The 116,319-nt window shown below is 34.0% G+C and overlaps 9 protein-coding genes and 1 non-coding gene across 13 annotated transcripts; 7 read left to right on the top strand and 3 right to left on the bottom strand.

The window, feature by feature from the left end:
* Positions 1–9,499: 9,499 nt before the first annotated feature.
* On the top strand, positions 9,500–13,670 carry LOC132598407 (exonuclease DPD1, chloroplastic/mitochondrial). 2 transcript variants are annotated; one of them, XM_060311255.1, is made up of 4 exons: positions 9,500–9,722; positions 11,103–11,731; positions 12,806–13,011; positions 13,108–13,670. In XM_060311255.1, the coding sequence occupies exons 2-4, from the start codon at positions 11,154–11,156 to the stop codon at positions 13,329–13,331; spliced, it is 1,008 nt and encodes a 335-aa protein (XP_060167238.1). In that variant the 5' UTR covers positions 9,500–9,722; positions 11,103–11,153; the 3' UTR covers positions 13,332–13,670. The 2 variants fall into 2 exon arrangements, with proteins under 2 accessions (XP_060167238.1, XP_060167237.1); XM_060311254.1 differs by having other exon boundaries at positions 9,500–9,763.
* Positions 13,671–14,164: 494 nt separating this feature from the next.
* On the bottom strand, positions 14,165–14,238 carry TRNAT-AGU (transfer RNA threonine (anticodon AGU)). Its single transcript has one exon. It is a non-coding gene; the product is annotated as a tRNA-Thr (tRNA).
* Positions 14,239–15,934: 1,696 nt separating this feature from the next.
* LOC132598406 (syntaxin-43-like) lies at positions 15,935–21,287 on the bottom strand. Its single transcript, XM_060311253.1, has 8 exons — positions 20,901–21,287; positions 19,968–20,244; positions 17,873–17,962; positions 17,495–17,572; positions 16,892–16,969; positions 16,742–16,807; positions 16,575–16,655; positions 15,935–16,435 (listed from the first exon to the last, which is right to left on the bottom strand). The coding sequence occupies exons 1-8, from the start codon at positions 21,095–21,097 to the stop codon at positions 16,328–16,330; spliced, it is 975 nt and encodes a 324-aa protein (XP_060167236.1). The 5' UTR covers positions 21,098–21,287; the 3' UTR covers positions 15,935–16,327.
* A 1,787-nt stretch (positions 21,288–23,074) lies between these two features.
* Positions 23,075–23,920, top strand: LOC132644551 (uncharacterized). The gene has a single exon (XM_060361138.1). It carries the CDS (start codon positions 23,168–23,170, stop codon positions 23,918–23,920), a length of 753 nt encoding a protein of 250 aa, XP_060217121.1. The 5' UTR covers positions 23,075–23,167.
* A 15-nt stretch (positions 23,921–23,935) lies between these two features.
* LOC132644548 (uncharacterized) lies at positions 23,936–24,379 on the top strand. Its single transcript, XM_060361135.1, has one exon. It carries the CDS (start codon positions 23,936–23,938, stop codon positions 24,377–24,379), a length of 444 nt encoding a protein of 147 aa, XP_060217118.1.
* Positions 24,380–26,082: 1,703 nt separating this feature from the next.
* LOC132598405 (protein DEHYDRATION-INDUCED 19 homolog 3) lies at positions 26,083–30,443 on the top strand. Its single transcript, XM_060311252.1, has 5 exons — positions 26,083–26,444; positions 26,530–26,702; positions 27,538–27,617; positions 28,963–29,217; positions 30,092–30,443. The coding sequence occupies exons 1-5, from the start codon at positions 26,369–26,371 to the stop codon at positions 30,198–30,200; spliced, it is 693 nt and encodes a 230-aa protein (XP_060167235.1). The 5' UTR covers positions 26,083–26,368; the 3' UTR covers positions 30,201–30,443.
* An 882-nt stretch (positions 30,444–31,325) lies between these two features.
* Positions 31,326–36,592, bottom strand: LOC132646008 (uncharacterized). Of its 3 annotated transcripts, none has more exons than XM_060311251.1 (4): positions 36,504–36,592; positions 33,417–35,730; positions 32,433–33,281; positions 31,326–31,806 (listed from the first exon to the last, which is right to left on the bottom strand). In XM_060311251.1, exons 2-4 carry the CDS (start codon positions 35,250–35,252, stop codon positions 31,756–31,758), a joined length of 2,736 nt encoding a protein of 911 aa, XP_060167234.1. In that variant the 5' UTR covers positions 35,253–35,730; positions 36,504–36,592; the 3' UTR covers positions 31,326–31,755. The 3 variants fall into 3 exon arrangements, with proteins under 3 accessions (XP_060167234.1, XP_060167232.1, XP_060167233.1); XM_060311249.1 differs by lacking the exon at positions 36,504–36,592 and adding an exon at positions 36,357–36,497; XM_060311250.1 differs by lacking the exon at positions 36,504–36,592 and having other exon boundaries at positions 33,417–35,798.
* Positions 36,593–58,953: 22,361 nt separating this feature from the next.
* LOC132646007 (kinesin-like protein KIN-14I) lies at positions 58,954–66,634 on the top strand. The gene is made up of 18 exons (XM_060363319.1): positions 58,954–59,356; positions 60,163–60,329; positions 60,416–60,559; positions 60,680–60,916; positions 60,998–61,069; positions 61,651–61,719; positions 61,916–62,134; positions 62,219–62,300; positions 62,377–62,472; positions 62,576–62,752; positions 62,838–62,944; positions 63,057–63,236; positions 63,334–63,494; positions 63,611–63,864; positions 63,947–64,110; positions 64,339–64,497; positions 65,123–65,637; positions 65,940–66,634. Exons 1-18 carry the CDS (start codon positions 59,239–59,241, stop codon positions 66,055–66,057), a joined length of 3,039 nt encoding a protein of 1,012 aa, XP_060219302.1. The 5' UTR covers positions 58,954–59,238; the 3' UTR covers positions 66,058–66,634.
* Positions 66,635–70,038: 3,404 nt separating this feature from the next.
* On the top strand, positions 70,039–71,005 carry LOC132644547 (uncharacterized). Its single transcript, XM_060361134.1, has 3 exons — positions 70,039–70,399; positions 70,550–70,801; positions 70,866–71,005. Exons 1-3 carry the CDS (start codon positions 70,039–70,041, stop codon positions 71,003–71,005), a joined length of 753 nt encoding a protein of 250 aa, XP_060217117.1.
* Positions 71,006–85,899: 14,894 nt separating this feature from the next.
* Positions 85,900–89,740, top strand: LOC132646006 (probable protein phosphatase 2C 5). The gene is made up of 7 exons (XM_060363318.1): positions 85,900–86,374; positions 86,595–86,766; positions 86,879–87,096; positions 87,196–87,303; positions 87,403–87,528; positions 87,613–87,836; positions 89,195–89,740. The coding sequence occupies exons 1-7, from the start codon at positions 86,159–86,161 to the stop codon at positions 89,412–89,414; spliced, it is 1,284 nt and encodes a 427-aa protein (XP_060219301.1). The 5' UTR covers positions 85,900–86,158; the 3' UTR covers positions 89,415–89,740.
* Positions 89,741–116,319: the final 26,579 nt, after the last annotated feature.

Genomic DNA, 116,319 nt, shown 5'->3' with positions numbered 1-116,319 from the left:
TTTGTAATGGACATAATGTAATTTTAACAAAACATAAATTTCAATAAAGTGTCATAGTATATCTCTTTGATTAACTACTCCCTCCGTTCACTTTTACTTGCCCATTCTGAACTTTGTACACCCCTTAAGAAGTAATAGCTTAATTTACCATGATATCCATTAATTGATGTATATTTTTAATGAATTTGAAAGATTGATTTGAACTGTGTAATTAATACTATGATTAAAACAAGAAAAAAAAATTGTCTTCTCTTGATATGCTAAAGTTGAAAAGTAAAAGTGAAAATCTATTTTTAACATGCTGGACAGGTAAAAATTAATGGAGGGAGTATAATCTTTTGTAATTGTAGCAAATGGTAGTTTATTGTCTACACCATATCATGAGGAATCAAGATATTTTGTAATATCTTGTCATAATTATTAATTAGGAATCAAGATATTTTGTCATATCTTGGCATAACTGTTATAGTTAATGTAAAAATAACACATTTCTTAACTGTGATGAATTGTAATTAAACTTTGCTTATTGATGGCGTGACAGCTAATTACGGTCCTTGTTAAAGTTATGTACATTTTTTACATTTCATATCATTTTATGTTAATATCTATTAATTTCATGAAATTTATGATTTAATACATTCATATATTCAATTCAAAATCGAAGTGATGTTCTCTATGTGAGAAAAGGCCTAAAATAGTACATTATCTTTGGGCTCGGACTCAAAATCATCCATATTCTTTTACTTGGAACACTAATAGTACACAATGTTTACTAAAGTGGTGCACTTTTAGTTACACTCCAAAAATCCCGTTAAAATTAAACAGAGATGAAAATGGAGACAAGTGCTCATCACGTGAGATATTTTTCCAACAAAACCTAGCGTTCATCTCCACAAAACACTGGTCACCAATCCTAATTTACCAAAGAAAAAGAAAGAGAAAAAAGATTTCTTGATGTTAGAGTTTGCCTTGAATTTCCTACCTTATTTGATTTTTACCATAATTGTGTTTTAATTCAAAAGAGATTTCTTGGTAGAAAAGGTTTTCTTTGGGGAAAATGATTCTACCATATTTATTCCTTTTCTTGTATGAGAAGATTTAGACTTTTATAAACAGAAGATTTGTTCTTCTCAATCAGAACACAATAACATCCAGAATGTAGTCTCTAAAGGAGTCTTATTTAGGGAGAGATTTTCTCTCAACAATTTTTATGCTTTTTATTAGTTTTCTCATATGTAGGTCAATCGGCCAAACAATATTAGAATAACACGTTTTATAATATTATGTCTTTTTAGTATATTTTTGTTGTTGTCTGATTTATCGTCATTCAAGATTTGCAATTGTTAAGCTTCCGCATGACGCCCTAATTATTTTAATCCCAACACTTGAGAGTAATTAATGATTTAAACCTTTGTTGATAAGTTGAATTTGCAATACGGCTAAAAAGGTTTTAATTACTTGAAAGTCCAACGCTAAAGAAAAGACTGGTTTTAAAACAGAATCTTTGCTAGCTAAGGGAAACAGATCTTTCGTTGGACTGGTTATTCTTTGACGGTAGAAACAAGCATGCATGAGTATTGGCTTGGAATCAACTAATTAGGGTATAGAAGAAACCTACTTTCTTGACTACGTCTCAAGAGCTCATCAACATGAATGACGCGGGAATGAATACTACTAGTCCACCGCATTCGATGTGGAGCATGGTTCAGTTAGTTGAAAATCCTGATCCATTATCTCAGGAAGAAATTTTATTGCTAATACAATAAGGAAAAGAATATACAGGTAATGTACGTGTTCCCAAGGAGAATGAGTTTCATCCCTTTGCTGCTTAGGTGATTTGTCTGTTAAAACTTAACGGAATCTTTGGCTTGTGACTAAAAGTGCTCCACTTTAGTAAACATTGTGTTCTATCAGTGCTCCAAGTAAAAGAACACGGATGATTTTGAGTCAAAGCCCAAAGATAATGTACTATTGTAGGCCTTTTCTCTTCTCTATGTTCAACTATCTTTTGACACAATTATTTATACCGTCGACGGATAGTTTGGCCATGACTATTTGCAAATATTAAATTTCAAGTAAAATATATGAGTTATTAGTTTGAGATATATTTTAAGTGAATTATTTGGTTTATACTCACAAATCTTCAAGATTCAAGATGACAATGGATATTTTTTGTTGAAGTTGAAAACCTCATTTTGAAAAAAGAATATTTAGCCGTTATATTTACTCATGAACTTCACTTGAGAAAAAAAAAATGAAATCTAAAATTTCTAAGTAAAAATCTTTATTTATTTGAAATATTTCTCAAATTAACATTCATACTGACAAAAATCTTCAAGCATGCATTTAATTTAGAATACTGGTACTCCCTCGAGTTCAAAAAGAGATTTGACTTAGTCATTTGTACTCCTTAAGAAAACTAGTATATGTAATGTACCCGCGCGATGCGCGGTCGTTTCAAAAGAAAAAAGAGTGGAGAGAGATTATTGTAACAATTTTGGCTTTAAGTTTTGATCATCTTAAATAGTGCTAACAGATTAAGATAATATACCAACATAACATTGTAATAACATGAAAGAAGTTGAACAGCAAAAACTTTGAATTCATCTTAAACTTCTTAATGATGCCCGCAATTCAATTTTCTAATTGCCTGATGCCACCATCATCGTGAGGTTTCGGATATACACAATTTGAAATAACTTGTGATTTCAAATGGTTTAGTTTCAAGCACTTATCTCTATAAAATAGAAATAGAAAGCTATTTTATACCAGAAATATAAACAATACGAAAAACATCTTTTTTCGTGACAAAAATAATTGCTAGAAATAAAATAAAAATCCGACATTTAACTACATACTTCTTTAGAATCCCTAAACTATATTTTATTTTCATTGTTCCAAATTTTATCATCTCAAATTAAAATACTTTTGTCTTTCATTCAGATTAAGTATTTTATATTTCAATTCAAATTCAATTTTGTCTAGTTCAAATACTTTTATCTTTTTATCCCAATTAGTTTTTTTTTTTAATAATGCCTATTTACTTGTTGTTTGAAATTTCTTTAGTTTCAAACTCATATTTTTCTCTCAAATTAAATATTTTTATCTTACCATTCTAATACATGTTTTGTAACATTAATTCAATGTTTTTCTTATTACACATGCTTATTCACTCTGTTAATTGGAGTATTTTATTGTTTAATTATTTTTTATTTTTGTGTTTAATTATTAAGATCTCAACTATGCAGTATTATTACTGTATGATTTTATGTATAAAATAATTCTTGATTTCAATCAAATAAATCTTATCATGCAAAACTACTTTCTCAAGCACTTTGTTGATTCAGCCAAAACATTAATAAGAATGTCAGATAAAGAGAAAAATTGTAAAAAAAAAATATTAATACTACTGAAATTATTCAGTGGTCATGCTGTAAAGATAAAATGCCCATTTTAGGTGTGACCAAATTGCACTTTTGATATTTTGTTGTTTGAGTCCTAAAACAATTAAATCTGAATACAAATCACTAAATAACAAAACTGTCACAAATTGAAAGATATTTAAGAAACTATGATGGAAGATACAACTTTCAAATTAGAAGTTTTTTCAAAGAAAAGATCGGTAACAGATTTATAACTTTTTGTAAAATTGTAAGGATATTTTAATTATTTGATTAAAGAACAACTTATTAGCATTTGTTTTACCAAATAGATTAATTGTTTAATATCAATTTAAACATTTCTATCCAATTAAGTATTTATAATTATAATATCAGTTTCAACACTTAAAAATATTCACACTTAAACTTTGTTCACATTCAGTAGCAGCTTGCTGGTGTCCTTTCAGGTCAGGAACTCCCGCAATAGGCAGCTAGCCTATTGGAAAAAGACTACTCTCATCCCTCTCCTTTCAGTCGAGTGAGCTCCTTTTTTGTTTTCGTGCTTCTTAAGTCAATGTTGACCTGTATATAAGTCAGATGTTGGAAAGGGAAGCCCCCATAATATAAGCACTCTTTCAGTCAAGTAATGGCTTTAGAGCCTATAGTATAGTTGAGTAGCTAAGAGCTTCTGGTAATTGAAAAACGTAGGAATCGACTTGTTTTGCGTTAATGGGGCTTTGAGGGACGTCTTCTCTTTCCCTTATCAAGCAAGTCACACCTAATCGCCCTTGATGCCATCTTGATAACTGGACTGAATGTCTCATCATAGTCTCTTACCATTTATTTAAAATAATGGAAGTCAAAGGGGCTTTAAGAATTGAATGGTTATAAAGGTCTTTCAAATCATAGAAATATAATTTTTTTCTATCAATAGATAACAATCCATCTTGCTGCTACAAAGAGATCTATTCCTTTATAGATGTATATTTTAAATAGTATTAAAAACAAAATAAAATTTTAATGGGAAGGCTTCTATTATTGAAGTTATTCTTATATAAATAACTTAAATACCTCACCTTCTAATATTTGAAAGTAAAATCTTATTAACAGACATAGTCATCATTAAATACAAATCAAAGTACTAATTTGATTCAAAATACATGCATCTGATTAATGTAGAATATACTAAAATACCATAAGCTAACTATTAGAACAAAAATTTACCATAGTGTCTCCGAGTAACTTCGAATCCAACAATTTCTGGAAAGACCGGCAAATACTGCAAAATTTAATATCTTACAATTTAAGAATTTCATAGACGCAACCAATTAAATAAAAAATATTTAGTGGTGAAGACAAAGAAAAAACTAATAGAGGTATATGTATCGTTGATTCCTAAAGATCTAAAACATGAAAAACAAAAGCAAATTAGAAAAGCGTGCTTGAAATAACACCAAACACACTTAGCCTTGATGAGATGAAGTTACAAATACTATCTTTATGATCACAATTTAAGAATTTCATAGACGCAACCAATTAAATAAAAAATATTTAGTGGTGAAGACGAAGAAAAAACTAATAGAGGTATATGTATCGTTGATTCCTAAAGATCTAAAACATGAAAAACAAAAGCAAATTAGAAAAGCGTGCTTGAAATAACACCAAACACACTTAGCCTTGATGAGATGAAGTTACAAATACTATCTTTATGAAATACTAGTGTATTTGTCCGCGCTTCGCGTGGTCATAAAAAGAACTAAAATACAGTTGAATACTAATGCTATTAATTACTTTTATAAAAGGGAACCAATTTTTATCAAGCACACATATTTCATAAATTTCATAAAAGAGAATTCATGAAAAATGTTTTAGCTTAAATTTGAATTTATATAAGAAATCAGTATATGTGAACTTGAAAAGGTAAAATATTTTTAAAAAAAAATACGAAAAAGGAAAAGATGGTAATATTAAATCCCTACTTTGGGAGGTAGATAGGTTGTTTTCGGGAGACCCTCATCACAAGGATAAGCAATTCGAAACAGTATAAAAAGTCATGGCAATATACTATAAAAACGTGATAAAGATGTTTGAGAAAAAGGAAGCCATAACTACCATAAATTAATAAGATAATGAAAGTACAAGGGACAACAAATAGTAGCAGAAATCGAAGGACAATAAACTGCAAAAAGTAATACTATGACTACTAATATGAATTAATAGGGAGGACGACGCTCAACTACCTACTAATATACCCTATCTTTTGTGAACAATTTATTATTCCAAGTCGTGCATATAAGATGCATCCTCTCTAATGTGAGTTGCTTAGTTTTTTACATCAATATTTTTTCTGTTCCCCCATTTACTTTCTCATTTTCTTCACCAATCTAAAGGATTGTTATATCAAGATCACTAAAAAGGAAATAAAATAAATATTAAAGTTAGGAAACAAAGGACAATAAGAAAAAAAAAATGCATTTAAAAGTAAAAATTAAAAGAGAACAAAAGAGAGAAATAGCTACATGAGAAAGGATAATAAGGGAAGGAGGTAATTAAAAATACATTAAAGCGTATTTTCACATTCCAAATGAATTACTATATTCAATATTTCATTAAATTCTAAGAAATGGAGTAAGAGTACTAAGAGGATTAAGAATGCGATTGTTGGACCTGTTTGTAAACATAACAGAAGTAATATTTGCATATAATTACACAAAATAATGAACATTAATCACATAAAATGAAAAGAAAACAAAAAAACAAAAAATTAAAGTTATTGAGACAAATTCTTAAAATTACATAAGTGATAGTGATATCCTTCTTTTGAGACTACACGCTTCTGTTTAGTATGCCGTTTGTATGATTCTTATTAAGCTAGAGCCCCTCTTTTTGTTCTTCTTATGCTTGCGCACCAATCCAAGGGCCAAGAGACCTTTTCTTTACTCAATGCTGAAGCTAGTTCTAAAGGATCAAACATGCCGTGGCTCGGGGAGTTATTGAAATCAAGGTAGCATTTACTACAACATATGTAGTATATTCGCAAGTGAAACAACACCACAAATTTAGATAAATTAAGCAAGTGGAAAATATGTGAATTAATCACACACACTCAAATTGAAAAGGAAAAAAAAATTAAGAAAAGAAGACAACAGTTTGAAATGAAGTCTTGAATCACAATAATAAGAGAGTGTCATGCGCACTACACTACTGCCATGAAAAAGGTTCTCACCACCACTAACTCTGTTCAAAATATAATATTAAAATTAGGAATTTTAAAAGTAATTTTCTGACATAAAGTTATAAATTCCCAGTAATATGTTGTACACTACCACAAAAATTTTAACAATTATTAGAATGAAATAAAACTTGTCAACATAAATATAAGAATGAGGATAAATTATGCTCAGTGGTTAAGCACCTCCATCCACGACCGGTAGGTCCTGGGTTCGAGTCACACTGGAGGGGAAGTGTGGAAACACTATAAATCCTCCTAAATGGGGTGGGGAAAAAAAAAAAAAAAAGAGGATAAATTATGCCATAGCCCTTAATATAGTTCACTTTCAATCTATTTCTTTCAATGGCCGTTAATATCCAGAATATTTGACAAAAATTAAAAGAAAAGAAGGCTAACGAAATATTTAAAACGAAAAAGATTTAAATACTTAAAACTAAAAAAGATTTCACAAGAGTAAAAATTTGCAGTGAGATAGTACACCTTTTAAATTATGATTGGTCAAGTACAAGGAGTGCTTACATGTGCTATTAGCTATCCATTCATGATCGCCTGAATATTTTGAATATAAAGAAAAAAAATTCTTCAAATTGACTCTGGAAGGATTGTTGTATAGCATGCCACAAAATCTCGCAAAGTAAAATATAATACTCCGTGAAACGCGATGCGAAAGATTCACCTTAGAGCATATCTCAACGAATGTGTGAGGAAAACTTGTGGCCATCCACTTGAACCTTTGCATTTTTCATATATTATAACTCTTTGTGACCTTCACATCTTCTGATTGCCTCCTCACACCTATAAAATAATTGAAGACAAATCAAACAATCTATAAACAACTACATATACTTTATCATAAACAAACCACAAGAGAGAGAGAGAGAGCCAAAAAAATGTGAAAATTAGCCTTTTAGGGATAAGCTGTAACTGAAGTATGTACCATATCATATATGAATGAAAAATTTGAGTATAACCAATGAAAGTGGAAGGATATTAAAAGGCATAAGCAGATGCAGAACCAACGAATATGGAAGACTGGAAGGAGATCAAAAAGCATAAACATTAATGTGTATATTAATTGTTAAGCTTAATTGGAGATTAAATAATTGTTGACCCATGAATGGATTGAATGAGAAAAACGAATGAAGAAGATGGAAAGGCATAATCATAAATATGTATTAATTATTCAGTTTAATTAGAGATGAAAATGATTTTTTTTAAATAGAATAATTGAGAAAAATAGGAAAAATGTCAAAAAAGAAGAAAAAAGATAAATAAAAATTGTGGTCATAGAGAGGTGTCATATCACCTTGTTTATTCTTACCTTTATATTATATATAGATTTATTCAGAACGAAATACACAACTGGTTAAAATAACTCCCTGCTATCAACCATCAACCCCAAATTGGGCCCATTAAATAAAGCCATTAATGTGGCGATCATCCTTTAAATGATTGAATTAACGTGTGGTAATTTTCCACTATGATTCAAACTTCTGAAAAGTTGTTCAACTACGTTGTAGTTGCTACTTGAAAGACTCCAATAACGTATCCTTGTACGGATGACCATCCAGGAGTGAAATAAGGGAAATAGGGAAGTTGCAAACGTGGACTTTGGGGTTGGTTTAGGTTAGTTTTTTTTGGGAAAATTTCAATTATAAATAATTTATGGGTCAAAATTATATATTCATAGCCCATATTTTAAATTACAAACCTACAGCCCAACATTTCATGGCACAACTTGAATATTCACCTTTATACAACTTTATACACCTACTGTAGACAATGTATACACCTTGCATAAAAATTTATAATAATGTATAAGACTAGTATACAATAATATATAACTTTATACATCTACTGTAGACAATATATAAACCTGTATAATATTGTATAAGGCTAGTAAAAAATTGCAGAGGAAAAAAATGTTATGGCGGGTAATTTAAAAAAAATGAGCTAAAACAGGTAAATATTTTGCCATAATTGGCATTCAGTGTAAAATTCCCTTTTTTTTTGGGAGGGGGGGGGGGGGGGTCTTTTTCTTTTGTATGTACAGTTTTATGTTTCCAAACGTAAGTTTTTGTTTTTAAATTTTTATATCTCAATGCAAATGGACAAAATTGAGTTGAACTTATCTCTTTTATTTTTAATTCAATTCAAAATTTTATCTTTAACTCTTTTATTATTATTATTAGTATTATTTGAAGAAATATATAAGAAAAATTGAGTTGAGCTTATCTTCTATTATTGTACTTCGAATCCTTTCTCAGACAATTATGCCCTTACTAACATGTGGTAGCACTTTTTTTTTTTTAAAAATAAATAAAAAATCAATCTGTAGTATTTGTTCCTATATTTCTTTTTTTACAAAGGGACGTGGGAGTTTTGGTGCATGAAGTGGAGTTAGTGGGCAAATTGGGTAGTTTTTTTTTTTTTTTGTTTTCTCTTGTGTTTTCAAATCATTTGAGTTTCAAAACCGTAGGCATCAACATAAATTCGTTAGTTTAATTAACAATTATTTTTTAGTTTAAAACAGTTAATATAAAAAATCTGATAACTTCCATATCAAAACTAATTAATAACTAATCTAACTAACATTTTTGTCCTAAACTATCCTCTTTTTATTAACAATATATATAGATATTTATTTTTAATAAAAAATAAGTAATTTGACTAAATTAAACAAATATTGTGATTTGGTCACTTAACAAGGATAAATCTGAAAAGGTAAAATTAATTTTTTCTTTATTTGATAAGTGAACATTATTTTTAAACAAAAAATAAAGACTAAGTGAACACTCTTTTTGAACGGGAGAGAGTAATATTTAAGATTGTAAGATAAAATATAGGTTAAAACACAATTTCTACACTGGGAGACCCTATCCATAAAAAAAAAAGAGGAAAATGAAAGTGGTCCGGAAGGCATGGATCGGAGCTTGATGATCCGCATTTTATGCTTTAACTTCACTCCAACTACACCTTAACACGACTTCCACCTTCATCCTGTTTTTTCCTCCCATTTCTCTTCTCTTTCTTTACAATCCCTTTTCAACCATCCCCATTTCTCATCCTATATATATATATATATATTTATCAGTCAAAACAAGAAGCTTGTAAGTAAATGCTTGTGTTTTCTTCTTCCAATCACTACCAGGCATGTCTTTTTTATTTACTAGTACCATGTTCTTTTCTTTTCTTTATTGTTTTTTGGAAATGGGTCTCTTTTTGAATGACCATTTTTGTGTAAAATGAAGAGGCTTTTCCTTGTTTGCTCCACATGGGGTCTTCTGTTTGTAGATGAATTTTATTTTTGTGAGCTTATATAGAATGTGATGTTGCTCATTGAATGTGTCTGATTGATGAATTGCTTAGAAATTCAATAAAGTTGAAAACTTTTTAACATTTTCAGGTTTGCTGTAGTTGTTAGGTGTCTATTCTGAAATTTGAATGCTTTGGGTTGACATCAAATTCACTAAAGCTTAATAACTTTCTTAGCATTTTCGTTGTAACAGTAATGGTTTGTGATAGAAGGTTCTCTTTTGGAATCTGAAATGCTTTGATTTAACCCAATTTACGTAATGATTTTTGGAGACATAGTTAAATACTTTCTTTTTCTTTCCCTCTTGGATTAACTAAACATTACTCGATTTGCTGGATGGTTTAATTTGCAATGTGTTATCTTTCGTGTTGGTTATAGTGCATTAAACACGTTCCAAAATGGTAATTTTTGTAGTTCATCATGTCTTTACCAGGCCAACAACCTTTTTGTTGTGTTAAACAATTAGGGTCTAACTCAAGTTTTGCTTTTTAATAGTCTGAAGAAGATATTATCCCTAAATAAATAAAAGAAGTCTGAAGAAGATATTTTTAAAAGGGTTTCTAGCGCTAAGTGATAATACTAGTTTTTGAGTCTTGGAGAATGAAATTTGTTTATAATCGGAAACCCTCTATCATTGCTAGCACCAAAAGGTCTTTTTTAAAAGAAAAAAAAAAAAAAAAAAACTTGGAAAACAGTTGAACTCAAATTCATCTCATTTATTGCACCCAGTGCTTGTAAACCATGTCCTCAATTTGATGCAGATAGAATACAACCCTTTTCAAGGTTTGCATAGTTAGTAGAGCTGGGAACAGTTAATCAGGGCATTTGTCATTTTTAACGTTATACATTTATACTATACGTTAGCGTCAAGATGCCAAATCGATGCTAAAGCCTAGAGGTGTATACTGTAGCACAGTCTCATGCTTGCTGTTGGAATCCCTTAGGCTTAGTATTATAGTATTATCTTCTCCTGGAATTCTTGATTTAGAGAGGACATTTTCATTTAATGGCTTCCCTTCCCACTGTCTTATAATTGGGATCTTTATGAGATTTACTGTCTGGACATGTAAATGGCTGTACTTTTTGCAAACTGTCAATAACTGTAGCTAATATATAGAGAATACGTTTCTTTTGAATATCCTCTTTCTAAATATTTTGTTGCTTTTATCTACAGGTTAAATATATCGTCTTACTTCATCAATTGGAGAGTAATTATTGGATTTAGATGAGAAGAGCTGCAATGTGCTTCTCGCTGTCACAGTTTCCTCGATGTAGAGTTCATACATTGACTAATTCATGGTGGCAAAGTTTCCACCACATAAGTAGGATTGGTAGGGGAAGCATTAGCTCCAAAGTTCTTGCCTCTGGAAAACATGGGCTGGAAGGTAAATATAATAGTACTGAGAATAAACGGACACTAACTACAAAATCTGAAGGGAAAGACAAGGCTACTTTTAGCAGAAAAACAACTATCAGACACGAAATATTAGATGAAACTACAAAATCTAAAGTAGACATATATAGTTCAGAAATAACTGAAATAGGAAGTACACAATATGTTGATATTCGACAATCAATTGCTGAAAACAAAGATTTGGCCAAACTCATGACTTTTATCATTTTTGATATTGAGACCACTGGGTTTAGCAGAGAACATGAAAGAATTATCGAGATTGCTTTGCGAGATCTTCATGGGGGTGAAAACAGCACATTCCAGACATTAGTCAATCCTGGACGTAGTGTTCCCAATGCACATATCCACAAAATTACTACTGGTATGGTCAATAGACCTGATGTCCCCAGGTAATTTATGATAATATTGCTAGGTTGTTTCACATACTCTCTCTCTCTCTCTCTCTCTCTCACTGTATCTTGACTTTTCTTCACATAATCCTATTTGAGACTTACAATTTAGTTTGTCTAAATAACCAGAAAGTTGTGCATCGAAAGAATATATTGTCTATTTGTACTGAGTTCTGCTTAATCATGTGTGAAAGCTATGTGTATAAATATAACTAAATGACAGTAAGCTGCTTTCATGGGTTTTTCTCCTGGAAGCATTCTTCTTTTCAACATCTGTTCATTACATGTAATAATGGGGGTTGGCTATGCTAATGTGTTTTGCTATTGACTTAATGGGCGGGCCTGTATGTCATAATGCATGTGTTTACTCATTATGTCTATTTAATTTCTAATGCTAAGGACAAGACCTTTTTTTTGAGAAGAGAACTATCAAGACAGATTATGCACACCTTGACGAATTACTCTCTAGAGATTATGTGCTTTCATATTTTCCCCGCACTTAACCATGGATGTATGTGCCGATATACTCTAATTATCATAGGCAACCTTATAACTGTACTGAACTTAGTTTCGTGAGAATAAAACGGCACACTGTAAAATACCAGTTTTTCTCGATCTTGAGTAGGAGACTGTATCTTTATAATAGTAACTTCAACCATGAATATAATTCAGTGAGATGAATTTTCTTTACGGAGTTCTAGTCATGACTGAGCAAATTTGAAGTCTCAAATCAAAGTTCTTATCATGAATTATTGTTCTCTCCTTTGGGATGTACATGCAGAATCATCTTTTGACTAAATTATAGAAGAGCCAAGAAAGTCAAGAAGCTTAACAGGACACAGCTATTCTCACACATTGAATTGCCTGTCTGTCGTGGAGAATATTTCTTTTTACCCTTGTGTTTGGAAGTTTCTTCTTATAATGCATGTATAAAATATCCAACTTTGGCATCACATTGGTTAAGCAGAGAAGATTGTGATATTTTCTGATATAAGAAAAACATTTTTTAATATGTATATCTTAATCTTGAGGCTGGAGTTATCTTTCTCTCATACTCTGCTTTGCATATATCAGGATGGGGGACCTCATTCCGATCTTGTTGAGGTATGTAGGAAGCCGCCAGAAACCTGGTGGATATGTGGTGTTGGTTGCGCATAATGCTCGCGGTTTTGATGTTCCTTTTCTAATTAAGGAATTCAGTAGATGCTCTTTCGATATTCCCTCAAATTGGTTATTCGTTGATACTCTTCCTCTGGCACGTGAAGTCATGAAGTCAACAGGTCTTTCTACTTGTCTAAATTTGTGTCTTCGATTCAAATATTCCGATTGCTTTGGATGTTCTTATCTTGATATTTTTACTTCCGCTTTCCAATTAGGCTCAAAGGTTCCTCCAAAAGTCTCATTGCAAGCCCTTGGTCAACACTATGGCATCCCATTAGTTGGTTCTGCTCATAGAGCAATGGCGGATGTGCACATGTTATCAGCAGTTTTTCAACGGCTGACTTTCGACCTGAAGTTGACAATTCCTTCTCTTCTTGAAGGTCATTCCTTTTGGCCATCAGAAGTAGGCAGCTCAAAGAAGAAGAAGAATCCTGGCTGAACATAGAAACCATGCTCAGGTTGTTAAAATAGTCAGTTGTAACATTCTTTTTAGGGAAGTTATTTCTGTAAACAAGTGATAGTATTAGCTAATTATTCCATTAAAAAGGCTGGTCATAAACCAGTGTTGTTTATGAGCCTTGGCATTGATCTTTGCAACGCCTGTAATTTAACTTCTCTTTACCTAGTCAGGAATTTGAAAAATCCTATTGCATTTGCAGCTGTCAAATGGTTTTCTTTGTCTTTCATATGACTGAATCAGTTAAGTCTCAATCCCAACTTGTAATTCAGATCGGCAATATGTATTTTATATATCAATTTCGCTCTTCAGATTTCAGTATTCCGGAGAATTCGTCATAAGAAGACTATTTTTACGATGTTTTTCAACTTATGCGACCTTTTTTAATCCGAGTTTGGGAAGTTTATACCTTATGGAACTCAAGCATACACTGAAACGCACTAAAATCACGTCATTTTTTACTCTCTTCACTCCATTGTGATTCAATGGGAGTCCAGAGCCAATGTTGCTGATGATTGTGAAGTGTAACCAAAATTTTTGGAGCAACTTTTACCATTATGAAGAGATATCTTCACAGGAAATCATGATATCTATAATTGCTGTTTTTTATTAAGTACTTCCTGGGAGTGAAAAAAAGAAGAAGATCTACCACTAAAAACTTTGAATGTATCATGTCATCACATTTAATTATTTAAATGGGAATACAATATGTATTACTATGTGAATCTGAATAACTGGACCGTCAATTTTCATCAGAAAACAAGGGAGAAAAAAAAATAGTAGAGAACTGATCACTCATAATTAAAAAGAGCAATTGCTCTCGTTGAGAGTCGAACTCAAGACCTCCCGCTTACTAAACGGGTGCTCTAACCAACTGAGCTACGAGAGCTTGTGTATACAGTGATCGGCTGGTTGAATTTCAAGCATACAATCCATCAGCACCTGAGGAAGTCAATTTGACGTTATGAATTGAGAATTGAGTCATTCTTCACAAGCAAAGAATGGGTAATAAAAGGCCACAAATACGATGAAGAATTGATATATATATATAACTTGTTTTTTTATTACATAGGGCCATAGGGGGTAGGGGAAGGGGAAATGGGGAGGAGATTACAACGTGGGGATTCAAACCCTCACCAATAAGGTGAAAGTTCAGGTAGCCAACCAACTGAGCTACTAGATCCCTACCGATGAAGAATTGATATGCATTCAAGGAAATGAGGTTTCTTTTCCTGACATATTTAAGCCATGTGACTTATGAGAAATGTTAAGAATCTTATTTGGTCAATTTCTCAATATACCATGAAAATAAAAGTAAAGGCCTTTACTTCGATTGAATAACGAATAAGATAAACAACTATACAATAATCTATAGGACCGCTGCAATGCATTAGATTCTTGTCATTGGTGCTGTGCACAAACTACCTTAGGGTCGATGGCATTATGCGAGCAAGATAATATATTGAGAGGGCTATAGTTGTATTTATGTAAAAGTCCTGACAATTAGGACCTCAAATATATAATTACATTCACAACTCGTCATCTTTGCCATTTGGGTAGTCGATTCAAATTGTTAAGCCTCAATCAAGATCTTGCATAAAATTTTCTTTGTGATCGGTTGTCTCTTCTGAAAGGACTTTCAAATCCTCCACTTAATGCGTAGGTCATCTAAAGTTTTACAAATCTGCTTTAAAAGGTAAATAATAGATCTAACCATAAGTACAATGTCCATATATCTTGTATGTAAACACATCCTACCCTAAGTTTTTTCCTATAAAAACTTGACACACCAAGAACGCAGTTTCAACTAAATATTTCTTAATGTAACAAGCAACTGCACAATTTTAATGTTCTTTTTTCCTTTCTTAATTCTACAAAGTTATTCCAGGATGCTTAATTTGGAGAATACACCCTTTGCTTCACCAACCAGTTGGAAAATAGTACAGACAAACTGCACGGTCACTTATTCATTCGTGAACTCATAGGTGGAAATGATGCAATTACACTTATTTGCAATAATCCCAGTTAGCTCCCTTGCCAATCAGTAGCAGATCTAGAATTTGAAGCTTGTGAATTCCTAGCTAGCAGTGTATGTTGTTACGGGATTCTCAGCTCAAATTTCTTATATATTTGAAAGGTTTCACATTATATATACAAGATTCGGATAAGAGTTGTGGGTTCCCGCGAACCCACACCCAATGGTGTGGATCCACCCCTGTTGCCAATTATGTATCATCCCACCACGAGAATCAGTTTTACTTTGTGCAGATACAACTCAAAAAAGCATAGATTACTTCAAATGAATTAATCTTGCCCTTTCTGGGGGCATACAAGATAATTTTCCCACCCATTACAGCTATACTCCATTCCAGTATTAAGAACTAAGACCTATTTCCTATCAAAATTCTTGATTTCTTGTCTTTTCCTTGTGTGGTAAATACCATGTGTCTTTCTTTTTTGTGCAGGACAGTGTTTTCAAAGTGAAAAACACAAAAGAAACGACAAGCTCCACAAGACTTAAAAGGAACAGAAAGTGAATCTGGTCCCGGAGGGACTACTTTCAGTATAATAGCTAAAAATGAATGTTGAAAACGTAAAACCATCTTTAGGGTCTCATTAAAAAATGAAGGGGAACAATTACAGAATAATCTATTCCCAGGCATATAATGTCAAGTTAATGAGACTACAAAATTCCCCAGGGTAAAGAATACGTATTATGTCCTCTACCAATAGCATCGGCATATGACAGTCGATGCTCTATACAGGAACCCTGGAGATCTATCAACTCTCTCTGATTATAATACAAACCTTCCGCAGTCCCCACTAACAATACAGATATAATAAAAGGTAGTCGCAGAAAAACGATATGGAGCTAGCTCACAGCATTCGTCCACTTCTCGCATATGCATTGGCATGCTTCACAGTGCAGCATTGTGAAAACTATACTATGCAAAGTTTGTAGATAATACTTTCAAGAATCAGAATATTATCTCCTTCAAAATTAAGAGGACCAGCATTATAAAGCACATGATAACTAGAACTGTCGCACACATGACCATTCCACCACGTTTCTGGCTTCGTTCAGCCTGCAATTCAATCAAGCCCAACATAACATTACATGAAATGGCTGCCTTAATCAAGAAAATTAAATGAAGTGACGGATCAAACTGAAAAGATGGGACTTTTGTGAATTAAAAGACGGCAATGAAGAAAGCAAGGTGAGACCTTCTGCAGTTGTTTAAGGCCGTCCTCAACTGTTGATGCAACATTTTGGATATTGTGGTCTATCCTATCCACGATAGTACCCTGTAAATAGAAACAAGTTCAGTACACCCATAACCCCTGCTGAAGCACAACTTGGTGAATATGAAAAAGGAGTTGTAAGTTCAAACCTGGTCTATCACCAGAACTGACAGATCTTTCATAATTTGGGCAAGGTCGTTCACTGATTCAACCACCTAACAAATAGGCAAATGAAGGCTAAGAAATAAAGCAATGATAATGTACATTTCAGAAAACCACAAGCAGCAACGAAGTATCACCTGCTGTATTTCTCTCTCTCTTTCGACTGTGAATGCCTCACTTTTCTTTAGCTTGGCCATCTGATGCTCACTAAATCCCTGGACAGACATTTGGTGCAGTCAAAATTTTCTTGTGAGCAAAACTCTCCAAGGTATCTCCTAAAACCATTCTTCAAAGGCAGGAACGACTTTTAAGGACGTAAGACCAATCACCCTCCAACCACAGACATAAAAGTAACGAGGATTCCAAAATAAGAGAATCCAATCAAACAAACATCATCAAAGACTAAGATCTATTGCCAAAAGTAACTGATGTTAAAACAATAATTAGTGTTCTTTCTTTACACCTTATGCGATCACCTGAGTTAGTACCTTCAGCTGGTATCAGAATTAATCAGCTCATGTTTGATCACTTCAAGAATAATATGAATGGCTGTCTAATTCTCAGTCACATCTAACGACATGGTGCATTTTATTGGTAATGCTCTGTTTTACTTTTGCTGATCAATAGCATTGATATAACCAAAACGAAGTCATCAGACCATTAGACACATTTCCATATTTCATTTGCAGGATCCCGAGTCGAAGTAAGAAATTTAAGTATATATAATAGAAATTGCTTACCAAGTCATCTAAATCATCATCATCCCTTCCAGAATGGCTCCCATTTAAGTTCATTTCCAAGTCAACTCCATCTGGACCCTACATGGAAAAGCAACATTTGAGGAAAGATTGCAAGGATATATTTCAGGAACACCCCCCCCCCCCCCCCCCCCCCAAAACCAAAACAAACAAAAAATACGATCCTTGAAACACAGGCAGCATGCTGATTAAGCATCCATAAAATAAGAGTATACATGAACAGTTTAACTAATACTCTAGACAGTGCCAAGTGAGCGTATGGGATGTCATAATATAGGACTTTGATCCGTGCAATCTCAACAGCTTGTATTAACCTCCTGCTAACAGATTGTTGCTCAGGCTAAAAACTATTTTACACACCTCTTTCTGCTGCTGGAGACGCCTCAAATAAGTAGACTGTTTTTTGCGAAGCTCCATGGATAGGCTTTGAAGATCTGTAGCAAGAGAGCGCTGTCATAGGAATATCACGTTGTAAGCACAAATGCAGAATGAAATTGTTGCAATCAGATTTATTGCAGAACCAAACTGAAATTATAATTAAAAATACATTCGTTAATAATGAAATTGAATAGAGCATCGGAAGACACCTAATTAGCCATGCCCTTATCAAGTTCTTAAAAATAGAACACCTCATCTCTATGTGAAGTTTCCATGCTACTCCCTCTGTCCATCTCAAATAGGCCCAATTCAGCCATAGTTTAAGAGTAACATATTGGAACACATAATAATATTGAGTTTGGTAGAAAAGTATTTAATATAATAATTAAAATGTAAAAAGTGAGGAAGTTGTTGAAAAGATGTCACATCAAGTTTAAATGATATACAATCATAGTTATATTAGTTTGAATCTCTTTCTCAGAAAATATTAGTTTGAATCTGGTTAATCGATACTATTGATAATGTCTCAATCTCAAACTAGGTGGGATCAGCAATATGATCTCTATATCTATTCTGCTCTGTTAGGGTGTTCAAATGATGCATTATATTTTATTTTTTGATGAAAAAAACGATTCATGATATTATGACTAGTTTTACAATAGTCTTCTAGGTCGAGCTTGTCGCACGGGGCTTGCCTAGTGCGGGTTATCTCTCCTGTGTGGTTTGCGGGCTATTGCACAGAAGCGAGGTTTACCCTGTGCGCACCCCAAGGGTAGCGGCTGCGGGTTCCCTTGTCATCAAAAAATGATATTATGACTATTTTTATGTTGATTGTCAATTTACTGCAACCTTTTTTCCTTTATTATGACTACAACAATTATTACAATCCCAAGCAAGTTGGCATTGGGTATATGAATCTTCATTGTCCATGCCGTTACATTAAATATAGTCGTCTGTTTAAGTTGTCCAAGGAAGAGAAATTTTCCATCTAAGGGAAGAGGTCGAACTCTTTGGGACTGACCCAAAAAAAAAAAAAAGGAACATTAGCTTTACTCGGACAGAGGGTGTAAAAGTTAAAAGTCTTGAAGACTACTTCTGAGTTCCAGCTTGAGAATGAAAAGAAAGTTATACAAGTAACAGCTACCAATTTGTACTTACCGGTATTTTTTTTTTTTTTATCAAGTTGTACTTACCGGTATGTTATTAAGGAACCGGTTAATAAGCATATAACTGGATGTAAAGAATCCCCTCCAACCTCTTTTCTTGGTGAGATGGAGGAAAGAAAATAAAGCGAATAAAAAGTATGTTCGGTGGAGTGACAGCAGGGTAGGCTTCATTTTTTTTTTTTCCATTAGACAGCAGGGTAAGCTTCATGTTTGAAGGTATAACATTGTTAATACCATACAGGGGGCACCCGCAATATATACATATTTAGACATGAACAAAGTTGGATATTTTTTTATTCATGCAGAGGGAATAACATTTTGTTATAAAGTTGACACTTGTAATAAGGATGGTCTTGGGAGAAGGAAAAAGTATTAATCATAAAGCTTGGTTGTGCTGTTGTGTGTTAATGTCCAGGGCATCACTTGTTTAACTTCAAATGAGTTAGATAAATTGTTCTATAGCTTGCAACTGAGCAATGTAAAGTCATTCCCAGATTTGTCGTAAAATGAAACTATTTTGTCTCCCTCCTTATCAGAGACAGGCTCGGGGCTATTTTGTAGTACTGGGTTATGATTTTTTTTCCATGGGAAGATGGGACATAGTTCTGCCAGAAGATTGAGGAATGGGGGGTGGGGGGGACCTGGCCCCTCTGGATGTCTTAGACCCCAATCCCCACTCTCCAACTGTGAAACTCTGGAAAAGGTTAACAGAAAAAGAAAATACATCACCTAACAAAGTGTTAATGCGGAGATGCAACAGGATACGGTAGTCTTGCAGCAGAGCCAAAAGAAGAACTTGTTATTTAAAAAGAAAAAATCCACAAAGGAAAACTAGGAGAACTAATGCATTCAGGCTAAAAGTTAAATTGAAATTAGAAGAAAGCAATGGTTTAAGGGTCATGAAGGCACACCTGTACATTTTTCCTAACATTTGAATCCTCAGAAGGCCCAGCTGCAGAAAGTCTTTGTAATTTCTTTTCCGATCTTTTGAGAAGATCAGTGATTTCATGGGTAAGAGCCTCGATACGATGCTGATCTTCCTTACCATCTCCAAATGATGGCATTAAAGCCTTAGCATGAGCTTTGGCTAGTTCAGCCATCTTTGTTCGTACCCGTTGCACATTTCCCGTGATTTCTTCTGACACGTCCACCCAAGCTGGCGGTAGACCTACTGTAACTGGACCATTACTGCAGCAGGGGAACAACATGTAATCCAGATTAGGGGAAACCATTAAGGACATCCATATCCTCCTTTCACAAATAGCGGAGTAAGCAAACTTCATTCGAATATATTAAATTGCATCATTACACGCATCACTTCAATTTATAGGAACAAAAATTTGAAACATGATTAAACCATTAAAATCACACAATTCATTAGAAGAAAGTTAGCAACTTGGACTTAGTAATGCTAGCGCTTCAATCACCTATCATCTAATAGTTGAGTTTCCTCTCCGTTATCATAACGACGGGAATTGAACAAATACGTTCCCAATGCCATACATTAGAACTTAACTTGCTAAATTACGGCGGTCATATTCAACAGATCAAGTTTATTATCAGAACTTCACCTGAGTAAAAGTCCACCAATTATCCTCCTTTCACGAATAGCTGATTAACCAAGCTTCATTTGGATATATTAATTGCATAATTACACTCATAATAACTATCATCTAATAGTCGAGCTTCATCTCGGTTATCGTAACAAAATAAATTGGACAAAATAAGTTCCCAATGCATTACTTCCAGATTTCTGAGCTAGCATAATATGAGCCTAAACTTAAAACAAAACATTTAGGAACAAATTGAACAATAAGTGAAAATGGAAGGACGTATATACAAACCTGGATGTTCCAGGATCTTCGGTACTAAGAGGAGCATAAGATCTATTAGGATTAAGCAACGACGTCGTAGCCAATTCGATAACGGGCCCACTACCATGACCCGATGACGTGGAGGGGGAAGAACCGGCAGGGATCCGAACACTTCTCAACGCATCTCTATACTTTCTAAACAAAATCGTTCTATTTCTGCTCGCCATTATCAATTGTCCTTCAGATAAGTGATTCCAGTTGTATTAGATCTGAGATCGGTGAAATGGAATGGATTATTCCGGTAATGACGTTGGAATTAGAGAAGGGAGTTCCAATCTTCCTCTTTCTTTCAAGCTAAGTTGAGAATGATGAACCGAACCGGGGGCACTTTTGGTAGAGCTGTGGGTCCTTTACGTATTTTAATCTTTAATTATTAACTTGTACTGAAATTAAGTTCAATTTTGATAACATTTAATTAATCATTTCTTCAACCTTGCAGCATTTGGAGCTCCAACCTTGCATGAATAGTGTTGCATCAAATTTGGTGCAACGCTATTCATTAATAATTTATTATTATTTTGTTATTATATAACATTTTTAATTTAACATATTATAAATTTTAATTTTTACATTTAGATTCCTAATATACTTATTCATCTACACCATTACTATTCATTAATATTTTTTTTATTATATAACACTTTTAATTTAACATATTATAAATTTTAATTTATAATTTTAGATTCCTAATATACCTAATTATTTTTTATGTAATATCTTATAATATTAATTTTACATCTTAATTTTGGAGTGTAAGTTTTATAAATTAATTTTATTATAAGTTATAATTGTATTAAAAAATATAACCATCACAAAAATGAAAAGTGCAAATATAAAATATAATATGTTGTTAATAAATAACACAATGTTCAATAACATAATAATTTCGAATATATAACACAATGTTCAATAACAACACAATGATCAATAACATAACAATGTTCAATACACTAAAATTGAAAATACATTAAACAACATAATAATTTAGAAAATTATAACAATAATTTAGTACTCTGGTAGGTCGTTTCCAGATCCACCAATATCATTAAAATATTGAGTGTATCGAGCAGAGGATTGTTGTGGTTGTGGCTGTTGAAATTGTTGACATCTTTTATCCATTATTCATTTTTGTTCTTGTCGAATAAATTCACGAATATTTGGATCACCAATAGAATCTAAATTCGACAATAAAATTTTCTTTTTTTCTTTTAATTCTTTTAGTTTCAAAGCTCTATCTTTCATCTCCAAATCTCGCTGCCTGTCTGCACCTGACTTTGCCAACAACTCAACAAGCCGATTATTTTCTGATTGAACCATTTGCATAGCAGATGAAAAACCTTCTTCGATTTTTCTCTTCAATTTTGCTTTCTTCACCCCAATAGGTCGTTGTGATGATGTGGAATCACCTGCAACATCCTCATTCAAATTTAGTGAAAATGATGATAAGTTAGGAGATGATACTAGAGGTGAATCACGAGTAGGAGTCTCAGACTCCGATGATATATAAGAAGAGCCTTGCTTTCGAACTTTTTTACTTCCAGCATCGACATCTTTAAACTTCTCAAAATCTTTCATCATATCCCACACATGATCAAATTTAAAACTTTTTTTGTAGTTCAGATCTTGCATAAGTAAACATTTTGCTTGATTAATCTGCAACATTTAAAAAAAAAAAATTGAAGGGAAACTGTAAGTAAATATATACAAATAAAGTATAAAAATTTACAAAATAAATACTCACAATATCTTTATTTGAAGCACCACTAGGATGCAAATTTTCAACTTGACGTACACAACCATTTAATTATCTTATAGTCTTCTCAATAACTTTAATTCGACATTCCAACGATCTTTTGTTGCGATACTCCTAACACTCATCCTTTGCACTATTGTACACATCTTCCACTCGACCCCAAAAATTATCTCTAGATTGATTTATACCCGTTATTGGATCTTGAGATACATCTAAATAAACTTAGCATAATATCATATCTTCATTGGTAGAGTATCCTGTAGATCGGGTAGACATTTTTTGCAAGTGAATAGAGGAAAAGTGGATTATATGGTTAAAGAAAAACTAAAGCCAATTTCGTATGAATGGGTATTTTGGGACTTGAATATATATAGATAAAAGTGGATCTAATAATAATGATGAAAATTCCTCTTCATCATCATCATCTTTAGATTTAGATGATACTACTGCAGAAGAGCAGCAAGTAATCTTGCAAAATATTCGCATGAACAACTATATGTTGCAATATTTGCAAGAATATCAAAATAATGAAGTTTTCAGAGTTGGCTCTGTTCCAGGTCATTTAGTAATCAATCGAGATCGTGAAGCAGCTGATAATAATTTATTTCTCGATTATTTTTCAGATAATCCACCCTATAATGATGGTATGTTTCGTCATCGATATCGGATGTCTCGGAATTTGTTTCTTCGTATTGTTGATGCAATTAAAGCTCATGTTACGTACTTCGAACAACGTGCTGATGCGATGGGTAGATTTGGTTTATCTATTGTACAAAAAATCACAGCTGTGTTTAGAATGTTGGCATACGGCTTGCCAGCGGATGCCGCTAACGAATATGTGAAAATTGGAGAGTCAACTGCAATTGAAAGCATGAAGAGATTTTGTCGAGCTATCGTAGAGGTTTTTGGCCAGCAGTATCTGAGATCACCAACAGCTAACGATGTTGCAAGGCTTCTTCACATCAGTGAGCAACGTGGTTTTCCAAGAATGCTAGGTAGTCTAGATTGCATGCATTGGAGATGGAAAAATTGTCCAACAGCATGGGTTGGACAATATGCAGGTCGTAGTGGATCCCCACCAATAATTCTTGAAGCTGTAGTTGATTATGACCTTTGGATATGGCATGCATATTTTGGTATGCCCGGCACCAATAATGACATTAATGTTTTAGAATCGTCACATCTGTTTTCCAATCTTGCTAAAGGTATTGCTTCTCCTGCCCATTATGTTATTTAGGAAAACAACTATGATATGGGTTATTATTTAGCTGACAGTATATATCCAAAATGGTTTACAATTGTGCAAACCATTCATGAGCCACAATCTCAAAAGAAGAAATATTTCGCGACGAAACAAGAATCATGTCGAAAAGATGTTGAACGTGCATTCAGAGTTTTGCAATCTCGTTTTGCAGGGCCATCGCGTTTTTGGAGAAAAGAAGTGCTACATGATATATTAACATCATGTATTATACTGCACAACATGATAATCGAGGATGAGCGTGATCTTAATGCACCAATTCAAGATGCTTGGGAAGGTCCAACTCTAACAGTAGAAATGGTAGTAGATGAAAATTATCGATTTGAACAATTTTTAGCTCGACACAAAAAAATTAAGAACAAAGATGCTCATTTTGCACTTCGTAATGCATTAGTAGAGCATTTATGGGAGCAACGTACTAATCATGGAAGTTGAATATTTATGTAGAAATTAAAATAAATTCTACCTTAATGTAATAGTATTTATTTAATTATATTTTATCAATGATTTCACTTTTATTTGAATTATCCATTAATATATATAACGTATAATATTTGCTTACAATTTATATTATTTAAAATTTTATGGTATAATAATTTTATATTAAATGATTATATAACAAAGGATTATGAATTACATGAGATGGATATGTAAAAAAGAAAAAAAAAGAAAGGATTTTTTTTATGAAATTAAAAATAAAATTTAAGTAAAAGAAAATAATATAATATAAAAGAGAGAGAAAAATATAAAAGGAATATTCTTTTTTGATGCAAAAAATGGTGCAATGGGTTGGAGTTAATTTGCACCATTTTGGTGTAAAAAATGGTGCAATGGATTGGAGATGCCCTTAAGAGGAAGAAACTTCAATATTAATATTTAAAAATATACTAGACAGTAATCAATACAAAGTATATTGATTAATTAAATATTCCTTTGATTATTGATATGAATCAAAATTGAACTTAATTAAATGTTACCAATGTATACAGATATATTTGTATTTACAATAACCACCCCCTAATATGATACAATCTGTCAAATACATTCATCCATATAATTTTTTGTTACGATATAGAGTATTAAATTTGTCAAAGTCCAAAAGCATTAAAAGAGGTATTGCTAGTTACTGTATAGTATGACCGACGTTTTGGAGTGTAACTGACAGTATTAATTAATTAAAAGTAAATTACCTAAGAAATAAATTTGTAATTTTGGAAGCCAGATTACTATATAATATAAGAGGGAATGTGAGGACTTTTGTAGTCCTCACAGAGTTTTCCAAATTTTTTAAATTTTTTTAATTAATTACTTTTATGTCCTAATTTTATTTATTTAAGTAAATTTTTTTATTTTTTATTTTTAAGGTCTACTTTTCAAAAGCTATCGAACCTGGGGACTTTTGTAGTCCTCACAATAATTTCTAATTATTTTAAAAAAAAATTAATTAATTACTTTTAGGTCCTAATCTTATTTATTTAAGTCAATTTTTTTATTTTTTATTTTTAAGGTCTACTTTTCAAAAGCTATCGAACCTTCTACCTCATTTTTCATGTTCTTTGATTTTCTGGTTCGTGCTCGATATCCGCATTTAAGCCCATTTAATCTAGATAATTAGCACTGTATCGCGCCTATTCGGAGGGAACGCTTCCTCCAAAGATTTTTTCCATATCCATGTTCGAACCCCTAATCCCTAATTAAGAGAGGAGCAGCTCCATCCGCTGCACAAGTTAAATTATGTATTTGTCTTAAAAGTTCATTAACTATGTATAGATTATTTATTTAGAACTAAATAACTTCAGAAAATTAGAATACATAAGTTATAAATGTCAAATTCTGGCTCCGCATTTGATTTGAAGTAAATAATTTTATCAAAATGGAAGTTAAAATATTAAAGCAGTGGAATGAAAATTTTGCTTTTATATAATTACCCACTTGTGAGACTACAATGGGTATATGGTTGTTGTTGTTGTACACTTGTACTAACACAGATTATATTTTTTTAGTTAAAATATCTACTTTTATATCTTGAGTTTGAGCCCGGATTTAGTACGGGCCTCACATAAGTAGTAAATAAAATAAATGAATAAGGAATGATGTTTCGAAATGAAAAACAAGAGATACTATAAAAAGTGTGTGTGGTCTTCTTTTAGGTGGAAAATACTTACACATTTTCACCTGCTAAATAGCCTTCTCTACCTCCTCTTCATCATCTACTTGTTTTCTTCCTCAACATCATCTTCATTGATTCGTCGTCGTTTTGTCTCACCTAAATCGCACTCCTTTCCCTTCGTTTCAAAAATCACACACCGACACTACTCACTATTCATAAATTACCAACCTACCCTTCTCTTAGGGTTTCAGAACGAACAGTTGAGTGGATTTTGTACTTAAATTTAGCTTAATTCAAAGTGAGGTGAAGCAAATATGGATGGTGATTCATGGAGTGCTCGTTTATCTTCTGCTTCCAGGCGTTATCAATCTGCTTTTCAGTCGAGATCTGGTATTTTTTTTTTATTTTTTTTTTAGAATTATTGTGATTTTTTCGATTAAAGATTGGATTTTTATGTGATTAATTTTGGGTGTAGGAATGAAATGGGAGAGTATTGACGCGGAAATGTTGATGGGTTTTGAGGAACTTGAGGTGGATGATGATAATATAAGAGAGGAGTTTCCTTGCTGCTTTTGTTCTGAGTATTTTGATATTGTTGGTTTATGTTGCCATATTGATGATGAGCATCCTGTTGAGGCCAAGAATGGGGTATCAGATCACTCACTCTCTTTTTTTTTTTTTTTTTTTGTTCAGTTTTTGTATTCTTGATCATCCTTAGTTGTTTCCCTAGTGTAGAAAAATTGGATATTGTGTCGGGTTACACTTAAATTATTATGAATGTGTACAAGTTAAACTTTTGAGCCGAGGGTCTATCAGAAACAACCTCTCTACCCCACAAAGGTAGCGATAAGGTCTGCGTACATCCTACCCTCCCCAGACCCCACTTGTGTGATTACACTGGGTATGTTGTTGTTGTGTAGAAGTTAAACGTCTTTTCATTTGTTGGAAGATAGAGATTGTGTTAATTGTTTTGGTTTATGAGCTGAAATTTCAAGCTATGATGGCATGACTTAATACAGTTGCATTTTGATGGTATTTCATTTTTGTATGTACTGGTTGGGCATTCTTGAGTGGTGCAGAAACATGCTTTTGCCTCTTGCAATTGTTCTAGTATTTCTGAATGTCTGTGAAAATCATGCTAAAGAAGTTTTACCCGTTGCTCGTGGTTGGGATTTCATTTTTTTCTGTCTTTCTCTTGATCGAGGTGCTTTATACTAATATTTGGTTGTCTGGTCAGAGATGTTATGTGGATTGCTTAAACGTTAGCTGTTCCTTGTGCTGTTGTGTGAGTCTCCCTCTCAATCTTCTTGGAGGAGCGTTGGTGCTAGGGAGGGGTAGAATCCCTCGTAACTTGTTGATATGATAATTTTCTCCTGTCTGGCGTTTTCTTCTAATTTGCTGATTTGAGTATGCTGTCAAGAATATCTGATGCATATGGAAGCTATTTTTGGAACTATTACTCACAGTTGCCTTCTTTGTGTAGGTGTGTCCAGTTTGTGCTATGAGGGTGGGCGTTGATATGGTTGCACACATAACCTTACAGCATGGGAATATCTTCAAAATATCCTTTATTCAGTATCTCAGTGTCGATTTGGTTCATTTGTGTAGTTTCCTTTTGGTGCTTCTTTTATTTGTAAATAGCAATGTCTTATGCAAAAATTGTCACTTAACACGAACGTAGGAGATGGATTTTTTGATAAGCTGGGTATAATAATCACAATTCCTAGCTTTTAAAATTCTCCAGATGTTAAGAGCGTTGCATTAATTTTGAGGTTTGTTATAGTAAATTGGAGTTTGAGGTCCTCCACCAGTGGAATAATGTCAAACTCTTCTTCTTTCTGCCTCTCTCCCTATTTCTTGATCCATCATTTTATCACAAAATTTCTCTTTTTTAGAGTGTGTTCATTGAAGCTCCTGAATTGAGATGGTTGACTGTTTTGGTAACACTCTGGTTGTTGTCGGCCACTCGATGCAAGCTGTTAATTTTTATTCTTTTCTGTAGGTTTCTGTATGTCAATTTCTTTTTTTAGGGCCTTTAAGATGAGGTTCTATGGTTTGGTGCTCACATCTGTTTTCTTCTGCTGGAAGAGTACAAAAATATGCCTTCATATTCTGATTCCTTTCTCGGCCTTTTGGCTAAGATAAAGTATTTGAAATTGATGTAATATTTTGGGGTACTTTATTGAAATTGACGTAATATTTTGGGGTACTTTAAGTTCTTTAAAACCTTCAGTTGTTTGAAAGCGAACTACTATGTCCCTCTCGCACTTCATAGGCATCTGTCATCTCGACTTATCTATCAAAGCACACCTTCAAATGCATCTTTGACCTCAGCTCAATGACATACAACATTACGTTTTCATTCCATGTCAGTCCGTTAGAACTTCTGGGCAGGCTTTAGAAAATGTCATTTATCATGGTCTTGGGGACCCAAGGATCATTTTCTCGTACACATTGAATGAAAGCACCCCAGATGCTGATCTTTGAAAGCTGATACTCTTGTTTAAGTTGTGTAGCATCATAGTTGTGATCAGTGACAAAACTAGTTTTTCTTCCTTTTTTCGGGAGGCAGCGATTTAAGTGGATTGGAGACAATATTTAATTATCAGTGAAGGATAAAAGCGTATTCCTTTTTTTTCAAGATGTATACACAGTATATTATAACTTAAATCAAACTGCAAAATACATAGACTCTCCTGCTTATAGATGAATATCAAAGTTAAAATTTTTTTAGGTAACCTAGGGGTTGTCCTGGGGATCCAAAACATGATGAAAGGTTGATCTCCATAACGTATGGAAGGAATTCTGTTGCTTTTTAAAATCCTGATATCATGAGAAACAGAGGAAGTATGACAATGACAATGAGCGACTCATCAGCTATTTTGAGTTCCTTGACTTGAGCTTACATGCAGCGCAAGAGGAAATCTCGCAGAGTTGGTTCTCATTCAACACTTTCCTTATTAAGGAAGGAACTGCGAGAAGGAAATTTGCAGTCTCTATTTGGAGGGTCTTCTCGTGTAACTTCCTCAACTAGTACTGCACCAGACCCCTTGTTGTCATCGTTCATTTTGCCGATGGGTGATGATTTCAAGAGGGCTCAAACGCATTCTCCTGCTGAAACAATCTCAGCCAAGAAAAGCTCAATAGTAACTGCCTCAGAAAGGTATGTATTTTATTCTTTTTTGTGCTCTGGTATAGTAGCTTCTTATAAACACTTGTATAGAGCTGCTACCAACATGTGTAATTAAGTGCAAAATTTTAGTAATCTTTTAGAAAAGGAATTTTTACTAAATGGGAACCTTTAGTGTTAGATACCCCAACTTTGTTTTAAAACACAACTTTTTAGGAATGGTGAAGTCTGAATGGAGTGGAAGGGATATTGGAGATTCATATTACCAACCAACAAGTTTGCACTATAGCCGTTGTTGTTATTGGCTAAATGCCGATATGACTATCCAATTTACAATCTGGTAAATTTGGGTGTGCTAAAGTATCTGGTTTAATGCTTTTGAGCTGCTTACAGTGAAACAGACAAAAGTTGAAATTTTTGCTTTCATAGTTTTCGCCTTCAGTATGTCATGCTTGAGGGATTAATGCTCAACTAGGATTCTGCTAGACCAGCTCTGATTGGTGGCTTCTGTCAAATTGTGCTATGACATGGAAATCACTGTTACACTGAATGGAGGAACCCTTCTTTGTCTGACATTTATGAAGGCAGTCAAATAGACTAGAGGTTTTTTTTTATTTTTATTTTCTATAAATGAATCAGAGGTGTTATTATTGGGTTGTTCTAGTATAGTTTACTTTTGGGATATCTTTGTTGTCAATTCGTTCCATAGAAAAGTTTCAAAAAGAAGCTGAAGAAGAACGTTGTCATTTTTTTTTTTACGGCTTTATTATCTGAGAGAAGGAAACAGGCATGTGAGATGTCTTTATCATGAGGATATCATCCTAGTTGTGCCTTTAGTTTTGGATCTTATGTATCTAGATACAGGTAGCTCGCATTGTCTTATAGTGTATTGCAACTTATTTTGCAGAAAAGTTCAACAGCCCCCTTTGTCAATCAAGGATCATGAGGAGAAGACAAAGAGGAGTTCGTTCGTCCAAGGATTGCTAATGTCCACCATTCTGGATGATAATTTATGAAGGCTGACACGGCTGTTGTCCAGGGTTCAGCAGTTTACTGATAAGCTGTGTGGTTAGTCATCCCTCACCGTGCGCGTTCTGGCACAATGTAATCCCACTGTGGAATAAGATGTAGTAATCCATGTAATTTATCTTGGTTGTAGAACTTAGTTGATAGGCAGCAGACTCTTGATGTATCTTCTTTTATCGCAGCTCATGCTACCATAAAGAGTATGATAAAGAATATAATAAACGTTTAAGTTAGTGCTTTGCTGTAATTTATATTCATGTGGAAAAATCCAAATCTAATATAATCTAGAGGAACTGGTAAGGAAAGTACAGCAAAACAATAGATATACCATATTGAACATCCTAGTACCTATCTGGACGTAGATGCAAATGGAGAGTCATGAGTTTTGGAAAATTTTGTGTCGTAAGTAATAAAAGGCAATGTACTAAGAAAGAACAACTTTATTAGACTTTTATAAGGAAAAAGCTGGAAGAAAGGTGAGAAACAAAGGTTGCTACCTACTACTACTAATAGGGGGAACTAACAAAATATCCAATATTTCGAATTTGGGTATGGTTTACTGCGGAGCTGCCGTCGATCTTTAAGTTCACTTTCATGTAAGTACGTTTTCTTCGAATTAAATTTTTTTCACGTGTCGTTTTTTTTTTTTTTTTTTTGGTTTTCCAATGTGCATCATTTCAAAAGTAGATGTTTTTAATGGTCATTTTTCTTCATCTGTTGCCAATCAAATAATTCTACTGTCAAGCACATACAATTTTAACATTTTGGCGATTTTCCCCAAATAGAAATTAAAGTAACAATTTTCTGTTGACAATACTATCCATGATATTTTGCAGAGTTACCGGTACCCTCTTTTTTAACACTTCCCAGAGGGAAATAAAAGAGAGAAAAGCACTTGAAGCTAGTGTTTTGATTTTTACAGGCCCTCACTTAAAGAGATGGATGAAACAATGGAAATTCACATAACAACCTGTGGCATTTATCCAGTTCTCATGATCCTGATCAAGAAAAGCAGTAAAAAGACGTGCCATCTATAAGCGAACAATAAACTAAGGGATTTCAGCCAACAAGAACCAGTTATAACAGAAAAACAGCAGTTGTCTTGGTCATTCGTAAAATTCCAACATATCAAAGCAGCTGAGTATCATTCTCGGATAAAAAATTGACTAATAAATAACAATGACGAACAATGGTTGTTGCATATTCTTAACAATCAAGGGATCTTTTGTCAATAAAGCAGGGTATACAAGTGTAAAGCTGAAAATTCTATCCTAACAAATGGATTTGTCCGGCTGGGTCAATGGGCAGAAAGAATGGCTAACGCTATTTCTGAGTAGTCGCACATCAAATCCCAACACCTCAACAAACAGCATACTGTCTTCTACTGGTGATTCCCCTCACCATCATCCCTTACATACAAAAAGAGGCAAGAGGACACCGACCCTCCATGGGGGAGATTCGGCTGCCAGCCAGTCTCCCAACATAATTACAAATTATGGTCGACTGCACAGAGAGCTTCACTTCACGATGCTCGAGCACATGCAGCTAAAATGGTCTTCTAAGAGTACTGGGCAATGTCCTTGTAGGTACTGTAGGCTGTATCAAAGCATGTAATATATTCAGTTTTTTTTTTTTTTGGGAGGGGGGTTAGTAAATAAACTAGAAAGATGCAAAAAAGAAGATGAAATTGCATAGAACTATCGAAGTAATACATTCATGGCCAATCACATAATGAGATAGCTAACTTAAAATGTCGATATGAGCTATAGGTAGGCGAAAAGAAGCTCGAGTTTGTTCACAGTACAAAAATCAAGCATCATTAAAAAAAAAAAAAAAAAAAAAGATAATATGGCATTATTCATCAACGATAGCAGAGGGAAGGGTGGGCGTCCAGGTTAAAGTGCACACTGCTCTAAATACGTTCTCCTAGCACAGTGAAGACCCTTCTAAATTCTGATCAATTTGACTAATGAGAAAATGTTAAACGACATGAGTCATGTTTCACTTGCATACACAGATTGGAGTGTAAGAAGCAACAAGGCTAGATATATTCTCCACATCCGTTCAACCTAATCATACTAATATACTCGAAGTGCCCCCTGGAACATTCAGTCAAAGGAAACATTAAACTAGACTCCCTCAATTTTGAATCTCTGAATCAGATTTTAAATAACTTCTAACCATTGATTCCACTAACTCCTTCACTAATTAAAGGATCTCACCTCTCTAAATTGACAAGGAGAATTGCTGGTATCAGGGCCAGCGTTAGATCTGCTACTGCAGGGATGGAGTTGCTGATGAGCCAAACCAAAGCCGAAACTTGCTTCGGTCCCTTGCAATTCACTTTCTAAAAATTCACCAAAAAAACTTTGTGATGATGTAGAGGCTCCATTCAAATTCAGTTGCCCACTCAAATTACTTAACCTTTCGGGTGCAAGGTTCCGATTTTGAGGTAAACGAGCATTACTCTCTGGTTGCCTTCCTTGGAAAAATGTATTATGAGGCGCTGCCCTTTGTGCTACGGCAGGTTGAGTTGCTAATTCCCTACTTCGAGCAATTTGAGAGCCAACGAGACTATTACCAAGTTGTCTCCTCCTATTATGAAGGAGTTGATGTATTTGCCGCTGTATTCTACGTCGGTCAGAAACTGTGAATGCCCCAATCCCAGAAGCTAGAGGAGAAACTTGACCATCTCGGGGAGATTGAAACTCACCTGAATCTTCAGCCAAAGGGGTATCAGGCACATACATTTCATTAAGATCAAACATTTCTCTTACATTAGCAACAGGAGGTGACCCAACAGAAAAATTGGTGCTTGTTCTATTATCAGGCATAGGGTTCAGATTTTGTGGATTTGAAGAAGCAAGAACAGTTGGCCGACAGCTTTCACAGTACCAGTTACCTTCAGGTACTTCATGTCCAAGACCAACACAATAAGTATGCGCAGGTGAATCACAGAGATCACAAAGTAGCATAAGAGCATCATCCCCACCTTGCTGACACTCTGTACATAATACATTTTCGTACGGGTCAAGGTAACCCCTAAGCTCCTCTTCAGATGGTTGATAAACCTATATACACAATTTAAACATTTGACTGCAGTTAGAAAATTTGTTGTTTTTACGTAATCAAACCCAAGAACTTAACCAAATAAATATTCAGGTTTACTATATAAATGAATGCACAAAAGTAAGAAAGGGCTGAACCTGATCACGCTCAGGGACCTGAATAACCACAGTCCTCAAATCAAAGCCAGTGTCTGACCTCGCAGGCTTACTGATTGTTACAAACCTTTGCTTGCACAGTGGACAACGGGATTCCACTTTGGACCACTCCATGATGCAAGCAAAACAAAAGTAATGACTACAGCAATTCAGTGTCCCTCTAACTGTTCTTTTCCCTTCTTCAGACAAACATATGCCACAGATCTGCTTTCCAGGTTCAGTCTTTAACTCCTCCACCTTTGCTTTAGCCTTTCTTCCTGGATGTTTTCTTTGTAGACGCGGAGCTTCCTCTCTTGGTGAATGTTTCAAAGACACAGAGCCCCTCACCAAGTTCCTGCAAAATTTACTAGCCTCTCTGACTTGTTCCCTCTCTTCTTCAGAGATGGTAAACTCACGGTCAGATGATCCAGAATTCGCAATAAAATCAGAATCAGAATCTAGTGTTAGTCTCTTTCTTTTTCTCCTCTGACCTGCACTCTTTTTATTCTTTTCTTCCGTGAGTGGATCGACGTCTATGAACTCCTCATCTATTTCAGATCTTGCTTTCCTTTTCAGCCGCCGTCTCTTCTGTGGTTTCTTTCTTGTGATCTTCTTCAACTCTTTATGGTTTCTATTTCTCTTCTGCTCTCTGGCAATGCCCTTACGACGCAACCGTGGCTTGCTTGAATACTTTATCCTTTCCATTACAGGAAACTCCTCTTCTTCGTCCAAGCCATCTGGAGTGAACTCCTCATCATCATCATCCTCCTCTTCGTCATCATCTTTGGCAGTGCCCTTACACAACCTTGGCTTGCTCGAATTCTTCATCCCTTTTGTTACTGGCATATCCTCTTCTTCGTCCAAGCTGTCTGGAGTGAATTCCTCATCATCCTTGTCTTCTTCATCATCATCCTCGTCATCATCTCTGGCAGGGCCCTTACGCCTCTGTGGCCTGCTTGAATTATTCATCCCTATCGTTATTGGAAAATCTTCTTCTCCGTCCAAGACATCTAGATTTAAGTCCTCATCATCTTCATCATCATACTCGTCATCATCTTTGGCAGTGCCCTTACGCCTCCGTGACCTGCTTGAATTCTTCATCCCTTTCATTACTGGAAAATCCTCTTCTTCGTCCAAGCCATCTAGATTTAGTTCCTCATCATCTTCATCTTCTTCATCTTTGACAGTGCCCTTACGTGACCTTCGCTTACTAGAATTGTTCGTCCTTTCTGTTACTGGAAACTCTTCTTCTTCTTCTTCTTCTTCATCCAAGCAATCTAGTGTAAACTCCTCATCATCTTCATCTTCATCTTTGACAGTGCCCGTACGCAACCGTCGCTTGCTAGAATTATTCATCCGTTTCGTTACTGGAAACTCTTCTTCTTCATCCAAGGAATATGGTGTGAATTCCTCATCGTCCTCATCTTTGACGGTGCCTTTACGTGACCGTCGCTTGCTAGAATTATTTGTCCCTTTCTTTACTGGAAACTCTTCTTCTTCATCCAAGCAATCTGGAGTAAATTCCTCATCATCTTCATCAACTCCATCATCCTCATCATCATCTTCTCTATATGAAACTCTCTTTCTCTTTCTATGTTTTACAGTGCCTTTTTTATTTCTGCTTGGTGCTCTTGATCGAACAACCCTTTTCACTTCATATTCACCTAAACTCCCTTCTGACTCATCTCCAACAAAAGAAGAATAACCATCTTCTGACTCATCAAACTCCTCATCGTCATCAACTGTGTAATCCTCATCTGACTGATCTGAACCTCTATACATGGATCCAGCCTTTCTCCTATCATTAGTCTTGCGACCAACCCTGCCTCCCCTCGCCATCCTTTTTTCACACCGACAGGAGCACAAACCGATAAGTTGGATCAGATCAAATTAGGTGATAATCCCCATGTACCACTAGAGCCACACCAACAGGAGCAGAAACCGACAACTTGGATCAGATCAAATTACGTGATAATCTCGTGTACCACTAAAACCACACCTACAGGAGCACAAACCGACAACTTGGAACAGATCAAATTACGTGATAATCTCGTGTACCACTAAAGCCACACCGACAGGAGCACAAGCCGACAACTTGGAACAGATCAAATTACGTGATAATCTCGTGTACCACTAAAGCCACACCGACAGGAGCACAAACAGACAACTTGGAACAGATCAAATTACGTGATAACCTCGTGTACAGTAAAGCCACACCGACAGGAGCACAAACCGACAACTTGGAACAGATCAAATTACGTGATAATCTCGTGTACCACTAGACCCACAACTTAATTAAGGAAGGAAGTGAATCCGCCTGAAACACGAACAACCCATCATTTCTTATGTAAGGTAAGGCCTCTAAAATAAGCTCAAAATCATGCAATTTATTTCCCTACCACTTCGAGTTCTCCAAAGGTATACCCCAATAAATATTACACATCTGTCCATTTTCAGTTACAAAATTATCCAGTTTAGTATGGGAATTCTCAAAATCTCAACATTCTAATATAAGCTCATCTAAATAAGGTGTCAAATCAGCTAAAATTAAAACAATAGAACACCCTAAAAACCCAATCTTTACTCATAAATAACCCAAAAATTGATCTAATTAAATACAAAAATGAAATCCCCAAAGATCAAAACTTTAACCCTAGATCAAGATACCCTAATAACTAAGCTAATTACAATAACTAAAGAAACAAAATTCTCAGCAAAAACACAATTAACACCATATATGGATGGATTAAATTCAACATCAATAACACCAATTCCCAAAATTGAGATGGAACAGTAAAAAAGAACAGATAACAAATCTCAACAATCAACAGATTACCAAACAAACAAAAACCCAGATAAATTTTGGAGTTACCTTATTAATTCTTATAATTAAATGATGCAGAAATAAAAAGGAAAAAAATAAAGATAGGTTATGGTAAGTACCTGAGAAAGGAAGAGGAGGCAAAATAGGCAAAACCCAGAAAGAAAAAAAAGAGAGATTTATTTGAGGTTATATATATAAAATCAATTCAATTTTTCCAAAAAATAAATAAAAGAAATGAAATTTTGAAGGAATAAGAAGAGGGTCACCTAAAAGAATCTGTACTTGTATTCTTTACTTTTTTCTTTTCTTCTTTTTGTTTTTCTATAATTGTAGATGTGCTTTTTAAAACAGTGATATTATTGCAATTACAAAATAGAAGCATCTATTATTAGGACGTTCGAGGGGACACTTTTATAGGAAGCAACTTGGGTGTAATGCTATTGGTTGAGCATATGTGAATTTCCATATTTGCCCTTTGTGATGTAGAGAGCAGCTCAACTGCTATTTTGACGTTGGGCTCACCAAGTTGGATTTTGGTTTTGGGCTCACAGGATCTTATGCAGCCCAGTAAGCTACGAGAAGTAACAAGGGGGTCATTGGCACTCATGTCCCTATTTTGTGCTGGTCTTTAATTTTTATCCCTCGTAACTGACAACTTTTACGTCGGTCATAAGTTTATATTCTTGCACCATAATATCTCATAAGTTATGTCTCGCTCCCTTAAAGAATTTATTGCCCCCGCTAGACATAGGTTCGATTGCTAAGGGCAAAAATTAAAGACCATTCTGTTTGAAGGATAAATGTGTAATTTCTTCGTAACAAGGAGATATTATTCGTGAAAGAACTAAGAGCTAACCAAAGTTTCACAGTCATAAATCGAAAAAATAATCCATAAATTGAATGGTAGGTCATTGCTAGGATTTTTATAGGTATAAGGTTCAATTTGAAGTTTTTTCGCGCTTCTTTTCTATCCTGAAAATATTAGTTTTGAAATGTATGGAATACGTGTTAATGGAGGAAGAAGGATAAGTTTATACTTCAATGGAATTAGATTGGAATTTATTGAAATTTTTATTTTTCAAAGCCCCTTAAAGAAAATTCTAGATCCGCCACTACGCACCACCCACCACTCACCCTCATAACATTTGTCTATATTATATAACAATTTCTTTTAGGATAATAGTTTTTGCTTACGTACCGAATACAAAAAATGTGTAAGAAACCTACTTATTTTCCTGCGAAACATGTTCCAAGGAAATATTTTCCTTCATACCGAACACACCTGTAATCTATCTTTTTTGTTTTCCTCTATAAAAGGGTAAATGCCATGTAATTTTGTAAATTGTAAAGAAGAACAATAATAATAAGTGCTTAAAGTTAGAAGAGAGGTTTGCCGAATTTGCAGAACATAACAAGATAAATGGGGCGGTAGGAAGTGAAGTCACGAGAATTGCGTGTCAACTTGATACCTCGATCTTGAGATTCTGAGCCTGTGAAAACGTGAAAGCATATATTGGGCCATCAAAAACTGGACTGGGCTGTCTGCCCGAAGAAGTGACCATTGGGCCTTCCAGATACTCGGGCTAGGCCTTGTGGGTTCCAGCAACAACCGGAAATGGTGTCCGAGTGATTAACATTTTTTTGCACGGATTGACCTTCAAAGGCGCTGTTCTTTAATTTTTTGTCTAATTTTTGGCATTCGTTTAAAAAAGTGATCGAAAATATTTTAAAGTTTTGGATTCAAACCCCCGCTCAAAAAAAAAAAAAAAAAAAAAATTCGCAAGGCAAGGCTTCACGAAAATTTTGCTTTAAAGTTTGCCTTGGGAAATTTTGCAAGACAGTTTTTTTTTTTTTTTTTGCTCTGCTGGAATGCTATAAAAGTTATGCCTTAAAGGCCTAAGGCCAAACTTTTGTCCGAATAGGCCTAATTTTGCTACGACATTCTACCTTGCAATATATATATATATATATATATATATATATATATTTGACTGAACCGGGCTACAAACCCAAAACTTCGGAGTATTTTAGGCGAAGAACAAAAATTAACGACCAGCAATTTGAGGGGTGGGGGGGGGGGGGGGGAATTAAAGACCACCCCCCAATAAGGCCAATCGTGCAAATTGCCCTATTAAAAGGGGCTTTTACATAACATAACATGATGTAAGTTGAAAAGATTAAGGATTTATCATAATACAAATGGGGTCATTTGCACGATTACCCTTCAAAGGCACTGATCTTTAATTTTTTTTCCCTTCGCCTAATACCATGAGGTTTGGGTTTGAACTCCTGCTCAGTCAAAAAAAAATCGCAAGGCAGAGTTTTGTAGCAAAGTTAGGCGTATTCGGGCCAAAGTTAGGCCTCAGGCAGAATTTTGAATGCAAAACTCTACCTGCAGTTTTGCATTCAAAATTCTGCACGTACTCTGCCTTGCGAATCCAAACCTCTGCCTTGCAAAATTTATTCTTTTTTTTTATTGAGCTAGAATTCGAACCCAAAACCTTGAGGTATTAGGCGAAGGGCAAAATTAAAAACCACCAATTTGAGGGGCAAAAATTAGAGACCATTGCTTTTAAAGGGCAATCCGCACAAAAAAATGATACAAATGCACGGGTTGGAATAATTATTAGGAAAGTTAAACATTTGGCCGCTCACTAGAAAAATATAGCCGCCAGCCATAAATACAAAAATATACACTAATTATGAATTATATGTATATATACATTAATATATGGAAGATATATCTTTTCCAACTATTATTTTGGTGGATGACTATACAATAAGAAAAATCCCATAAATTTTGCTGCCTTAAAGTCTGAGCTGAGGAATTAGTTTTTGTTCACACAGTGAAGACTTAATAGGAGTAGAAAATGCCTAGTTGGACGGACCTATACATAGTTACTGAAACTCGAACGCGTGACACTTATTAAACTGTGAACTCTTAATCAATGGAGATTTGGGGAAGAGGGAACTTGAGTTGCATTCAGAAATTGTTTAACCAACGAACTACTTAGACTGTCGTCCAAGGGTTCAAATGAATTTCGGAGGAAACTACTAATGTTCTAACTGTGGATATTGGATTAACAAGCCCGGTGATAGAAACTACCCATTCAACCAGCTTGTTTCAATTGGATCACCAGCTTCGAGAAGGAAAAAAAAAAGGGAAATTTACACGATATGCCTTATGCAAGCATCAACTAACTCAATATAACATTGAAATATTATTTTTTCACCAGGTAATTATTTTAAGTTTTTTTATCCATCTTAAGATTCCAAATATTATTATATATAACATCTTAAAAAATCCCAGTTTTTAAAAGATTGCCATTTAAGTCTCCCCCACGTTAACTTCATAGAAGTTTCCGCATGGATTGCCCTTCAAACGACTGGTCTTTAATTTTTTGTTTCTCATATATGTGGCTTTTAATTTTTGTCCCTGCTATTCATTTAATGAAAATATTCTACATGTTTCGCTTGGGATAAGTTTTGTAACATTTATCTTCGGAAACTGAACTTCTGCTTCGCTTGGCATAAGTTCTGTAGGAATTACGTCCGTTTGGCGTAAGTCCTGTTTTTGTGGGCTTTGAAAGTTTTGTCATGTCCAGCATAATTTGTGTAATATAATCTAAATTATGCCCGCTCGAAAAGTGTTGAAGACCAAAAATTAAAGACCATCCTGAAATAGGGGCATTTGTGCGATTGACCCTATTTTTTACGACCCATTATCGTTTATATTACCTAGTGTAACCCTTGTAGTAACATTTTTTCTTGTATGTGTGTACTCTTTATTTTGTTACTTCTTAAATGTATATACACGCGTATACACTCATATACACTTAAAAAGAATCTAAATGTACGTAGTTAATTATCTTTAATATATATATATATATATATATTGCTCCCCATTTTTTCTAAATGAATGTATATTTAATATTACAGGATTTCTATAGGGAATGTAGACATATACTCAGAAAGAAAAATTTTAGACCACATTAAATAGCTTAGTAAACCAATTAATGTCACAAATCATGTTAATACATGCTAAATTTTTGAATAACTTTTTTTCTCCAGAAACAACTTACAAGAACCATTTTTTTTTCCGCCACAAAAGGCTTTTTGAGATGTTTATTTAGGTTGAGTTGTCCCTGTTAAGTGAGCAGTCTTCATGGCAGCCATATGCTGCATTGTATAATTAGCCAAAAGTTTGGGACCAATTTTCATCTTAACTTTAAAAAGTTGCTTAGATAACAAATATATATAGAAGAAGTGGACCATGTTAAAACTGAATTAATTAATTATGATGAGAGAAAGTTGTTATTCATGAGGGATTGGCAATAAAGATGTTCATTATCCTTGATAAAAATTGGGACCTTTGTCCCTTTAAAGGAAAACAGCCCCATTGAGGAGCATTGAGATTTAGTCTATTCGTTAGATTATTGTCGTCCATCCCCTCTTTTCTGTCTGAATTTGTAACACTTAGTCTACCATTAAAGGGGGATCAACTGGACATTATTTTTTGATAAGTCATTTGCTAATTAAGGGCACTAAAAATAAAGAAGACCGGATTTTAGAGCTATAATAATATGTTTCAATCAAGATATCCGATGTGGGGGTGTTAGACACTAATGCTTCTTGGGCTTTGATAAAATTGATACGAAAAATGCATGTGGGGAAAAAATAATGTCCTTGAATATCATTTTCTTAAATTGTTGCAATGATAAGTTCTCAACTAGCTTAATATCTTAACTATATTACCTTATAAATAGCCTAGTTATTTAAATAATTTTTACACAATTAATGCATAAAACTTAAGAACAATTAATGCATAAAACTTAAGAGTCATTCAATTATTATCATCAAATGGAAGAATTCATGCCATGATTTTAGTGGGAACCGTTGGTTTAGTTTTCTAATCCCTTATTATTGTTAATGTATTAAGTTAGAAGGATGTGGCCACTACTTTTAACGTAAGTGGTTCATTCTCTGACTTTCTGCCACCTGGGACCACCTTTGAATGGACCCTCCTGATTTAGAAATTAGGTACTTTAATAGATGTTTAAATTAAGAAGTAGTACTAAATGTTGGGCTAAAACAGCCCAAAGATACTCTTAATATGATGTGATATTGTCTGCTTTGGGCCAAGCCCGCACGGTTTTCCCCAAAAGGCTTCACATCATTAAGAGTATCCAACTCCTTATAAACAGCTCCCTTTTCTTTTCAGCTATCAATGTGGTACTTTGTTCGCACACCTATATCATACCACGGGTAAGAGATTCAACATGTCTGTGTGCTACCCACATTGTCAGAGTATTTACGGTCACCGAAACCCAAAGGCTGTGAATGCGTCTTCAAAAGCTATGGGTAAAAGTCATAAACCGGCCCATAGACGGGCAAAGACACTAAGCCGGACCCCACGTCACACTCCGCCATCTTCATACTCGTCTAGCCAAACCATTGGCTCTAATACCAGTTGGGCTAAAACGGCCCAAAGATACTCTTAACATGATGTGATATTGTCCGCTTTGAGTCAAGCCCGCACGGTTTTCTCCAAAAGGCCTTACATCATTAAGAGTATCCAATTCCTTATAAAACAGCTCCTTTTTTTTTTCAGCTATCAATGTGGTACTTCGTTCGTACACCTAACACTAAACCCTGGATTCATGGGGTTCTATAGTAACCACGTAATTACAGAAAATTGAAGGCAGAATATTGGGATCGAGGAGGCAGCCCGTGAAGCCACTTGTGTGACATGGTAGATTGTTTATAAAACAAAAGATTGTTTTTCAGTGGCTCCCTACTTATATTCCCAGCTTTTGTCGTCTAATGGGATACTTAAACTAGTTTAGTTATATGTTTCTTTACTGGTCATAAAGCGTGATTAATCTTGACTTTACAAGACAATATCTAATCGTATATTCCTCTCCAATATCAATATTCTACTTTAAGGAAGTCCTTGTATGAATCTAGTAATTTGATAGTTTCTTGGTTTTCTTTTCCCTTTGCCACCACCTCACCCCCACCCCACTCTACCTACTGCAGCTTCTTTTCTTCTTCTTTTTCTCTTCCGGAGAAGCCATGGCTATTGGATGCACATTTATAAATAAAGTCGGGATCTCGCCATTTCTTACGTCTTTATTTAAGTTGAGTCCAATCATGGGGTATAAGCATGTTTGGCGTTTAAATTAAGTACTGTATTTTCTTGTTTAGGTGTATTCTTTCAAATTATTGAAATCTCACACATTGAAATTCATATTCTCTTTTGTTCATCGTAAATTTTATATAATTAAATCAAATGACTATATTGTAACATATTGTCAATGAATTCAACTGATCTCAACATTTTCAACATGAAGTACATTTATATTTGTAAACACTACTAAAATTTCATTGAAAAAATCAATTTGGAACCTATAATTTCAACAATATAATGGGTTTTTTAATGGTAAGAACCTTAAAAGTACTAGAACACATTAAATTTAAATTCTAAATCTACTCTTTATATTATAATAGTACACTTATTTTCTTGAAATCCTAAATTCAACACTGCAAAGAAGTGTTCATGGGTCAAGAACGATTGTGGTCTTAAAAAGTTTTTTTGATGATCTTGTAGGGAAGGAGTAAATTTTCCGTATTGAGGATTTGAATTTCGACCTAAAGTAATATTTTGAGGTCGCTTTACTGCTTTATCTAAAGCTTTGTTTAAAATAGGAAATTTATACATGTACAAAATAATTTGCTTTACTTATTTGTACAGTATAATTCTATGTTGACCACATAACTCCGCCCCAAGTTCCCAAACATAAAATATATTATTCCTAGATGTTGGATAGAAATAATCGGGGGAGTATTTAACTTGAGAGGTATTCGTTCACGTGAACCCACGCTTCTCTTCATAGATTTTGTGTAGCAATGTTATATTCAATATATTTTAATGTGTATGTGTACCCAAGCTTAAGGTGTCGTATGATACAATAATTATTGGGTACACCTCGATAACGGAAATTGGTGATTCAAATTCCGCATTTTCTTGTTATTTTTCCTTATTTTTTCTAGAATCGCTCCTAGGGATACTTTTTTCATTCTCCTTTTTTAAAAAAAAAATTAATGGGTGCACCTCTTTATAATAACGCATTCTCTTTAAATTCTTAATAGAAGCATAAGTTAATCATAAGGGTAATTATGAAGGGGACTTGCAAGTACGTTAGTCAAGATCAGTCAGTTCGCTGCTGGTGAAGAGACAATACATAAGCTACGTCATGGGGTTATTGCTTTTGCTTCTCAATGCAGCAACCTTTAAAGAACATATCGTCCCCTTCACCTAAAACCCAAAATTTGGAACAGAACAGTGGGGGCCGGTTGTGTGACACTTGCATTACCAGAACTGCATATTCAGATTAGTGGAACCCTTCTCCTGTCGGCAGGATCACTTGCCAAATGTAGAAGTGAGATCCTGTACGCATAGTACTAGCAAAGTGACAATATATGGCATGTTTTAGCACACCTATGTAGAATCTGTATTCTAACATCTTTTAACTAATTTAATAATCTGTACTCAATGCAGTTACCTGCTACCGTGTTTTAAAAGGCAGTTTCAGGACTCCCGGGACGGGGCAGTGGCAAAACGCCCCAGGGCTCACGTGCAGGACTTAGTTCCTATGAGGCTTACGCCCTAAGCACCCGACTGTACGCCCTAAGCACCCCTAATGCTCAATGCCCGAAGCTCGCCTAACAGTTCTTACACAAATTATATGTTAAATTCCTTAATTAAAATCGTTGACCCTCATAATTTTTTAGCAAACGAATGATACTTAATAGTTTTTGGATCCGGTTCTTCTCCATTTCGTCAAGTACACATTCAGATGAGAGGCAAGTGTCCTATTTAACTTTTAAAGGTCTAGATTATATTACATTAACAAGTATCATAACCGTAGTTAAGTGAATAATTTGAGAAAAGTACTCTCCAAATTTGGTAAGAAAAAAGATATTCCCCACAAATTTTGTTACTCATTAATATCATTAATTTCATCTTATAAAATAGTAATATTTAAATGTTAAACTGTACGACTTTTTGTGCCAGTAAATTTATTTTTTAAATATAACGTTGAAAAACAAAAGGGGAAAGAATCTTGACAAAAATCATAAAATAAAATAACAGTAAAAAAGAGGCGAGAGGTCATCAGCCTACTGTGTTTGAACTTTGAAGAAAAATATCTATTTTGTATCTTTTTTCTTGTGAAATAAAAGAAAACATTTTTTACAACACAAAATATTTCTGAAGACTATTGTTTATCAGACTAAACAAGCACGTTATTAGGTCCATGTATGCAATTTTAATATTTGAAAGTAAAAATATAAGATGAAATTAAAGATATTAATGAGTATCAAAATTTGTGGGGAATATCTTTTTCTTACCAAATTTGGTGAGTACTTTTTCCAAATTATTCACTTAACTATGGTTATGATACTGGTTAATGTAATATAATCTTGACCTTTAAAAATCACTACAAGAAAACACCTAATTTGTGGAGGTTTTTTAGTCGAATTGTGGCGGTTTCCAACCCCCACAAACAAAATTGTGGTGGTTTTTTAAAACGCCACAGTTATCAATCCACAAGCGTTATTGCGGTGTTTTTTCGGAACCTCTATGACGACCGCCACAAAATAAAATTTGAATTTGTGGAGGTTTTTCGAGATAATTAGTGGCAATTTATAACCACCAAAATATGATCTCAGTGTTTTATAGAAAATAATTTGTGGGAGTTTAAGACCCCCACCATTTATCTCAATCTTTTAAAAAAAATATTAATACTGGCAGATTATAACTGCCACAGTATTTTTTATTGCTGAAAATAATCAACTTCTATTTGAAATTTTTAATTCTAGGTATCAATAAATAATTTACTAAATCTCATACAACTCAAAACAAATTCCAATAAAAGTATATGCACTAACAAACATTACCAATTCAAATTCATATCAAACTAAATTTATAAACACTAGTATATGATAACTTAAACATTACACAATCTAGAGTACGTAGCTCCGCCACAGAAGTACTAAGTACTTGCTTGGTGATTTGTGTTGCTCTCACTTGATAATACGCTTACATCCACATGTGAAGCAAGACTTGCTCTCCACATCACTATGCTGAAACACTGAAACAGAAATATTTGATTGAAAAAATTATTATACTAGCATTTTCTGACAAACTAGAAGGACAAATCTAGTTACATAAATAAATGAAAGCTCCCAATCTTTTTACAAATAAATCTGTCACTTGGTTTAACAATGTCATTAAACTGAAGTTGCTGAATATTCTCACATAAATAAGAGCTAAAGTACAAAGCTATTTCTAGATAAATCACCACAAAACTTGCATTATAACCATATATTCATGAAAATCACCTATGTAACTAAAATATAAGTCAACCTCTATAGGCTTCTTAACATTAGAATCAAACAAATAAAGTATAAGCTGTAACCCAACCTAATGATTAAACTTGCTCAAAAGTGGAATGCTAACGGCTCTAAAAAAATGAAATAGAAGAAATGAACTGATAAGATGGAAGTGGTTCACTTAAACAAACCAAGCCAAGCATGAATCTTACTACTATCTGTATCAATACCAACTACAAGAAAATATGAAATAAATTACTCTCAGTTACTTAAATGTAACCTGGGAAAAGAAGTGAAAGGATTGAAAATTTAGGAGATAACTTAAAGTGACGTCTCAGGTATCTAATTCTAAAAATTTTGGTTGATTAGTTTCTTTCAATTGTTCTTCTTCATCAGTTAACTATCTCAATATCCTTCAAAACTTCAAGAAAACAACATTATTAAGCTAATTAAATAATTATTACATGCCCTTCATATAATTGAAGTTGGAAATAGACAGCAGAACCAATTATCACCATAAAAGTGTCAAAGACATTTGTAGTTTCTGGATATTATTTTATATTCCAGTCAACAATAGTCTTACAGACAACAAAAATTCATATGCAAGCAATTCATTAAGAAAACACACCATCCATACATGTAAGTTGTGAGTTAAGACTTGTATATCAAGTTTCCACCTATCTGTAGCCACACATATAACAAAATATTATTGAGCTAATAATGTTACTTGTTCCCCAGGCTAGCATTCTTTATTTCACTTCAACTGGTGTTCAATGCAGTAAATATTCCTCCAATTGTTGTAACTTCCTATAAATCAAGAAATTTGTTATATTAAAAGCTTTCTCCGAAAAGAACATCAGGTCAAGAAATGAGTTAAGAAGAACAGCATACCCCTCATGTGCTATCGTACCAATACATCAATCTTAAACCTTTGTACACATATTCACCAGTAAAATAAATTTTCTTTGCCATGCTTCATTGCACCCAAATGGATCACGAATCATGAAAAGAGAAATGAGAATTTTTTTAAATATGAACTATAGCACTTACTCTGGCTAGTCATTGAAAAGCTTTTGTAATAACAAGAATGTCCAGATGCTTCAGATAAGACTTCTAAAATTTGTAGCCGGAAGCTAAAGTCTAATCTCAAGATATTCATTGATATGCAACGTAAAACAAGCATAATGGAATTACTTAGGCACTTTATTCCTTTGCTCAAAAGTACTATAAAAACAATCTTGGATAAACAAAATTAAAATAAATTTATAAAAGTAAACAAATCATACTGAGTGCTTTACCTTGGCGGATTAGCTGAAATCTTTGATGACCAATCCATTTCTTTATATTACCCTTTGATCCACTGGAGTAATTATTTACAACAATCACCTGAGCATAGTGCAAAAGTTCATGTAATTGTACCATGTTTCTTACCATCCCTGATATAAGTGACCAACATTGTGGAAGAAAGATCTAGAGTGCCGGAGAAAGCAAATTAGTCGGTCCAGATCTTTCAAGACAAATACAGGGTTTGAACTAAAGTTACTGGGTTCGGCCGAACCCGCAAACCGTATGGTGGCTCCGCCCCTGATCAAAGTGTAAGAAACATCACGAGGTTTCTATTGGAGGTTTTTTGACATATAAAAGAACCGGTCATAGATGTTAAAGTATAGAACTTTCATTGAAAAAATTAACCATTCATTAAAAGTCCTCACCTCATGAGTTAATTTCTTTTTAGTGGGGCAAAATTAAAGTCAATTTTCTTTTAAAAAAATCCATTGACAGTTCTAATTGCAGACAAACATAGACAGACAGATAAATTGAACTCACTTGTATCAGACCTCCTACTTCACGATCCTAAGAATAGTTCGCCCAATAGAAAAAATACAGAAAACCTCAATTTACCGTAAAAGACAAAAGATCTCCCGAAGGAACTCTGCAATCACTTATATCAAACCTCGAAACAAGCGAATCACACAAGAATCAAACCAAAATATAACCCAATGCATGTAATAATACATAAGCATATCGGATTCGGATACGAATTCTACCCAGAAAGTAAGCAAAGAACAAATAGAGCACATAAAAATGTGAAAGAGTGAACAAGGAGAGGAAATCGTGCCCTTTAGAAAAAAGAGAGGGAATTTTGCGCGCCTATGATAATTTTTAGTCAAATTTCCTAATTACCCTCCCAATGTGCATATGAAAAGCTGGGAAGATGGTGTACACTATTGTCTTTTACAACTTCTTTCTTTTCTTTATTTTCTCTTTTATTTCATTTTTACTATTTAAATAAGAGAAAAATTGAAAACAGTATGTATGTATTATATATATATATATATATATATATATATATATATAACTCTAAAAAGATGTAGAAAGCAATTGAAAATAAAATATACTAACAAATAATAAAGTAAAATATAGAACAAACTAACAAAAAATCACTAAAATAATGTCAAATTTGCAAAATATCCTTGATTAGATAAAATTACAACATTTCAAAATCACTAATTGTTTAGCCTAAAATTTGATTATTAGGTCAATCAGTTGAATTTTTTTGAATTAGGTCAGAAACAATATAACTAATCCAAATTGAGTTAATCCTTTGATAATGTGAATGAAACGATAACAGGGTAATCAGAATAACGATTTGAATAGTTAAAAGTAAATAATTGACAAACTAACATAAAGAGATTCTTCTAGATCAGATGGTGAATATTATTAAAGAGCATAGATGAACAATCGTGGTTTCAGAGAACAATAGTAAAATTATGAAGTGAAAAATTAGATAGTACAATCGTAGGAAATGTGAGACTTTATAGGTATACAACGATAACTACTTCTCTTAGTCTCCGACCCTTAGCCGTTACATGGTTAAGATCGTGGGAGTTAATGAAATTAAATGAAATCCGTGGGATTTATCTAAGCTCTCCTCTGTCCCTTTTCGGAAAGATCGTTTCTGATCTCTCTGGTCCGGTGTTAACAAGGCACATCCAGCTAGTGACTATCAAAGGGTTTAACTTTCGAAAGTGGCCTTATTTGTTCTTTGCACTTACAGAAGGTCTTAATCCTAATAATTGAGTACATTTTATTTAATTAAAAAAAAAAGTACAACCACTTAATGGGTTAGAATAGATCTGAACTAAGAGCTATAACAAAGTCTCAATATCATTAAGACGTCTATTCAAATGCTTAGAAGGATGGCACGCCCATTCACTTTCACCGCTAATTGTCGTCGTCGACGCCTACCATTATCAACTAGCAACCACCACCTACAATCACCATTTCAGCCCCAACCACCACTACCGTCAATCACCACAGTCGATTCTCACCACCATCAACCACCAGTACAATCATAACCACTAACCACCATTCACTAATGACACCACCACAACAAGCCACCACCATATATCGTCAACCGCCATCATTGACCACCAACTACCATGATCAACAACTATTGTTAATCGCTACTGTCAGCACCATCACCCAACACAATCCCAATCAATATCCACAACCACCATCACTTGCCATCATCACCTACGACTGTCATATTATTTCTTAAAATTATTTTATTAATATAGTATGAAATTATTTAGTATTTTATTTAAATTTTTATATTTATTAATTTTTAAATAAAGATAAATTTTATATATTCAGATGTTCAGAAAACAACTAGTCTTAGTAATTATTTGGTATTCAAATCCTAATATAATATCTTAATATTCAGATGTGTATTTGGATTCAGACATCTTATAAGATTAATATACATCTTAATATCAAATGTGCATTCAGATTCAAATGTCTTAATCTTAATAAAAAATAAATAAAGTATAAGACTATCTAAATTTTTTTTTTTTTTTTAAAGTTATAACTTCAGTTGGGCCAATTTGACTAAGTTATTCAATTTGATACAATTTTTTAAAGAATGATTTTAACGAATTGGGAGGGTTATTAACCGCCACAATCATTATCAAACTGCGGCAATGTACAAACCTTCATAATTTGATGTAATTTGCGGAGGTTATCACAAACTCTCATAATAAAACAGTCAGCAAAAAATTATATAGCGGCGGTTTAAAAACACGCCACAAAATAATCTTATAGTGGGGGTTCTTATGACCCCCACAGATAAGCCACCACAATTTAGCCTATTTCTTGTAGTGAATTAAATAAGACACGTGTCTCTCATCTGAATGTGTACTTGATGAAATGGAGAGAAAGGATAATGGAGAGGAGCCGCATCCATAGATTTTCATCTATAAATAAGAAGATTGGGGTATACTCAAATAACAAGTCGTAGTATTGCATATTTACTATTTGAGAACATCGTAAGGATGAGTATCACTTAATATTTCTTTTAAAAATACATAGACGAATTGTACATTTTCACTTGTTATTGGTCTTTTGTCTTATGTGTCAAAATTATCATATTTTATTATTTTGCTATTTGAAAGTAATTTCATTTATATTCATGGAGTTACGTTTTAATTATAATACTGATAAAGTTTATTGATTATTTGCTTATATGGAGATAAAATCAATAGTATGATAGTATTATTGTTTTAAGAAGTTGTGATTTTTTCATTGTTTGAAAGTTAAGATGTTAGAGTTGATTTGCATTTCATAATAGCTTTAATTTTATTTTATTGTATTGTTTATACTTGTAAAATTATGTTATATATAGAGCCCGTTTGGATTGGCTTATAAATTGCTAAAAACAGCTTATAAGTTGTTTTCAGCTTTTTTGAGTGTTTGGCTGGCCAGCTTAAAGCCATTTTGTGCTTAAAATAAGCCCAAAAAAATAATTGGGCCTGTTTGACTTACACTATCTAAAGCAACTTATAAGCTGAAAACTGCGAATTGCCCTTCTTTTGTGCTGGTCTTTAAATTTTGCCCCTCATATTTGAAATCTTTAAATTTTTCCCTTCGGCTAAAACCCATGGGTTCCAGGTTCGAACCCCCACACAGTCAAAATTTTAAAAAAAAATCGCAACGCAGAGTTTAAATTTCGCTATGCCCCCACTGACATACACTTGTGAAGGAATTACCAAAGTTATGCCGGACCCAACATACTTATGCCTTATGGGTAGACTTGGCATAAGTATGCCGGGTCCGGCATAACTTTGGTAATTCCTTCACAAGTTTATGCCGGGTCCGGCATAAAAGTTTGCCCATAAGTATGCCCCCACCGGCATAAACTTGTTAAGGAATTACCAAAGTTATGCCGGACCTAGCATACTTATGCCAAGTCTGCCCATAAGGCATGAGTATGCCGGGTCCGGCATACACACGACCCAAACCTTGCCTTGCAATTTTTTTTTTAATTTATGCTTGAGCGGAGGTTCGAACTCAGAACCTCATGATTTCTGCGCGAACGCTCAGGGTTGCAATGCGAAGGGCAAAAATTAAAGACTAGCAATATGATGGGCATAATTTAAAGACCACAAATATGAGGGACAAAATTTAAAGACCACCCCAAAAGAAGGGCAATCCGCGCAAAAAAATGAAAACAACTTATAAGCCAAACAAAATAAGTTGGGCTACCCTAATTTTTTTTTTTTTTTTTGGCTTATAAGATGTTTTCAGCTTATAAGCCGCTTTTTTTAAGCCCATCCAAACAGGCTCATAATTACAAGTTGTAAGTGGCGTATAATGAATTGCTATATATATATATATATTATTATACAGTTTCATTTATTTACAGTTTTTTTTTTTTTTATGTAATTTTACCTATTTAAATTTTTTTATTGTATAATTATATTATTTTATAAAATACTAAATATTAAATACCCATAGGGCTTACGCCCCCGTGCCTTGGGGCTTACGTCTCGCCGAGGCATATATAAAACGCCCTGCCTTTTAAAACACTGATTTTAACTTGACTTTTTTTCCAAGTTACAAATTGATAAAGTAAATGGATATTGGATAATGGATATTGGATCTAACTCAATATTTTGCCGAGACTTCCAACACCCTAACACGCCCATGCCCACCAATTGAAATTAAACGAGGACAACATGCATAATATGGGAATCCAACATCGGATAAATTAAGAATCGGAACGGGATACTCTGATATCATGATAAGAAAATGAATATTAACCTAACTTAACCACAAAACTTCATGAGATGAGAATTGTGTAATATCATATAAAGAGTCCAATTGAACCATCCCACACCTATATATATATATATATATATATATATATATATATGTATGTATGTATATGGGACTTCCAAAACAATCTCTCACTTACTATGCGTTATATCATATATGTACTTTTAAAGCGTTCCATAATATTAATTCTTAGGGGTCATTTAGTTTGAAGGATAATGGATTGTAATCCAGAAATTAAATTTGGAATTAGCTTATTCCACGTGTAGTCTGATTCTTTACATAATATAATAATTATTTATATCACACTAGTGATATTATTTTTATCCCACACTCCATGTGGGATAACGATCCTGAGATTTAATATTTAGAGGCGGATACAGAATTCAAAATTTATGGGTTCCTATAACAACCTCGAGTAATATACAATAATGCTGGTTCACACTCGAATATTTATAAATAGTTAGTGAAATTTTTAGTACATATACAAGGTGTGGACAGTAGTTACTGGGTTTCGAGAACTCGTAAGTTTCACTTTGGATTCGCCATAGTACATACCAAAATGACACATTTGCCCCTCTCCATTACTCTTCTTCCCAAGGTCCTTTAAGAAGGTCAATGTTAAAAATGAAAATAAAAGCTTATCTCACTTTGGCATACACATTTTATATTATATCCAGTATATCCAATTTTTAGTCTAATGAACTAAAATGTAACGATAAAAATACATTCACTAAATAATCTCGTCATTATTAATCTACGTGTTACAATTCTGAGATAACTTGTTCGCCAACCAAATTCCACTCTAGTGTTAGAATTTTTTATGTACTGTTAAACGTATTACTTTATAAGAAAATGGCACGCTTTTTCTGTGTTCTAGTCCCTGAACTTGTGCTAATCCGTTGCCATTTTTGCCATCCTTTTGCTAATCACAACGAACTTCTAATTCTTGAGGGTATGCTTTTCATATATAGTTAAATCTTTATATAAGTTGCTATAAAAGTTTTCTTAAGAGGAGTTTGTCCCGGAACACACGCATATCATTTAGAATATAGAACTACATGTCTAAATTCAAAAATAAAATTGATTTATTGCTAGAAAGAGTCAAATTAAACACGTCTGTCAGTTGATCTTTTTATTCGTTCATGTGAGACTAGTACTAATTAACTCAACTATTATGTTTACACCTTTCAGTGTTTAGAGCTTAAATTTTTGTGAAACCGTAAAACTCACTATCGTAAATCCATTGTTTCATTGGTACCTCTTATTTCTCTTCTCCAAAAAAGTTACTTAAAATATCCATTCGATTTTGGCAAACCAAAAAAAAAAAAAAGGGGGGGGGGTGTTCTATTTTGAGCGCTTTATCCATTTTTTCAAAAAGAAAAATTCTAAATTGTTTTTGGCGGAGTCGTGGGGTCCCGTTTCCCGCTTGACACGTCTGATGCCGGCAGCCGGCGTGGAGGTGCTGTGGGTCCCTTCTCTTTCTTACGCGCCACGTGGCCACACATTTTTCTACCCGAAGCTATCAGCTTCGGCTCCGAGCCTGTTTTTAAATATTATCGACCGTTGCTTCGAACGCGGAATAGTAAATTGACCCCATAACTCTTTTTACCTTCACTTAATAACTTCTCAAACAAAATCAGATTAGACATTTCAACCAATGAGGATGAGGATTGAGACTTCATGAAGAAAAAAAAGATTTAGAGAGTCCCCCTTATTAACTCGTTATTATTTTCGCATATACTATAGGATTAGTAAAGATACCGGCAATTCTTTAGTTCTTAGATACTTTAGACGTAATGGTTTAATTTTGTAAGAAAAACAATATGTCACTACTAAAAGATCTCTCTTTTCATACTGATTTTTCATTGAAAAATGTTCATTGTATTTTTCATTGAAAAATGTTCAGTGTATTTTTCATTGAAAAATGTTCAGTGTATTTTTCACTAAATGTCGGTGGAAAAATCTTAAATAATAGTGTTTTCACACGGAAAAATTAGGAAGTTTTCCAGCGTTTCAATGGGAACTCGTTTCTCCTACCATGAATTTTTCCAATGAGTTAGTTCGGTGAGAACAATTTATAGTAGTGTATGGAGAACTTTTTACTTTTCAGATACTTTATTTTAGAACAATTTCAATTCTTCATCATATTATATGTGCATAAAAAACCGTTGACTATTAGAAGAAAGGAATTAAAACCTATTTTAAATGTACTTTTTATGTATGAAGCAATCTATACTAAAAGTGTAGAACTTAGAATTCTTTATATCTGTTAAGAAATGTACATTCGCTCTAACTCAATTTCAGCATCTAGCTCAGGATCGAAGTAGCGATTGCACAAGACCATAAGAGACGAATTAGCTAGTACTCTATTATCCCACATCGACAATGTGAGTAGCGACAAAATTAAAATTTTCACAACGGAGAATCAAAATATAAAAAATTAAAGTAAAAACATGAATAAGTCAAGGGATGTTTGTCGGTTTTTTCCCTTGGTTTATGCGTGTTTTTAGTAGTGAATTAACCCATCCCACACTGATGTGGGACTTTGAACAATATCTAAAGTAAATTATAACTCATGATCTAATTAAAGTGAACATTGCCTGAAAAAATAATTTCAATAATTTAGCGAGGACTATAATAGGAACCTTACTCTGTTGTCTATATCTTCTGTATGTTGTATAGCTAGTAAGGTCCTTATGTCTTTAACAATTGAATGATACAAATATAGTGAGTGATTTTGTGTCACGTCCCACTGAAAGATTCACCTAATTAATAATTTTGTTATAAGTAAGGACCAAAAGATATATGTAGGGTAAATAGATGTTAGTATTGTTGTGCAAATTCCTCAATTATAGAGTAGTACATAAACAACAAAGATAAAAGCATGATCAACTGATAGTATCAGTGATGCATGTGCTGCAAATGCCCTGTCCATGAAAAATGCCTCTTTGATTCCTGTCATGTCCCAGAAGTGAGGGGTATCAAGATAATGTACTTCAATTTTTCTTGGACTAAACTCTAAAGGCTTCCCTACACTCCTTGCTCGTCCCAGAATTTATTGCCACTTTCTAAAATTCTACTTCTGTTCTAATTTATGTGGTACAATGTAATTTCGAGATTCAACTTCTTAACTTTGACCTTGAATTCGGACATATAGAAGGTTTAAGGTTTTTTTTTTTTAAAAAGTATTTATATATTTGGAAACTACGTTAAAAGTACTATGAATCACAATAATTAACAACTTAAAATATTTAAAAGACATATAAAGAAATTCCAGTCAAAGAAAATTTTTATTGGCTCTCGAAATTCCAATTAGTGCCACACAAATTGGGACGGAGGGAGGATATTAGTTTAATTGTAGTGTTTATAGTCTGTAAAGATGTGCAAAGGACCCCTTTTTCAGCGACATGCTCCCTTCTCCCTAGCTTTCCAAGTTTCAGTTCCCCACTTCTTTAAGAAATTTCTCAACAGACCATGCACAAAAACCACCATCTTCTTCTGCTATGGTAATAATATATCATTTTTGTTTCTAACCAATACGAAAAAATTCTATGTATAACAGTACGATACAGTACATAACTTATTAGTACTAATTTATTATATGTGTTAAGGTTTTTACAATCTATAGAACTTTTACGACTAGCTAGCTAGTACTGTAGATGCTCGTGAATTCCACCAGTTAAATATGTAGACACTAACAGCTTATAAATGGTTGAGAGTAGGGTGTTGCAAGTTCAAAGCTACACTTTAGGAGTCATTTAATTTGCCAATATCTCGTGCCATATATATATATATATATATATACTTGGTCTTGACGGAGTTAGTAGGTTGTACAAAAGGCATGGTGCGTCTATGAAGGAGTAGCCTCCACTATTCACTTTTTGGTTTGATTCACCATACCCAAGTCATATTTTGACCACCACAGCTACTCTAATTAAGTTCAAAGGCCACCGATATTTACCATATTGTGAAACATTTCCACAACTATTCTTAACAAATTCCTATCTTTATTTATCCAAAAAAAAAAAAAAAGGATAAGAACTAAGTTATCCGTTATATTGTGGAAAGAAAAAGGGAACCACCAACTTCTCTTTTTCTTCTCTCTTGTCAATCGAGAATAGGATTAATTCAGGAGAGGATCGGAGGATAAGAATTAAGCCTATATCCATTGTTCCAATTAGGGTTTGGTTGATGATATAGACATTGTGGTGAAACTTTGGCTAGTGATCATCCGTAACAACTGTTTGGATACTTGAAAGTGACCACATTCCTAACAAACACTGGGGCAAGTATTTGTATTTCTCCTTTTTGAATATGCATTGCACCTTTAAAGAGAAGCAAGAATATATATTGTTAGATTTTGGAGATAGATCATGATGGAACTGTATGTGTTAATAAGACAATAATGCAATGATCTAATAAAAGATTTCAATGTTATCCATGGACATGGCAGGATTAAATGGATCTTCAGTTTTAAAATCACAGATCTTAAGATATGTCTAAAGAAAAATGGCTAAAAAGCACTGAAGTATTGTACCAATTATACGAGCACGTTATGTCTTTAAACACAAGTAAAGGCATCCGCTTTTCAGGCTATTTTTAATTCTCCAGCCAAATTTCCTTATCTTCAATATTATTTTGGATACAGCCACATATATTAAGTATTGCTTGTTGATTGCATTTTTTAAGCTCCAACATATTTTATTGCACTGGACTCCATTCATAAAAAGAGTACTGGACCAACGTTTTGCTAACAATAATAACCAAAAAAAAAAAACGACATAAACTTCTGAAAAGAAAAAAACGACATAAACTTCTGAAAAGAAAAAAACGATAATAAAAGACTCTTCTTAAAAACCATATTCATTTTTAAGAAGAAAAATAATATTTATAGTAAAAGGTTAAGGGTGATAGACATAACTAAATACCACCATAGCCCGCCCCAAGAAAAGTCAAGGAAATAAATTTGATGCTTGAGTTAAAACTTAAAAGTAAAGAGTAGCTTTATGCATTAATAATCATACAATTAAATTAGATCATTTCACAAATTCAAAGGTAGGATACTGATTAACATCATGGACGTATGTGTTACTGCAATTAAAAAATAAAGAAAACGTTGCACTTTAATTTGACAAATATGTAAGGATGGTATGATTCTAGTTGAAAGCCTTTAAACAAACTGTACAATTTGCCAGAAATTGCAGTGGCGTTTATTTTGGAAAACAGAAAAAATAGTTTTTAAGTTTTTTTTTTTTTTTTTTTTTTTAAATTTCAAGATTTCCATCTTTATGATGGAGGAATTAGGCATGACTCCAACCTGTATATTTATCAAAAATCATAATTACACGACGATGGACATAAACCTTAGTCTCAATAACTTTGGAGATGTTAGCTATGACCAACATATTACATAATTGTACGCAAAAACTTACAAGTTGATCAATAAAGACTCTGTTAGTCCTAGAGTAATATAAAACTAGTTTTTAAGTTTTTGTTGAAACTTGAAAGTGTTTGTTTAAGTTGTTTTTAGAAGAAGAAATTAACTTCTTGAGCACCCAAGGGTATGACCTAGTGGTCAATGAAGTGAGTTGAGCACCATGGGGTCTTAAGACAAAATACTAGGTGATTTCTTCTCATATATTCTAGTCTTAATGGACAGAGTTACATGGTGCCTCCGGTCCGGACACCACAGTTATTAAAAAAAAAAAAATCAAAGAAGAACTCCTAAATGTTTTTGTCAGTTTTCAAAGATTTGAAAAACTTTTCCAAAGTTATTTTTAATTAGTAGTACGTAATAAGAAAGGGGAAATTACCTTCAATTTTTTTTTTTTATGATAAAAGTCAATATCTAAAAAGTGTGTAGAGCTTTTTCCATAAAAGAGATAAACAGGAAACATCAATAAGAAATTTAAGTGCTTATTATATTAAAAAATGTTTTGCCCACTATAACTACATTTTAAGGCTACTTTAGTTGGTATCACTGTTTTGTTATTAGACTCATTATATCATATGTTCCCTTCGGGATTTAATATGTTAGAGAAATATAATTATGAAATCCGATGCTTAACATATGTTACGTTGTTTCTAAGATTTTTCTTTTGCGTTAGTTCTTTTCTTTCGGAAATATAATAAAATGGAAATTAATGTCATGAAAATCACACCGCATGATCTACTAGTAATTAGGTCCTAGAATAAGCTCTAACTCTCAAGTTAAGTCGGATAAGAAAGCTTATGATTTTATTAGTTTGAGGTGAGCTCTAACAATTAGAGTGGCCAAATTTTCAAAATCTACATATTTTGAAATGATTTCCTTTCATATTGAGTATCACAAAAGGAACTTTGAAAGAATAGCAATCGTGTTTGGCCAAAGCATTTAAGAAATATTTTTTCAGTATAAGAAAAATAATTTGCATTTAGCTTAACGTTGACTTTGAGTTCCAAACAATGGAGAAAAAACATGAAAACATTCACTTTCATTTAGCATTATTTACATAAATGAATAGATTTAAATATCTCATATTCGAAGCTTTATTTAAATTTATTTATTTTTAGATTTTATATAATTAGAATATAAAATAAAACTTCAAATTACATTAAAAGAGCAAGAAAGGAGAGCGCGAGAGATAGATGAATGAAATTAAAGAGGGCTTACTTGCCAAATATAATTTTTTGATAAAAATATTTTTATCTTAAAAGAATTAATTCTTCTGAAAAGGATTTATAAATTTATTCTTCTGGATGAAAAAGTTTCGCAAAAAAGGGAAGGAATAATTTCAGAGACCTTTGCTTCATTAAACTAGTTTTCCTTGTAGTTTATAATATTACACTTACTTTCTGTATTCTGATATTTTTTTTGTAAACAATTCGTTTAACTAATTTATCATTAATGTAACTATTTGACTAATTTTCAAGTGATGGAAATTGAAAATTATTTGACTAATTTGACTCTACAAATTTGAAAAACAAAACATAAGTACATTTTACACTGAACAAACAAACATTTGTAAATTATTTGAAAGATTATTATTATTATTGTTTTTTTTTAAAAGGAAAGAAATAGAGGTACCATTAGAAACCCGAACCTTTCGGCTCGGAATGTGGGTTGGCAGGTAGTTTCTTTCTCGCACCTATAGTGAGTGTAGCAAAAAGCAAAGGTGGCCATGGTGATGGCTGAGGGCGAATAATACTAATTAAACTTAACACAAAACAAATTTCATTGACTCAAAATAGAAAAAGAAAAAATCAAACCCATTTTCATCATCATAATAATAATAATAATCTCTTTCTTCTTCTATAACTGCCCTTCCATTTTCTTGTCGTTCTTTCTTCTTCCCTAACATCCTTTCACCACCATCATCTCTCTTTGTATATACATAATACACGTATATCTATATACATACAATGCACAGATATATTTTTTGATTCTGTTAAGTTGAACATATTTTTCTTGTAGATTCCCCATTTGTTTTTTTGTTGGTTTTGGTAATAATGAGTAGGGAAGAGGGGATTCTTGGAATATCTGTGGCATCAGTGGTGGAAGATGTTCTTCAACAAGGGAAGAGATTGAGCGACATTGATTTGGCTTCAAGAAAAGCTGAAGAAGCTTGTATGTCCCCTTTTAATTTATTCTTCCTTTATTTGATCATTTACTATTCCTTTCTTTCACGTTGTTAATCTTTTTAATGAACTCGTAAATTTTTCTGTGAATCAATTAATGCAATATATTAAACGTTACGCCCTCCTATATAGGAACAGTTGTTGTAATTAATGCAAATCATTTGAGATGAACCCAATTTTGTTGTTACTGCAAGTACTATTTGTCTATTTAATGCATTATTTCCAAGATTCTTGGTCTTTCGGGTTTCCCGTCGCTCTTGAAACAAGAAACAGAAGAAGATTTTTTTTCCCACCTGTTTTTTTTTTTTTTTTTTTTTGGGATGGGTTGTCTCGTGAACAGTTGTGGAGGGAAAAGCTTGTACTATTTAAAGACAAATATATGCACATTATTGATTAAGGAACAGTCCTCACTTTGTTAAATTGTTGAGGAACTTTGGTTGGTTTTGTTCTTTTCACCTGAAAGATGAAATGAAAATGTGAAGCACCTAGATGAAAGTCAAGATTGTACTCTTAAGATATTTTGATATTTCGTAAACAATTACATCAACTCTTTAAAGACTAATAGATACATTTGATTCGAAGAATACATTGATTCAAATGATCACCAAATATTTAAAAAGAAATTGAAGTCCTTGTGATTGAATATCTCAGCACAGAATATATCTTTATCTTTTCTTCTTCAGATAAACCATAATGTACCTGTTATAAAATCAAGAGTTTTAAGTTCTATGCACTTATAGTGTAAAAAAAGATACTTGTGCGTGAGAATGTTTAATTGGAAATGTAACAATGCAGCATCAAGAAGATATGAAGCGGCAGGGTGGCTCAGAAAGACAATCGGAGTGGTTGCGGCTAAAGATTTGCCCGCGCAGCCTTCAGAAGAAGACTTCAGACTTGGATTGCGCAGTGGAATCGTACTTTGCAATGTTCTTAATAAAGTTCAGCCTGGTGCTGTGCAAAAAGTGGGGTTTCTGAAGCTCCTTTTGTTCAATCTTTTATCTAAATCAGTTTCATCAAGTCAATGACATAGTTCTACTTTGCTTATTAGGTAGTTGAAGCACCTCCTGATTCTACTAATGTCCCTGATGGGGCAGCTCTTTCTGCATATCAATACTTTGAAAATGTCCGTAACTTCCTTGTAGCCGTAGAAGAAATGGGTCTTCCCTCTTTCGAAGCATCTGATTTGGAGAAAGTAAGTAGATGATTTCGAGATAATTTGATACTTATTTGTTTGATCATGTTAGTTACTCTCCAAACTAGTCAATTGGACATTTGAAACCACCTGTTAAAATGTTGTCATTTCCTGAATTAGGGAGGGAAATCGTCGAGAATTATCAATTGTGTGCTAGCATTGAAATCTTATACTGAGTGGAAACAAGGAGGTGGAAGTGGATCATGGAAATACAGTGGGAACTCAAAACCATCATCGGCAGGAAAGCAATTTTTCCGAAGAAACTCTGAGCCATTCATGAATTCAATCTCAAGGACTTCATCTATCAGCGACAAATCTCTTGATAGCAGTGATGTTGGGCAAGATGCCCGTGAAATGGTTTGCAAGCTTATTTTGTAATAATTTTTGGCATCTCAAAATACCTTGTACGAACTAAATATCTTAATCTTTCATTTCCAGGTTAACCCAAGTTCCCTCCATATGCTTGTTCACGAGCTTCTTTCTGACAAGAAGCAAGAAGATATTCCATTTGTAAGTGTTCTTAGCTTGATTCCCACAAGAGGGTTTGATATGTTTTGTGATTAAGCACTTTGTCTTGGAAGGCACTATGAATGGTAACTATCTTTCTTAATGTGATTCCCAACAGATAGTTCTGATGGCAAATAATCTGCCAGGCTCATAGAAATGCCCTAAATCTTCACAACATAGACAGGGCTCACATAATTAGCTTACCTCTCTAGCTTCCCTCAGAGGGTAAAGGCTTAGTTAGTAAAGACCGTAAATTTAGTCTGCAGGGCTTATGTCTTATTATAAGATTTGAGGTTTGTATGGACAGTAATGGTTAGAAAGAGAAAGAAAATGTCTGGCATTACCCTGGAAAGATATATTCCATCAATTCCGATGCAGTAGCAAACTACTAGAATACTAGGTTATCCGATTCCTACAATCAGATGCTCCCAAAGTTCTGGCACATCTCTGGAGAGGAACATGGACTTGGAACTTTGGGATCTGGCTGGCTTCTTCCTCTAGTATCATATTGGCTATAGAGTTCTTTGATAAATGTAAGTTGATGTCTGCTTATCTGAAATAAACAAGATTCTCATTTTGGACAGATTGTGGAGAATATGTTGAGCAAAGTTATGGAAGAATTTGAGCATCGGCTTGCCAGCCAAAAAGAACAGGTTGGAGCTCTTTCTTTACTGGTGTTTTCATTTTACAACATATTATATGAGGCACTTCTTCCAACTTCTTGTATAATTACATGCTTCTGAAATATGACAGAACAGATTGCTCTGTTAGCAGTTGAAAAATGCTGAAAGTGTCCACTGTCGTTTCTTGCTTAAATTTGGGTCTTACATACTTTTGGTGATATGACAGTCAAAGACCACCTCCCAGAAAGAGGCAGCTTTTTCAACAACGGATGGATCTCCGTTGGAGCTTACACCTGAGGAGGCACAGGTCGCAATGGTCAAGGATGAAGAGAAAGCACCCTCTGAAGGGATATCCGGCAGGGTAGACATAAATGATGATGGTGTATCAACAACACCGGTTGTAAGGCAGCTGATGCTTGTTGAACAACAACATCAAGAAGTACAGGTATAGGAGTTGTGGTGCAGATTCGAGAATGAAGTATGTTTGGTTTGAACTGATTGATTGACATACCCTGTTCATAATTTGTAGCAATTGAAATCTACTCTCCATGCTGCTAAAGCAGACTTGCAGTTTCTTCAACTGAAATATCAAGAGGAAGTCGGCAATCTAGGTACACGTAAACAGAACTGTTTAGTGCTAATTGAGATTGTAACTGGGATTTAGCAACTAAAATCTCTTTTGAATAGGTAAACATCTGCATGGTTTAGCTCACGCTGCTTCGAGTTACCAAAAGGTTCTGGAGGAGAATCGGAAGCTGTACAATCAAGTGCAAGACCTTAAAGGTAACACTTTTTTATAGAATAGATTCAAATTTCATGGCATTCTGCTATTATATTGTGATGATATTAACCACTATTCTGTGTGTACATTTACATATTTGGACAGGGAACATCAGAGTGTATTGCCGGGTGCGGCCTTTCTTGCCTGGCCAACAAAACAGTCTAAGCACCGTGGATCACATAGATGACGGGAATATTACAATAACTACACCTTCAAAGTACGGAAAAGAGGGGAAAAAATCATTCACTTTTAACAAGGTCTTTGGTCCTTCTGTAACCCAAGGTCGCTAAGTACTCCATACTTTTCCTTTTTAGTGCACGTTGCAGGTTTAGATTTTATTGTAACACCTCTATTTATCACAATGCAGCGGAAGTGTTTGCAGATACACAACCTTTGATCCGGTCTGTTCTTGATGGCTACAATGTTTGTATCTTTGCTTACGGCCAAACGGGATCAGGGAAGACACATACGATGGTTAGGCAGTTGAACTTAATTATTGAACCCTTTAATCACATAAGTGGATATCATTTGGTTAAGAGAAAAAGCGAAAAACATTATGTTTAGCTCTTAACTTTTTTACCTACAGACTGGCCCATCAGATCTCACGAAGGAGACCCTTGGTGTGAATTACAGGGCATTGAGTGATCTATTTCTTATCTCAGAACAAAGAAAAGATGTTATTTCTTATGATATTTCAGTTCAGATGGTTGAAATTTATAATGAGCAAGTCCGGGATCTCCTTACTGCAGATGGTGTTAACAAAAAATATCCTTTTCGCAACCATTCTTTTCTTTGTTCTTTCATATTACTATTAGATCCCTATCTCGTGGTCTCTTAAATGTTTGACTTAACTTCTAAATACAGTAGAAATTCGCAACAGTTCCCAGAAGGGTTTCAATGTACCTGATGCAAATCTCGTTCCTGTAACATCAACTTCTGATGTATTGAATCTGATGAACCTTGGGCACAAGAATCGTGCAGTGAGTGCTACTGCCATGAATGACAGAAGTAGTCGCTCTCACAGGTGCTGCTTATATGCCTCTTTTCCATTTTTCCTGTTTTAAAGGGAAAGGGTGGAAGTTAATGCTGATTTAACTTCCTTTCTTCTCTATATAAAAATCTATGTTTGCACATTTGCAGTTGCCTTACAGTTCATGTTCAAGGAAGAAACATGGCATCTGGTGCGGTTCTTCGTGGCTCCATGCACCTCGTTGATCTGGCAGGAAGTGAAAGAGTGGACAAGTCAGAGGTGCTTGGTGATAGGTTGAAGGAGGCTACACATATCAACAAGTCTCTTTCTGCTTTAGGAGATGTCATATCTTCACTTGCCCAAAAGAACTCACATGTTCCCTACAGGAATAGTAAGCTTACACAGTTGCTTCAAGATTCTCTTGGTAAGATCTTGTGTTCTGTAGCCATAAAATTTTGATTTCCTCTTGTTTCTGCTATTCAAATTTGGGCTTTCATATCTATCAGGAGGCCAAGCGAAAACTTTGATGTTCGTTCATATAAGTCCTGAGCTTAATGCTGTTGGAGAAACACTCAGCACTCTGAAATTCGCTGAACGAGTTTCTACGGTTGAGCTCGGTAGTGCACGGGCGAACAAAGAGGGTTCTGATGTCAAGGAACTAAAAGATCAGGTTTCACATTTGCCATATTTTCAGTTTTCAGTGAACTTGAACACATGAACTGCTTTCACGTCAAGTCCGTAATTGTAGATGATATTTTTTTTTTATTTTTTTTACAAAAGACTTTAGTCCAGAAGAATTGCATTTGGAGTTTAGATATACCTTTCTTTTTTCCTTTACTGTTTCTAGTTTTTTCTAATTTCGTACTTAATCGAACTACTAGTTTTTCCTCTTCCACAGATTGCCAGTCTTAAGGCAGCCTTAGCAAGGAAGGAGGAAGAGCAAGGGCGTCGTCCACTTTCCAGATCAAGTACTCCAGAAAGAGTCAGAATAGGATCTTCCGGATCTTCTCTTTCTTCTAGTTGGCATAGTATGGAAGATGTTGCTAGTAGCATAGAGGTATGGTTTTTCATATATACCTCATCTGGCTTTTACCCTCGTATAAAATATATTAACTAGTTATCAGATTTCAAATTTTATGCTTCACTTGTTGCACATTGTAATATTTATCATACAGAATAGGAACACACCAATAACAGTTGCACAAGAGTTTCATTTTGCTTGAATCACTAACCATTCTAAAGCCTTGAAATCATTTAATTGTATTTTAGATTGTAAATGCTTTTCTTTTTTCAAAGATGTAAAGTGTTCATTATGCTTCTGCATACATTCTAGTTATTCTGCTATGAGTGGATTAAGTCATTAGCCAGCTCTACCTCCTTTGATGTCCTCCAATTAGCACTATCTTAGTTCCGCATTATTAGTAATATTAAATATCCCGAAAAAGTCATTTCCCGGGTAGCCCATTTTCCTGATTCCCTCTCTCTTCTTGTTGGAATACATTTCTCTGACTTCTTGATAATTCAAGTCTCTCCAATTTAATACCAATCAGGCTAAAGACAGTCTTCCCCCTGTTATCCTTCTTCCTATTCTGACTACAGAATGAACAAATGTATTTTTCACTCATTGCAGTTTACTTGCACTGGAAATTCAAAGTAGTTGATGTTCTCAAATGTTTTCTCAGGTTAAGAAGAAATCTACGTCAAAGATGAGAAGACGAAGCTTAGATCCCAAAGACTTTCAGATGAATTCTCCTCCCTTTCCACCAGCCAATAGCCCTGCATCAAGGGAAGAGGACAGAGAATCAGTCTCAGGTGATTGGGTTGACAAAATTATGGTGAACAAGCAAGATGGTCTGAGTAGAAGTAGTTCTTTAAGAGGATGGGAAGAAGAATCCAGGCTTTCACCTGACCTGTCGTATAGGAAATGTGCACCTGATAGTTCAAAGGTGTATCCTGAACAACCTATAAATAAAATTTCAGGAAATAAGAAGGATGGCCAAGACTACGAGGCAAGTAGGGCTCGGTCTGAGGCAGGTTCCGTAGATGATTTTGATGACCTGGAAGCTGCAACAAGTGAATGTTCTGAGCTTGAATACACTTGGCAACCAAATCTTCAGAAAGTTAGTCAGACTTCAAATGGACCGGGATCCAAACTCAAAAAACCTAGTCCTAAGCAAGTGAAGAAGCCAGAAATAAGGTATCGTAGCTCATTAGTGCATTTAAATTGTTATTTTTGGGCTGCCTGCAGATAAGGAGCTGCTTAAATTGATGCAGAGGAACACTTTTTTCTGTTTATTAGGTCTGCAACATCAATAGTTGTTCGCAGACGCATGCTTTTCTAAACCTTTAGCAAATGAACTTATCTATATGTCAACGCAAGGTGTGAACCAACCAAAACTAAATCAACAAATATGTCAAATGAAATAACAAGCATTCTGATTTTTATCCACATTTACTGGTCACTAGGTGACTAACCTGTTCCTATGTAAATCAATGCAGGAGCTTGATTCCTCCACCACCAAGCAGGAGACTTTCTAATGGGTTAACTTCACCTTCCGCGAAGACCGGAAGAGCAGCTGCCTTAGAAGGAAAGCGAAAAACAGCGAGTGGGAAGTGATAAATATTCCAACTTAGCTGAGTTTGATGCTTAAGCAATGAAAGATGTGCTTTTGTGTATCTTTTTTGTTCTTGTCAATCTTCTCGGGCTGCATTCTTTAGAGTGAAATAGAGCAAGCGTGTGGCAATAACTTCAGTTGCCAGCTTTCCCTCCAGTGGTGATCTTGAAATTGCTTTGGTGTCCCACTGATGAGTTTTCAGTTGTTCATATGGTTGTTGGCTTGTTCCTTCATTTTTTTTTTGTCCCATTCTTTTGGACTGAGGAATGTAAAAATGCAGAAAATGAAAAGAGATAATAGAATTACAGATACCAATTTCCTTGGGCTAAGTGCACTAGTAACCACTTTTAGGGTCGTTTGAAAAATATCCACATTTGCAAAGTAATTAAAACATAGCTACAACTTATTTGAGCAGTCAAGATCCACTTTTTAAATTCGAACTTCAAGACACAGTGTTTCTTGGAGTTCAAATTTCAGGGCACAATGTTCGTTCAAACTTCAGGACAAAGTTCAATTGTTGCGGTTCTAACTTCAGGTCATTGGAGAATAAGAAAGAAACAATAATAGTAGTGGCTAATTTGTCGATATATGTTCCTGATGTTTAGGAGATGTACTGCTGGACACCGCGTTTTGAAATTCAATTATTGTGGTTCCAACTTCAAGTCATTGGTAAAGAAGAAAGAACAACGGTAATAAAAAAGAAACAACAACAGTAGTGTTTAATTTGATATGATTTTCTTACAGTTTGGTGACGACAACAATGCATACGTTCCTAAAATTGGCCGCTGCCCTCAGTAATTAGAATTTGAAGTTTGTAATGTTATCACCATTGCTTTAATCCTACGTAACGACAGGTAGCTATATATAACACTAATTAGTTATTGAAGGTTTTGACTGCAGTTGTTGCTGCACAAAGGAGTTAGAATTTCTTAGATTGAAGTATTATATGTGCATAGGTTGTGGCTTTTTCTTAAATATATTGCAAACACTAGCTATGTTTTAAACAACAGGCTTAGAAATGGCTTTCTCCTCAATTAATCCAATTACTTCTTCTAAAGTTTCCCACCTTGGAGTCGAGTAGTCTGGCTGATTTACGCAGAAGTCCCATTTTAGGCCAATTTATCCCAAATTTTAGAAGTTATGCAAAAATAGTCCTCGAGAGATTACTCTTTCGGACAACGTTAGACTCAAATCTAATGTTTGGTCATATATTGCTCAACCTTTTAGATAAAATATTAGGTTGTCATCTAATGCAAAACTTAACGTACAAAATTTTAGACTGTGGTCTAGAGTTTTCTCATAAGATTTCCAATTTGCTAAAATAAAAAAAAATAAAAAAAAAACTATAGACAGCCGTCTAAAAGGTCCATAAATTGTAAAAGAAATAAGAGGATCAGTTACTCAAGTTTTTTGAAATAGTTTCACTCTGTGGCCAACTAAAGCCCACTCAACTGGTATAGCCCAATATATATCCCTTTAATCATTAGTGGGCAATTCGCAGAATTGCCCTTCTTTTGGGGTAGTCTTTAAATTTTGCCCTTCATATTTGAAATCTTTAAGTTTTGCCCTTCGTCTAAACTCCATGGGTTCCAGGTTCGAACCTCCACACAGTTAAAATTTTTTAAAAAATTCGCAAGGCAGAGTTTAAATTCGCTATGCCCTAACCGGCATACACTTGTGAAGGAATTACCAAAGTTATACTGGACGCGCCATACTTATGCCTTATGGGCAGACTTGGCATAAGTATGCCGGGTCCGGCATAACTTTGGTAATTCCTTCACAAGTTTATGTCGGATCCGGCATAAAAGTTTGCCCATTAAAAGTATGCCCCCAACGGCATAAATTTGTTAAGGAATTACCAAACTTATGCCGGTCTCGGCATACTTATGCCTTATGGGCAGACTTGGCATAAGTATGCCGGGTCCGGCATAACTTTGGTAATTCCTTCACAAGTTTATGCTTGGTCCGGCATAAAAGTTTGCCCATTAAAAGTATGCCCCCACCGGATGAGGGTACCTAGGAAGAATTTCATTGTCCTTCTTCCAATATTATTACAGAACTAAAAGGCTTCATGGTAAAAACTTTGTGCGTGGCCTCTTCCACTCATCGTTATGCAAATGCTGTAAACAATTATCATAGTGTTAATACTCATGAAAAACTAGGCTTAGATATAATGGAACAAAATCACGACAACTACTCTTTTCTAACACTACCCCATAATATATTAAGAAGAGCAGTTATAATATATCCAATACATAAAATGTAGCAAAGAAAGTCTTTAGGCCACATTGACACAAAAACCACTTGAATTTTAATAGAGCATTTTGATGTCACTAAAAATCTATAAAAAATTGACATGAGATCACAAAGTTATGCCGGACCCGGCATAAACTTATGAAGGAATTACCAAAGTTATGCCGCACCCGGCATACTTATGCCAAGTCTGCCCATAAGGCATGAGCATGTCGGGTCCGGCATAACTTTGGTAATTCCTTCATAAGTTTATGCCGGGTCCGGCATACACGCGACCCAAACCTTGCCTTGCAGTTTTCTTTTTTAATTTATGCTTGAGCGGGGGTTCGAACTCAGAACCTCATGATTTCTGCGTGAACGTTCAGTGTTGCAATGCGAAGGGCAAAAATTAAAGACCAGCAATATGAGGGGCATAATTTAAAGACCACAAATATGAGGGGCAAAATTAAAGACCACCCCAAAAGAAGGGCAATCCGCGCAAAAAAATGATCATTAGTTTCCTACTTGGCCAGCTCAAAAGAGAAATTGAAGGCCCACCAAGAATTTATCGGCCAACTCATAGTTCCCAAAATCAAACACAATGGTTAAGTGCATATCGACACTTACCATATGTTGGATTTTGATATTGGTGAAGGAAAAATGATGGGATGAAAAGTGAAGGGAATGTAAAAGGTCCCTTTTGCTTTGGGGAATGTAAAAGGTCTTTTTTTGCTTTGGTTAAAGCATTTGTCCCACATAGGAAAAAAAAGAGGAAAAAAGAGGTGCATATATTACATTACACCTTCTCTAGTCGCTAAAAGGGTTGAGGCAGCAAGGACCCCTCGCGCCGTCGTCGTTGCTCGGCTTCGGATTTGGATTTGGCAATGATTGATTATCTTTTTGGACAAACTTTTCTTTAATTATTTAATTAATTAATCCAATGCGGATCGACACTGACCCGCGACTTGTGACCGACCTGGTCCGTTTTTTCTCTTCCCGGATATTTTCGAATTTCCCTCCAAAAACCTTGTGATTGATCTGAATGGTTGCAAACATTCAGAATCAGTACCTCCAACTGCTATAAATTCCTGTTTTGTTCCAGAATTCAAAACGAATTTTCTGCGCTAAAAAACAAAATAAAACCTTTCTCTCCAAAACTCTCTTATTTTATTCTGTGTGATACACTGCCGTTGAGTGGTTCGCCGCTACCGGAATTTGGAGTACTACTATTCTGGTAAAATAATCGTTCTATCCTGGGAGGGGATATTCCATCAACCTCGAGTATTGTGAGGGGAATAATATCCTTAAGGACACACTTTGAACTAAGTGGGCTCGATTATATTCTGAAAATATTTTTTATTTTTCCAACACTGTTTCTGTTCATTTTCCAGTTTCTGTAGTTTACTGGTTTTAAGTATTTTACTGTTAAGTATTTTATACCGTGTAATCTGTTTTGTGTTGAAACGTTAGTTAAACCTATACAGATTATTTTGCGAACAATCTTAAGGAAATTATTTATACTATTATAATCTATATTCTGTTCAAGGAGATTAAAACTTGTGTAGTTTTCTACTCCATATGAATATTAGTATTCTGACTTGAAGATATAAAAACTTCGTTGGAATACCAAAGTTCATAATTATACTGCGATTTGAAGAAATAAAATCTTCATCGTTTAAGTTTGTGATTTAATTGCTATTCTGGTTTTATTAACCAAAACAGTTTGTCGATTTGACAGTGACAAAGAAATAATGGCAATTGAGACTGGAACTCCCTCTGCGACTGGAACTCCCTCTGCGAATATTGCACCAGCGGTTACTCCTACAACCCGTACCTCTGTGCCACCGGCTGAGAAACCTGTGAAGTTCACCGGTGCCAACTTTAAAGGATGGCAGCAAAGAATGTTCTTTTGGCTTACCACTCTTGGTATGCAAAAGTTCACCAGTGAGGACCCTCCCGTGCCTGCCGCCGACATGCCTAACAATGAAAAGTTCATGGTTACTGAGGCTTGGAAACAGGCTGATTTTTTGTGCAAAGGCTACATTTTGAGTGCCTTAAAAGATGACTTGTACAACGTCTACAGTGCAGTAGAGACCTCCAAAGAACTATGGAGTGCACTTGAAAAGAAGTACAAAACCGAAGATGCTTGCTTGAAGAAGTTTGCGGTTGCCAAATTCCTAGACTACAAAATGGTGGATGGAAAAACCGTTGGAACCCAAGTTCAAAAGCTTCAACTTATCTTCCATGACCTTATTGCTGAAGGTATGGTAGTGAATGAAGCGTTCCAAGTGGCTGCAATGATTGAGAAGTTTCCGCCCTCATGGAAAGATTTCAAAAATTATCTTAAGCACAAGAGAAAGGAAATGAAGTTGGAGGATCTTGTGATTCGTCTCAAGATCGAGGAAGATAACAAAACCGCTGAGAAGAGGTACCGTAAGAGTTCACCGATTGAAGGGGCAAATGTCATTGAAGATGCTGCTTCGAAAAAAGAACAAGAAAAGGAAGAGGCCTTCTGTAAATGAGAAGGTTCCTAACAAGAAAAAGTTCAAGGGCAACTGTTATAATTGTAGTAAAGCAGGCCATAAAGCTCCCGACTGTCGTGCCCCCAAGAAGGACAAAGAGAAAAACAAGGGTCAGGCAAACATGGTGGAAGATGTTGATGACCTGTGTGCAATGCTGTCTCAGTGCAACCTGGTTGGTAACCCAAAGGAGTGGTGACTTGATTCTGGCGCCACTCGACATGTGTGTGCCGTTAAGGAATCATTTGCAACCTACACTCCCGCTGGACCCGAAGAGGAGCTAAACATGAGAAATACTGCAACAGCCAAAGTTGAAGGATATGGAAAGGTTCAGTTGAAGATGACATCCGGAAAGGTGCTGACTCTCAACAACGTCATGCACGTTCCAACAATTAGGAAGAACCTAGTTTCAGCCGCACTAATCGTGAAAAATGGGTTTAAGTGCGTGCTGGTTAGTGATAAATTTGTACTTAGTAAGAATGACATGTTTGTAGGAAAGGATTCCCTCACCGAGGGCCTTTTCAAACTTAATATAATGGTTGTTGACACTATTAATGGAAAATCTGCTTCTTCTTACTTATTGGAGTCAAATAATTTATGGCATGTTCGTTTAGGACATGTCAATTACAAAACCTTGCGGAAAATGATTAATCTTGAAATATTGCCTAAATTTGAGTGTAATATATCTAAATGTCAAATATGTGTTGAATCAAAGTTTGTTAAGCAGTCGTATAAGTCTGTTCAAAAGAATTCAAATCCTTTAGACTTAATCCACACTAACATTTGTGATATGAAGTCAATACCATCTCGCGGTGGGAAAAAGTATTTCATAACTTTTATTGACGATTGCACTCGATATTGTTATGTTTATTTGCTAAATAGTAAGGATGAAGCAATAGAAACATTTAAGCAGTATACGAATGAAGTTGAAAATCAATTGAATAAAAAGATTAAAATGATTAAAAGTGATAGGGGTGGGGAATACGAATCTCCTTTTGCAGAGATATGTTTAGAATATGAGATTATTCATCAAACTACTGCCCCCTACACACCACAATCAAATGGAATTGCGGAAAGGAAAAACCGAACATTAAAGGAGATGATGAATGCTTTATTAATAAGTTCCGGTTTACCGCATAGCTTGTGGGGGGAAGCTATCCTTACAGCTAATCGAATACTCAACAGGGTGCCCCACAGCGAAACACAATCTATTCCATATGAACTATGGAAAGGAAGAAAATTCAACTTGAAATATTTCAAAGTGTGGGGGTGTTTAGCAGAGGTCCAAGTTCTTTTGCCCAAAAGGGTAAAAATCGGACCAAAAACTGTGGATTGTGTTTTTATTGGTTATGCTAAAAACAGCAAAGCTTGTCGGTTTTTGGTTCACAAATCAGACAACCCCGAAATTCATGTTAATACGGTAATTGAATCAGTTAATGCTGAATTTTTTGAAAATATTTATCCGTATAAAACTGAATGTGAGTCGTCAAGTGAAAGATCCAAACGACCGCGGGAAGAACCAAAGGAAAGTACACCAAGTGAAGAGGATCCAAGGCGTAGCAAACGTCAAAGAACATCTACTTCCTTTGGACCAGATTTTGTGACATTCTTGCTTGAAAATTAGCCTCAAACATTTAAAGCAGCGATGTCATCTTCTGATTCAGCATTTTGGAAAGAGGCAGTCAATAGTGAGATTCAATCAATCTTAGATAACCACACATGGGAAGTGGTTGATCTTCCTCCTGGAAACAAGCCTTTAGGTTCTAAATGGATTTTTAAAAGGAAAATGAAAGCTGATGACACTATTGACAAATATAAGGCAAGGCTTGTGGTCAAAGGTTATAGACAAAAATAAGGTCTTGATTATTTTGACACATACTCGCCTGTAACAAGAATAACGTCCATTCGGGTGTTAGTGGCTCTGGCAGCCGTGTATGGTCTTGAAATTCACCAAATGGACGTTAAAACAGCTTTCTTAAATGGTGATTTGGAGGAAGAAATTTACATGGAACAACCCGAGGGTTTTGTGGTTCCTGGTAAAGAAAAGAAAGTGTGCAAACTTGTAAAGTCGCTTTATGGACTTAAACAAGCACCCAAACAATGGCATGCTAAATTTGACCAAACCATGTTGGCAAATGGCTTTAAAATCAATGAGTGTGATAAATGTGTTTACATTAAAAAGACTCCAGGCCACGAAGTCATTGTTTGTTTGTATGTTGATGACATGCTAATAATGAGCAAAGATATGGCAGATATAAATGCTACAAAGCGCATGCTGGCTAGCAAATTTGACATGAAAGACTTAGGAGTTGCTGATGTAATCCTAGGAATCAGAATTCATAGAACTCCACAAGGTATAGCATTATCACAGTCTCACTACATAGAGAAAGTACTTGACAAGTTCAAGTACTTGGATTTCAAGATTGCCAGAACTCCAATTGATGTGAGTTACGCACATCAAAAGAATGAAGGTGAAAGTAAATAACAAGGGGACTACGCGAGAGTGTTGGGAAGTCTAATGTATATCATGAATTGTACACGACCAGATATAGCATGTGCTATTAGCAAACTGAGTCGGTTTACAAGTAATCCTAATCACACACATTGGATGGCAATGAAACGAGTTTTGGGGTATCTGAAACATACTCAAGACTATGCTTTGCATTATAATAAATATCCCGAAGTGATTGAGGGATATAGTGATGCAAATTGGATCACTGGATCGTCTGAAGTTAAATCTACGAGTGGATATGTTTTCACAATTGGGAGTGGAGCAGTGTCTTGGAAATCATCCAAACAGATTTGCATCGCCTGTTCCACTATGGAATCTGAATTCATAGCTTTAGACAAGACCGGTGAAGAAGCTGAATGGCTCCGGAATTTCTTAGAAGATATTCCATTCTGGCCCAAACCTTTGGCTCCTATATGTATACATTATGACAGTCAAGCAGCAATAGGTAGGGCAAGGAGCGTAATGTATAACGAAAAATCTCGTCACATACGACGGAGACACAATACCGTTAGACAACTCCTCTCTAGTGGCGTTATCACGATTGACTATGTAAAGTATAACGTAGCGGATCCGCTTACAAAAGGCTTATCTAGAGAGGGAGTTAGTAGATCATCAATGGGAATGGGGTTAAGGCCGAGGACAAGTCATCATGGCGGTAACTCCACTTAGCAGACTAGAGATCCCAAGAGCTAGGTTCAAGGAGATCAAACAAAGTTGTGACTGACGGTTCAACATTGTCAAATAACTCAACCCATTCTCGGATGAAGACAATGTTCAGAAATAAGGATAAAATTTTATGGCTTGTTAATGAGTTAATAAAGCATTAAGATTTTTAATGATTATCTAAATCTGGCAGTGTATGACGAGATAATGTGGCTATAGGACCACATGTTTAGAAATCACCTATGCGAGTGTTAAGTGTAAGCCGCTTTAAAGGGGAATGACAGTGAAGGCCCATTCTCTATGCACTCATGAAACCAAGCGGTGTTCATGGCTGAAACGAACACAACCGTGAGAACCATAAACGGTTGAGGGTTGATTGTGTGACTTATGTTGTCTAGGTATACAACAAAGTTCGACGGTTCAAAGATATCAAATCTACCGATTGATCGAGTATATCCGATATAAGTTTACTACGGAAAGTTCAAAGGGAAACCTACTTATCCAGATGCAGTCAATCTTCGCTTGTATATCACACTTGTCCGTGCATTATTTTATATTATGCCCATTCCCTATTCATGTGGGGGATTGTTGGGTTTTGATATTGGTGAATGGGAAATGATGGGATGAAAAGTGAAGGGAATGTAAAAGGTCCCTTTTGCTTTGGTTAAAGCATTTGTCCCACATAGGAAAAAGAGAGGAAAAGAGAGGTGCATATATTACATTACACCTTCTCTAATCGCTAAAAGAGTTGAGGGGGCAAGGACCCCTCGCGCCGTCGTCGTCGCTCGATCGCTCGGCTCGGCTTCGGCTTCAGCTTCGGCTTCGGAGTACTGCTATTCTGGTAAAATAATCGTTCTATCCTGGGAGGGGATATTCCATCAACCTCGAGTACTGTGAGGGGAATAATTTCCTTAAGGACACACTTTGAACTAAGTGGGCTCGATTATATTCTGAAAATATTTTTTATTTTTCGAACACTGTTTCTGTTCATTTTCCAGTTTCTGTAGTTTACTGGTTTTAAGTATTTTACTGTTAAGTAGTTTATACTGTGTAATCTGTTTTGTCTTGAAACGTTATTTAAACCTATACAGATTATTTTGCGAACACCATATGTGTGTTTGTGTGTTTATACCCTACCCCCCCCCCCCGGCCTTGCCCCAAAACCACACACTGAAGATGTACTTCCTTTGTTGTGGGTAGCGCAAGCAATCCTTGGTGGATGAGCTAAATTTTGTGGGTATGTTACCAAGTGAAATGATAATATGGTTGGAACAAGCATTTAACGAGTCATGTTAGCGGTTTATGTTTTTGGCTGCATTTGCCAACTTTACAAATTAAACATAATGGGATTATAGTGCATATAAAAATTGGTACTTAAGATATTATGAAGAAAACTTTAAAGTTATTAAACTTTTTGGTATTTCCTAAATGAGGAGTAAATAACTAAACAGGGGCGAAGCTAGAAGCCCACTTACAAGTTTGGTCAAACTCAGTAACTTTTGTTCAAATAGTATATTACACTTAGTAAGATTATAACTCAATTATTAGCATTTGAAGTCATCGTTTTAATTACCAAAACCAAGAGAGTTAGAGATTCTAGCTCCGCCTCTGAAACTAATAATGATCTAAAACGGGGTGACCAATTTTTGCTAAAATTAAAAGCAAATGGATTTACAGTTTCAAAGATGAACTATAGTAATGAAATATTTCGATTTGATCGGTTTGACAAGAAAGGACTTACAATGAAGATCTAATGAGTCACCCACGACCAAGACTTACAATAGCGGTATCAGTGAAATCCTCACATATCAGGTATGAGTCTATTCTCATTTTCCAGCTGTTTTTTGTTTTTGGTAAACGGATACAGTATAAGTATTATATTAATAGTGAACTGGGGCACTAATACAACCATATTAGTAGATACATAATCACTATCATTAATTGATAGAATATATAATGAGGCTTCCAAAGCTAGCCAAATTATTAGACAGTGTAAGACTGCATAGTTGACCCTTGTGGTCTGGGCCTTTCTCGGATCCCGCACATAGAGGGAGCTTAGCGCAAAGAGCTGCCTTTTTTTTTTTTGACTGCTACTAACGTCCTATATACTCTACCATTCTTATTTGCTTGGCATATATTCTTCACAGGTTCGAAGGCTGCCTCAAGATAGTTAACTGGTTACACATGGTTAGCTTGGCCCCTGGCTTAACCAAACATCTCGATTGTCTAAAGTTGTGTCGTACTACTGGATTCCCCAACCTCTTCAACAACAACCTGCACAATGAAACAGTAGAGTAGTAAATAGGGTGAAGTTGATTCAATAGTATCTAAGAAATCATGTTCCAGCTTTCTCCCTTCCCCTTTCTAGATTAATCCCTGTGTTGTAGAATTTCCTTTAAAAAGGGTCACTCATGTTTAGTCCCTCTTTATGTGGAATTTAATTTCCATCCTCATTCGAAATCTTAAAAAATCTATCCTTTGTAGCTGATAATCTTACTTTTACCTCGTCTTCTATTATGAACTAGTAATTACTAGTACGTATTATTTAGAGAGAGAGCAATAAGCATCTTTCGAAACCCGTTCACAAGTTGTCTCTTGCAGACATTAGGCTTGAGTACATTGTACAAGGATAAATAATATGTTGTCACGTATATATTATATAATTAAGGGAAAAGGGTCAAATTTATTCTTCAAGTATGATTTATAGTTTAAATTTATCCACCATCAAAGTTTGGGGTCAAATTTACCCTTCCCATTAGAATATTTGATAAATTTGTCATTATATGGATGAAAATGTGAGTAGGACTACTTATCAGTCCACATAAGGAACATGTGTGTAGATAAATTTATTTTCCTCTAAATCTTAGTGTAAAACATAAAGGGGAAAATGATAGAATATACCCCTCTACTTTCATAAATTGGTTAGTTTAACCTTCCGTCACAAATTGAGGTCAAAAATACCCCTCCCGTTAGCAAAGTTAACAAAAACAACTCTAATTTGACGGTGTTTCCCAAATCAACTTCAAATTCACAATTCATTTAAAATTACTCAATTTCAAATGAGTCTCAATTAAAACTGACCCGCGACCCTCCGGATCAACCCACCCAAAAAAAAATAAAAAAAATTACTAGATCCACATTTAGCCCTTTTCCCTTCTTCTTCGTTCCAATTCCAGTGGACGGGCTTGAGATTTTGCTGGAAGGAGAAGAAATTGAGGATTGAGAAGGTGTACCTCGTGCCTTATTGGAATCCAACATCAAAAACAGCAAATAATTTAGACATTAGAAAATTAAGAATAACTGAATATTTCGGTGGCCTGAAAATTACAATGAAATGAATAAATAAATAAACAGCCCTTGCATTCAGGCTAGCAATTGTATCAATTTAATCTAGCTCTTATTCAGACCGGGTTTGACCTTACTGGCCGTTCACATTTCTCATGGAGATGAGTGGTTTAATTTGGTTTAGTGGGTCGGGTCAGGTTAAATGAGGGACCCGGTTAAAAGGGGTAATTGAAAGATAAATTCTGAGCAATTGAGATTAATTTGGGGGAAACTGTCAAATTAGGATATTTTTATGAACTTTGCTATCGGAGGGGTACTTTTTACCCCAACTGCTGGAGGATAAAATTAGTCAATTTATGAAAGTAGAGAGGTATTTTTTTATCATTTTCCCTTTATGTTTTAACATCAAGATTTAAAGGAAAAATAAAATTATTTACACACATGGCGTCTATGTAGACTCATAAGGAATCCTAGTCACACTTCCATCCATATAAGGGAAAATTTATCAAGTATCTCAACGGGGAGGGCAAATTTGATCTCAAACTTTGCCGGAGGGAAAATTTAAACTATAAAGAAAGATAAATTTAAGCCTTTTCCCTATAATTAAGGGTTTTATCAAATCTATGTGAAAGTTGGCCAGAACGATCATGACCCAACTAGCTAAGGATTGGTATTATTATGTGTTGCATGGTCCATAGGCGTGCACATAAAAATCCTCGTATTTTCTTTCACGTATTTTAGTCTTAGAACAATATAATGCCTAATGGCCCAATTCATTTGTCAATATTGATAACACATATACTTCTATCGTCTCTATTACCACTTTTGTCTTGCTTCTATTTAAACTAGTGTTATGGACCGTCAATGTAAATAATATCTACACGCTTTGATGGATTTCAAAGCATGCTTGCGCTGTTGCCTGGTTGTAGTTGACTTTTAAATAATTTAAATTTGCTCCAAAATAACAACCAGATATGCTACGTATGGGCCCAATGTGGTTCACCATCAGAAGTTAATGTCCAAAGTGACACTTGCTATTGGTGCAAATTCAATGACAAGGCTAATGAAATTGTCTACTGATAGCAAATTAAAAAGGATATAAGACAATAAATTTGTAAACATTTCCTTTATTCAAACTCACGTCTTCTAAGCGATGTTTTAAGCTCACTGCAACTTTAATAAATTTTTGAAAAATGCTAGTATGGTCATTTGAGTATATAGGTTGTTTAGAATAATACTACAAGTTCTCAACAAATTGAACGAAAATGAAAAAAGAAGAGGGGAGGACGAGGGATACACACACACACTTGTGATTATCAAAACACCAACAAAACTGGATTGGGACAAAAATTTCACTTTGTGATGTCCAAATAATGTCATATACAATCTATATAAATACTAGTATTTGTTATGTTTTCTTTTTGGGCAAAGATGCGAATATAGCCCTCAACTTTGCGATTTAGAGCAGATATACCACCTTTTAAAAAATGGTGTATATATACCCTTGCCGTTACAAACTGATGCAAATATACCCCTATCCTTACACAAACAGTGCAAATATACCCTTTTCGCTAACAATTTTAAAAAAAAATCATTTAACTTATTTTTTAATTAAAAAAAATGCCACGTGGCTTTAAAAAAAAGTCTACCCATTTTTTTTTAGTAGTCATATTTTCTAACACCACATGGTAATTTTTTTTCTGGTGGATCAGGTCTGGTTCGTTTAAAAAAATATCTCTATGGCTTTAAAAAAAATAAGTCTACCAATTTTTTAAAAGAACCAGACCCGACCTACCAGAAAAAAAATTATCATGTGGCTTTAGAAAAATATGTCTACTAAAAAATGGGAGGACTTTTTTTTAAAGTCACGTGATATTTTTTTAATTAAAAAATAAACTAAATGATTTTTTTTTTAAAATCCGTCAGCAAAAAAGGTCTATTTGCATCATTTTATAATGACGGGAGTATATTTACATCACTTTTATAATGGGAGATATATCTCCTCTAAATTACAAAATTAATGGATATAATTACACTTTTTCCCTTTTTTTTTTTTTTTTTTAAGCAAGAAGAGAACAAAGTCCACTTGACAACCTGAAAAACTATATTTGGGCGGAAGAAACCTCAAGTTGTAATCGTTATAGTTGGACAGCTAGGTCCAGACCCCTCCATGATGGGTGGTACAAAATCCCGTGTGGGTCCCACAACACACATGGCCATGTCAGCAAATTCCTCATACTCATCTTTTCCACTTTTTTTCTATTCTCTTTTTTGGAAGAGGACCCTCAAGGCCTCAACAAACATCAACCACTACTAATTTTTATCCAATTTTTCCATCTCCACAAACAATTACATTTTCATTTATGTTTTTTTGGATATTTTTCTGATTTAAAAGAAAATCACTATCAATGGTATCTGTTCACATGGTTTTCTAATCGAAAGAATCCATATTGTAGATATGAGTTAGCCATTTGTAGATTTCTTTCATCGATCAACTATCCTTGTATTACTTTTGTTTTCATCAATCACCATCAGTTATAGTTGTTCATGATGTACATGTTTGTATGTTATATAATATGTGTGTATGCGTGAATAAGAAGAAGAGAAATGGATGAGATCAAGTTCTTGTATCTCTATTCCCATTTCGTGTAGTGTAAATCAACTTCTAAACTCATTTTCCTTTTACAACTTTTAATAAAAGCTTGAGAATTGATACATTTTAGTTGGTGCAAAATGTTCATCGTCATTTTCGCAAATAGAAATTTATTTAATTTTTATATAATCACGATATCCGAGCAAACTTGCTCTATCAATTTTTTACGTCTTTATTGTAATTTTGAACCCCGATTTTCAAGTTTTTCTCTCACCTTATTGACCACAAAGCTACACAATTTAGTGCTTCCTCATCTATTGAAAAATTATGTTAAGTAAATGCTCATCAAACACATTATTGGATAATTTTGCTTGAGAAACACAATCAAGTGTCCACATTTTTGGAGAATTTTGCTTGCTTAATAAAAACACAATCAAGTGTCTTGCATCGAGTAGTTTCTTTATGTGAACTTGATAATACGAAGAAAAAAGTCTTAAGTGCTATGGTTCATGTCCGAGTTGTCGAAGTGATCATCCACCAATAAGAAAAAATCAAATGCTTAATCCGTCAGAAAAACCTGATCAATGTGAGCTAGCTAGCAGAAACAAGTAGACCATATATAAGTTTGGAAACATAAAAGAGTACGGTTGATCTTAAAACTTGACCATAAGTTCGCGGCTTCCATAATAGTATAAATACTTGAATTAAAGATTTTAGAATTTTTTTCCCACATTTTAGAATGCACTTAATTTCGAAAATCTCACTCCCCCGGTCTATTTCAAGTGTAGCCTTTTAAATTTGGTTCACAATAAGTGTCATTTAATTAAGATAGCATTGATTATTTTTTATCCCAATATATTCTTACTCTGAAAAAAACTCTTATAGTTAATGATATTATAATTGTTTTTTTAGCTGGTGAGCCAAAGCCTTTAAAAACTTAAAACGGACCGGAGGAAGTACTTAAGATAAGATCAAATAATATCTGCTAATTAATTTGAATTTCATTCGTAATTGTTTTTGTTACTTTATTCTTTGGACAAGACCAAAGACAATATTTCTCTTTGAACAACTAAGAGCCGTTCAAATGATTAGTGTTGTTTCCCACTACATTTCTTACCTAAGTTAACAAGGGAGACACCACTAATTACCCTTTACTAGCATCTAAGCATGTTACTTACTTCTACCTCCTACCAAACCATCACCTACATCTTGACTCTTGTAAAATAAAACTGTAGAGTATAACCTTAATTTTGGACATCATTCTTAAAACACGTTTATCAATAAAATCGTTCTATTTGATCAAATAATGCCTCTTGCACCCTGTCAAAGAAGTGTCTCAACGCGTCGCAACCACTACTTTGACTCCTTTTATGCAATTATGAACTCCACGGAACTTCAACAATTCCAATGTCAGTGTTTTTTTTAATTCCGTCCATTATTTCCTACGTAAACACGATATAACAAAGGAGGCCACACTAATTACCCTTCAGCAGTATCCAAGCATGCATGTACCTGTTTTTCATTCCTACTTGACCATCATCTAAGTCTCGAAACAAATGGATGATGTCGGGCGCGTCTTAATTTATTTCATTTGTATTTATAATAGTGGTGATCAGCTTAATTAATGCGCATCTCAACTATTTCTGAGAAATTTGGATCATTTGTACTTATGTAGATGGTAGCAAGGCACAAAAAAGTCACAACAAAAGGAAATATAGTTAGTCAAAAAACAATTAAAAATAAGAAAATAAATAGACGTAATGCCCTCTCGGGCAGAGAATATATACTAACACAGCAACACTAAACAACAATTGCCATCTGTAAAAATGAATTGCTAATAAGAAAATAAATAGACGTAATGCCCTCAGGGAGAAAATATATACTAACACTAAACAACAATTGCCATCTGTAAAAATGAATTGCTAATAAGATAATACATGACTTTATACCATACAATAATTGTTTGTATTAATCTAGGCATGACTAAAGAGAAAGATATTTGTAGGCGTGTTTGACGATAATTAATATCTAGTGATTCTACGATAAATTTCTCAATTAAATTATGCAATTGGACATGAGGTGACGTTATGATCTTATTGGTAGGATCAATCCTTAATTCCTTCGCTAGATAACACAAACCACATGCTCAATCATCATGTCCTTTTGCTTTGTTAATAATTAATTAATATTTTAATGATTTTTGATTTGTTTAAACCCTTAAAGTAAGAGCCCTGTAGTTACAAATTAATGGGCATATATTAGATTAAAGAATGCCTTGGCCGGTTGGATGTCTCTCATTGTTATTTTTTAATTTTCTTAATTAATTAAAATTGATCTTATTATCTGTTGCCTTCTGGATTCAAAATTATATAGTTGGCTTCATGTTGTCTAAGATTGATTACACGATTTGTTTATCCTTAACTTACCTAATTTTCGCCAACCAAACACAGTTTTCTATGGAAATAGAGAATGGTCCAATGTGGGGAGTGAGCATCGATACAAATGATTTGTCGCCATTCTTACGAAAAACCCCTTATAACAGAGTTCAAAACTTATATAATTACAAAGAATATATAAAAATAAATTTAAGAAATAATAAATTAGCTATAACACACATGATAAATAACATAATAGAGTGACACACTATTAGGGTATACAAATTAAACTCAAATTAAATTACTAAAAGAGTGAGGTTTGAATCATATTACTCCTATCTTTTAAAATAAATTGGAACAATACAAAGAAGATTAGTATGGGGTAAATACTTATTCACACACAATGTCAACATCAAATTATGTAAATTTACTATAGTGAAGTAATTTAATGAGGTCATGAGAATGCATGTTAACCATGATTAAGTGCCACTAAAATTTATGTACAAATACATGTCATGCATTAATTGATTTGGTGTAAGCATCGGTTGCAGATAAATTTTTATTTTAACATAGCCCTTGCCCTAGGCTGATACACACAAATCGAGAAATAATCCTAATATGCTTAAAAAAGAAATTAAAATATTTATCTTTTAGACGAGGACAAAAGGTTGAATGTTATATAATAGTTTACTAATTTGATGCCAAATTTCATCCATTTCCAACTTCCAACCAAGTACATTGTTTGCAATAAATTTTGATATGCGAAAAATAAACTGCAACCACAAACAAAAAAATGAAGAAACGGGAATATTTTATTCATAACGAGTGTGGGTACAATTCAGTTTATTCCCTTGATTCTTCTCTCCTAAAATTTCTCCATAATTCGAGGGTCGTTAGTAGCGTATTTCTAGAACGTAGGATGATTTGGACCTCCTTGAGATATATTTGATCACCAAGAACGTCAGACAGCAATTTGTTATTAATTTCGTGAAAATATTTGATGTCTCGATCTCTTTGTGAATATGATCCATGAGTATATGGGGTATTTGAGATGCCTTTCTTAGGGAATATGTGTCCCTTTATATAGGCGTGAGCTAGGGTTTAAGGTAGAGTAGCCTACAAGAAACCCTAACCGACCTTAGAGTTTGAAGATGGATTGAACTCATCTTTTAGAGTCCTATTTTAAATCCGCCAAAATTTCGCTGTCTACAAATATCCCCTACTTCAAGGCTTGTTGGAGTGTAGACTTGCTGAACTCAAAGACGAGACTTAAAGTACTCATTTTATGGAGCTTCCATCTTGGCTGTTTTGTGACTCCAAATTTTACATATTTGATTTGTGAAAGAAGAGATGAAGGGAAAATTTGGTCCCACTGGGCGTGTCAATTTGTTTGAAATAAATTTTGATATGTGGAAAATAAACTGCAACCATAAACAAAAAATGAAGAAACAAGAATATTTTATTCATAAAGAGTGCAGGTACAATTCTGTTTATTCCCTTGATTATTTTCTCCTAAAATTTCTCCATAATTCGAGGGTTTTTAGTAGCGTATTTCTCAAACGTAGGATGATTTGGACCTATTTGAGATATATTTGATCACCAAGAACAGAAGACAACACTTTGGTATTAATTTTGTGACAATATTTGATGTCTTGATCTCTTTGTGAATACCCGTGAGTTTATGGGGTATTCGAGATGCCTTTCTTAGGGAATATGTGTCCCTTTATATAGACATGAGCTAGGATTTAAGGTAGAGTACCCTACAAGAAACCCTAACCGATCTTAGAGTTTGAAGATGAATTGAACTCATCTTTTAGAGTCCTATTTCAGATCAGCTAAAATGTCGCTGTCTACATACATGACTTATGACAAATTAGACTGATTTCTTTTGATTTTGTTCATCTATAGTCTATATATGGACTATAATCATTTCCTCACGAGATAAAGTAAAAAGAGTATTTACTATATCTGGCTTTGCTTCTTGGAGGCTTGCTTCCTTAGTGTTGTATGACAAGAAAGTGCCACCAAAACTTAAGGACAAGTTCTATAAAGTGGTGGTTAGACCGACTTTGTTGTACGGGGCAGAGTGTTGGCCAGTCAAGAACTCTCATTTGCAGAAAATGAAAATCGCAGAAATAAGAATGCTGCGGTAGATGTGTGGGGAATGAAGATATCCGGGACAAGGTGGGAGTGGCATCGGTGGAGGACAAGATGCAGGAAGCGAGGCTGAGATGGTTTGGGCATGTGAAGAGGAGAGACATAGATGCCCTAGTGAGGAGGTGTGAGAGGTTAGCTATCGACGATTTTAGGAGAGGTAGAGGTAGGCCAAAGTTGGGGAGAGGTGATTAGACAGGACATGACGTAGTTTCAGCTTACCGAGGACATGATCTTAGATAGGAGGTTATGGAGGACTTAGATTAGGATAGAAGACTATTAGGTAGTCTCGCTTATTCTTTCGCATTAGTAGTCGTAGATTTGCGCTATCGTTTATTGCCCTTTGATTTCTGCTTATATCTGTTGGGTCTTGTCTTTGCAGGTTGTTTTATCATGACTTCTTCGCTCTTGTTATTTCTCATTTTTGCATTGCTTTGATATGCTTGTCCTTATCCGACTCTTTTCCCTTGTTTTCTCTTGAGCCGAGAGTCTTTCGGAAACAGTCTCCCTACCTTCAAGGTGGGGGTAAGGTTTGCGTACACTTTACCCTCCCCAGATCTCACATTGTGGGATTCCACTGAGTATGTTGTTGTTGTTGCTGCTGCTTCTTGGAGATTTTATATAATATTTAGCTAAATTTTAGCAACTTTTGATCAACCAGAATTCTTTGACAAAAAAATTGTTTGGTGAGGAGGTCTTAACATAGTGACTTGAAGGGGGAATTATGTTTGAGATCTCTTCATGATTGACACGATGTATTTCAAGATATCTCTCAAGATTTAAAACTCAGTTATATGAACTCTAGAACCCAGAAAATTAAGTATGAAGAAATCAGTCTTTCTTGCACAATTAGACAATTTCATAATTTGTTTGAAGGATGGATAATAGGGAAAGGTCCTCTTAATGCATTAACAGTCCCAACGAAAGGCTCTAAAAGAATGGTTAAGACAACAAACAAATATCTCGTTCGTCATCTGGACAGTATAATAAATGTTTGTAGAATCAAGAAATTCGATCAAGCACTCGCGTTCTATTTTCATTATTCAAATTCAAATCTTTGAAACAAAACTAATGATGTCGAGCCAAAAAAACTTTCAAGTTTTAGAGAGGAAAATGGGTGTTGGGTTAATAAATATTCAAATACCAATATCAATATATTATCATACACGTCTTTCTAACCGTGAAATCGGACAAATAGCAATCTTTCTAAAACTAATATTTTCGATCTAAGCAAATCGTTGAATTGATTTACAAAAATGAAAACCAAACGAAAAGTCAAAACAACAATGAAAACTTTCGAAAGAAACGTTAATATTGTTTATGCCATTTTGGTAATAAAAGTATTCGAACAAAATCACTAATTTTAATTTTCAATAAAATACATTTTGACATTACGATCTACCCTATCAAGCACAACTTTTAAAAAAACTTCCTTTATTAGCTGTTTATTATGTAGACATTTTATTTTATATCAACAAATTGCACTTTATCTCTCTAGATTTTTCTGGCCCAGTCAAATCACACATATCCCTTTCTCTCTCACTAGGGTTTCATTTTCAACATTCGGATCCAGCTCATAACTCAACCAAATACATTTGCTCTTTTTATGCTCCAATGCCTACCATTACTCTCTCTAATTCCTCAAATTAATTCCCTTTCCCTCTAGGGTTTCCATTTAGTGATTTTTCTAGCATTGCATTGCTGTTAAATTGTGTTTTTTGTTAATTGGGGAATTAGGATTTGCAAAATGTCGGAAGAGGGAGTAAAAGAATGAGTGATTCGGAGATAACGAGGATGAAGCAAAAGACAACTCCGGTACCTTTAGGGACACTTATTGGTCGGGAGTTAAGGAATGATAAAGTTGAGCAGCCTACAATTAAGTATGGACAAGCTGCTTTAGCAAAAAAGGGAGAAGATTATTTCTTGATTAAGCCTGATTGTCAACGGATTCCGGGCAATCCATTGACTTCTTTTTCAGTTTTCGCGGTAATTTGATCTGTTAATTGCTTGTCGTATAGCTACATTGTCAGTTTTATTTCTCAGATGGTCGCTTAACTAATACAGTAGTTATTATCTCAAAAAGTTGCTTTCTTTGTTCAAGGGAATTGAATCAAGAGGAAAGGTGACTTTTAGTGACCATCTGAGAAATCAAAATGTGTTTTTTTTTTTGGTATGAGTTTGCTGAATTTTGGTTTGTGTTGAATAGATTTTTGATGGGCATAATGGTATATCGGCTGCTATATACGCGAAAGAGAATTTGTTGAAAAATGTTTTGAGTGCTATTCCTGAAGGGATTAGTAGGGAAGAGTGGCTTCAAGCACTTCCTCGAGCATTAGTTGCGGGTTTTGTGAAAACTGATATAGAGTTTCAGCAAAAAGGCATGCTGCAAGCTCTCTGGCTTTATTGTTTTTTTTTTTTGCTTCAAAGGGGTTTCTTTCCCTTGCTTTAGTCGTTTAGGTGTTCTTGGTCTAATTATGATATGGTTGACAGGTGAAACATCTGGGACTACTGTGACTTTTGTTGTGATTGATGGGTGGACGATCACTGTTGCATCGGTTGGGGATTCCAGGTGCATACTGGACACCCAAGGTGGTGTGGTTTCTTTGTTGACTGTTGACCATCGATTAGAAGAGAATGAGGAGGAACGGCAGCGTGTCACTGCAAGTGGTGGTGAAGTAGGAAGACTCAATGTTTTTGGGGGTAATGAGGTAAAAACATACCCAGAGAGTTTTTAAAAATCGTATTCTTAATTTTAGCTAACAGCTTTAGAAAAGATATCCTGATGTTGAAATTCACTTGGTTTACAGGTTGGACCTCTACGTTGCTGGCCTGGTGGGTTGTGCCTTTCAAGGTCTATTGGTGACACAGATGTTGGGGAGTTCATCGTTCCAATACCTCATGTCAAGCAAGTGAAGGTTTGTAATCTTTTCACCTATTGTTGTCCTTTTGACTTCTAGCGAGTTCCATGTATGCTTATGTTTTAGAATCTGAATTGAGAATAAATATGTGATTAGATTTCAAATGCTGGTGGGAGGCTTATAATAGCCTCTGATGGTATATGGGATGCTTTATCATCGGATTCGGCAGCACAGTCTTGCAGAGGTTTACCGGCAGAACTTGCGGCAAAGCTGGTTGTGAAGGTGTGGATGATTGTAAACTCTCCTCCATTCAAATATTTTCTTATCTGTGAGGTTTCTCTAACTATGAACGGTTTTACAACTCAGGAGGCTCTAAGGTCACGAGGACTGAAGGATGATACGACCTGCTTGGTTGTTGATATTATTCCTTATGACCATCCTGTCTTGCCCCCAACACCTAAGAAGAAGCAAAGTTTGCTCACTTCTTTTCTCTTTAGGAGGAGATCACACAATGGAAGATCTACTAAGCTTTCTGCTGTTGGTGTCGTGGAAGAATTGTTTGAAGAGGGCTCTGCGATGCTTGCCGAGAGGTACTGTGCTTTTTCAATTTTGGCATCACTGTTGGTATTTCCACTACATGAGACGTGTCTATTTAATTGCTGAATGTGATCTGCATTAGGTTGGTGTGCTAGTTTAAGTTTTATCCTGGAAAGGGAAAAATTAATTGTCAGACCAATAGCTACTTATAACTTATACTTAACCAAATGAAAATCTTCTCCTTACACACTGCTTTCTTTGTGGAATGTGAAATGCAGCTTTTCTGGTCTTTTGTTGCCTATACATGTCCTAGTTGGAGGAGACATTCTATGATGTACTATTCTATTTTGTTAAACATCTATCGAGTCTACCATGTCTTATTTGTGAGCATTTTAGTTCTTCTGGATGTGGTTTTTTTTGTTATATGGCAAATAGAATTCTTATTGAGACTGTTTTATGGCAAATAGCATGTATGCCATGATTTTACTGATCATAGATGATAGCTATCCACTTATCTTTGAGCATATACTGGAGCATTTTGATAAGCAACAAGTAATCTATAAGGTCCTTTAGCATTCTGCTTAGGCAGGTAGGTTATGCTGTAATGTACAAGGAAAAAAACGTTGGTTTAGGGCATGAGTTAATTGTAACTGTTGGACAGGGGTACTTTTAGAATGTCAATGTAAGTGAGTTGAAATGCAAATCTACAATTAGATATGTCGAGGTGTACAGAAGACTAACCTTGAACAGACATTGATTCTAGTGATATATAATAGTAGATGAGCCAACAAACTTGATACATTGAAATCTGAATAATCTATACAAGCAACAGGTGAAAGTTTTGAAAAATAAGCATATTGCATCTCAACTTTGTGACGCAGTCAAGAAGAAGAAAAAAACAACTTCATAAGGTTTTCATGAAGGTAAAAGAGTACACATGGTGGTGTTTTTTTTTATCAAAATAACGCTGTCATGACATAAACCAAAAAAAAAAAAAAGAAGCAGCTATTTTTCTTTGACAGTGCTAATATAGATAGGAAGTTTAACCTTAAATTCTACTTCATGATGAGAAGCTGCTGCAGTCGAGTTGCCAGTTGCTGTCTATCAGGCATAGGATTTACAACCAACCTGTTAATGTAATTTTAGAGGATGTTCTTTCGCATTGATATTGTACCATGAATTACTCTACTGTGCTGAATAAGATAACAGAAAAATGGAAAGGATCAAAGGGATAGATCCATATTAACACAAGATTAAAAAGCATTTTACAGTAGACCACATAAACAACTTAAAAACATTATATTACAACTTTGTTATTTTTCATTTTATCAATCTTTTTTTGTTTTTTTTGTTTTGACATTTTACCAGCTGCAGTCGGCCCTAACTTTATCTTCCTTTTTTGACCCTGCAGGCTTGGTAAAGATTTTCCTTTGGATCCTAGCTCTGGGCTCTTTAGATGTGCTGTTTGCCAAGCGGATCAGCCTCCAAGTGAGGGCTTATCTGTTAACTCAGGCCCTTTCTTTTCACCTGCATCGAAGCCATGGGAGGGCCCATTCCTTTGTGCAACTTGTCGGTGGAAGAAAGATGCCATGGAAGGGAAAAGACCTAGTAGACCTACAATAACTGCTTAATCTGGTAACCTAGTATATGCTGATATATTTTTTGCCTGGCGTGGGGACATGCTTGGTTCTCAATCTGCAGTGGTTATTACTGTAGAAGTGTGCAAGGTATCTGTACTAATAGAAGGAGTTGGTAGATGTTTTGAGAACAGTAAAAGTTTGTGCTGATTCTTGTTTGTGCCCATTACTTACTCCCATTACTTACTGACCAAGAACGGGCAGTCCTGATGCATATGAGTGTGTTCATTTTTATTACTAACAGCTTGAATGTGTAAGTAAAGGAATGATGTTTGTGAAAATATTGTTTAGTAAAAGTGTCTTCAGTTGTGATTGATCAATTGCTACGGCTCCCATTTGAGGGCGATTGTTTTATGAACTTACAGAGTTGCTCTGCAAGCTTTAATCTTCTGTTTCCATTAGACTTGCTAAATTCTATGGACCTGTAATTATATAAGAGGTGACATTCTCTGGTATTGTTCTTCGGCTTATCAAACTAAATGATTTACTCTGGAACAAGCTAGTCTTCATTATCCTGCTTCTTCAAGATTATTGTGCTGAAGATTCTTCCTGCTCCGGGGAATGGGCTAAAGGGAAAATGCCACGCATAGGATTATTCGTGAATATTTATGGATAGAACTGTTAAAATATTAGCACTTTAATGGCCTGGAAATGATGTATCCAACAGCAAGAAAGTTCAAGAGTAACCCTTTGCTCCTGTGAAAGAAAAAAGAACGAAAAATGCAAAAGAATATTACACTACCGAGGCAAACTATATTAATTAATATGAAAAAAGAAAGAAGAAACTATTACTTCAATTTATGGAGAAAAGGTCCAAAATAGTACATTATCTTTGGGTTTAGATCTAAAACCATACATGCTATTTTACATGGAGTATTAATAGTCCATTATGTTTGCATATGTGGTGCCCTTTTGTCAACTCTCAAATATTTTGTTAAAAATTTAACGGAAAAGGGCAAAAATGCCCCTTAACTATTATAAAAGGTCTAAAAATACCCATCATTCATCTATTTTGCTAAAAATACCTCTCAATTCAATTTTTTGGCTCATTTATGCCCTCTGACTAACGTCAACATTTTATTACTGAAAAATGGTTTTTTTTTTAGAATCAGGAAAACAGATTTTTTAGGAAAAAAAATAATGGAAAATTGGATTTGTTTAATTAAAATATCTAGATTTTTTTTTGTTAAATCAGGAAAATTGATTTTTTTTTTGTCCTAATTTTTTTAGATTTCATGTTTTATTTTTAGGACACTTAAAAAAACAAAAAAAATAGAAAAAGTGGATTTTTTTTCAAAATCTGAAAAACTGAATTTTTATAAAAATCTGGAAAAAGTGTTTTTTTCACAAAAAGTGTGGAAAAATAGTGTTTAAAAAAAGTAAATCCAGAAAAATATATATATTTTTTAAATCTAGAAGAAAATTATGGAGTATCAGTTTTGCACATTTTACTTAAAAAATTCAGTTTTTCAGATTTAAAAAATCCAAATTTAAATAAAAAAATCAATTTTCCATAAACAGTTTTCCAGATTTAAAAAATTCCACATTTGTTAATAAAATTCAATCATGATTTTTTTTTTTTAAAAGGGGCTTACCACATTTTAAAAAAAAATAAGTTTTTCCAGATTTTATAAATATCCAATTTTTGCAGATTTAGAAAATCGGACTAGTAATAAAATGTCATGTGTAATTTTTTTTTTTTTTTAATTTAGTGTTGATAGTCAAAGACCATAAATGAGTCAAAAAGTTGAACTGAGGGGTATTTTTAGCAAAATAGATGGATGAAGGGTATTTTTAGACCTTTTCTAATAGTTCAGGGGCATTTTTACTCTTTTCCGTTAAATTTTTAACAAAATATTTTGGAGTTGACTAAAAGTGTACCACTTATGCAAACATAATTGACTATTAATGCACCACGTAAAACAACATGTATGGTTTTAGGCCTGAACCCAAAGATAATGTACTATTTTGGTCTTTTGCTCTCAATTTATGGGAATATTATTCTTACGGATGCCTAACCGTTTTCAAGGGCTAAAATAGTGTATAGGCAAGACATATGTTTTACATTCATTAGCTTAGTGTATGTATCAATGCAGTTAAGCTTTTACCGATTTTAGGAACTTGTGTTAAACATATGTTTTACATTCATTAGCTTAGTGTAAGTATCAATGCAGTTAAGTTTTTACAGATTTTAGGAACTTGTGTTAAACATGTCATAAGATTTTTGTAATAATAAAGTCATGATATTAAGGTTAAGAAAAGAAATTTAAAGTTAAATTGTTTTAAAATATAAACAATGTCATTCTTTTTCGAAAAGGATTGATAAGGACTAAACTCACACTTACGAAAAATTTATGGAGTTCGAACTAATAAAGATTCAAGCTGCATATTAAGCTCCAGGAAAAAACTCATAAAGGTTCAAACTTCAACATTTTATTTTGGAGTTTGGATTGCACAATTTATATCCAGTTTGTTTTTCATCTTCGAATTCAAGGCACTGTCATGGAGTTTTAAGTTATAAAAATCAAACTATAGGACACTCTTTTGGAGTTCGAGAAAGTCTGGAAAGATGAAGAAGTATGTCTTTCTGTTTTTTTAAGTGGGGATATTTTTATCTAAATATTATTTCTGCATAACGAAGTAGTTAAATTTCGATTGATTTTGAAACCATGGCTTATTTTCAAGTCGTAAAAAGTGATTTTTTTGTAAGGAAATAACACACATAAAATGAAACGGAGGGAGTAAATAAATGTAAGTCCAGTATCAATGCTCATGTTTAGTTAGTTTTTCCGTGTACCCAAAAGAATATCAATGCACATGTTTAGTTAGTTTTTCCATTTACCGAAAAGAATATCAATGCTCATGTTTATTTAGTTTTTCCATGTACCCAAAAGAATATCAATGCCCGTCAGAAGCAATCCGTGGAGCCTGTTGGAATCCATAAGTTCTGAGCCGTCAAAAGAAATGAACATTGGATGGGCCAAACAGGTACAGTGATCTTATAATTTGGAAACTAAACTGGGCTTGATTGAACTGGGTATTAGCCCATCTGGAAGGTATGCTGGTCCATGAACACCCAGCCTTGGATAGACAAAGATTTTTGGGCTAAAGGGGCATCTTTGAGTCCATAACTTTTTGAAATCGTCTGTCGAACTCAAATGCTTGGACACAGCCCTACAATTTCTGTACGGAGCATGATGTTAAGACTCTAAATGAGAGCATAATGGGAAGTGCTTTGTATATTTGAAGACTGCAAGTAATAGGTTCCTTTTCTAAGAGATCCTAAATCATTAATGCCAACTTCTGCAGCTTCAATATTGCAAGGCTGTGTACAGTTGACCTTGTGGTCCAGTCCGTTCCCTGACCCCGCATAGCGGAAGCTTAGTACACCGGGCTGCCCTTGTTAACTTGGGCATCTCATATGTTTATTACGTTAGCATATAGCTCCCGATTGTGATATACATAAACGCGTGGAACTGAGAAAAACAAACAGTTTAATCAACATCAACCAACAACTCATCTATGAACTAAAAGAATGACAATGGTGTTTAGTCGAATATCACCAAAAACTAAAATAAGAGTGTTTTTATTAAAGCAGTGAATGAACCACAACGAAGGAAGGAGGCTCGGTTGAATTCCCTTCATTGGAATATCGTACTATCCAAATAAGACAAAAATAACTTTTTTGGTATAGAGATTAACTTTTGAATCCCCTTATAATGGCAAAGGTAGTTCAAAAACTATTTTAGGTCACAAGTTCGTGGCGAAATAGTAATTGTTTCATGTATAATTGGTTATGGCAAAGGTAGTTCGCCCATTTATTTTTATTTTTCTAAGCATAACTTGTGTTTTGACTTGTTTAATAGTAGTGTTTTCTAAAGCACGCAGAGCACAACATTTCTTAAAATAAAAAAAGAAATAAAAAAAATGCAGAGCACGATTTTCCTCTTACAAACAACCCTTCTGCTTCTCCAATGGTCCTTTTCCTTATCGATTATTTTTAATTTCTCCTCAAAATTGGCAGCCATGCTCCTCCATTTTTTTAGTGACTTGACCTAAAAGACCATCTCCCAGAGTCAAATTTGCTCTAAAAAATTAAAAAACTATCATTTGACTTGAAGATGCAAATCTTTCTACAAAGATTTTCTCAGCATTGATCAATTATTTGTCTCTAACTGCCGAATATAATCTAAAAAATTAATTAATCAAATTTCCCAAATAATGAATTTCCCCAGCTTGTTTCATAGTTTTATAGGATAACACTCTATCTGGCTTTGTTTTTATTAGTTGTTGACCGCAAAATTGTTCGCGTTGAGGGCTCAAATTTTAATGTATCTTACTCAGAGCAAAAGAAAAAATTGAAAATGGAAAAAAGAACAAAAGCACAAATAGAATAAATAGAAGTGCCTAAGAAAGGAAAAATGAAATATTAGTAAACAAAAGAGAAAGAAAAATGATTATTTTTTTAAATTTTAATAAAGGGTTAATAGCACTGTTGGTTCTTTTTCTGGAGTCAAATTAGTTGTAAAACATGAAAAACTGTATCTTTTTTCTTAGCAAGAATAAAATGGAAAACTATCATTTGACTTGACGATGCAAATCAAAGATTTTCTCAGCATTAATGAACTATTTATCGTTAACTGGCAATTATAATTATGAAAATTAATTAATCAATATTTTCAAATAATAAGGAGCTTAGAATTTTCCATCTTGTTTCATAATTTTGTAGGATCACACATTATCTGGGTCTATTTTAATTAGTTGTTGACCACAAAATTGTTCGTATTTTGGGCCAAAAAGTCATATCTTTTGGTGATTTGTCCATCTCGATCAACTAAAAAAATCAATGTAGGTTTAGCTTGTTTAAGTTTTTAGCCAAGTTTCTAAAAAGCTAAATAGTTTTTTTTTTCTTTCTAAAAAATACTCCTATTTATTTTGGAAAGTTAAAGTATCTAATCAAGCTTTTAGTGAAAAATATGTGCTTCAAGCAATGACATAAGCTATTTTTTCTGTTGCGGAGGAAAAGATGGGAAAAAATGGTTAAGCCTCACCTTAAAAGCATAGGCAAAAACTGTTTTTAATTGTTTCAGGACAAAAATCCCGCTACCAAAAATTTGTATTTACCCATCTATCACAATTTAGAGATAAAATCTATGTATCTAACATCAGATAAAATTAACATGCGCTATACTTTTTTTGTGATTTTATTTTCTATATTTTAGTCAAATAAAATTGAAAACTTATTTCAAGTCTGTGGTAACAACATTTCAAATTAAACAGAAACTTCTACCACTCAAAAGTCTTGAACTTGAAGTATTTTTCAAAATAAGCAGATTTGCAAGTCCGGGAAACACAGTCTCTAATAATATCATGAGAACTAACTTTAATTTGTTAAGAATCCTAGAGTTGTCCATAACTAACTTATTTAGCAAAGATGGTCCATATATTTTCTTTTCTGTTTCTTAATAGAACTCTGTGTTTTGACTTTGATTAAATTTTCAAAGCCACGCAGCGCACGACCTTGCCCCTGAAAAATAAAAGCAAGGAACACGACCAACCCTCTACTTCTCCAAAGGTCCTTACTATTTTTTCTCTTCAAATATGTCCGCCATGCTCCTTCATTTTTTTTTTAGAGAAACAAGAAGTCCATACCTCAGAAGTCAAATTAGTTACTCCATAAAAATGGAAAAATATCAGTTGACTTGAAGGAGCAAATCTTTCTTCAAAGATTTTCTCTGCACTTATATGAATTATATGCTGAATATAAAAATTAAAACAATCAATGAAAGAGCCCAATAACCCGGCGGATGTTTCGATACTCTCCATAAGGAGCTGCCCTGGTTAATGGTTATCACTTTAATTGATTTTATATAATTTGTAGAATAATACATTATGCTTGGGACATCATTTAATTCCATTTTTGTTAATTTTCTTAGCACAGAAGAAAAAGTATTTGCTTTTATGAAAAGAGTACTCTGCCCATAGCAGAAAAAAAAAAGAAAAAGAAAATTTGATAGCGAAAAAGTTAAATCGAGAGAAAGCAAGTCGGAAACTTCTAACTTCATTACTGAATAGAATGCCCGCAAATTCATAAAATGAGAGTGAGTTTGCTTCTTTATTGTTTAAAAGCTAGTGTCCGCTCTCGCTCCCATATATGTGTAGGGGAAAGCACCAATGCAAATGAACCTTATATTGTAAAAAGCAAATAAGGAACTAAAACAAATGAAGAAGAAATAAATTTTGGTTTGCCTTCGCTTTCTCGTTTTTAGTTTCTGACCAGGAAAAAAAACAGAAAGAAAACTAATCATTTTATCAAATCAAAAGAGGTTGAAGAGAAGTAGCTAGAGAAGCTCAAAGTCTTACTTTGTATTTTGTGTATTCCTTCTTGTTAAGTTATCGCTTTTCATGTGAAATTGTTCTTTAATAAAAGCAAAAAAATGCAAAGAGTTCCAATCTAATGAATTTTCTCCAAAAATATTATTATTATTATTATTATTATTGTTATTATTGTTGTTGTTGTTGTTGTTGTTATTATTATTATTATTATTATTATTATTATTATTATTATTTAAACATCAGAAATATAAGGGACTCCGAAAGAAAGTATTACTCTCTTACTTCATCCCAATTAGTCGTTTTGATAAATTGAATATGTTCTAAGAAAAAATTACTTTGTTTTTAGTTCTCACTAGCTGCGCACTTTAACTGGTGGAGTGTTTTAATTTAATTAAGATACTATTTGAAAAAGAAATAAAGGTAATATAGGAAGTAAATACTCTTATTATTAAAATAATCACTTGGCTTTTTAAAGCGTGTAAAAACTTTAAAAGACAGATGATATGGATTGAAGCTAAAACACATGATAGTACATGGACTGAGTTGATTCGGATTTTTTAAATATTAAACCAAATCAATTGTGTCGGATTTTTAAATTTATAAACCAAACCAAACCAAACCAATAAAATTGGGTTTTCTCGGGTTATTCGGTTTTCTTGGGTTTTTTGGATTTTTTTCCGGAAAAGTCTTCATACAAAACATATAACTTTTACTTCAAATATTTCTTTAGTCCTAGTAAGATACAACTATATATTCTTAAGAAAATAACACAAAATGTGAGATGAGTGATGACATCATATTAAAATATTCAACAAAAAAGATAATAAAATTGGTTAGAATAAATATTGCTAATTAATAAACCATAATCTAAAAATACGAAGTCATACTAAAATAAGTACGGCTAATAAGTATTAATTACATGACAAAGAAAAAAATTAAGTTAAGTATTTTCACTCTCTAAACCAATTATACAAAAACTAAATAATAGATATCCAACATTATTGTCATTCCTAGTGTTAATATTGAATTTCTTTTGTTAGTCAGAATTGAATTTCTTTTGTTAGCATTAGTGTTGAGTTTGTTTTGATTTGAACTTTATTTATAACATCCATAGGAGGTAAAACTTACTGTTATTCAAAATTCTAAGTTCAAGTTTGAAATAATATGATAAAAGACAAAAAACTATGAAAAAATTTAATAAATACATAAAAAATTGAATACATATAATGTCGGGTTGATTTGGTTTGGTTTGACTTTTTTTAGCTAAAATCAAACCAATTATGGTCGGGTTTTTTTTTCCCAACACCAAACCAAGTCAAACCAAACCACTAGTCGGGTTTTTTTCTCGGTTTAACGGTTTGGTGCGATTTGTCGGTTTTCTTTGTACACCCCTAGTACACGTTATATGAGCTTTCTATTTTTGTCTAAATTAAGCAACTAATTCTAGAATTTTCCCATTAAAATTCATTAAACAAAAACATTACGAAGAAAAATTTATATATTACTTCGTAGCATGACATCATAATTATTCTGAACTAAGAAACTAATGTTAAGACTTGTCTCATTATAGTCAGTTTTGGCAAAAAAATATCCCCTCACTATACCTAAAAATTTAAAGCACATCCTTAAACTACCGTTATAGTTTCTTACAAAAAAAGATACATAACTAATTGTGACGGCATGTACGCGTAATAGCACTAATTTCGCCTAATAAGTAGCACTTTCACAGCCCAATAAATTCTCCTTTTAAGCAGCCAGGAATACATTAGTAGCGTAATAATCAGATTTGCTCTGACATTAACAAATTATACAAACATTGGTGTACGTGTAGGGTCGGCGCCGGCCTTGGTACTTCTTAAATACTAAACTCAAATATACTAATCCTAGTACCTTAATAATTAATATTTGACAAAAACCTATGTAAACTCTAGGCAAATAAATTCTTAATTAACTTTGTTTTTGTTGTTTTTGTTCTCTCTACTTACAAAAAGTCAATCAGCCCTTATTTACATAACTGCAATGCCAAGATACCACAATTGACATTACATTGCATTTCTCTATAAATAGATCTAAGTTCTCTCCTTCTCTCATCATCTCATATTCAAGAGAGAAAAGAAAAACAGAGAAGAAGAAAAAGCCAAGAAAGTGAGAAAAATGATAAGCTCAGTAGTAACAGCACAATCTCATCTTTCAGTTATTACATTCATATTCTATACTTTTTTGTATATTCCATTTTGTCATGTAGAGCAATTCATGCGAAAGACAATGGACTTTTTTTATCCATATCCTCCTCCAGTCAATGGAGCTGTTGCTGTGACTGTGCCTATTTGTTGTGAGCTGTCACTTCCGGCAACTACGTTTGCCAACGTTTGCAGGAGCAGCGTCGACGACGGGGAAGTTGAGGAAAGTTGCTCAATTTGCTTGATGGAGTATGAGAAAGAAAATGTGGTTTGTGAATTGCCAAGATGCAAACATGTATTTCACATGGAGTGTATTGAGGGATGGGTGGAAAGGAGCCAATTCACTTGTCCACTTTGTAGATCTTTGCTATTGCACCAGCCGGAGTGCTAGCTAATTAATTTTTTGATTTAGAAATGTTGTTAGTTTAGAGCAGAGGCAGAGTCAGAATTTGAACCTTTATCGGTTCTGGATTCTAGGACTTTAGAGTCGTCGATGACTAGCTAGTGAGATTAATGTATGTACATCAGATCTTGATCGAATACACTAATTCTTAACATTATTTGTTTGTATTTTTCTTAACGAGAATGAGGAACTCAGGATTTTGTTATGAGTCATGAGGTCGTGTTCCACTGTATACATAACATTTTTCCGAGCGAAGCATCATGTTGTTTTGTAAATTAATACATGAACGATAATTTAAACTATGCAGAGTTATTTGTAATGTTGTTGGGCTAGTTTATGATCACATTATATGAAATGTGTTAGAACAAGAATGATAATAATAAAAGAAATCCAAAATAAACTTGCTTGGCTTAGAGGCACGTTAAGACGTTTCTTGAAGATAGTTGGAGTCTCTCCCACGAGCAAACAGAAGAATAAATAACAACTCTATCTTCGGGATTCAACTAAGCCACAACAAGTAGCATTCAAGAAAGTTGCTCTTCTATTCTTGAATTGGTGATTTCACCTTATGATCAATGTCTCTCTAAAGTTTTAAGGGGAAATTGTTTTCTTCAAGTGCTTGCCTTTTCCAAAAGAATGAAACACTATTTATAGGATAAAAAATTACATAACATAAAAGTTTTCATTAAATAGAATTTAAAATAGGTTCATGAATTTTCTTAAAATACATGCAACTTTCATGTAACTTTCAAGAACCTAAAACGTAAAATACTAAATGAAGAATGTATCTTCAAATTCACATTCATTTAGTTTTGAAAAACTTTTATCATATGAAATGTTTCAAAATTAATTAAAACATTAACTTAACAATCCCCCACTTGTTTCAAGAAATTTTGAAAATATTTTTGAGACATTAATCTAGTAATATGCATCAATAATGGTGTCTTTTGGACTTGAACCATTAGCTAGTGAATACATTCTAAATCATTGACTACTTAGTGAACGAATCTTGAATTGAGTAGCTCATTAAATGAAGTAGAAAAATTTCCACGCACATTACTATGTTCCGGTGAAAATTGTAATCCTTCGACACCTTACGGCCATGTGTCCTGAATCCTTTAAACTAAGTGCTTTAAGATTTCCCTGTTAAAAATCTTATTGAAGCGGCCTCCACTTCGCACTTAGCGCGGTGAATTCATCAAGAGTAACTTTGCATACTCCGACCAAATAGTCTATGAATTCATTAAGAGAATTTAATCTCATCCTCCTTTAAAGCAAAGTGTCGATAAATCTATCAAGAGGGTTCCTACACACTCCAACCGATACCGGTTTATAGACTCATTAAGAGAATATAATCTCATCCTCCTCTACAGTAGGAATATTGGTAAATCTATCAAGAGTCGTCATACTAACTCCAACCGAGATCGGTCTTATAGATTTATTAAGAGAATAGAATCTCAACCTATGCACATTTACTCACTCTTTGAAGAAATGGAAATTTTATTGATGTGCTCCACAATTGTAACTTTACTTGTTTTTCCCTTTGAACCTAAGATTACATCATTAGGTAGGGTTACCATAAAGTACAATTAATTTACAACAGGCTTTATTCCCATCCCTTTACAAGTTTCCATTACTAACTCTTTGCCTAACCCTTTAGACAAAGGATCTGCTAGATTAAATCTGGACGTCACATATTAAAGCGACATTATGCCATCCTCCAATAGTCTTCTCACATGATTGTGTTTGAGATGAACTTGCCTCGATTTGCCATTGTAACAATCACTTGAAGCCCGAAAAATAGCAGCTTTATTATCACAATAGATAGTCAAAGGTGGCATTGGCTTACTCCACATAGGAATATCTATCAGCATACTTCGAAGCCAGTCAGCTTCTTCTCCAGCAGAAGACATAACTATAAATTCTGACTCCATGGTTGAGTGAGTAATACATGTCTGCTTCTTTGATTTCCAAGAGATTGCTGCTCCGGCCAAAGTGAAAATCCAAGCAGTAATAGATTTATAGTCATTTGGATCAGAATTCCAAGTAGCATCACTATAGCCTTCAATAACTGTTGGAAAGGTAGAATAATGTAGGCCATTATTAATCGTGCCCTTTAGATACCTTAAAACACGAATTAAGGCATTCCAATGTTCAACTCTGGGGTTACTGGTAAACTTGCTCAAAGTTCCTACTGCATAACCAATATCTGGCTTGGTACAATGCATGGCATACATAAGACTCCCAACAATATGAGAATACGTCAATTGATCAAGAATGTCACTAGAGTTTCGCACTAGTTTGATGCTAGGATCAAATGGTGTAGGAGCAGGCTTGTCATCAAAATGACCAAACCTCTTCAGAACTTTCTCAATATAACTTGCTTGAGTAAGAGTCAAACCATTAGCTGATCTCACAATTTTAATGCCCAAAATTACATTAGCTTCTCCAAGATCCTTCATTTCAAACTGAGAAGCAAGAAATGATTTTGTTTCTTTAACTCTTTCAATATCAGTTCCTAAGATCAACATGTCATCCACATAGAGACAAATTATAACTCCAAAATTTTCTTGAAATTTACTAAATATGCATATATTGCCACCATTGATTGAGTAGCCATTAGAAATCATGGCCTTTCTAAATTTCTCATGCCATTGCTTTGGAGCTTGTTTTAATCCATAAAGAGATTTACGAAGCTTACAAACTTTATGTTCCTGACCATGAATGATAAACCCCTCCGGTTGTTTCATGTAAACTTCTTCATCTAGATCTCCATTCAAAACGCGGTCTTAACATCCATTTGATGAATTATCATATTATGAATTACTGCTAAAGCAATTAAGAGCCGAATAGATGTCATCCGAGTTACAAGTGCAAATGTATCAAAATAATCAATATCTTTCATTTGAGTAAAACCTTTTGCTACCAAGCGAGTTTTGTACTTATCTATAGTACCATCAAACTTTAATTTCTTCCTAAATATCTATCTACAATCAATAGATTTACACCCAGGAGGAAGATTTGATAAAATCCATGTATTATTTGACATGATAGAATGCATTTCATCATCAATAGCTTCACGCCAAAAAGGAGCATCATGGGAAGATATTGCTTCAGTGTAACTTTCAGGATCTTTTTCAACCAAATAGACTTGAAAATCAGGTCCAAAGTTCTTTGGCTGGGCTGATCTTATACTGCGCCTCAGATGGCTTTCTTCCATGGACTCAACTGTTTTCCTTTTAAGAGGAGATGTAAAAGAACTTGCATCTTGTTCTAAAGATTCCTTTTTCTTAGGAAATATATTCTCAAAAAAGTTAGCATGTAAGGATTCAATAATCTCCTCTATAACCAACCTTAGCCAAATGTTGATCTGGTAATCTAACATGAGCCAAACAGCCCCACACTTTAAAATAATTTATATTTGGCTTTCGGTTCTTCCAAAGTTCATAAGGGGATGCCTCAAGTTTCTTGGAAGGTATTCGATTCAAAATATGACAGGCTGAAAGTATGGCTTCAGTCTACAAATTTCCAAGCATACCAGATCCATAAAGCATAGAATTAACCATTTCTATGAAAGTCCTATTTTTCCTTTCTGCTACACCATTTTGTTGTGGTGTATAAGATGTAGTCAATTGTTTTTCAATGCCTTCTTTTTCACAAAAATCAATAAAATCTGATTTTAAATATTCTCCACCTCTATCAGATCTAATTGATTTAATCTTCAAACTCAATTTATTTTCAACTTCTGCTTTATATGTTTTGAAAGACTCAAAAGCCTCATCTTTTGTTCTTAATGGAAAGACATATGTATATCTTGAGTAATCGTCAATGAAAGTGATAAAATATCTCTTACCATGACGTGACAAACAATCCATCTCACAGATATCGGTGTGAATTAATTCCAAAAGTGTGGATGTCCTTTCAACCATCTTAAAAGGTTTCTTTGTTATCTTGCATTTACTACAAGTAAGACACTTAGTAGTATGATCTTTTCCACAGTCCTTAATTAATCCATTTTTAACCATAAGTTGTATGGATCTAAAATTCACATGACCAAGACGTTCATGCCATAAATCTAGAGACTCCACAATATAAGCAGAAATATTTTCATTATCAATATTGAGTTTGAACATTCCATTTGTAGCATAGCCTTTTCCAACAAATATGCCATTTTTAGACAGTATAAATTTATAGCCTCAAAAATCATTCTAAAACCATGCTTCAAAATAAGTGTACCCGACACCAAGTTCTTCCGAATTTCAGGAACATGCAATACGTCTATCAGCGTGACTATCTTTCCGGAAGTAAACTTCAATTCAACAGTTCCTTTTCCCACAACCTTAGCAGAGGACGAGTTTCCCATATACAAAACTTTATCGTCCCCCACTAATTCATAGGTCTTGAAAGCATTTCGATCACCTGATATATGACGAGTTGCGCCAGTGTCTATCCACCATTCCACTTGATTTCCTGCTACAAATGCTTCGGTAACCATTGCTACAAATTCATCTTTTCCTTGATTATTTGCCTTTTCTTTCTTCTTTTCAGCTTTAAGAATTTTACAATCACGCGCATAGTGACTAAATTTGTGACAGTGGTAACATTCAACCGACTTAGAATTGGTGCTAGTACGCTTAAAATTCGTACTTCTCTTTGCCTTCAGAATTTTCTTATTAACAGATTTCTTCTTGGTTGATTTTTCTTCAACCACACGAGCTTTCATGACGGGTTCCTTCAAAATATTATTGTCACGATATCGAGTCTCTTGTTCAATTTGCAAATGCTGCAACAATTGCTCAAGAGCCAAATCTTCTTTCTTGTGTAAGAGTTTGCTTCTGTATTCTTTCCAAGAGGAAGGAAGTTTCGAGACAATAGCACCAACATGAAAATTTTCATCAAGAGCAATTCCAGAGATAGAAATTTTATTAGCTATAAGTTGGAATTCTTGCACTTGTTCAGTGATTGACTTATCATCAACCATTTTGAACTCCATATAGTTTGAAACAAGAATTTGGTCAAAGAAAAAATCAAAGAGGCCGACCGAATCGTTGATTTGGCTGGGAGCCCACGGCCAAAAGAGGCTACTGAGTTGGAACACTATAGCGAGAACCTCTCAGACAAAGTCACGGGAATGGTACAAAGCTACGTATCACTTCTGGTCAAATCTGAAACACCTAAAGAAGAGACTGAGGATCATGAAGATGAATCCGAGCCTTATGAGCAAGAACAAAGCTAGCCATCCAAAGAGGCCACCACCGCTGCCTCTACGGCCAAAGCCGATAGTTATGAGATACCTCAAGGATTCACTCGTCCACCGTCACCAAATTGGTGGGAAATCTCCCTCAAAGCCCATGCGTGCTGAACTCGCCTCTTCTGCCAAATAGATATTTTGGAGAGTGTCCCAAATATCCTTAGCAAATTTGCACTTGGTATAATATTGATCATAAAATTTGTTGGACATTCCTCCAAGAATATAATTCTTACATAAATAATCATCATCTTTCCACTTGGCAATTTGTTCTTTAATCAAAGTAGCCTCGTCAGTTGTTACCTCAGAACCAGGAGTATTAGGACAAGGTTGTTCAAGAACATATGCCAACTTCAATCGTCTTAAAAAGAATTCCATCTTTCCACGCCATCTAGGAAAGTCTTTGCCATCGAATATTTCAAAATTAGGATTAGGCAGAGATGGAACACCATTCAATGTTGATGTAGTAGCCATAGAGACAACAATCTTCAAATTGTTAGAACAAGAATGATAATAATAAAAGAAATCCAAAATAAACTTGCTTGGCTTAGAGGCACGTTAAGACGTTTCTTGAAGATAGTTGAAGTCTCTCCCACGAGCAAACGGAAGAATAAATAACAACTCTATCTTCGGGATTCAACTAAGCCACAACAAGTAGCATTCAAGAAAGTTGCTCTTCTATTCTTGAATTGGTGATTTCACCTTATGATCAATGTCTCTCTAAAGTTTTAAGGGGAAATTGTTTTCTTCAAGTGCTTGCCTTTTCCAAAAGAATGAAACACTATTTATAGGATAAAAAATTACATAACATAAAAGTTTTCATTAAATAGGATTTAAAATAGGTTTATGAATTTTCTTAAAATACATGCAACTTTCATGTAACTTTCAAGAACCTAAAACGTAAAATACTAAATGAAGAATGTATCTTCAAATTCGAATTCATTTAGTTTTGAAAAACTTTTATCATATGAAATGTTTCAAAATTAATTAAAACATTAACTTAACAATCCCCCACTTGTTTCAAGAAATTTTGAAAATATTTTTGAGACATTAGTCTAGTAATATGCATCAATAATGGTGTCTTTTGGACTTGAACCATTAGCTAGTGAATACATTCTAAATCATTGACTACTTAGTGAACGAATCTTGAACTGAGTAGCTCATTAAATGAAGTAGAAAAATTTCCACGCACATTACTATGTTCCGGTGAAAATCGTAATCCTTCGACACCTTACGGCCATGTGTCCTGAATCCTTTAAATTATCTGGAAAATACGACTGGTAATTCGCAACATACTAAATTATATTGATAATGTAAAAATTCTCTATATTGTCATTCTCCTAAACATTGAGAAACATTTCATGTTTTCTGGTCTCCGCAGTAAACTCAACTATATTGCTGATAAGATTTGGTTGGACTGTCACAGTGTCACTATCATGATCATCTACCGGATAAGGATTAATAAATGCTAGATTGTGCACTTATTTTAACATATTTAATTGAATAAAGCCAAAATGATAAATCACAAGCCAACCATTACTCTTGTTTTTAAACTCATTTTGATACTAAAGTTGATCTGCGGAGGCAGTTGGATCGACATTGTCATGTTAGCTGCTAAGCAAAGAAAGTGACCTCTAATAGATCATGAGTTTGTTTTTTCCTCTTTGTTTGAATGGCCCTCAAATATAATGTTGGTCAAATGGATTGCACAAGAAACAAATTTTAAGGCAAAGACTGTCCATTGAGCAATAATAATGCAGGACATAATATGAGGACCAGAGCTGTTGATTTAATGGTCACTATATATATATTGAGACTAAAGACTCTAAAAGTATTAATAGAGATATTCTCAAAATAAAAGGTCAACCATCAGTTCAACTCCAACATGTCATAATAATGGAAGACAGAAAACTAGAGGACTCGAATGGTTGATCTAGTTGTGTCGAACTGTATACTGAAACGAAAAACTTCAGAATGATATTCTCAAATCCTCTATCTAGAGTTCAATTATGATTTGATTTGAACAACAAACTTCAGGATTTGGCTGCAATTTAGTTTTCTATATAGTTGATCTTTAAATGTCATATTTGACGTAATAGAGCCATCTAAGATTTCGAAATCGCATTTTGTCTATATATTCAAAAGCAAACATCTTATTTTCGTCATTAGCTCGGATCGATATTGGAGATTCATAACATAACGGTCCCATCCTTCTCAATTTGTTTCCCATCCTTCTCAATTTGTTTGTCCTATTCTTTATTCAATTGGTCTATAAATTACTGAATAATTTAGTACTGAGCAAAATCTACAATCTTTAATTTAGAAAGTTTAAACGCGATATTATATCTTAATCAGAATTCTAGAATTTGAGTTTTGAAATAATAATGGAGTCGCCTATGGTAGAATAGCACACTTAACCCCTTAATAAAACTTTCCAACATGAATATGAATTAGTTGGGTCCTAAAGCAGGTATCAAACACTTGATAGGACTATATAATACGTTCAAACAGTCCTTTATATGATTATGTAATAGTCTATTAGAAACTTTTTTAGAGCCCGTTTGGATTGGCTTACAGCTTAAAGCTGTTTGCAGCTTATAAGTTGCTTTAGATAAACTAAGTCAAATGGGTTCAATTATTTTTTTGAGCTTATTTTAAGCATAAAATGACTTTAAGCTGGCCAGCCAAACACTCAAAAAAACTGAAAACAGCTTATAAGCCAACTTATAAGCCAATCCAAACGGGCTCTTAGTTTAATTAAGCTAACAATGAATTCATACACTATCAGGTCACATGCAAGATTAGACGACGTCCATAAAAGTAAGCCTGGCAATCGGTTCAAACCGGACCGGACCGGACCGGTAACCGGTTAGTAAACCGGCCGGTTACCGGTCTAAAACCGAAACCGGCCACCGGTTTCAAATTGGAAACCAGACCGGACCGGTCCAAAACATTAGAAAATCTTTTTTGTTTTTGTTTTTTGTATAGTATATATATATATATATATATATATATATATATATATGTATATATGTTTTAGTTATATGTATACTATATATACTTATATATGTTTAAGTTATATGTATTATAACTTAAGTTATTTATAGCTTAAGTTTTTTCTAAGTTTATAAATTCCTATTTTATAAATTAAGTATATTTATATTATAAGTATATTCTTAGTATATTTTTCAAGAATATAACTTTCTAGTTTTTAATTTAAGTAGATGTATATTATAATTATATTCTTAGTATATTTTAGGTATATTCCTAACTTAATATAAGTAAAAATATGAACACAAGTAAATAGAAGAAAGCTCAATGAGCCATATATTTTATTCATTCATGGATAACATTTATTTGCAAGTTGTAGTTTTTTTTAACTTGCAAATAATACATGAATTGTAAAGAAATAGTAGAATAATAAAATAAAAAAGTGTCAATCATTTGGCTAATATTCACCATATCATATTCGGTCATGGAGATATCTTCAAAGTCTTCCATTTGGTCCGCTTCACTTGCTATCAAATCTTCAATCTCTTCCTCTTCGCCTTCCACCATTTCTAAGTTTTGGTTCCGTCGCTCCGATCTAATCCAATCGCGAATGCACACTAGTACTTGCAAGCTAAATCCGGATAATGAGTGTCTATGGTCTCCAATTTGTTGTCTTCCTTGGCTAAATGCACTCTCAGAAGCCACAGTTGATATTTGAACCGTAAGGATACCTCGAGCCATTCTTGAAAGTATCGGATGACTTGCCTTGTATCTCTTCCACCATGCTAAGACGTCCAAATCATCTAGTTCCTTGATATTCACATTTTGCTGCATCAAATAAAGGTGATATTCATCAAAGTTTACATTATAAGAAGGAGTTGGATGTGAATGTAAAACTTTTAAATGCGACAAACCCGACAAGCCTTTTTTGCTACTTTGAGAAGTAGTAGGGTGTGGAGCAACAGGTGTAGCATTTTCTTCCAAATTATAATAATGACTAAAAACTTTTCTAAACTCGGCATCAATAGCGAGCTCGGCTTCAGTTAAAGATGGTTCAACTTCCTCTTCAACTTCTAAAAAGGTATAAATTTGATTAACCAATGCTCTAGTATAAGACGTTTTTAAACAAGGATTTAAAAGAGAACCCAATATAAATAAAGTTGGGATGAGAAAAAAATACTTCTTAAATTTTGTTGTCATATTAAAAATAGCCGCTTGATAACCAGATTTATTTTTATACTCTAGTAAAACTTTAGTTATTTCTTCTAAGTAAGCTAAAATTCCGGTTACCGTGGGATAAAATTGTCTAGAAAAAGCAAGAGTTGCATTATAAAATTTTTGTAAGAGTTCAACACATTCCTTAACATCTTCCCAATCGGTAATATTTAACCAATCATTACTATTTGTATTAAAATGGTTGTGAACTTGTTGTATGGAATCCTATAATCATATGCTTGTTATAACATAATGTAAGTGTAGTTCCATCTAGTGTCAACTTCTACTTGAATTTTCCTAGGCCTAAGGCCATTTTCCACACAAGAATTATTAAAATCTCTCAGTTTTGCCCTATTAGCATTACAAAAAAGAAACGAAACATCATTTCTAACTTTTTTAATAGAATCTTCAAAACACTCAAGACCATCTTTAACAATCAAGTTTAAAATGTGACAATTACATCTCACATGAAAAATATTTTTTAGCAGAGGGTTTAATTCCCTTTTTAAAAGACCAATCACCTTTGTATTATTAGAAGCATTATCTAAAGCAATACAAAGTGTTTTTCTATAAATGTTAAAAAATCTCATAATAGTAGACATTGAATCCGCTAAATTTTTTTCATCGTGACGACCTTTCCCTTTATCATATAAAAAAGCTATAATTATTTTTCGCATCACCCAATTATCATCAACCCAATGACACGTAATAGCAAAAAAATCTAACTTGTTAAGACTAAGACCCAAATCGGCGGTAAGAGAAATATTACAATTTAAAGAATTAAATACAGGACGCAAATAAAATCTATATTTTTTTTATACAAATCTATAACATCCGCTCTACAAGTACTTCTAGGAATACCGTCAAATAACGGATTATAACAACGTTGAATATAAGTAACAAACCCCAAACCCGAAGGAAAGGAAAATGGTAGAGCATCAAAAGCAACCATTTTAGCTATTTCTACACGCTATGTTTTCTTGTCATACTTAAAATTTTTACCGGTTCGTGGGTCTATTGTCATTTGAATACCCCCAAATTTGAACCCGTTTGCTCTCCCCAAACATACTCATGTTTACCTTTCATATGATTCGTTAGGGTACCCGTTCCACCATCCTTACTAGTTTGTTGCTTAAAAATAAATTCTTGTCTACATATATTGCATGTAGCTGTTTGTCTTTCCTTATTCTTAGTCATAAATCCCCAGATTTTAGCGGTTGACTTACGAGTTCTTGGAGGTTTGTCTTGTGTATGTGATTATGCAGGACCTGTATCTCCTATGGGATTTTCGGGGGCTTGTGTTTCATCATCATCATCATCATCAATTTCATTAAAAGTGTCGGTATAATGTTATTGCATTGCCTCATGATCTAAAAGTGGATTATTTCCACCAACATCAATACCTAAATTAGGTGTTTCGTTCACAAATGTTTCCTCATTAAACCCACCCCTAACAATACCACTACTATCGGCACCACGTCTAAATCTCTTCGCCATTATTAAATAGAATTAATTTAAACCACACTCAAATAAATCACAAGAAAATAAATTGCAACAAATTAAATTGCGTAAATTAAATAGCAAAAAATAAAGATAGAGTTGGAACGAAGGTACCAAATTGCCGGACTAATTTCCAACAAAGTGAAGGCGGCTAGAATTGCAAATCCACCAAAGCTACTTTGGATTGTTGCAAAATCACCAACTCCACCAACAATATTATAATTGAAAAATTAATAATTGAAACTAGAATAAAATTTTATAATATTTAATTGAGAGAAATTTAAAGTGGCTAATTGTTGCAAAGTAACTATAATTGAGAGAAAGAGAAGAGTGAATTGGTGTGGATTAAAATTGGAAATGAAGAGGGATTTATATAGGCGTGGGGATGGGTTAAAGTGTAAAAAAAAAAAAAATTGGGTGTTGGGTGGGGGGGGGGGGTGTTGGGGGACCAAAAGGGGCATTTGGAGTCGTTGGCAACGGCCATTTTTGCAAAATGGACCGTTGCCCAACGGTCCAGCCCACACAGTTAACGGCCATATTTAAAAATATATATATATATATATATAGATATATATATATATTTTATTTTGACCGGTATAACCGGTTCCAGTCTCAAAAAATCAAAACCGGACCAGTAGATTTTAAACGGTTAATCGGAATCGGCAAACCGGTTCCATCGGTTCCGGTTCTGATTTTACCGGTCCGGTTACCAGTTTGAACCGGTTAAACCAAACCGGTTGCCAGGCTTACATAAAAGTTATATTAAATGAAATTAGCTTTTGCAATAGGTTAGAACACTGATAGTATAAAAATTTTTTACGGTGCCAATTACAAAAGTGAATATTCTTAATTGCTTAGGTCAGTAGTCACTTTGTCAGTAATATTGTAGGACCATCAGTTGTGCTCCCTAACTCATTTTCTGACGGCAAGTCAACCACAATGAAGTTTGCAGACTTACTAGAAAGATTCTCGTTCTCTGAATCTAACTTATAATTCAATACTTACTAGTATACCAATCTGTTGAGTTATTTATGTGTAGATCATCTCTAACAAATAGCGAACGTTGAATTAGGCGGACTTGGACGATGCAACATTTTAAAAAGGGAACGTTTTCCCTCGATCGTCAAAATGATGTGAATCATTTGGAAAATGAATTTTAGTTAAAGGGGGCGCATCTAAAGACCAATTGCGAAGTAATATCAAATAGTTTAGATGTCGTATTCATCCTATAACATATATTGTTGGAATAAGTCTTTTCAAGCCCTTTGACATTGGCAAGGGTAGTGCTTATTTGAAAGTCAAAATCAAGGTCAATTGCCATTGTTTCAACCACTTTTCGAGTTACTTCTTTTTTGGCATTTTCTACCATTTGATTGAGATGCTTGACGTACTTATTTTGTGTCATTATTAGTTAGACATAGAGCCTGTTTGGATGGGCTTATGTTTATAAGCTGTTTGCAGCTTATAAGCTAAAAAAAAAAGTTGGCGTAGTCTAACTTATTTTTTTTTGGCTTATAAGCTGTTTTCAGCTTATAAGCTGCTTTAGATAAGCTAAGTCAAATGGGCCCAATTATTTTTTTGAGCTTATTTTAAGCACAAAATGACTTTAAGCTGACAAGTCAAACACTCAAAAAAGCTGAAAACAGCTTATAAGCAACTTATAAGCCAATCCAAACAGGCTCATAATCGGAATATCGATTAAACTTCTTTTTCCAATTCTCCTATCATAATATGATGATGTCACGGAAAGTACTTAGTCAAACATTTTTATTAGATATGTATATGTAGATAATATATATAAATAATAGAGATAATGGTTAAAAACACATTTAGATTATTATTTTTTAGCGAGTTTTCTACTCGAACTATCAGGTGTGTGAGTTAGTGATAAACTAATAGTTGAGGGTGTGTTTTAATAAATAACTGGTGATAGTTTAGGTAGAAAATTCGCACACCTGATAATTCAAGTGAGAAATTTACGAAAAAGTGATAATTCAGGTGTATTTTGACCATTAATATAAATATAAAAAACAATACAACTCATTATTAAAATTTCTGCTTATTAAAGTTTCTTCATATGCCACAACTGTTACGGAGGAAGCAAAACAAATACTACATGGATTAGGTAGTTATGTTTGTAAGAAGAGTAATAGAAACCTTGACCGCATATGTTTTGAAGGAAAACATGGTACGGTGCCTCGGAGAGGGTGAAATCGGCCATCAAAGCAGGCAGCTACAGTAAAATACCGTGGCTGTCACATGGATTATTTCGTGAATGTTAAATTAACGCAATGTAAGAAACACAATCAGATTCGTCGGCGTTCACACAATAAAACAAAATGGATCAGGTGGTCAGATACATACCCTTAGCCTAAATATCACTGCACCTTCAATTCCCTTCCTTTCTTATAAGTATTAAAAAAATATTTTACTACATTTGTCATGTGTGGGGTCGGCGCCAGCCTAACAGCAGTCCCCCATTAGATTGTTGAATATTAATACTGCTTCCGTTCTAAAATATTATTCTCTGCGATAAATTTTCTATTTTTAGTCCATCCATAAAAGAATAATACATTGCTGCTATAATTGCTTCAGCAGGAGCTGCTATCGATATTGAAAATATCCTTAGTTCTTAAATTCATTCCGTGACGCGAAATTCATCATTGGCAAAACAATTACTTTGGTTATACCATTTTAGGCTATATTTAGAAATAATTTAACTAGAAACTTCTTCTTTTACTCTTAATCAAATGATTAATAGCCACACAAATATTTATAACTTATTTTAGACCACAAGTTTCAAAAGTCTTTCTTTTTATCTTAAATTTCATGCCTGATCAAACAATATCACATACATAGGGACGGAGGGAGTATATATTTGTCGCGTTTCGTCGTCCAAAAGTTAATTTGACTAACTTTTTAATTAATTTGAATTAGATCAATTTAACATCTTTAAGATTAAAATTTAGTTATTTGAAAATTATACGAAGAGTACTAAGTTGTAATTTTTTTCATATTTAATATGATAAAATATACATCTTGAAATATAAGTTAAATTTCATGTAGTTTGATTTTCGAGAAATGAAAGAGGTATTTTTGAGATAGAGAGAGCAGCAGTACATTATACTTGTCCAAACCCCATGCCAAGCACGATTCATGTTTGAACTACTTCCATATAAAATTTAATATTTCCATGTTCTCTTATTCTTTAGCTACTAATTAACTGATCCGGTGACTATAGTTCCCAAAGTCAAATGTCAGCTCAATGGTTTTAAAACGTTAAGATAAATTCGATGCCACGCCACGGAACTTGACTTTGTGATGGAACTCTTTATATAAATAGAGGTCTGCCCTTCACTTATCCTCACATCAAGTCCTTAAATTCTCTTATTCATTCTCATCTCTCCTGTATCTATTACTAGTCAAAACCTGAAGAAAAAATCTAGCTTTCAGAAAAAATGATCAGTTTAATATACGGTTCTTCTCATATACCCATCATAATCTTTTATACTTGTGTGTGGATTCCGTTTCTTCAACTAAAGCAATCTATCCGCAACATCGTGAAATTTATTAGGGTATATTTGTATTTGCAGCCATGTAAAGACGATCTTCTTGAGGATTCAAACTGCACGCTGATTCTTCCAGCAAGTAGGTTTCTTGATTTAGACATGTCACCAAGAAGTTGCGGCCACGACGAAACATGTTCTATTTGTTTGGTTGATTTCGAGAAGGAACATGTTGTGTGTCAATTACCAAGATGCAAGCACGTGTTTCACATGGAGTGTATAGAGAGATGGCTAGAGAGGTGCCAATTCACTTGCCCTCTTTGTCGATCTTTGCTCATCCATCGAACTGCACCATCTCCATGCAAATGGTAGCTCGAATGAACTCTCTTCTTATGAGAGTTTCATTAGTAGTTAATTATCCTTTTTATGATTCTTTCTTCTTTTGTGAGTATTAGCAAATCGGCCAAAAAGTAGAGAGAATGTGCACATATGGTGAAACCTTTATATCGTCTTTGGACTATATACGGGTGCACCATTTTTTTTTGGCACGTAGATTGAGTACCTTTCGTCTTTGGACTGCTAGTTGGTAACCCGTTTCTTATATGTAAATATAAATATAAAGTTTGCATCTTTCTGGACTTCTCTTGTTATATATTTAGTCACCGGCGGATGCAGCTATTTTGCAATTAGTTCATTTGAATTTAATACTTTCAAGTTTCGACACATAATAAAAATTTATATATAAAATTCAATAAAATTGCAACAAAATAGTAGGTTTGAATTCATAATTATAATTATACAGTAAATTTAATGTTAAATTTCTTACAGGTTACACTCATGCAAACATAAATCCTGAATATGTCTATGTATTGTAGTAATTTTTTGGTTTAGCTTACTTGTCTGCTAGTTCGAGCCATCGGATTCAGAGAGATAAAATAAATAAAAGAGGATTGTTAATATTTACTTCCTCCGTCCCATATTACTTGGTCACATTACTAAAAATACATATCCCAAATTACTTGTTCATTTACAAAATCAAGATAAAATTAATTAAATCTTTCGCATCTTAATCTTAGTATTAAATTTTCTTGAAAATAATCAATATTGATTAGAATGTATTTGTTGGAAAAAGACAGGAGTAAGGTAATAAAATACATTTTTTATTTATAAGTTTCTAAGGGGCGTGTAAAAGGGAAAGTTGTCAAGTAATATGGGATGGTGGGAGTATCACACGCTTATCAGTAGTGAACCAACCCCACTTTTAATTTAATGAAGGAACGCCTCAAAAGTTTAAATTTGCGAATAGTGTTTCACTATATACTTCTTGATTCTTGAAAGCTGTTACAATGGCGCAAACATCCCTAAAGAACATTCCATGTGATCAGAAAATTAAATGAGCAATATGTCGATAGTATAAATGCGTCACTGATGATGTCCATTCGACTTTTAAAAATATTTATAGTCTTAATTAATGAAGAGGTAATAATAAAAGAAAAGGGAGGAGGCCTACCAAGGAAAAAGAGATGAAATAATTCAATTTTGCTGGGACAGTTTAATAATCTGTATATTGGTTATTTAATTTTTTAAAATTCAATACATATAAATTACAAGTAAAGTTGACATGGTAGGAGAGCTGTCAGATGTTAAATTCTAGGGGCAGAAGACCAAACAGGTTCAATTGAATTTGATGGTCAGTTAAACAACAATGTGATATTGATAATAAAAGTCAATTTATAGATAGACGAATAAACACAAGTTGAAATAAGTCGTCAACCGACTAAAAACACAATTTTAACCTAAAAATGATGTAATGATAAGACGTTTCCACATGCACATTAAAGTTCTTAATTTGATCAACATAGCTAGTGAAGTGTGCAGACCTTAATCCTACCTTGATAGGTAGAGAGACTGTTTTCCATAAACCCTTTGATCCTTGTTAAGAAGTCAAACAAAAATCGAAAATAACATAATTCTATAAAATTGTTCACAAGAGATGATGAAAGAAAATTGTGTTTAGAATTTAACGAAAGATTTTACCACGCACGCAGTATATTTTCTGTAATTCTGCTAGTTTACAGCTGAATTTTTTATCTTCGATCTTTATAACCAGGGAAAAATCATTTGAAAATGTTCAAAGCAGGATTACTCGATTAGATTATGATCCAATAAAATAAATTTGATGCATAAGGGGCAAATATATATATGTTCTTATAGATTAGAATATATGTCTCTTTCACGGCAAAATTTGAAAGAGCCGAGGCGTATTAACATTAGAAACTACAAGAGTCAGTGGAGAACCCGAGTGAGTGGCGTTTAGATGAGCAAACAGTTTTTGTTTTGTTTTGTTGACTTTTCTGAAAGCAATTTAATGTGTTTGTATCTGGGTTTTGCAAGAACTAGTATTATGACCTGAAAGAATCATGTCTTCCTACTAAACATACTTTTTCTTTGGCTTTGAACAACAAGAATTGAACTTTTTCTTCAGTGCAGTAACTGAAGTTTTGGTATAGAAAATAAAACAGTTATTTTTCAGAAAGTAAACGATTTTCTTTCTTGTCAAAAGGACGTATATGTATTTATTCGAAATACATATAAGAATGGATATTTTACAATTTCCTTCTTTCAGAATGAAGCAACTCAAGAATACCTTCTTTTTGGGTAGAAAGTTGGAACACAAATACCTCTTTGATGTTCCTTAACTCTGTTATGTATAGGAGAGGATATCTAGTGTTTTTGCCATCTGTCTTTCTTTCTTCCCATCTATAAAAGAATTGTTTTGGGACAATCCAGCTTTGTGCTTGTGAGGCACGTAAGGCCATATCCCCCTCCTTTGTACTCGATTTTTTAATATATGGAAGTGCAATTTCAGCTAAAATAATGTATTTATTCGAAATATATTATAAAGAAATAAAGAGAATAACTGTGAGATTGTTTTTTATGAGTGAATTTTAATATGTCGTACATTGCAATTTAGTAGTACTATTTTATTCACCAGATTACCAATTAATTCTTTATACAAGAAACTTACTATTGGTGAATATACCACAAATTATAATTATAGTAGAAAGATAAAATGAAAATGAAGAACATTGAATAAGTAATCTTCAAGTTGAGGCGCAGATATCTCGCTCTCTTTAAGGAGATTCAAGCCCCACTGTGACATATAATCTTCACCAATCGAGCAATACAACTCTGACTTGTCCTCTCCATGATATAATAACCCGTCAGTATCGTGTGACTCAAAAACTCCGGACTGGTTGAAGAGTCCAAAGCTCCACCATAAGAACACTTTCCTTCAACTATATAAAACTCTCTCTTTTTTCTCTCTCTTTTTCATGCACTCTATTTTTTCTCTACCCACCACACTATAAGGATGACTTCTATTTATAGGTGAAAAATTCATCCTTGAGTTGAATTGGATGAAAAGAGTGACTTAATGGGGTATTAAATTGGTAGTAATATAGAGGATATGGGAGAATAAAGAATTGGAGGTTATAAGAGTTACAAAGATATAATTGCC

This window comes from Lycium barbarum, chromosome 6 (genome assembly GCF_019175385.1).
Source record: "Lycium barbarum isolate Lr01 chromosome 6, ASM1917538v2, whole genome shotgun sequence".
In the NCBI taxonomy this organism is placed as follows: Eukaryota; Viridiplantae; Streptophyta; class Magnoliopsida; order Solanales; family Solanaceae; genus Lycium; species Lycium barbarum.
The sequence above is the reverse complement of the archived record's forward strand: the minus strand, read 5'-3'. Positions and strand labels throughout refer to the sequence as shown.

What these genes read in the sequence shown, in the direction of transcription:
- LOC132644548 (XM_060361135.1), top strand. Translation starts at nt 23,936, where the DNA reads ATGGGTTATTATTTAGCTGACAGTATATATCCAAAATGGTTTACAATT.
- LOC132598406 (XM_060311253.1), bottom strand. Translation starts at nt 21,097, where the DNA reads ATGGCGAGCAGAAATAGAACGATTTTGTTTAGAAAGTATAGAGATGCG. An exon ending in GTCTCCAGCAGCAGAAAGAG is followed by an intron (nt 17,573 to 17,872) that starts GTGTGTAAAATA and finishes TTTTCCATGTAG; the next exon opens with GGTCCAGATGGAGTTGACTT. An exon ending in GAGAGAGAGAAATACAGCAG is followed by an intron (nt 16,808 to 16,891) that starts GTGATACTTCGT and finishes CCTATTTGTTAG; the next exon opens with GTGGTTGAATCAGTGAACGA.
- LOC132598407 (XM_060311255.1), top strand. Translation starts at nt 11,154, where the DNA reads ATGAGAAGAGCTGCAATGTGCTTCTCGCTGTCACAGTTTCCTCGATGT. An exon ending in AATAGACCTGATGTCCCCAG is followed by an intron (nt 11,732 to 12,805) that starts GTAATTTATGAT and finishes TGCATATATCAG; the next exon opens with GATGGGGGACCTCATTCCGA. An exon ending in TGAAGTCATGAAGTCAACAG is followed by an intron (nt 13,012 to 13,107) that starts GTCTTTCTACTT and finishes CTTTCCAATTAG; the next exon opens with GCTCAAAGGTTCCTCCAAAA.
- LOC132646008 (XM_060311251.1), bottom strand. Translation starts at nt 35,252, where the DNA reads ATGGCGAGGGGAGGCAGGGTTGGTCGCAAGACTAATGATAGGAGAAAG. An exon ending in AGGTCCCTGAGCGTGATCAG is followed by an intron (nt 33,282 to 33,416) that starts GTTCAGCCCTTT and finishes TTGTGTATATAG; the next exon opens with GTTTATCAACCATCTGAAGA. An exon ending in CTCCTTGTCAATTTAGAGAG is followed by an intron (nt 31,807 to 32,432) that starts GTGAGATCCTTT and finishes GCTTTGATACAG; the next exon opens with CCTACAGTACCTACAAGGAC.
- LOC132644547 (XM_060361134.1), top strand. Translation starts at nt 70,039, where the DNA reads ATGGCAATTGAGACTGGAACTCCCTCTGCGACTGGAACTCCCTCTGCG. An exon ending in GACCTCCAAAGAACTATGGA is followed by an intron (nt 70,400 to 70,549) that starts GTGCACTTGAAA and finishes TTATTGCTGAAG; the next exon opens with GTATGGTAGTGAATGAAGCG. An exon ending in AGAAAAGGAAGAGGCCTTCT is followed by an intron (nt 70,802 to 70,865) that starts GTAAATGAGAAG and finishes GTAGTAAAGCAG; the next exon opens with GCCATAAAGCTCCCGACTGT.
- LOC132646006 (XM_060363318.1), top strand. Translation starts at nt 86,159, where the DNA reads ATGAGTGATTCGGAGATAACGAGGATGAAGCAAAAGACAACTCCGGTA. An exon ending in ATGTTTTTGGGGGTAATGAG is followed by an intron (nt 87,097 to 87,195) that starts GTAAAAACATAC and finishes CTTGGTTTACAG; the next exon opens with GTTGGACCTCTACGTTGCTG. An exon ending in TCTGCGATGCTTGCCGAGAG is followed by an intron (nt 87,837 to 89,194) that starts GTACTGTGCTTT and finishes TTGACCCTGCAG; the next exon opens with GCTTGGTAAAGATTTTCCTT.
- LOC132598405 (XM_060311252.1), top strand. Translation starts at nt 26,369, where the DNA reads ATGGATGGTGATTCATGGAGTGCTCGTTTATCTTCTGCTTCCAGGCGT. An exon ending in TGCTTTTCAGTCGAGATCTG is followed by an intron (nt 26,445 to 26,529) that starts GTATTTTTTTTT and finishes TTTTGGGTGTAG; the next exon opens with GAATGAAATGGGAGAGTATT. An exon ending in CATGGGAATATCTTCAAAAT is followed by an intron (nt 27,618 to 28,962) that starts ATCCTTTATTCA and finishes TTGAGCTTACAT; the next exon opens with GCAGCGCAAGAGGAAATCTC.
- LOC132646007 (XM_060363319.1), top strand. Translation starts at nt 59,239, where the DNA reads ATGAGTAGGGAAGAGGGGATTCTTGGAATATCTGTGGCATCAGTGGTG. An exon ending in CAGATGGTGTTAACAAAAAA is followed by an intron (nt 63,237 to 63,333) that starts TATCCTTTTCGC and finishes CTTCTAAATACA; the next exon opens with GTAGAAATTCGCAACAGTTC. An exon ending in TCAAGGAACTAAAAGATCAG is followed by an intron (nt 64,111 to 64,338) that starts GTTTCACATTTG and finishes CCTCTTCCACAG; the next exon opens with ATTGCCAGTCTTAAGGCAGC.
- LOC132644551 (XM_060361138.1), top strand. Translation starts at nt 23,168, where the DNA reads ATGAACAACTATATGTTGCAATATTTGCAAGAATATCAAAATAATGAA.